The following is a 144179-nucleotide window of genomic DNA, read 5'->3' as shown; positions in this document are numbered from 1 at the left end:
GCCAATATTATTATTATTATTATTATTATTATTATTATTATTATACAGGGTTAATCAAAATTATGTTAACACTAATGGATTATTTTTCTCCTGCAGATAGACATATGCCATGGGTGACAGATTAAATGGTACTGTTGCTTGCTGGTTCTTGTGTGTTGAACACAGTGGTGAACAGGTTGAGACTGTCCTGTAAATCATCTTGCACATATGATGTATGTTTTGTGAATAAATGGTTTCTACCATTTAAGTGTGAACATAATTTTGACTAACCCTGTATATACACACTCCTTTCAGGTGTTCAGTGCGTCTTTCTCTTTCAAAATTCTCTCAAAATCTTCCGTATTTAACTAAGCAAACCTGGTGGCCATGTTTGTTTACAAATTGTCAAAGTCGCTTGCTCGCACGGAAGTTTTATGTCTCCAACGTGTGACATCATGTTGTCATGACACCTATGCAATATCGTAAACCATATTCAACACTAACTCTCCATTGGGTAGAATGATGTAATAATAATAATAATAATAATAATAATAAGTTCAACTTATATAGCGCCTTTGAAGAAACCCAAGGACACTTTACAATTATAGACAAAGAAAAAAATAATAACAAAAAATAATAAATAAATAATAAAAAATAAAAGTAAAAAGTCCACCAAGTAGGAGTCAGGATGTAATTCCAGTGGTGTAGCAGCCACAGTCCCACCAAAAGGCGCATAAAAACGAGTCCCACATCTCCAGCAAAGCCGCCATGACGCCGTCAGCCACATCACTCAAACACCACGCCGTGGATCCACAAAGCGAACACAGAAGCTCCGCCACGCAGAGCGCTGGTGTGTCCCAAACTGCCTGCACAGCCGCCGCAATGCCACCGAGCAACATCGCTCAGAACATCACGCCAAGCATTAAAAGCGCAGAGCACTGGACAACCACGAATGTTAAATGAGCAGCGAGCTCACTGCAGTCCACAGCTGGGAGCGCAGGCATCACCCACAGCGATCCAAGGCCTGGAGGGAACCAACGCCCAAAACTGGGTCTGGAGCTACACCACAACCGGCGGACAAAACACTCAAACAAACATCTAACTACACAAACACACAGAAAACATAAATAAATAAAATGAAAATTGAAAAAGAAAGAAAATAAAAATAAAATAAAATAAAAAAAGCTCTGGTGAGAAGCGGCAGCCAGAATGCGCACGACGTACTCTCAACCGGAAACGGAAACGAAATAAAAATCCGATCTTATCTTACGTAATACACGTAAGATAAGTGATATGCTAACAATATTGCATGCTATCAAACCAAATGAATGAAAGCTGCTAGAAGGGAATAGAACACGTATTTTTATTCCATCGAAAAAGTGTCCTGTATGTATAATAATTTATTATATTCAATATAATCACATTAGGTCACAGTCATTATTTTAAAGTAAGGGTGTAAAAACTATTGCACTTAGCTGTAGTCATATGTTATAATAATTATAGTCATATATAGTTGTAGTCATATGTGCATGTCTAATGGATATACAGTGTCTTGCAAAAGTATTCATCCCCCTTGGTGTTTCTCCTGTTTTGTCGCATTATAAGCTGGAATTAAAATGGATTTTTGGAGGGCTAGCACCGTTAGATTTACACAACATGCCTACAACTTTCAAGGTGAAAATTGTTGTTTTGTTGTGACACAAACAATAATTAAGATGAAAAAACAGAAATCTGGAGTGTGCATAGGTATTCATCCCTTTTCGTATGAAACCCCTAAGTAAGAGCTGGTCCAACCAATTCACTTCATCAGTCACATAATTATTTGATTAAGATCCACCTGTGTGCAATCAAAGTGTCATATGATCTGTCACATGATGTCTGTATAAATCAACCTGTTCTGGAAGAACCCTGACTCTGCAACACGACTAAGCAAGCAACATGAAAACCAAGGAGCCTCCAAACAGGTCAGAGACAAAGTTGTGGAGAAGTATAGATCAGGGTTGGGTTATAAAAAATATCCCAAACTTTGAATATCCCAGGGAGCACCATTAAATCTATTATAGCAAAATGGAAAGAATATGGCACCACTACAAACCTGACAAGAGAAGGCCGCCCACCAAAACTCACAGACCGGGCAAGGAGGGCATTAATCAGAGATGCAACAAAGACACCAAAGATAACACTGAAGGAGCTGCGAAGATCTACAGCGGAGATGGGAGTATCTGTCCATAGGACCACTTTAAGCCGTACACTCCACAGAGTGGGGCTTTATGGAAGAGTGGCCAGGAAAAAAAGTCATTGCTTAAGAAAACACGTTTGGAGTTTGCCCAACAGCATGTGGCAGACTCCCAAAACATATGGAAAAAGATTCTCTGGTCAAATGAGACTAATTGAACTTTTTGGCCATCATGGGAAACGCCATGTGTGGCGCAAACCCAACACCCTGAGAACACCATTCCTACAGTGAAGCATGGTGGTGGCAGCATCATACTGTGGGGATGTTTTTCACCTGCAGGGACAGGAAAGCTGGTCAGGACTGAAGGAAAGATGGATGTCACTAAATACAGGGCAATTCTGGAGGAAAACCTGGTTGAATTGGCCAGAGGTTTGAGACTGGGATGAAGTTTCACATTCCAGCAGGACAATGACCCTAAACATACTGCTAAAGTTACACTGGAGTGGTTTAAAGGGGAAGATTTAAATGTCTTGGAATTGCCTAATCAAAGCCCAAACCGCAATCCAATTGAGAATCTGTTGCATAACTTGAAGATTGCTGTACACCAACACAACACAACTAACTTGAAGGAGTTGGAGCAGTTTTGCCTTGAGGAATGTGCTAAGCTAACCGAGACATACAGTACCCCAAAAGACTTGCAGCTGTAACTGCAGCAAAAGGTGGCTCTACAAAGTATTGACTTTTTTTTTTGGGGGGGGGGGAGTGAATACCTATGCACACTCCAGATTTCTGTTTTTTCATCTAAATTATTGTTTGTGTCACAATAAAACAACAAGTTTCACCTTTAAAGTGGTAGGCATGTTGTGTAAATCAAATGGTGCTAACCCCCCAAAAGTCCATTTTAATTCCAGCCTGTAATGTGACAAAGCAGGACAAACACCAAGGGGGATGAATACTTTTGCAAGACATTGTACAGTCTGTAGCAGCTTTTCGAGTGGTAAGTGAAGTGCATACACACACACACACACACACACACACACACATTTCTATCAGCATAAGAGGTCATTCACCTCCACCTGGTTTGCACAACACCAAAATATAGAGTGCAGTTTGTGTTTAGCTGTCAAAATATTGCTCAGAATAATGAATCATGTTCCACGTCTTTAATAGAGCAGTTACAAATTATACACACGGCAATGACACACAACTTTGTCCACTCTTGGGTAACACTGATTCTGCTCTGATGCTTGGCTTCAAAGCGAAGCAGCAAACAAAATATTTGCGCTTTGTAAATGTCAGTCATCTTTGTAGGTAAGTGGAAATCATTAGCCATGTCCTGACTTGAGGCCTGAGCAAGACTCCTAAACACTCCTACGCTTTACTCATCTCCATGTGCACCACGCATATACAAACACACACAGATGTGGGATGAACAGGAAGCACTTTACAGCTTCCAGTAAAAAAGATTGATGAAGAGAGAAAGGAATTGAATGTTCTGTAAGTGAAAGATAATTGGAGTTCAGCTGCGCCCAATGGCAGATTTACTGCTTACAGTTTCAGTTACATGATGATGGCATGGCTAATCCTTGTTTTGGGATTAGCCATACAGGCCCAGACCTGTCACTCTTGCACAGTTCAAAAATAAATTTCCTTTCAGCAGACCCTAGTTTACTGAGGGTTTTTTTTAATAATTTTTATTTTGTTGTTGTTTACCAAAATGCACGGCTTTTTTTCTTTTTTTTTTAGCACTGATATATACACAGGTAAACACAGAAAAAGGTCATGATACCAGGACAAGGTCAAACCATGTAAACCTATCCAGAGAAACTGTTTGTGTCAAACTGACATGACCAAGAGACTTGTCACTGTGTTGTCCGTGTGTTTGCATGTGCGCTTTTGGACGTGTCCTTTCTGTCGCTTTTATTTCTCACAGCATTCAAGACAGAATCGGATATTTTGTGAGCATTTCTTTCCTGTGGAAGAATGCAGTGTGCTTACACCAGCCTGATAAGAATCTGTAATCCAGGATCTGGAAAAGCGGGCTTCCGGCCGGAAAACTGCATGAATGTACAGGAAAAAAGGAATGGGTACACTGTTCCGGATCTGCAGCCTTCCAGTGACCTTCCATGTACTCAAATGCCACAAACGTGGACAGGCAATAAAGCTGACTCTTGCATCTCAAGGATAGTTAATATTTTTCCATTAACCTTTTACATACAGTACCCTCCATGATTATTGGCACCCCTTCTAAAGATTAGTCAAAAGGGTTTGAAAATAAGCCACGTTTTCATGAAATTGCTTCATCTCACACTGAAAAAATGAGAAAAATCCAACCGCTCTTGTGCTCTCTCCTCTACAGCTCACCCCACAGGTTTTCAATGGGGTTCAGGTCAGGGGACTGAGATGGCCATGGTGGAAGCTTGATTCTGTTGTCAGTTAACCATTTTTGTGTTGATTTGGACATGCGCTTCAGATCACTGTCCTGCTGGAAGATCCAATGACCACCCAATTTTAGTTTCCTGGCAGAGGCAGCCAGATTATGATTTAAAATGTCCTGGTATTTCATGGAGTCCATGATGCCATGTACCCTAACAAGGTTTCCAGGGCCTTTGGAGAAAAAACAGCCCCAAAACATCACAGAACTGCCACCATATTTTACAGTTGGGATTAGGTTCTTTTAATGATAGCCATCCTTCTTTTTACACCAAACCCACCTTGAGTGTTTATTGCCAAAATGCTCCATTTTTGTAACATCAGACCATAGAACACGATTCCAGTCAATGTTGCAGTAGCATTTCACAAACTTCAGGCGCTTACATTTGTGGTTAACTGACAGAAAAGAGGTTTTTTTTTCACCAAATAATCTGTTGGCATGGAGGTGGCATCTGATGGTGGGTTTAGAGACTTGGAAACCCAAAGATTTTACTTTTTCTTGTAATTCACCAACAGTGATTCTTGGGGATGTGGTTTTTATTTTATTTTTAAATTTTTTTTAATTTAAATTTTATTTTTTGCCTCGCTTATGATCCTCCTCACTGTATGTGGGGACAAAATAAACGTGGGTCTTCTTCCAGGCAAATTTGTAATGGTTCCAGTTGGTGTCCACTTTTTTATTATTGCTTTAACAGTAGAAATGGACATTTTCAGAGAAGTAGCTTTTTTTTTAATCACCATTCGCTGACTTATGAAGGTCAACACACTTCTCCCTGATTTGGTTTGTGTGTTCTCTTATCTTTCCCATGTTGATGGATGACTAAGGGAATTTGGCCTCTACGTCGCCTCATGTTTGTCTCATCTCATCTCATTATCTCTAGCCGCTTTATTATTATTTTTTTTTTAGGCGATAGGTCGCAGGCAAGCTGGAGCCTATCGCCTATCCCAGCTGACTACGGGCGAAAGGCAGGGTACACCCTGGACAAGTCGCCAGGTCATCACAGGGCTGACACATAGACACAGACAACCATTCACACTCACATTCACACCTACGGTCAATTTAGAGTCACCAGTTAACCTAACCTGCATGTCTTTGGACTGTGGGGGAAACCGGAGCACCCGGAGGAAACCCACGCGGACACGGGGAGAACATGCAAACTCCACACAGAAAGGCCCTCGCCGGCCACGGGGCTCGAACCCAGACCTTCTTGCTGTGAGGCGACAGCGCTAACCACTACACCACCGTGCCGCCCCTCATGTTTGTACTCCAGTTAATCAGGAAGTCATGGATTACAGCTTGAAAGTTCAGACACACTCTAATCAACTCAAACATGTACAATTTAAATGGGAACCATGCTTCAGTTACATTGTGTTCACCATAATTTCCAGGACTGTCAATAATAGTGGCACATGTGTTTTTGTTGAAAATAATTATTTCTTGATGAGAGATTTGTTTTTCTCTGAATAAATGCATGCCAATTTAAGGTTGAATTTTTCTCTTTTTTTTTTTTCAGTGTGAGATGAGACTATTTCACCAAACGGTATATTTTTTTCGAGCCCTTTTACTAATCTTTACAAGGGGCAGGCTTATAGTACTCGAGTCCAGGACTTGGACTCAAGTCCGACTTGTGCCCTAATTTTAAGGACTTGTCACTTGACTTGGACTTGATCACTGATGACTCAGACTTGGACTCGTACATTAACTGCATTCGGACTCGTAAATTGGAGACGAAGACTTGGATTTTTTATTTACTTTTTGTAACATGCCATAATAATTTGGCATAAGATATTTATATCACTCTAAATTGACCGTAGGTGTGAATGTGAGTGTGAATGGTTGTCTGTGTCTATGTGTCAGCCCTGTGATGACCTGGCGACTTGTCCAGGGTGTACCCCGCCTTTTGCCCGTAGTCAGCTGGGATAGGCTCCAGCTTGCCTGCGACCCTGTAGAAGGATAAAGCGGCTAGAGATAATGAATGAATGAATGATTTTTATACTAATTTTGTGCAAGAGAATGCACATTCACCTGTTCATATGTCATGTTCAGGAACAAACTAACATTAATGGCGCTAAAATGCCTGGAGAAAATGCCCCTAGGATTGTCCGCTTTGCTTATATCTCATCTCATCTCATCTCATTATCTCTAGCCGCTTTATCCTGTTCTACAGGGCCGCAGGCAAGCTGGAGCCTATCCCAGCTGACTACGGGCAAAAGGCGGGGTACACCCTGGACAAGTCGCCAGGTCATCACAGGGCTGACACATAGACACACAACCATTCACACTCACACCTACGGTCAATTTAGAGTCACCAGTTAACCTAACCTGCATGTCTTTGGACTGTGGGGGAAACCGGAGCACCCAGAGGAAACCCACACAGACATGGGGAGAACATGCAAACTCCACACAGAAAGGCCCTCGCCGGCCACGGGGCTTGAACCCGGACCTTCTTGCTGTGAGGCGACAGCGCTAACCACTACACCACCATGCCACCCTTTGCTTATATTATTATTATTATTATTATTATAAAGTTTAATTTATATAGCGCCTTTCTCAAAACCCAAGGTCGCGTTACAATTATAGAGGAAAAAAGTCCCCCAAATAAAGGTCAGGATGTCATTCCAATGGTGTAGCAGCCACAGTCCCACCAAAAGGCGCATGAAAACAAGTCCCACACCGCCAGCACAGCCGCCGCAATGGCACCGGGCAACATCACTCAGAACACCGTGCCATGGATCCACAAAGCAAGCACAGACGCACCGCTACACAGAGTGCTGGTATGGCCCAAACCGCCTGCACAGCCGCCGTGACTCCACCAAGCAACACTGCTCGGAACATCACACCAAGCACTAAAGGACTGCTGCACAGAGCTGGACAACCACAATGTTAAAATAAGCAACAAGCTCACTGCAGTCCATAGCTAGGAGCACAGGCATCGCCCACGGCAAGCCAAGGCCTGGAGGGAACCAACACCCAAAACTGGGTCCGGAGCTACACCACAAACAGCGGACAAAAACACTCAAACAAAAACAAACATCGAACTACACAAACACAAAAAAGAAAAACAAAAGAGAAGATAAAATAAAATAAAAATAAAAAGCTCTGGTGAGAAGCGGCAGCCAGAATGCACACGGCGTACTCTCAAACCAGAAATGGAAAATCTGAAAGTCTGCTTAAACAGACTTCTCATTCAGTGGGGAAAATGCACTGTTATGTGTTCCATATGTAGAAGAACTATTGAGGAGACGACGGGGACACCCTCGAACTTCAATCATCATTTGGCAAGACTACACCCAGAGAAGTAAGTGACATGCTATGTTCATTGCTCTGTTGATAGCCGGACTTGCTGAATGATGAACTGTAGCCTATTAACTAAAATGGGGCAGTCAAGCAGTAATGTTAGTCCAACACAGTAGCAGAGATAGTTTCATATAAAGGCAGCAACAGCCACCATCAAATGGTGCAGTTGGAGTCTTGTTCTCAGACTCGACTCGGATCAATAGTGGACTTCACTCGACTCAAAATGTTCTTTAATGACTTGGACTTGACTCAGACTTGAACACTGGGGACTTGAGACTGGACTCAGACTCGAGGTCTAGTGACTTGACTACAACACTGACAAGGGGGGCCAATAATCATGGAGGGCATTACATTTTATTCTCATCTTCAAACAGTGGATATCCAAGAATCTCAAGTACTGTAATTATTAAGACAGATTCTAATGTACCACTAATTCTTTATATAATTATTAATATGCACTGTATTACATTTATAAAAGAGTGCACATAGTTGTATTCCCTGTGGTTTCTGGATAAATAAAATTTCATGTATATTTATTGGGTTGTAAAGCTGTGAATAGAAGGCCTGAACATCACAGAAATTGAGTGTAATATCATTTTATCACTGCAAAACTTGGTGAATTACCCACAATCTTCCATTTTATCACTATTTCCACTGCCACATGGGTCACACCATACCTAAGTACCCATGCTGAATTTGGTTATCCTTCTTACCCAGGTAGAGTAGGAGCTGAGCCAAAATACACAAGTGGAGATAAAATTAGTACACACCATTGATTGATCAAACAAAGTCGCACACATGTATGGATTAATGTTTCTGGCTCAAGTAACTTTTCTACCAGCATTAAAATCTTCCGTAGCAATGACTATCTACCAAAGTTTCTTACTCATTTCTTTTATTCATGATTTTTTAGAAGCAACATCATCTTAGAGCGGTGCTTGAGAGTTTGTAAACCCTTTAGAATTTTCTATACTTCCAATATTACATATCAGTGAGAGGCAAAAGTATGTGAAGCTCTTGGATTACCAGTTAATTTGAAGGTGAAATTAGAGTCAGGTGTTTTCAATCAGTGGGATGACAATTAGGTATGAGTGGGGACCCTGTTTTATTTAAAGAATAGGACTCTATCAAAGTCTGATCTTCACAACACTTTTGTGGAAGTGTATCTTTGCACAAACAAAGGAGATTTCTGAGTTGTTTATTATATTACGCAAACGCTCTTATCCAGAGCGACATACAATGAGCACACACACATACCAGGCACCTGGGGAGCAGTTAGGGGTTAGGTGCCTTGCTCAAGGACATGCCAGCCATGGATTTTCCTGCCATTCCAGGGACCATTTGGGCCCAAGGCTGCTTTTCTAACTTTTAGACCATGGCCACCCTTAGAAATGGTTACAAAACCATCTCTAAAGAGTTTGGACTCCACCAATCCACAGTCAGATAGATGGAGGAAATTCAAGATCACTGTTACCCTCCCCTAGCCTGGGCCCGCCCATCCTAAGCGTGACACAACACGAGGGCCTGTTCCGAGCTTAGTCTGGCCAGGCAGGCTATCTACAGCATTTCCAAGCTCCCGAAAAATCGGGAACCAATCAACTTTGAGCATCTCCAATGGCCCTGGGTAGAGGCGTGTTCAAGGCAGTGACGTAGTAGAACTGCGACCGGAAGCCATAGATTGTTTACAGAATCTATGCCGGAAGCGCTTCATTCACATCACGAACATGGAGCAGCGGCAAGCCTTTAACACAGCGGTAGATGCTGTATTAAAAGCATTCAATGGGAAGTTCTCATTGAAAACAGAGCAAAGAGCAGCCCTGGAGGTATTTATTGAAAGGAAGGACAGTTTCGCCTTGCTCCCGACCGGCTTCGGTAAGAGTTTAATCTACCAGTTAGCCCCGTCGCGTCGCATACGTCAGAGGAAAGAGTGATGTGATTGGTTTAAGCTTCGTCACAGCCTTTTCTGGCTTCGACCAGTAGCAAACTGAGGCATTTCAGGGAGGCGGGTCAACCACGGGCTTTGGGAAACGGTTTGGCTTAATAGCTTGGCCAGACCAAATGCTCGGAGAGCTTTGAAGTTGCGTTAGCCAGGCTAACCCTCCCCAAGAGTGGTCAACCAACAGAGATCACGTCAAGAGCAAGGCACGTAATAGTCTGTGAAGTCTCAAAGAAGCCCAGGGTAAGTTCAAAGCAACTAACGTCCTGTCTCACATTGGCTAATGTTAATGTTCATGAGTTCATCATCAGGAGATCACTGATCAATAGTGGTGTGCATGGCAGGGTTGCAAGAGGAAAGCTACTGCTCTCCAAAAAGAACATTGCTGCCTGACTACAGTTTGCTAAAGATCACATGGACAATCCAGAAGGCTACTGAAAAAAAAATTGTTGACGGATGAGACCAAAATAGAATTTTTGGTTTAAATGAGAAGCATTATGTTTAGAGAAAGGAGACTGTTGCATTCCAGCATAAGAACCTTATCCCAGATGTGAAACATGGTGGTGGTAGTACCATCATGGTGGTAGTAGTTTGGGCCTGTTTTGCTGCATCCGGCCCAAGACCGCTTGCTATTATTGATGGAACAATAGATTCTGGATGGATTATTCCAGTAAATTCTAAAGGAAAATGTCAAGACATCTGTCTGTGAACTGAATCTCAAGAGAAATTTGGTCATGAAGCAAGATGTCTCAAAACATACAAGTTATTCTACCAAAGAATGGTTACAGAAGAATAAAATTAATGTTCAGGAATGGCCAAATTAAAGTCCTGACAATCCAATAGAAATGTTGTGTGAGCAGTTCAGGTGAAGAAACTCACAAATGTTCCAGATTTGAAACTGTTGTATATGGAGGAATGGGCTAAAATTCCTCCAAGTCAATATGCAGAACTGATCAATTGACTGATCCATTACCGGAAATGTTTACTTGCAGTTATTGCTGCATAAAGGAAAGCAAAGTTTCACATACTTCTACCACTCTTTGATAGGAAATATTGAATCATTTTCCTCAATAAATAAATTACCAGGTATAATATTTTTGTCTCACTTGTATAATAGGGTTCCCTTTCTCTACTTTTAGAACTTGTGTGAAAATCTGGTGATGTTTTTGGTCATGTTTTCAACATATACAGAAATATAAATAATTCTAAAGAGACAATGAACAAGAAAGTAGTTAATAGGAAGCCATTTTGGGACATGTGTTTCACTACATGTGTCTGTCAAATATCCACCTAGGAACTTCCAGACAACCTCTCCTACTTTCACAGGAAGAGTTATGTAATGGATAAGTGACACACACACTCAGCACAAGGTTTTGGTTTGTTGCTGAGCTGTGCTGTTTTGTGAGGAAACACTAAGTAAGCAGTTACTTTTACAGTGTCTTGCAAAAGTACTCATCCCCCTTGGTGTTTGTCCTGTTTTGTCGCATTATAAGCTGGAATTAAATGGATTTTTGGAGGGTTAGCACCATTTGATTTACACAATATGCTGACCACTTTAAAGGTGCAAATTGTTGTTTTGTTGTGACACAAGCAATAATTAAGATGAAAAAACAGAAATCTGGAGTGTGCATAGGTATTCACCCTCTTTCATATGAAACCCCTAAATAAGAGCTGGTCCAACCAATTCACTTCATAAGTAGGCCTGTGTTCAAAAAATCGATTTTCCGATTCTGGATCGATTCGCATATTAATTACTTAGGATCGATTCGTACGTTCAAAGATCGATTTTTTTTTATTTTAATTTTTATTTTTAGTACATTTTTTCCACCACGAACATTTCCCCCAGTGACCCCCGTCACGTCATCGAATTCTCGCAGGCGCACTCGGTGTGTGACCCCGCAGTGTATGACCTCAAACAAACATGGCGTCGGAGAGTAGTGATAGAGTTAGCGAAAACTTTCTGAAAACACCACCGTCTCTCAAGGCTCCAGTCTGGAGATATTTCGGGTTCCGAAAAGAAAAAGACACAGATGCGTTCGACAAAACCAATGCTGTTTGCAAGTTGTGTCAAATCGAAGTGAAGTATTTTGGAAATACGACGAACTTGAACAAGCACTTGCAATGACATCACCCGGGGATCAAGCCGTCCACAGGACAAACAGGACAGCAAATGAAGCTGAAAGAAAGTTTAACACTGCCAGCCAATTCAGCACGATCTCATAGCATAACCATGGCGATTGCGGAATTTGTCTGTAAAGACATGCGGCCGTACTCCGTCGTTGAAAATGAGGGCTTCAGGCGGCTTATGAATGTCGTGGAACCACATTATGCTATGGTGAGTCTATGGTGAGACAAGTGAAAGTGTTATACTTTGTTTACAGGCTCTTATGTTCTTATTTATGTTATGTTCTTTTGTATTTACAGGTTATTTATGTTCTTATTTACAGTTTCTTATGTTTCATGTTACATTGATTGAGAGCTCTTTTTTATATTGATTAATAAAAATAATGCATTTGGTTGCAACAGCCTTTGGGTGAATTCTTATTGTCAAATAATGCATTGGTTGGTGTCCCAGCTGGAGGTGGATTGACCCTTACCATTTTAACCAGTCTTACAGCCATCAGTAAATACAAATACTTATGATTTGCTGTTAAAATTTTTTGCGTTCCTCGTCCATTCTGAGTATGTAGGTTGGCAACAATATTGTTTGAAGTCACAATGCATTCGTTCATCCCCTGAATGTTTTAAAAGTTAAAAGTAGTTAACAAAAATAGGGAAATAAATAGATAGTTCTTTATTTCTGGCTTCCCTGAAAAAAAAAACCTGGCTGCATGCCACTGCGACATAGTCATGAAATTAAAGATTTTTTTTTTTTAAAGAACACTAACCTGAATCGGATCGGATCGGACAGAATTTTAAAGAATCGAAAAGAATCGATTCTTAATCCAAAAAAAAATCGAAAAGAATCGATTCTTAATCTTCAGAATCGGAATCGGATCGATTCTTGAAATTTGAATCGATTCCCAGCTCTATTCATAAGTCACATAATTAGTTGATTAAGATCCACCTGTGTGCAGTCAAAGTGCCACATGATCTGTCACATGATGTCTGTATAAATCAACCTGTTCTGGAAGGACCCTGACTCTGCAACACTACTAAGCAAGCAACATGAAAACCAAGGAGCCTCCAAACAGGTCAGAGACAAAGTTGTGGAGAAATATAGATCAGGGTTGGGCTATAAAATATAACCCAAACTTTGAATATCCCAGGGAGCACCATTAAGTCCATTATAGCAAAATGGAAAGAACATGGCACCACTACAAACCTGACAAGAGAAGGCCGCCCACCAAAACTCACAGACTGGGCAAGGAGGGCATTAATCAGAGATGCAACAAAGATATCAAAGATAACACTGAAGGAGCTGCAGAGATCTACAGTGGAGATGGGAGTATCTGTCCATAGGACCACTTTAAGCCATACACTCCACAGAGTGGGGCTTTATGGAAGAGTGGCCAGAAAAAAAGTCATTGCTTAAGAAAACACGTTTGGAGTTTGCCCAACAGCATGTGGCAGACTCCCAAAACACATGGAAGAAGATTCTCTGATCAAATGAGACTAGAATTGATCTTTTTGGCCATCATGGGAAATGCCATTTATGGCGCAAACCCAACACCCTGAGAACACCATTCCTACAGTGAAGCATGGTGGTGGTAGCATCATGCTGTGGGGATATTTTTCATCTGCAGGGACAGGAAAGCTGGTCAGGACTGAAGGAAAGATGGATGGCACTAAAAACAGGACAGTTCTGGAGGAAAACCTGTTTGAGTTGGCCAGCGGTTTGAGACTGGGATGAAGGTTCACATTCCAGCAGGACAATGACCCTAAACATACTGCTAAAGCTACCCTGGAGTGGTTTAAAGGGAAACATTTAAATGTCTTGGAATGGCCTAATCAAAGCTCAGACCTCAATCCAATTGAGAATCTGTGGTATAAGTTGAAGATTGCTGTACACCAATGCAACCCATCTAACTTGAAGGACTTGGAGCAGTTTTCCCTTGAGGAATGGGCAAAAATCCCAGTGGCTAGATGTGCTAAGCTAATAGAGACATACCCCAAGAGACTTGCAGCTGTAATTGCAGCAAAAGGTGGCTCTACAAAGTATTGGCTTAGGGGTGTGAATACCTACACACACTCCAGATTTCTGTTTTTCATCTTAATTATTGTTTGTGTCACAATAAAACAACAATTTGCACCTTTAAAGTGGTAGGCATGTTGTGTAAATCAAATGGTTCCAACCCCCTCCCCCAAAACCCATTTTAATTCCAGCTTGTAATGTGACAAAACAGGACAAACACCAAGGGGGATGAATACTTTTGCAAGACACTATATAAGTAAGCTCAAAAGTTTGAATCTCCCTTGACATGCTAGAGTTTATTTATTTGGATGTGTCCTAAGGTGTTTAGTGCTTATAAAACAGTGGTGTCTCTTCCCTCGGGATAAGTAGGGCAGAGCCCAACCATATACATTCACTGAGCACTTTATTAGGAACACTTGTACACCAACTCATTCATGCAATTATCTAATAGCCAATCATGTGGCAGCAGGGAAATGCATAAAATCATGCAGATATGGGCCAGCAGCTTCAGGTAATGTTCACATCAACCATCAGAATGAGAAAAAAATGTGATCTTCGTTATTTTGACCATGGCATGATGATGGACCACAACAACAGATCACCCCACTTGGTTCCAGTACTGTCGACCAAGAACAGAAAGCTGAGGCTGCAGTGGGCACAAGCTCACCAAAACTGGACAAATGAAGACTGGAAAAACATAGCCCGGTCTGATGAATCTTGATTTCTGACGAGGCACACAGATGTTATGGTCAGAATTTAATGTCAGCAGCATGACTCCATGGCCCCAACCTACCTTGTTTCAACAGTCCAGGCTGGTGGAGGTGGTGTAATTGTGTGGGGAATGTTTTCCTTGCACACTTTGGGCCTGTTAATACCAATCAATCATCACTTGAATGCTACAGTATATTTGAATATTGTTGCTGACCATGTGCATCCCTTCATGGCCTCATTCTATGAACATTTTCAGTGGAGGAGGAGGTGGTTAATGACAGAATTTCCTAGTTTAAAGATGCTTTATTGCAAATAATCAAGATTAAATTTAGTACAGGCAATGTACCTGTGATATACAGAATAATTTATACTGTAAGATATATTGCAAAGATTGGGAGATGGAAAGGGGGATTATGGAGTGGATAATGTCCATACATCAGAAATGTGTGTGCACCACATTGACTTTTGTTTCCATTAAAGATTATGGTGTGAAAAAAAGGAAAATTTGTCTGTGTTTTCCAATGCTGATTTTTGGGCTAATTCCAGGTCATTTGAATGGATTTGGAGATGTAGTTTGGCTGGAATTTTTGGAAACCTGGCAACCCTGGTTGATATTATTAGCTCTTCTGTGCTCATCTCAGAATAACACTGAAAACACGCCTGCTGTATCAAACACAGTTGAACAAAACTATATGTAATACCACTCAAAACAAGCTTCCAGACTGTATGCTGATATGTTGTTGACTCTTAACTGCCTATTTATTGGGTTACTTTAAAAATTCACGAAATAGTATCTTAATGCATAAATCATGAGAGATATCCCCTTATCTTAATTTTGTTTGAGGCTATGTTGTTATTACTGTTATGCCTGACCTACCAAATCTATGGTCATGATCTGCTACTGCTGCTTTAAAGGTAGACTGCCTTTCGATTTCATAAAATCTGTGAAATTTACAGTAGTTCCCTCTGAAATTTGGTCATTGTGATATATGTTTATTTCTGTAATATCTCATAAAATATCAGGCCATTCTGTGGCTGGGAAGTTATTTAATTTGAGGGGATTCCCTTGCAAATAATGTGCATGAAATCGCTCACTTTGTGCAGTCAAGCAAACTGAGGAAGTCCGTGTGCGCAGGTTTACCTTCTTCTTCTTCTTTTGGGTTTTACAGCAGCTGGCATCCACAGTGTATCATTACTGCCATCTACAGGTTTACCTTTGACCGTGCACTGACAGTTCCATCATTATATTGCTAAACGACCAGCTGATCACACCAAGGTGCTCGCTGACCACTGATATTTATTAGTTTGGTCCTGCATTTCCTTTCCTTCGCAACATAACGTCTTTTCTTCTCACTTTCCATTACTGTAGTCGGTCTTTCACATTTCGTTCGTACACTCACGTCCTCCATTTTTCTCTCCTGTTTCAGATTTGTATCCCACAATGCCTTGCACGAACAAAGAAAGCTCACCATGTGATGCATGACGTAGTATCTTGAACTGGGTCATGGTGGAGCAGGAAAAAATTAGTGGAGAATTGAGGGCCACATGACCCTAAATTCATTAACTATTCTCATCTCATTATCTCTAGCCGCTTTATCCTGTTCTACAGGGTCGCAGGCAAGCTGGAGCCTATCCCAGCTGACTACGGGCGAAAGGCGAGGTACACCCTGGACAAGTCACCAGGTCATCACAGGGCCATTAACTATTCTATTTAAAAAAATAATAATAATAAAATTGGGAATCTGTGATTTGAATTCAGTAGCTTTCGGTCACTAAACAAAAATAATTGGGTGTCAAGGAAAATTCTTTTTATGACCTACACTTGAAAAATCTGAAAGGCAGTCTACCTTTAATCATGTTTACACTGTTAAGTTCTAACAGGCTTAAACTCTTACACAATTACTGTTTGTTAAGTTAGTTGCCAGTAAAATAGAAAATTCCAGTGGCATACAGTATGTAACCTTCTATTCTACTTTCTCATGTTCTAGACTACCAGGTTTCCAACACCAGGTATCCAAAGTTTCCAACACCTCCTGATAGTCCACCCCTAGACAATAATAGCTCATAAATAGTGTTTAATTGTGAATCAGTCAAATGCTGATCCTGGTCTCTACTGAGGATCACTCAAAGGTCTAATACTGTTCCATATTGAAAATACTGTCATAATCATTCAAAGTTCTGATACTACACTCTGCTGAGTGTGAGAAGCACTAAAACTCATCATAGAGCACATGGGGTGCACTAAAGTAACATTTAATATGTAAAATCTTTCAAAGGTGAACCATTTTGCCACTTCACAAATGTCGGCAAGTGACGATCCCCTTAGTGCTTCCCACAAGGCAGCCATTTGACTCATAAGTCAAATAACATTTAATGGAAGAAAGCACCCCTTGACCTGGGTGTTCTACAATCACTCTTTGTCCAATCGGTTGACTCACCTTGAGACAGTAAAACCTTTTTATGGTGCTGTGAAACATACAAACATCTGGTTGGTGAACCACCAGCTGGACACAGTGCTGGCCTGGGCACATTCTCATCAGTAAGAGCAGTTAGATGAGTGAGTTCCACATCTCTACATTGTGTGCTGACTGACGTTACAGGCAGTTCAGTGACTTGCCTGACAACAAAAAAGGTGCTTTAATTGAAAGCCACTTTCTAGCCTGTCTTCCACTGGTTGTCTTCCATTGGTTGCACAATCCACTTACCACTTTTGTATCACACTATGAGACAACTGTTTTTGTGATGTTTTGGAAGTTTTCACAAGTTTGTGTGCTGCCAACAGCAAACCATCATTCAACTCCGGTTCACAGACAGTACTGATGTGCACATTTAGAGTGCAACTATTTTTCAATTCAACTCTGCAAGGACTCCAAAACATTGCTGTTAGTGCATGATAAGGGATTTATGCATCGTGTCTTACTCCACTGTGAAAAAAAAACCCAACATTCTCTTACCCACAAACAAAATGTCTATACACTATATGGCCAAGAGTTTGTGGACGTTTAACCATCACACCCATATGTGGGCCTTCCCAAATTTTTGCCATGTGTAGTAGGGGAGAGCAGGGAGATTTGGGATGGGGGAGACTTTGGACAATTAGTATTTCCATCCATCCATCCCCGCTTATCCTGTGCAGGGTTGCAGGCAAGATGAAGCCTATCCCAGCTGACTATGGGCAAGAGGCGGGGTACACCCTGGACAAGTTGCCAGGTCATTGCAGTGCTGACACATAGCCCATGTTTACATTAGACCATATCAGCGGATCATCAGATTAACGTTTTTAAAACGATTAGTGTGCACACAGCAACACCAATACACGATTTGCGTGCACACAGCAATACCAATACACGGATACGCTCGGCTCCGCAGACATCCTGCACTCCAAATCACTCCGCCCTGAACAGCGAGTGCCCTCTGGAGGGTGCACACTCCGGCCTTGCGCAGCTCACAGAGCACGCGAGTGAAGTGAACAAGCTGTGATTCGGGACTGAGCCGCTGTGTGTGTGATCCCAGCGCATATCACTTACCACTTGCAAGTGGAAGGATGGCAAGCCTAAAGACAATCATATCTACACAATGGGCAGTATTTGCATCAGTATTTGCAGTATTTTCATACATTTATACTCTTTAATGAAAGGTGATACAAGGCGGAAGTCCGCGCCGTTTTTCAGCAGTCGCGTCACATGACCAACGCCAGCGAATCAGGAAGGTGGATGTCACAGTGACGTTGTCCAATGAGACGCCAGCTAGAGCTCAGCACAGCGTATCCGCGTATTCTGAATGTTTACACAGCACCGGAGCTGACACGATCTGGATTGAATACGTGGACAGCTGGCGGATTCCCGTTTCCCGGCGTTTCCAGGCGGTTTAATGTAAACGGACAGTGCATCCGTGAAGAAAACGAGACAGATACGGTCTAATGTAAACGTAGCCTTAGAGACAAACAACCATTCACACTCACATTCACACCTACGGTCAATTTAGAGCCACCAATTAGCCTAACCTGCATGGACTGTGGGGGAAACCAGAGCACCTGGAGGAAACCCACGCAGACAACATGCAAACTCCACATAGAAAGGCCCACATCAGGCACTGGGCTTGAACCCAGAACCTTCTTGCTGTGAGATGACAGTGCTAACCACCACACCACCATGCCACCCCAGTTTGTATTCCCATAAATTAATTTCAACCAGTCAGGTTTTAGATCACATCAGAAGTTAGATGTTGCCCCTTTGAGTAACTGACTTCCTTTGGAGCCATGGAGCTGGATACTGCAGTAAGGTTTGTGCAGTTAAATATTTTTATCAACCAAAACTTATATTTTCTACTTTGCCTCCACCTCCATTCTGTGGTGTAATGTCTGCTGGTGAATTCAGGATTTGTTAGGAATTAAAGTCTGCAGTCTAGAGTTACCATATATAATATTATTTATTAAACTTTTAAGGATTTTTTCAAAATGGCCTGATGGGGAGAGTTGGTACAGTTCATCATGTTACAGGTTTTTTTTCTTGTGGTTTACAAATATAAAATTGTTTAAAATGTGGGCATGTACAGTGGTGCTTGAAAGTTTGTGAGCCCTTTAGAATTTTCTATATTTCTGCATTAATATTACATAAAACACTGTCAGATTTTCACACAAGTCCTAAAAGTAGATAAAGAGCACCCAGTTAAACAAATGAGACAAAAATATTATACTTGGTCATTTATTTATTGAGGAAAATGATCCAATATTACATATCTGTGAGTGGCAAAAGTATGTGAAGCTCTAGGATGAGCAGTTAATTTGAAGGTGAAATTAGAGTCAGGTGTTTCCAATCAATGGGATGACAAATCAGGTGTGAGTGGGCACCCTGTTTTATTTAAAGAACAGGGATCTATCAAAGTCTGATCTTCACAACACATGTTTGTGGAAGTGTATCATGGTACGAACAAAGGAGATTTCTGAGGACCTCAGAAAAAGTGTTGTTGATGCTCATCAGGCTGGAAAAGGTTACAAAACCATGTCTAAAGAGTTTGGACTCCATCAATCCACAGTCAGACAGATTGTGTACAAATGGAGGAAATTCAAGACCATTGTTACCCTCCCCAGGAGTGGTTGACCAACAAAGATCACTCCAAGAGCAAGGCATGTAATAGTCGGCGAGGTCACAAAGCACCCCAGGGTAACTTCTAAGCAACTGAAGGCCTCTCTCACATTGGCTAATGTTAATGTTCATGAGTCCACCATCAGGAGAACACTGAACAACAATGGTGTGCATGGCAGGGTTGCAAGGAGAAAGCCACTGCTCTCCAAAAAACTTGCTGCTCATCTGCAGTTTGCTAAAAATCACGTGGACAAGCCAGAAGGGTATTGGAAAAATGTTTTGTGGACGGATGAGACCAAAATAGAACTTTTTGGTTTAAATGAGAAGCATTATGTTTGGAGAAAGAAAAACACTGCAATCCAGCATAAGAACCTTATCCCATCTGTGAAACATGGTGGTGGTAGTATCATGGTTTGGGCCTGTTTTGCTGCATCTGGACCAGGACGGCTTGCCATCATTGATGGAACAATGAATTCGGAATTATACCAGCGAATTCTAAAGGAAAATGTCAGGACATCTGTGCATGAACTGAATCTCAAGAGAAGGTGGGCCTTTCAGCAAGACAATGACCTGAAGCACACAAGTCGTTCTACCAAAGAATGGTTAAAGAAGAATAAAGTTAATGTTTTGGAATGGCCAAGTCAAAGTCCTGACCTTAATCCAATTGAAATGTTGTGGAAGGACCTGAAGCGAGCAGTTCATGTGAGGAAACCCACCAACATCCCAGAGTTGAAGCTGTTCTGTATGGAGGAACGGGCTAAAATTCCTCCAAGCCGGTGTGCAGGACTGATCAACAGTTACTGGAAACGTTTAGTTGCAGTTATTGCTGCACAAGGGGGTCACACCAGATACTGAAGGCAAAGGTTCACATACATTTGCCACTCACAGATATGTAATATTGGATCATTTTCCTCAATAAATAAATGACCAAGTATAATATTTTTGTCTCATTTGTTTAATTGGGTTCTCTTTATCTACTTTTAGGACTTGTGTGAAAATCTGATGATGTTTTAGGTCATATTTATGCAGAAATATAGAACATTCTAAAGGGTTCACAAACTTTCAAGCACCACTGTACCTGCATTACGATTAAGCTTATTTCATTCCTTCTTGAGGAAAGAACTGTTTTGTTGAGTCAGGTTTTGGGTAAACTGACATTTTTCTATCACTCTACCAGCATTGTGTGTTCATACAGTTCATATGTTACAAGTCTCATCTCATCTCATCTCATTATCTCTAGCCGCTTTATCCTTCTACAGGGTCGCAGGCAAGCTGGAGCCTATCCCAGCTGACTACGGGCGAAAGGCGGGGTACACCCTGGACAAGTCGCCAGGTCATCACAGGGCTGACACATAGACACAGACAACCATTCACACTCACATTCACACCTACGGTCAATTTAGAGTCACCAGTTAACCTAACCTGCATGTCTTTGGACTGTGGGGGAAACCGGAGCACCCGGAGGAAACCCACGCGGACAACATGCAAACTCCGCACAGAAAGGCCCTCGCCGGCCACGGGGCTCGAACCCAGGACTTTCTTGCTGTGAGGCGACAGCGCTAACCACTACACCACCGTGCCGCCTATGTTACAAGTTTTGGTAATAAATAAAAATTTTAACATGTTGGTCTAGGTTTTTTATTTGTGTTCTATGTCTCCCCACTATGTCTCAAATCTCCCAACATAATGTCCCATGTCTCCCCTCAATGCCTCATGTCTTCCTGCAAAAAATAATGACAGAAAAGTGAAACCTGAAGGCCAGTATATATGACAAGCTGGGAAACTACTGTTATGGCAAGAGGGTATAGTAAATACTCTCTAATGCAGTATGAATGTGACGCTACCCACAAAGAATTTCACACAATCTACAAAAGCTGAAAATGTGTCCCAAGTCTTCCTGCTCTCCCCTAGCAGTGAAAAGTTAGTGTATTTACATACATACATACATACATACATACATACATACACACATACATACATACATGATCAATTAATTTTTAAAAATGCTTCTAAGTTGATGTATATTTATTGTTTTAAGATTAACACTCAGTTATTATGACCTAACAAGCAATATAATTCTGATTCAGAGATACAGTACCAGTCAAAAGTTGGGCACACCTTCTAATTCAGCATTTTAAAAAATGTATTTATGTTTATTAAAAGACACTTTATGTCTTAAATTAGTGATGATGTCATTTTTCTTTACTTAGCTGAGAGGTTCTCGACATAATATGGATTACTACAGTTGTGGAATCGGGCTATTTACTGTATTTTTATTATTTACTATTTACTGTTTGATCTCAAACGCATTAAGAAGGCAAGAAATTGCACTAATTAACTTTTGACGAGGCATAGCTGTTAATTAAAAAGCACTCCAGGTGACAACCTCATGAAGCTGGTTAAGATAATGCCAATAGTGTGCAAAGTGTCATCAAGGTAAACGGTGGCTACATGGAATAATCTAAAATATGAAAAGTATTTTGTTTTTTTTTTATTCTTTTTTGTTTACCACATAATTCCAGATATGTTCCATATGCAATTTCATAGTTTTGATGTCTTCAGTATTGTTCTACAATGTAGAAAATAGTCAAAATACAGAAAAACCTATGAATGAGTAGGGGTGTCCAAACTTTTGACTGGTACTGTACATGTTCCAGCATGACAATATACCTGTGCACAAGGTGAGGTCCCTGAAAGTTTGAGTGAAAGAACTTGAGTGTCCTGCACAGAGCCCTGACCTCAACCCCACTGAACACCTTTGGGATAAATTAGAACATTGAGTCAGTATACCCAGTTGGCAGCTCCTGAGGTTCAGCAGTGGTCAACAGAGAAAAGGTAAATCATACCCTGTAAGCAGTGTGTTCAGTAGACAGCATAGTGACCAGAGTTTATCAGAAACAATGCCAGGATCCCCCAAACCCTCTTTGTGCTCAGAGTTGTCATGGTAGCACACCATGACCTGCATCTTATCTTGCAAAACTTCATTCTCAATCCCATTTTAGTTTTTAAACCTAGCTTTACAGGAATAATGTGATGGTAGATGAGGACAGCTGAAGGTAACCTTCTCCCTCAAGTGTTTAGTCTGTGTTTCAGAGAAAAGGTGATTATCTAGTGCATCCTGGATCTGTGCTCCAAAGACCTGTTCAGGTACTAGCTGCAAGTGAACCAGAATGTTTTATATCTATATATAGTTGTGGGCAGAAGTTTAGCCACATGGACATGAATGTCAGCGCGATATTGGGCTTTCAATGATTTCTTTGAACTGTTCTTTCTCTGGGGAAGAACAGTTGGCATATGCCTTTAATTAAAAAAAAAAGAATTTGGTGCACAAATTGTAATTTATTTTGGGTGGGTTTTCTAAAATCAACACAGGGTCAATTGTACATACAGGGTCAACAATTTATATACACCCACTTAGACTATTATATAAGGCCAAGGCCTCTTAAAGGAACAGTCCACTGTACTTCCATAATGAAATATGCTCTTATCTGAATTGAGACGAGCTGCTCCGTACCTCTCCGAGCTTTGCGCGATCTCCCAGGCAGTCAGACGCAGTCAGACGCACTGTCACTCCTGTTAGCAATGTAGCTAGGCTCAGCATGGCCAATGGTATTTTTGGGGGCTGTAGTTAGATGCGACCAAACTCTTCCACGTTTTTCCTGTTTACATAGGTTTATATGACCAGTGACATGAAACAAGTTCAGTTACACAAATTGAAACGTAGCGATTCTCTATGCTATGGAAAGTCCGCACTATAATGACAGGCGTACTAACACCTTCTGCGCGCTTCGGCAGCGCATTGATACGGAGCTCAGATATCAATGCACTGTCAAAGCGTGCAGAAGGTGTTAGTACGCCTGTCATTATAGTGCGGACTTTCCATAGCATAGAAAATCGCTATGTTTCAATTTGTGTAACTGAACTTGTTTCATGTCACTGGTCATATAAACCTATGTAAACAGGAAAAACGTGGAAGAGTTTGGTCGCATCTAACTACAGCCCCAAAAAATACCATTGGCCATACTGAGCCTAGCTACATTGCTAACAGGAGTGACAGCGCGTCTGACTGCGTCTGACTGACTGGGAGGTCGCGCAAAGCTCGGAGAGGTACGGAGCAGCTCGTCTCAATTCAGATAAGAGCATATTTCATTATGGAAGTACGGTGGACTGTTCCTTTAATGTCCTGTTAGTGGTCATGATTGAATACAGCTGATAGGTTACACATACAACGGGAAAGTCCAAGGAGCTCAGTGCAGATCTGAGAAAGAGAATCATAGATTTACACAACTCAGAAATGTTTCTTGGAGCCATCTCTAAACAACTGCAGATTCCAAGACTATCAGTTCAAACAATTGTAAGTACAACCCCAGTTCCAAAAAAAGTTGGGACACTGTGTAAAAAAACCAAAAAAAAACATAATGTAAAGATTTGCAAATCATGTAAACCCTATATTTCATTGAAAATAGTACAAAGACAACATATCAAACGTTGAACCTGAGAAAATTTATTGTTTGTTAAAAATATATATGTTCATTTTGAATTTGATGTCAGCAACATGTTTCAGAAAAGTTGGGACAGGGGTAATAAAAGACTAAAAAAGTTGTGTAATGCTAAAAAAAAACTAATTAGGTTAATTGGCAACAGATCAGTAACATGATTGGGTATAAAAAGAGCATCCCAGAGAAGCTGAGTCTCTCAGAAGTAAAGCTGGGGAGGGGTTCATCACTCTGTGAAAGACTGCGTGGGCAAACAGTGCAACAATTTAAGAATAATGTTCCTCAATGTAAAATTGCAAAGAATTTGGGGATCACATCCTCTATGGTACATAATATCATTAAAAGATTCAGAGAATCTGGAGAAATCTCTGTATGCAAGAGACAAGGCTGAAAACTGACACTGGATACCTGTGATCTTCGGGCCCTCAGGAGACACTGCATTAAAAGCAGACACGTGTCTGTAGTGGAAATCACTGTATGGGCTCAGGAACACTTCAGAAAACCATTGTCTGTGAAAACAGTTCATTACTCCATCCACAAATGCAAGTTAGAACCAGATATAAACAATATCCAGAAACACCGCCACCTTCTCTGGGCCCGAGCTCTTTTACGATGGACTGAGGTGAAGTGGAAAGTTCTCCCGAGGTCTGACGAATCAAAAGTAGAAATTATTTTTAGAAATCATGGACACCACATCCTCCAGGCTAAAGAGGAGAGGGACCATCCGGCTTGTTCAGTGCACAGTTCAAAAGCCAGCATCTATGATAGTATGAGGGTGCATTAGTGCACATGACCTGGGTAGCTTGTATATCTGGGAAGGCAGCATTAATGCTGAATGATATATACACGTTTCAGAGCAATATGCTGCCATTCAGACAAAATCTTTTTCAGGGAAGGCCTTGCTTATTTCAGTAAGACAATGCCAAACTGCTTTCTGCACATATTAAAACTGCATGGCTCTGTAGTAAAAGAGTCCAGGTGCTAAACTGGCCTGCCTGCAGTCCAGACCTGTCTTCCATTTAAAACATTTGGTGCATTATGAAGTACAAAATATGACAAAGGAGGCTCCGAACTGTTGAGCATCTGAAATTGCATATCAAGCAAGAATGGGACATTTCTCTTTCAAAACTACAGCAATTGGTCTCCTCAGTTCCCAAATGTTTACAGAGTGTTGTTAAGAGTAGAGGTGATGGAACTCAGTGGTAAACATGCCCCGTCCCAACTTTTCTGAAACATCTTGCTGACATCAAATTCAAAATGAGCATATATTTTTCAAATCCAATACAATTTCTCAGTTTCAACATTTGATATGTTGTATTTGTACTATTTTCAATGAAATATAGTGTTTCCATGACCTGCAAATTATCACATTCTGTGTTTATTTACAGTTTACACAGCATCCCAACTATTTTGGAATTGGGGTTGTAAGTACAAGTTATTGGGAGGTGCAGCCACTTTGCCAAGCCACTTTACTGTCAAGCAAGTTTTACATCACTGTTGGAGTGAGAGGCTGCCGTCCAAGAAAAATGGAGCCCTGCCCCAAAATCAACACCTCAACAAAGAAATCATTGAAAGCCTAACATTGCCATGACATTCATGTCCCTGTATGTAAACTTCTGACTGCAAATGTATGTGCGTGTATATACAGTGCTGTCAAAAAGTATTTGCTCTCTTCCTGATTTGTTCTATTTTTATATATTTGTCACACTAAAATGTTTCATGTCATCAAACTAATTTTAATATTAGACAAAGATAGCCCAAGTAAACACAAAATGCAGTTTTCAAATGACGATTTCATTTATTGATGGAAAAAAGTTACCCAACCCTACCTGGCTCTATGTGGAAAAGTAATTACCCCCTCAACCAATCAACCAATTAACCTCAACCAATCAACCAATTAACCAAATTTAATTGATAATTGGGTTCAACTTCACTAGCCACACCCAGGCATGATTACTACCAGACCTGTTCAATCTAAATCTCACATAAATAGAACCAGGCTGGCAATATGAAGTAAGCTAATATTGTAGATCTTAAAAAGAAGCTGCAAAGTAAAAAGTTGCAAGAACAGATGCGCAACAAAATAACTGAAATCTATCAGTCTGGAAAGGGTTACAAAGCTATTGGTAAGGCTCTGGGACTCCATTGAAACACAGTGAGAGCCATTATTTATAAATGGAAAAAAACTTGGAAAAAGTGGTGAAACTTCCCAGGAGTGGCCGGCCTTCCAAAATTCAACCAAGAGCGCTTCAACGACTGATCCAGGAGGTCACAAAAGAACCCCAATGAACATCTAAAGAACTGCAGGCTTCACTTGCCTCAGTTAAGGTCAGTGTTCATGATTCTACAATAAGGAAGACACTGGACAAAAATGGCATCCATGGGAGAGTTGCAAGGTGCAAACCACTGCTGACCAGAAAGAACACAAAGGCTCATCTCACAGTTGCCAAGAAGCATCTTAATGACCCCCAAGACTTTTGGGATAATATTCTGTGGACTGCTGAGTCAAAAATGGAACTTTTTGGAAGGCGTGGGTCCCGGTACATCTGGTGTAAGGCTAACACAGCATTCCAAAATAAGAACATCATAACAACAGTCAAACACAGTGGTGGTACTGTGATGGTCTGGGGCTGATTTTTCTGCTTCAGGACCTGGACGACTTGCCATAATTGATGGAACCATGAATTCCGTTCTGTACCAGAAAATCCTGAAGGAGAATGTCTGCCCATCAGTTCGTGACCTAAAGCTCAAGTGCAGCTGGGTTATGTGGCAGGACAATGATCCAAAGCACACAAGTAAGTCCACCTGTGAATGGCTCAAAAAGAAATAAAATTAAGGTTTTGGAGTGGCCTAGTCAAAGTCCTGACTTGAATCCAATTAAGATGTTGTGGCAAGACTTTAAACGGGCAGTTCATGCTTGAAAACCCTCCAGTGTGGCTGAATCGAAACAATTCTGCAAAGAAGAGTGGGCAAAAATTCCTCCACAGCAATGTAAAAAACTCATTGCAAGTTATCGGCAAATGTTTAATTGCAGTTGTTGCCACCAAGGGTGGCCCAACCAGTTATTCGGTTTAAGGGGGCAATTACTTTTTCAAATGGGTGACACAGGTTTTGATTAACCCTTTACTTTTAATAAATAGAGTGATCATTTAAAAGCTGCATTTCGTGTTTACTTACATTGTCTTTATCTTATATTAGACTTCGTTGGATGACCTAAAACATTTAAATGTGACAAGCAAAAATGGAAGAAATCAGCAGGGGGACAAAAACTTTTTTACAGCACTGTATATACAGTACATATTCAGTTTTATGTAAAACTGTAGTGATGCTGAGGTATGAGATCAGATCTCAACACACTATACTGAAATAGTTCTAAAAACAGTTTTATGCCTTTTGCTGGATGCAGTGATGGAATCAGGGACAGTAAATGACGCTTGTTTTGATCAACTTGTTTTTTTCCTGCCGAGGTCCAACAGTCAACTTTACAATCATGTACAACTGACTCAAGGACACAGCTATTACCACACAAACAGAGTGCAATGACGCAAGGACACATGACATACAGGAACACCTAAACGCTCCAGCTCTGTCTCTCATTGTCATTTTATTCCAGAACAGTGCAAACACAAGTATAAAAGATCTCAATATGAAATTTACATTCACATATATCAACATTGCAATCAATACATTGCAACCCCCAAAAATAGCACATATATTTAAGGTTATAAGTAAAATACTTTCAGTTTACTCTGCAGTAGATTCCATACATGTAATATTTTAAACCCGTATCTCATATGAAAATATCTAATTAACTTGAAAATCTAGTTTATTTACTGTGAATATTTTATGCATTATTAAAGTTGTAATACTGTGGCCACAGTAGTTTGTATATAGAAAATAGATAATTTTTCATGTGGCTACATTTTTTTGCTCATAAACTCTGATCTAGGCATATTCAGAGATAAAATGAAGAGCTTGGCTTTTTTTCATATATATATATATATATATATATATATATATATATATATATATATATATATATATAATTCTATAGAAACCTGAAATGATGTTAGATTTCTCAGATGAAATATTCCAATAATACAACCTTCACTTTTGGGGTGAACACATGTTGACCATAAGAGGTGCAACAATGCTCAAAGTGTAACTTTGTGTCCGATTACAAGCTTAAAGAGCTTTATTTTATGTCACTAAATAGCTAAGAATGTTATCCAGGAATAATGGAAAGTCAAGGAAATAGACTTCTCCAAAACCCAGGAGAAGACACCCAACATCAAAACATCGAACCCCAAAGTTTTACAGGAAGCCAAAACTGTACCCTTGATGGATCCAGTGCATATAAAACTCTATCATTTTAAAAAGTAGAATCAAACACACAATATCACAAAATTGTGCTACAATAGAACACTGGAATTGATATGTTGGTAACAAAATGTGTTGGCACAAAGGAATACACCCAAACCAACAACCCCTGGATAGAAGGCAGTCACCTCAAGAGCCAAAAAAGGCAGCAATGCTACAAAACTCCTAAGCTTTCTCCAACACTTCACAGCACCATGCATGAAGAAAAAAGCAAGCAAGTTTCCGATAAAGGTTCGAGACCAAAAACACAGTAAAATGAACAAAAGGCCACTTGTCTACATTCATGCAGTGCAACTAAAAACCTTTTCTAAATAATACCCATTACACATTTCACCCTTTTTGTTCAGGCTGCTTTTTTTTTTTTTTTGCATTAATCATGCATTAGAGTCACATTGCACTTCGCAAAAAAGAACAAGACAAGGTAGAACTGTGGCATGCGAAGAGGGACATGCAGAACGGCAAGCTTGAAGCCAACTTCATTCCCTAGGCATATTTGGAGAAATATCAAAGTTACAGTCGCATTTCACCAAGAAATGAAAAACTATAAAATAAATATGAGAGACTAACTGAGCTTTGTGACCACAAAGCCAAGATATCCAAGGCCCTTTTTATACCCTGAATGCATGAAGAGCCATATATTCTGAGTATGTATGATAGCAACCACCAGCTGACTGTACCGTTTAAATCGAATACAGGTTTTATCCTGTGCTAGCACTCCTTCTTGTGCAAGCACAAGGCTAAATCCCCTTGCCACCAGCACGAGCAAGATCCAGCTGAGTGTTAGCCTACTTAGAAACTCTGAATAGAACAAATATCACAACTGTTTCCACAAATAAGAACACGCCATTTGAGCTATTTTCAAACTTATAAAAAGCTGCTCATTATCCCCAGTGGACACTTAAGTTTCTTGCAGCTGATATAGTACATTTCATTCTTCATGACCACTGCTTCACAATGTGTAATTTCACACGCACTGTTATTGAATTCTGGGAACACAGTCACCTTTAGTGTGTGTGTGTGTGTGTGTGTGTGTAAGTTGTATTTTCAAGACAAAAGCTTGCTCTGTATTTGTGTTTGAGTCAGACACAACATCTCCATCATATTAAAAGGTCAAAGAGCAGCAGGAAGTGTGCACTGACGTCAAGAATGTTCCTACTCAAAGCGCTAGCGTGTAAGCATTAGCAGCTTTACTTTACTGATATTTGGAACCCACGGCTTATCCCATTGTTAATGGAATTAATGGAACAGGTCACAATATATTTACAAAATTTTAGCCTCTGGATATACTGTATCAGCTGTTCACTCAATCAATTCACTCAAAAAGGCAACAAGAAGAAATTCTTTGAAGGATACGAATCAGAGATTCAATTTTCTGTACATCAATACAGGCTGTGAATTGCCCCATGTTTTCATAAACTACCCACTGACTAAACATTACATCAGTTGGATTATTATTTTTTCTTGTCATGCCATGGGCATTGACTGGTTTCGTAATGGTACTGAATTCTCATAAATGTTCTCCCTGCCAGTTATTCACACATTAACTCAAACACACAAATGTAAAATACAGCGCTGTTTAAATGATAAATGTTTGGTCCCCACTGCATACACATGCTTGGAATGGTTAATGCCGTGGCATTAATTTCCTACCATTTCGTATTATTTTCACAGGCAAAAACACACACACACACACACACACACACACACACACACACACACACACACACACACAGAGGAGTGTGTGTGGCTCCTTTGTTGGTGTGAAGCTGCCGTTACTGTAAAACACATGCTCCTCTCTCAGAGCCCCTGATATCTAGCTGGACTGAGGAAGACTCATTAAAATACACACACACACACACACACACACACAAACATTCTCACAAAAACAGACAAATCTGCTCATTATGTTTGCATGTGTGTGGGGAGGAGGCTTATTCTCTGCATGCCTCATCTCTCATAAACTTCACGGTCACCCTGTGGACAGCGAAGACTTCTTCTTTTCTTAGTCATGCGTCTCCCCCGTTGCTTTATCTCGAGCTTTCTCAATGCCAGTGCATTCATCTGTGTCCTCCTTTATCCCCTCGTTCCTTCATGTCTCACTCCCCCTTGGTTCACTAACAGGTTGGTTGCCATACAAAAATGCCTCCTCGTCAGTCACACCTCCATCTCCACGTCGACAGAGATGGAGGGCAGGTAGAGGATGCTGTTGTTGGAGGAGGTGGGACCAGGGCCAACATTCTGTGCCTTGACCCCGTAACTGCTTGCAGCGGGGGCGTGGCTCAACTTGGTCTGGATACACGGGCTTTCCTGGTGCTCCAGGCTTTTGGAGCAGGATTGGAGAGGGCCTTCATGAGACCAGCTCTCGAGGAAGTAGGTGAGCATTTGACCTTTGCCTTTCACGCTGACCTGACCACGGCATAGGAAGCGGTAATGGCCAGAGAGGAGGCGGAAGACATCTTCGGTCACCTGCAAAACAGTATTGCATTTGGTTTCATACTTCTCTTTTATTTTTCAGCAGGTTTAAGTGTGTATGTGTATAATTATTCTACCTGAATTTTGCCTTGTACTCCAGTGCTGTCCATCCTGCTGGCCACATTCACTGTGTTTCCCCAGATGTCATACTGAGGCCTACGAGCACCAATAACTCCTGCAACCACTGGACCTACATTAATACCTGATCAAACACAATAACAATGAATCCCAGTCTATGCATTTTATTTGTCATTACTTGTATATCTATATTTTTCTTTTGGATACTGATGAAAAAATCACGGTTAGATTTAGATGAAGGCATTAATTAACCAAGCTGTATTAAAAATAATGTCAAATGAAGGTCCTCATAAGGGTAGGAAGACAAGTGTGTGTGTGTGTGTGTGTGTGTGTGTGTGTGTGTGTGTGAGAGAGAGAGACGTAGAAGAGTCATAAATGTTTATGGATATTTCTGAGACAATTTGGAAGTTTTGAGCTGAGGAAAAACGTCAGAGAATGAATGTGCGTATTGTTGTGTGTATCCTGTAGATGTTTTTAGGATGTCCTGTGCATAGCCACTTTAGTTCTCTGGCTCCACACATACTATACCATACCACACACACATACACATGACAGGCTGTCGCACCTCTGACGATATCATTATATTAACACAACACAACAATTAAGAGTTCTCTGTTACTAACCTCAGATTTGTTTTAAAAAAAGCCACTTTTTCTGTCGCCAGATTGACTGTGAGCATGTGGATATCATCATAACTATCATAACCAATCACTTTAACAAATCTGATATGACTCCAATCAACTGCCGAGGAGAAATATAGCCAAATTGGTGAAAAAGCCACACTTTCTGTTTCCAGATGGTGGTGCTATACAAGAGAGTCACTCTAGGCATATAACACTCTGGGGATAGCAAATCCCTGACATGTATCCAATAAACCATCTAGCAGCAATGTAGCTGAGATGAGTGAAAAAGTCACTCTTTCTGTTGCCAGATAGTGGTGCTACCATATATGAGGGAATCACTCTGGGCCAGTGTTGTAGTCAAATCACTAAACCTCGAGTCCGAGACCAGTGTCAAGTCGCCAGTGTTCAGGTCAGAGTCAAGTCCAAGTCATTAAAGAAAATTTCGAGTCGAGTCCAAGTCAAATCCACTATTGATCCGAGTCGAGTCCGAGAACAAGACTCCAACTGCACCATTTGACGGTGGCTGTTGCTGCCTTTATATGAAACCGTCTCTGCTACTGTGTTGGGCTAACGCTACTGCTTGACTACCCCGTTTTAGTTACTAGGCTACAAATAAAAAGCTTGTTCATCGCTCAGCAAGCCCCACCCACTATCAACAGAGCAAATAACATGAGAGTGGGTTAACACTAGCTAGTTCACTGGTCAGCAAGCAAGCCCCACTATCAACAGAGCAATGACCATAGCGTGTCACTTACTTCTCTGGGTGGAGTCTTGCCAAATGATGATTGAAGTTTGAGGTTATCCCTATCGTTTCCTCGATAGTTCTTCTACATATGGAACACACAGCAGTGCATTTTTTCCCACTGCACAAGAAGTCTGTATAAGCAAAGCGGACAATCCTAGGGGCTTCTCTCCAGGCATTTTAGTGCCATTAACGTTAGTTTGTTCCTGAACACAACATATGAACCGATGAAATAAATATCTTATGCCAAATTATTATGGCATGTTACAAAAAATAAAGGAAAAAAATCAGAGTCCTCGTCTCCAATTTACGAGTCCAAATGCAGTTAATGCACAAGTCAGAGTTCAAGTCCGAATCATCAGTGCTCAAGTCCAAGTCAAGTCATGAGTCCTTAAAATTAGGGCACAAGTCGGACTCAAGTACAAGCCTGCTCTGGGCATGTGGATATCATCATAATGATCATAACTGATAACAAATCTGACATGAATCCGATGAACTATTTAGGAGCAATATCACCGAGATGGGTGAAAAAGCCACTCTTTTTGCCATTTCAACACGTTGCAAGATATTAAAAAAAACCTTCGCAATTTAAAATCAGCAACAATAGTGGCCTTTGCAGAGTCATTGCAGGCACTCTCCGGTGGATACTACAGAGGCCCTGAACCTAGAGTGAGAAAGCTACTCTTTCTGTTGCTAGATGGTGGTGCTATGCCACAGTGCCACTCTGGGTATATGGATATGATCATAACCGTCATAACCAATAACCTGTAAAGTTTGAGCCATATCAAGCAATGCATGGAGAATCTATGAGGCATTTGGTTTTCGGGTGATTTGTGTGGATGTCTAAATTCACCATGTCACCATTTCAACACCTTGCAAGACATCAAAAACTCCTTTGCAAATTCTACATCACCAACATCTTGACCTCATGTATACAGAATTTGGCATGAATCCAATGAAATGGCTAGGAGGTGTATTTCAAAATGTATCAACAAATCTGAAATACCTCACTTCCTGTTGGAAGTGGCTAATAATATATATGTTATAAATGTGTTCGTCTTGGGGCGACCCACATGTGTATCAAATATGGTGTGTGTACATGAAATTATAAGCTGGGCACAAGACTCAATGACATATGGTGATGCCATAGAGTTCCTGGGCTAGGGCAGCAGGGTGGTGCAGTGGTTAGCACTGTTGCCTCACAGCAAGAAGGTTCCGGGTTTGAACCTCATGGCTGATGGGGGCCTTTCTGTGTGGAGTTTGTTTCTTCTTCCTGTGTCTGCATGGGTTTCCTCCACAGTTCAAAGACATGGAGATTAGGTAAAAATACCCAGTCACTGGGGTTGCACAAGTCAGTGCGTATTTAGTGCTGGTCTCAAGCCTGGGTAGACTGGGGAAGGTTGTGTCAGGAATGGCGTCCGGTGAAAAACCTATGCCAAGTCAAATGGATCAGATCTGCTGTGGTGACCCCTAATGGGAGCAGCCAAAAGAAGAAGAAGGAATGTAGAGTTCCTGGGCTTCACCTGGGGCCAAGCCTGAGTAACTGTCACAATCACTGATGTGTGTGTTAAAGTTCATGAATTTTTGCCTATGGGAACCACCTCAAAAATGGTCAAGTCTTGAAGAAAAAAATTCAGATCCATTAGGGTCCTTACATCTACGGTGCTTGGGCCCCAAATACTTGTATTCCTGGCAGTATTTTTACTGCAAATACATGTTCCTTTACAGTGAATTTTCAAAGTTAAATAATTTAAAGGGTTTGAAAGAAAATCAAAAGAAGAATGACTCAGTGGCCCAGGTGTGTGTGTGTGTGTGTGTGTGTGTGTGTGTGTGTGTGTGTGTGTGTGTGTGCACGCAATAAGACCAAGACTGAAATGTTACATTTGGTCAAGTTTCAAAGCACCATGACGGTGGTACAGTGGTGTAGTGGTTAGCACTGTTGCCTCACAGCAAGAAGGTTCTGGGTTCAAGCCCAGTGGCCGACAGGGGTCTTTCTGTGTGGAGTTTGCATATTCTCCCCATGTCTGTGTGGGTTTCCCCGATAGATCAAAGACATGCGGTTAGGTTAACATGGGGCAGCATTAGGCTGAAGTGCCCTTGAGCGAGGCACCTGCTCCCTGGTCACTGTAGTATGGCTGCCCACTGCTCTGGGTATGTTTGTGTGGTCACTGCTTCAGATGGGTTAAATGCAGAGAGGAATTTCACAAGTGTATGTGTGATGAATAAAATTCTTCTTCTATATATGGTGCAAACTAGCACCATCACTATAGTGAAATATGGTGTTGGCAGCATCATGGTTTCTTGGGACAAGGACCCATGGGACAAGAACCCAGGCTTCTTGTCAAAATTGAAGGGAACATGCTTCAGTTTGTAAACTAAAGCTTGGGAGAAACTTGACCTCTCAGCAGGGCAATGGTCCGAGCCCAACAAGGTCAAATCAGCACAGAAGTGTTTAAATACAAAAAGGTGAGTATTCTACAGTGGCCAAGTCAAAGTCCAAATCTGAATCCCTTTGAGAATCTGTGGCACTATTTTAAAAACTGCAGTCAACAAACAACATCTAACCAACCTAAAGAACCTGAAGCAAATATGCCTTGACGGTTGGAAGAAACTCATTCCTAAACAGTGTGCAAAGCCAGTAAGAACTTACCCCAACACACTTACACACAACTTTCACACCAAATGCAGCAAGAATGTCAAAACAACTGGAAGTCATTAATTTTCCATGTGAGTCAGCATCTCTCTGCAGCGAGACCATTGGTGGGGTGTCTTGCTTGGTGGTGGTGGTGTCAGAATAAAGTTGAAGTCCGGGCAAATTTATGGTAATGAACCCTGACGCGGTTTGGTGGCAACCAATCGGAATTTAGAAGTGCTCCATTCTAAAGAATACTATGGCCCTTTTCCACTACCCTTTTTCAGCTCACTTCAGCTCGCTTCAGCTCACTTCAGCCCGACACGGCTCGCGTTTCGACTATCTAAGAACAGCACGACTCAGCTCGCTTCAGCCCTGCTCAGCCCCCAAAACTTGCACGGTTTTGGAGTACGGCTGAAGCGAGCCAAACCGAGCTGAGTGAGGCTAGGGGCGTGAGCAGACACTCCCCTGTGCACTGATTGGTGAGGAGGAGTGTCCTCACACACCCCGCGAGCACGCTGGGATCTGTAAACACCGTAAACCCGGAAGAAGGAGAATTACGAGAATTATGAAGCCTTATGTGCCTCGCCTCATCTCTACGCTCTTGCCAGTATCTGTTGGCGTTGTCGGCGACAACAAGCCACAGCACCAAGACCAGCAACACTAACGCCTCCATGTCCTCCATGTTTATTGTTTACTCTCCGGGCTGTGAGACTACCGCTTAAAAGGTCACTGATGTCACTGTTTGCGCCGCCTAACGACATCACATGACGTCCACCCACTTTCGCTAACTCCACCCAATGTGTCCACCCACTTCCAGCCAGCACGGTTCAGCGCGGTTGTAGTCGAAATGCAACTCCAACAGCCCCACTCAGCTCGACTCAGCACGGCACGGCTCAGCCCAACTCAGCCGCGTTGGTAGTGGAAAAGCGGCACTAGAGAACACAGTCGGCTAAATTTTGGTTCCATTCAAACTGTTCCCAAGTAACCTACCATGGAGGAAAAATTGAAAATTGCCCTGGTGGCTTTCTCCATTATTTATGATGTGTCCCTGTTTGCATACAGGGACATAAAAGGGGGGAAAACGAAGCATGGACCACAGTGTTGGAAACTGTAGGTGTTCCAAGTGAGTTGGTGAAGTGCATAATGTATTTTTTTTTTAAATAGGAGGGAACTGCATGCTAACTAGTGCCACAGCATGCAAAAGAGTGTTGGCTACTTACTTACATGTGACTTGAATGATGTTGTTGAACAGGAGGTATTACGAGACAAGGTGTATGTTGGATGTGTTAAAATGAAAGCAGTATAATGTAATATTGTTAACCAATTTTTGAAATTATTTTAGTTATTTAAATTATTACACACTGGTCATGTGTGTTTGCTTTGCAGCCCTTTAAAAAAAAGTTTACAAGATGAAGCATTCCGAAATAATTTGTAGCCGCTTATTTCATCAACGTCACAGAGCATCCATGATCTTTTACCAGCATCGTTGATATGAACGTAGGGTTCAAGCTATTACTGCAGCAAAAGGTGGATCTACCAAGTATGAGTCTGAATGGGGCCAAATACTTATCCATGTGCATTTTTATATACACACTAGTGCATCTCAAACAATTAGAATATTGTGGAAAAAGTTCAATATCTTCCATCAGTTACTTAAGAAAGTGAAAATTTAATATATTCTCAACTCATTACATGTAAACTAAAATGTTTCCAGCAGTTTTCTATTTTAATTTTGATAATTATGGCCTACAGAGAAAAAAAAATCTCAACATATGAGAATTTCATTTCGAGTTTGAGTAAAACAGTATAAATACCGTGTATCTTTTGATGTAGTTCAGTCCATACAACCACAATCATGGGGAACACTGCTGACTTGACAGTTGTCTAGAAGACAATCATCGACACCCTCCACAAAGAGGGTAAGCCACAAAAGGTCATTGGTGAAAAGTCTGGCTGTAAAAGGTGCACAAGCAACAGGAATGACCACAGCCTTGAGAGGATCATCAAGAAAAGTCGATTCAAGAACTTGGGAGAGCTTCACAAGGAGTGGACTGAGGCTGGTGTCAGTGCATCAAGAGCCACCACGCACAGATGTCTTCAGCAAAGAGGCCACAACTGTTGCATTCCTAATATCAAACCACTCCTGAACCAGAGACAACGTCAGAAGCATCTTACCTGGGCTTAGGAGAGAAAGAACTGGACTGTTGCTCAGTGGTCCAAAATCCTCTTTTCAGATGAAAGTAAATTTTGCATTTCATTTGGAGATCAAGGTCCGAGAGTCTGGAGGAAGAGTGGAGAGGTACAGAATCCAAGGTGTTTGAAGTCCAGTCTGAAGTTTCTGCAGTCTGTGATGATTTGGGGTGTCATGTCATGCTAGTGTTGGTCCACTGTGTTTTTTATCAAGTCCAAAGTCAACACAGCCATCTACCAGAAGATTTTAGAGCACTTCATGCTTCCATCTGCTGACAAGCTTTATGGAGATGCCGATTTCCTTTTCCAGCAGGACTTAGCACCTGCCCACAGTGCCAAAACTACAACCAAATGGTTTGCTGACCATGATATTACTGTGCTTGACTGGACAGCCAACTCACCTGACCAGAACCCCACACAGAATCTATGGGCTATTGTCAAAAGGAAGATGAGAAACACCCGACTCAAAAATACAGACAAGCTGAAGGCCGCTATTAAAGCAACCTGGGCTTCAATAACGCCTCAACAGTGCCACAGGCTGATCACCTCCATGCCACACCGCATTGACGCAGTAATTCATGGTAAAGGAGCCCCAGCCAAGTATTGAGTGTATAATTGAATATATTTTTCAGAAGTTGGACATTTCTGTATTGTATATCCTTTTTTGATTGATCTTAGGAAATATGCTAATAATTCAAGATACTGGATTTCTGATTTTCATGAGCTATGAGCCATAATCATCAAAATTAAAACAAAAAAGGCTTGAAATATTTCACTTTACATGTAATGAATATAGAATATATGAAAGTTTACCTTTTTGTATTAAATTACAGTACAAGAAAAAATGGGTGGCACGGTGGTGTAGTGCTTAGCACTGTCACCTCACAGCAAGAAGGTCCTGGGTTCGAGCCCAGCGGCCGACCAGGGCCTTTCTGTGTGGAGTTTGCATGTTCTCCCTGTGCCTGTGTGGGTTTCCTCTGGGTGCTCCGGTTTTCCCCACAGTCCAAAGACATGTAGGTTAGGGTAATTGGTGGCTCTAAATTGACCATAGGTGTGAATGGTTGTTTGTCTCTATGTGCCAGCCCTGTGATGACCTGGCAACTTGTCCAGGGTGTACCCCGCCTCTCGCCCATAGTCAGCTGGGATAGGCTCCAGCTTGCCTGTGACCCTGCACAGGATAAGCGGCTACAGATAACAGATGGATGGATGGATTGCAAAAAAAAATGAACTGTCACGATATTTTAATTATTTGAGATGCACGAGTATATTTACAGGTCTGCTGACAAATTAATTTTTACATTGAAATTTTACTTTGCAATAAAAGCACTGTCTGAAGCAATAAAAAATTAAGTTTTATTTAGAGTAAAGTTGTCATACCCAATACTAACTTTGTTTAATTTATTCCTGTTTCCTCCTCTTTATATTATATGAAATGTATGCAATGTATGTAGAAACATTTAATGTCATTTTTGAATGCCATATTTGCTTTCCAGCATTTCTTTGTTTTGTGTATATACGTATATATAAGACCAGAAAAAAACAAGGTTAATCCAAACCTGTCAGCAACAGCAAGATAGTTTTAACAATATAAAGTTATTTTTATAAAAGGTATATGATTCTGTTTTTTTTCCCAAAAATGAAAGGGTGAAAGCATCTCTATACTGAGGTTAATATATGGGTTAGATTTAGGATTCCTTAGTTTCACACACACACACACACACACACACACACACACACACACACACACACACACACACACACACACACTTCTTCACTGATTATTCAAAAGTATTAGTTCACTCACCCACTCGAAGCACAAAGTCGTTGTATGACTGGTAGTTTATCGCATCTAGAACTCTGAACATCTCTATGGCGAAATCGGCCACTGTGCATAAATGTTCAGAAATGGACTTCTTGGCCTTTCAGGAGGAAACCAACAAAGTAATAACAATATATTGTTGTCTTAAAGTTACATTAGATACACTTGTAAATGTGAAAGTAAAGCATTGCATTGTATAAACAGAAAATAAAAAGGTAGTAAATTTAAAGGAAATTTTAAAGGAAATTGTATTCCAGAGTCACTCTTAAAGCACCATTACATATTAAAATCATTTAAAGACATAATACATTTTCTTATAATGGCTTGGTTTCCTAAGCAAGAAAAGATTAAAGCAGCAAAAATGTTTGCATTATGAGATATAGCACTATCCTTTATCAGGACTGCTCTTCGTCTTAAAGCGCATTAACTACTATCAACTATTCAGTATTTACAGTGATACTAATAGGAAGGTTAGGTAAGTACATGAGTGAGGAATGCAAGTGAAGAAAATGGCCTAGCAACATATGCAACTTTATTCTCAGCAAAAAGCCACAGTACTGTATATAAATACTGTTTATTCTTTCCCCATTCACTGGATATGAGCAATCGCGCGCTCTGATTGGCTATTCTACTACTAGGATATCAGCTCATATACCGTGAGTAGAGAAAAACAAAATGGCAGAGTGCATCAAGTCAGATATGTCACTTTTATCATGTATTTAAAAGAAACAGAAATAGCTAAAAGAATATAGTTTTTTTTCCCCGATATCACCTATTCCACACTCCAGCCCAGTTGGTGGCGCCAAACGGCCAAAAACCCTAAAGAAGAAGAAAATGGCAGCCCGTGTTACTGAACCAACCGAGGATGAAATAAAAACTCTACTCGATAACAAAACCCCCAAAAATACAAAAAAGCAACAAAATATGGAATAAAAATATTTGATGGTAAGAACGTATCTTCATCAAAACCCCTTATGGATAACAATCCATCAAGGACCGTGATGTCGCCTGATATGGTGCAGCCGGGGCCCCACCCTGGAGCCAGGCCCGGGGTTGGGGCTCGTATGCGAGCGCTTGGTGGCCGGGCCTTTGCCCACGGGGCCCGGCCAGGCTCAGCCCGAAGCGGTGACGTGGGCCCGACCTCCTGTGGGTTCACCACCCACAGAGGTAGCCGTAGGGGGCTGGTGCAGTGTGGATTGGGCGGCAGTCGAAGGCAGGGGCCTCGACGACCTGATCCCCGAACACAGCGGCTAGCTGTTGGGACATGGAATGTCACTTCGCTGGGGGGGAAAGAGCCTGAGCTTGTGCGGGAGGTTGAGAGGTACCGGCTAGAGATAGTCGGGCTCACCTCCATGCACAGCTTGGGCTCCAGAACCCAGCTCCTCGAGAAGGGCTGGACTCTGCACTTCTCTGAAGTCGCCCATGGTGAACGGCGGCGGGCTGGTGTGGGCTTACTTATAGCTCCCCAGCTCAGCCGCCATGTGTTGGAGTTTACCCCAGTGAACGAGAGGGTCACCTCTCTGCACCTTAGGATCAGGGAGAGGGCTCTTGCTGTTTGTGCCTATGGGCCGAATAGCAGTATAAAGTATCCGGCCTTCTTGGAGTCCCTGGGAGAGGTACTGAGAGGTGCTCAGGCTGGGGACTCCATTGTTCTACTGGGGGACTTCAACGCTCACGTGGGCGACAACAGTGACACCTGGAGGGGCATGATTGGGAGGAACGGCCTCCCCGATCTGAACCCGAGTGGTGTTTTGTTATTGGACTTCTGTGCTAGTCACGGTTTGTCCATAACAAACACCATGTTCGAGCATAGGGGTGTCCATAAGTGCACGTGGCACCAGGACACCTTAGGTCGGAGGTCGATGATCGACTTTGTTGTCGTTTCATCGGATCTCTGGCCCTATGTCTTGGACACTCGGGTGAAGAGAGGGGCTGAGCTGTCAACTGATCACCACCTGGTGGTGAGTTGGATCCGCTGGCGGAGGAGGAAGCCAGACAGACCTGGCAGGCCCAAACGTATGGTGAGGGTCTGCTGGGAACGTCTGGCCGAGCACTCTGTCTGGGAGGTCTTTAACTCCCACTTCCGGGAGAGCTTCTCCCAGCTTCCGAGGGAGGCGGGGGACATTGAGTCTGAGTGGACCATGTTCTCCGCCTCCATTGTCGACGCGGCTGTTTGGATCTGTGGCTGCAAGGTCTCCGGTGCCTGTCGTGGCGGCAATCCCCGAACTCGGTGGTGGACACCAGAAGTAAGGGATGCCGTCAAGCTGAAGAAGGAGTCCTATCGGGCCATGTTGGCCTCCGGAACTCCTGAGGCAGCTGATGGGTATCGGCAGGCCAGGCGTGCCGCAGCTCGGGCAGTTGCGGAAGCAAAAACTCAGAACTGGGAGGAGTTTGGTGAGGCCATGGAGGAGGACTATTGGTCGGCCTCGAAGAAATTCTGGCAAACCGTCCGGCACCTCAGGAGGAGGAAGCAGTACTCTGCCAACACTGTTTACAGTGTGGGTGGGGAGCTGTTGACCTTGACTGGGGACATTGTCGGGCAGTGGAAGGAATACTTTGAGGATCTCCTCAATCCCGCTGTCACATCTTCCATTGAGGAAGCGGAGGCTGATGACTCAGAGGTGGACTCGTCCATTACCCAAGCCGAAGTCACTGAGGTGGTTAGCAAGCTCCTCGGTGGCAAGGCACCGGGGGTGGAGGAGATCCGCCCTAAGTATCTCAAGTCTCTGGATGTTGTGGGGCTGTCTTGGCTGACACGCCTCTGCAACATCGCGTGGCGGTCGGGGACAGTGCCTCTGGAGTGGCAGACTGGGGTGGTGGTCCCTCTTTTTAAGAAAGGGGACCGGAGAGTGTGCTCCAATTATAGGGGGATCACACTTCTTAGCCTCCCAGGGAAGGTTTACTCCAGGGTACTGGAGAAGAGAATTTGGCCAATAGTCGAACCTCGGATCCAGGAAGAACAATGCGGTTTTCGTCCTGGTCGCAGAACACTGGACCAGCTCTATACCCTTCATAGGATGCTCGAGGGTTCATGGGAGTTTGCCCAACCAGTCCACATGTGCTTTGTGGATTTGGAGAAGGCATTCGATCGTGTCCCTCGTGGTATTCTGTGGGGGGTGCTTCGGGAGTATGGGGTTCGGGGCTCTTTGCTAAGGGCTGTCCGGTCCCTGTATGAATGGAGCAGGAGTCTGGTTCGCATTGCCGGCAGTAAGTCAGACCTGTTCCCAGTGCATGCTGGACTCCGGCAGGGCTGCCCTTTGTCACCAGTTCTGTTCATAATCTTTATGGACAGAATTTCTAGGTGCAGCCAGGGGCCGGAAGGAATCCTGTTTGGGAACCACAGGATTTCATCTCTGCTTTTCGCAGATGATGTTGTCCTGTTGGCTTCTTCAAAGCAGGACCTTCAGCATGCACTGGGGCAGTTTGCAGTCGAGTGTGAAGCGGCTGGGATGAGAATCAGCACCTCCAAGTCAGAGGCCATGGTTCTCAACCGGAAAAGGGTGGCTTGCCCTCTCCAGGTTGGTGGAGAAGTCCTGCCTCAAGTGGAGGAGTTTAAGTATCTCGGGATCTTGTTCACGAGTGAGGGAAGGATAAAGCGTCAGATCGACGGGCAGATCGGTGCGGCCTCCGCAGTGATGCGGTCGCTTTACCGGTCCGTCGTGGTGAAGAAGGAGCTGAGCCAAAAGGCGAAGCTCTCAATTTACCAGTCGATCTACGTTCCGACTCTCACCTATGGTCATGAGCTTTGGGTAATGACCGAAAGAACAAGATTGCGGATACAAGCGGCCGAAATGAGTTTCCTTTGCAGGGTGGCTGGGCGCTCCCTTAGAGATAGGGTGAGAAGCACAGTCACTCGGGAGGAGCTCGGAGTAGAGCCGCTGCTCCTCCACATCGAGAGGAATCAGCTGAGGTGGCTCGGGCATCTCTTTCGGATGCCTCCTGGACACCTCTCTGGGGAGGTGTTCCAGGCATGTCCCCCCAGGAGGAGGCCCCGGGGAAGACCCAGGACATGCTGGAGGGACTGTCTCTCGGCTGGCCTGGGAACGCCTCTGTGTTCTTCCCGGGGAGCTGGCCGAGTTGTCTGGGGAAAGGGAAGTTTGGGCTTCCATGCTCAGACTGCTGCCTCCGCAACCCGGCCCCGGATAAGCGGAAGAAGATGAGACGAGAAGAACGTATCTTTTTTATTTTTCAAGAATTATTATTCTAGCATTTTTCACAAACGGCTACTGTCATTTTGCCGGTTTGTTTACATTCTAAGCAGAAATTATTTTGTTGGACATCTTGTATAAAGTTTTTATTTATTGAATTTGCAAAAAAAATTCTAAATTTCTCAAAATCCAGTGAACGTAGATAAAATAAAACAGTTATTCCACCCAATGTCATCATACATGGCTTATAGCCAACTCGGCGCTATGCACCTCATCGACTATCAGCTCATGTACGACTCAATTTCATGGAATAACTGCTAAATACACTATGACTATGAAATTTGTAAACACCACCATTTCCTCCTGCCATCCCTAATACAGAGATGCCTAATACACTAACTGCTAGTAAACTATCCATCCATCCATTATCTGTAGACGCTTCTCCTCTTCTACAGGGTCGCAGGTAAGCTGGAGCCTGTCCCAGCTGACTATGGGTGAGAGGCGGGGTACACCCTGGACAAGTGTCCAGTTGAGTGTGAATGGTTGTTTGTGTCACATTCACATCTACGGTCAATTTAGAGCCACCAATTAGCCTAACCTGCATGCCTTTGGACTGTGGGGGAAACTGGAGCACCTGGAGGAAACCCACACGGACAGGGAGAGCATGCAAACTCCACATAGAAAGCACCTTGTCTGCCGCTGGGCTCAAACCCAGGACCTTCTTGCTGTGAGGCGACAGTGCTAACCACTACACCACCTTGCCACCCACTAGTAAACTAGCTTGATACAATTTGTCAGACACAAATGGGGTTTAAGTACATTATCTGTATCTTTATTTGTATTGTCCTGTGGTCTTGTATTTTTTATGACTTAATGATTAATAGCTAATCATCTGGAAATTTTTTGAAAGAATTTGTTAGTTATTAACATGTCAAAAAGCTAGCTAAACCTTCATGAGAACCACATCATCTTCTAATAATGTGCATTTCAGTTGTGTTTGGTGCAAATCTGTAGAGCCAGTTTCACAAGCTCATCAATGGAGCTCATGTGTATGTGATGCTCCCTGAAACATTTTTATCTGTCCCACTGGGATCGTCACCTTATCGTGGTGGGGCAGTTTGTGTGTCCCTGTGACCTCTAGAGCTATGCCGGCTGGAGTCTAGAACTCCTGGTAGGGTCACCCAAGCTGGATAGGTCGAAAGGTAGGGTCCAGACGAAGTGTGATCCCCTGGTCCTCCAGGTTGGGGGTTGGCATTAGGAAGGGCATCCAGCTGTAAAAATCCTCGCTCCACTGAAAGCCATGGAAGTTTGAAGAAGTAGTGAAGAGAGTGGGACTACTAGTTGATAGGAGTGTCACTAACGGTAGGGTGGATGTCAGATGTGGGCACCCCCAGATCGACATAAAGCAATCACATCAAAAATTTCGTGTAGCATCTTTAAATGTTGGTACTATGAGAGGAAGGAACAGTGAAGTGGTTGAGACCACCTCCAGAAGAAAGATTAATCTCTGCTGTCTTCAAGAGACTAGATGGAGAGGAGGGTCACCCCGTATGGTTAGTGGTAAGGACTCCAGATACAAGTTTTTCTGGGTCGGGAATGAAAAGGGGACAGGCGGCGTAGGAATACTTCTCGCAGAGAAGTAGGTAGAGAGCATGCTGGATGTCAAGCGTATATCCGATAGGTTATGTCTACTTAAGATCAACACTGGTGTGACCATTCTTACCATCTTCTCTATATATGCCCCGCAAGCAGGTCTAGACGACAGCACCAAAGATGCTTTCTATGATCTACTGCAGTTCTCTGTGTCAAAAGTAGGGGGTTCAGAGTCCTTGCTCTTGTGCGGTGATTTCAATGGTCATATTGGAGAAAATGCTGCAGGCTATGAAGGTATTCATGGAGGGCTTGGCTTTGGTGATCGCAACCCTGAAGTTGAGAGGCTGCTAGAATTCTCCGTGGCCAATGATCTTGCTATTTGCAACTCTTTCTTCACAAAGAGAATGAACCATCTGGTCACCTATCAGTCTGGAGGCTACTCAAGCTAAGTCGACTACATACTTGTGAGAAGGTAGGAGTTAGGTTTTGTATCCAATACTAAGGTCATCCCAGGTGAGGAGTGTGCAGTGCAGCAAAAACTGCTTGTCTGTGACCTCGCTCTCAAGCCCACCAAGTCTTGTAAGCAGTCCTTTACCCCTAAACTCCATACATGGAAGTTGAAAGATCCTGTGGTGAAGGAATGCTTTCTGGAGGCGGTGGAAGTTGAACTACATGACAGCAGTCACATCACCACTGTGGAAGATACCTGGCAGTTCCTTAAAAATGGCCTATTGAAAGCATCTGATAAGATATGTGGAGTCACCAAAAGGAGAAACAGAAGGAAGCAAACCTGGTGGTGGGATGAGTCAGTCAGTCATGCTGTTTGTGAAAAAAGACACCTTTGGAAGGAACGGAAGAACGGTGGGAATAAAGAGCCAAGCCAAACGTCTTGCCAAGCGCATAGTCTTTGAAGCCATGAAGAGAGCCGAGGAGAGTAAATTCGATGATGTTAGGTCCGGTAAAGTGGATGTGTTCCGTATGGCTAAGCAGATGAAGAAAAAGCAGCTTGACGTTGTTGGTGAGAGTTGCATTAAAGATGACCAAGGCAACTTATGTCTAAGTGACAGTCAGAAGAAGAAGGCCTGGAAAGAACATTATGAACGCCTACTCAATGTTGAGTTTCCCTGGTGTGTTAATGACCTACCCGTGGCTGAGCCTATTGCTGGTCTCCCCATTCTCGTAACGGGTGAGATGATTGCTGAGGCAATCACCAAAATGAAGTCTAGAAAATCCCCTGAACCATCTGGCGTCGTGGCTGATATGCTTAAAGCCTCCATTGCCATCAGCTGTCCCATCTTAACCAAGCTTGCAAATGCCATCATTGTTGAGGGTTGTATTCCAAAGGACTGGGATGTTAGCTTCATTATCAACCTGTTCAAGGGCAAGGGTGATGCCACAGACAGGGGCAACTACAGAGGTCTGAAGCTGACGGAACACTGTTTGAAGGTCATTGAGAGAGTGCTGGACAAAGTAATACGTGAGATCATAGACATTGCCGAATTCCAATTCGGCTTTGTGCCAGGAAGAGGAACGAGTGATGCTATCTTCATTGTGAGACAGCTACAGGAGAAGTATCTGGCTAAGGAAAGAAATCTGTACTTTGCCTTTGTGGACCTGGAAAAGGTGTTCGACCGGGTGCCCCGTGAAGTGCTGTGGTGGGCAATGAGACGTGTGAGTATTCCAGAATGGATCGTTAGAACAGTACAGGCTATGTACATGAATGCAAAAAGCATGGTACGGATTAACAACTCTTACAGCAAGGAGTTCGAGGTAAAAGTTGGCATACACCAAGGTTCTGTCATTAGTCCACTCCTTTTTGTCATCGTGCTGGAAGCCCTGTCTCGTGATTTCTCTACTGGCGCCCCCTGGGAACTTCTGTATGCCGACGATTTGGTGATTGTTGCTGAGACACTTGAGGAGCTTTCAGGCAAGTTTCTCATCTCATCTCTCATTATCTCTAGCCACTTTATCCTGTTCTACAGGGTCGCAGGCAAGCTGGAGCCTATCCCAGCTGACTACGGGCGAAAGGCGGGGTACACCCTGGACAAGTCGCCAGGTCATCACAGGGCTGACACATAGACACAGACAACCATTCACACTCCCATTCACACCTACGGTCAATTTAGAGTCACCAGTTAACCTAACCTGCATGTCTTTGGACTGTGGGGGAAACCGGAGCACCCGGAGGAAACCCACGCGGACACGGGGAGAACATGCAAACTCCACACAGAAAGGCCCTCGCCGGCCACGGGGATCGAACCCGGACCTTCTTGCTGTGAGGCGACAGCGCTAACCACTACACCACCGTGCCGCCCAGGCAAGTTTCTGTTGTGGAAAAACGGCCTGGAGTTAAGAGGGTTGAGGGCTAATATGGCGAAAACGAAGGTCATGATATCTGGCCCAAACCTTAATTTTCTAAGGGACTCTGGTAAACATCCTTGTGGTGTTTGCAGAAAAGGTGTTGGCTGCAACTCCATCTTCTACAATGGATGCCAACACTGGGTACATAAGAAGTGTACAAGAACCCATGGCAGGCTCTCTGCAGATCCCTCCTTCAGATGTGACCGTTGTCTTGGCTTGGCTCACCCTATTGTCGGCAAGCAATTTGACCAGGTGGCTCTTGGTCCACGTGAGCTGGAGACAGTTGACTCGTTTTGTTACCTGGGAGATCATCTTTGTGCTGGTGGTGGATGCGAGATTGCATCAATAACTATAACAAGGTCGGCATGGAAGAAATTTAAAGAGTTGCTACTCCTCCTTTCGTCCAGGGCGCTTTCGTGTGGCACCCGTGGTCAGGTGTACAGTACATACGTGAGAAGTGCTATGCTGTATGCAAGTGAATGCTGGCCAATTAAGAAAGAAGACATGAAACGCCTTGAGTGTAACGAAAGATCAATGCTCAGATGGATGTGCCACGTTAACCTGTCGGCCAACATCAGCACAGAAGCCCTTCGCCGGAGTTTAGGTCTTACTGACCTTGATACTGTATTAAGGCGTTTGAGATGGTTTGGCCATGTCAAACGCAGTCCACATGCCATCAACACCATCCGGTGCCATCAGGTTGTGGGGACGAGAAAGAGGGGTCGGCCCAAGAAGACATGGGAGGAGTTAGTGGCTAGCGATTTGCAAGCCTGGGGTTTGCAGCCGGAAGACGCACTTGATAGAAAACGTTGGAAGCGTGAGCTTCGTAATTTCCATGCACCGTCTGACACACCATAGGTGTCCCACAGACGTTAACGGGATAAGTAAGTAAGTAAGTACCGTTTAAAATTCACATTTTAAAAGTGAAGGGTTTCCCCGAAGTTCTACTTCTCAATTATTTGCTCAGACTTTGCTTACCTTAGAGCCAGTGGTAGGAACAAGGCCCACTGCTGCCATGTAAGTGCTTCCTATAGTTTTAATCTTTTCAATGTCCTTATAGCACTCCTTATCCAGCAGCTGCAGAGACAGAGAGACAGGGAGAGAGACAAGCAATTAAGCAACTACAGGAATGAACTGCAGGAATGAACTAAATTAAAGTGAGTAAACTGTGTGAACTGCATAAATGTGGTAAACTACAAGCTGTCATGCACCACCTAGGTATTTGCCGATTGTCTCTGGGTTGCAAAACCTTTAAAAAATGACACAAAAGATATGTGTCCAATGTGGACATGTATCTGTATCTGTACAAGAGCGCTCAAGAAGGATCAAGGGATTCTCACTGCATCAAAGTCTGCAATGATCTCGTTGAGGAGCCGTAAACACTCTACACCCATGTTGTTTCCATCCAGCTCAATATAGAAGTCGTTGAAGTTCGGGATGGAGGCGAACAGGACACCAACCTGAGAGTAGGACTGATAGTACAGGTCCTGTGACAGAGGGAAAATAGGGAGAATGTTCATCAGAACACAGTGCTGACTTGTGTACAATAACAGTTTTCCACAGTATATTTACAGGAACTTGAGAAGCCTGATATAATATGAAGAATAAGGCAAGTGCAGACATTCACTAATGAGAACTATGAGCAATTAAGTCAAGTGTCAAGTCAAGTTTATTTGTATAGTGCTTTTAACAATAGACACTGTCGCCAAGCAGCTTTACAGAAAATTAAAGACTTTAAACATGAGCTAATTTTATCCCTAATTTATCCCCAATGAGCAAGCCTGTGGTGACGGCGGCAAGGAAAAACTCCCTCAGACGGCATGAGGAAGAAACCTCGAAAGGAACCAGACTCAAAAGGGAACCCATCCTCATTTGGGTGATAGCAGATAACATGATTATAAATAACTTGCTTCTATAATTGTGTCCTGTATAGTCACAAAGTATAACTGTATAACCAGGAAATTCATTATAGTTTTAACATGAAGTCTGTTTTGCTGAAGTTATAAACTGTTCATTGATGGAAACTTGAGTGCAAAACTGGGCTGGGTTTCCCAAAAGCCTCTTAACGCTAAGAGCAGCTTAACTAGGAGAGAGAGTGTTCATTGTGCTGCTCGCTCTACCATTTAACGATGATCTTTGTGCTACGATTCTTTTGGGAAACTTGGCACTGTTTATGACAACTGCAGTCCTAAAGTTAGCAAGTTAACTGTAGTCCTTAGCCATAAAAGCATTATTGTAAGTGTCCAGAGTAGGGTGACCATATGTCCCCGATTTCCGGGGACAGACCCCGATTTTAATGACCTGTCCCCAACTGCACCGAAAATGTCCCCGATTTTGGCCGCAAACCCCCGGTTCCGATCGAGTGACAGAGGTCTTTGAAAGTAGCCTAGGAGAAGACATGCGTGGGTTGCTTTGCCAGTAATCCTATTTCAGAACGACACTGGCTTTCAAGTGCCCCTATAGGTGGATCACGCCATGTGATCATTACATCAGATAATGTTTAATAACATTTGACAGAACCGCGCGCTTCTAGAGATCTTCGTCTTGTTAGGCTACTCGTCATCCTGGTATAAGTTACAGGTTGTCTTCATAGACCGGTAGGTGACTCAGTGGCTATTCTCGTGAGTGTCTATTTTGTGTTTGCAATCTATCTTTTTTTTTTCCATATGACACATGACACAAAGCATGGCATAGCCTACATTGATTAAATGAAACCAATCCATTCAGGTCGTTCACGAGAAGAGCTTACGTCTTGTCAGTGGAAGGACTACATTGTTTGGTCTCGGCGTTTTTCCCGAGCAGTCATTAAGTTCAATCAAGTCTTGTCTGTTGTAGACAACATAATGGCTATTATAAGTGCATTTAGGCTATGATTTTGCAACCATTGCAATAGTAGGCTACTGGTCAAAATAAGTTTTAAAAGCCACATATTTTCAAATAGACGTTAGTCTAGGGGTGGCCATTCATTCCAGTTTTCCAGCCCTCTGTCTGGATCATGAAATAGGCTAATCCTCATTTTAGGCGTTTGTCTGGATTTCTGACAGTTTCTTCATGCAATAGCAAACAATATTTATATATATAGTGGTATTGAAAACAATGCGTTCTCTGCGGTCAGTGATCTGCATTTCGGGCGCAACAGTGAACATCAGCCGGCGCAGATGCACACTGAACTGTTGCAACACTTCAGATGCATAATGCTCTGAGTCTGTTTTCTAGTGGGGAATGCTGAAACGTGAAAGGATAAACTGCAAAGTTATCTTATCTTACATATATGTCACTCTGGGTCTTAACCCACTATCCTTATAAAGGAACTACAGACATTTCTATCCCTTCATCAGACTTTGTCAGTTATACCTGGTACCATGTTTATTTATTTATTTATTTATTTATTTTTACAGATTTTAAAGACTCATTCATCTCATTATCTCTAGCCGCTTTATCCTGTTCTACAGGGTCGCAGGCAAGCTGGAGCCTATCCCAGCTCACTACGGGCGAAAGGCGGGGTACACCCTGGACAAGTCGCCAGGTCATCACAGGGCTGACACATAGACACAGACAACCATTCACACTCATATTCACACCTACGGTCAATTTAGAGTCACCAGTTAACCTAACCTGCATGTCTTTGGACTGTGGGGGAAACTGGAGCACCCGGAGGAAACCCACGCAGACAAGGGGAGAACATGCAAACTCCGCACAGAAAGGCCCTCATCGGCCACGGGGCTCGAACCCGGACCTTCTTGCTGTGAGGCGACAGCGCTAACCACTACACCACCGTGCCGCCCGATTTTAAAGACTATTTTATGGAAATATTCTTAAGAAATTACTTGAAAATTGTTAAAAAACAGTTATAGTTATCTGGTAGCCTAATAATTTTGTAAGTTATTTCTTTACATGTTTTTTTTTTGTTTAAAATAGCTCTAAAATTGTGTGCATCCTTCACAGTGTGTGCTCTTATCACCTTCACATCTTCATACAAATGCTGCTGATAAATCAAATAGGCTAACCTTTAATTTCATTGGTTGGAGGGGATGCCATGGGGTGCATTTTTGATTAAAATGCCATTGGTTTGGGATTTAATTTTTTAAAGCAGTTTTTACAAGTGTCTGTGCTGCAGCTGACTTATTTTAAGAGTCATCTCATAGGCCTACAAAAGATTTTGCTTTGCTCAGTTGTGTCTGATATAGGGCTATTCAATAAACTAATATACTGAGAGGAAAAAAATATACAGGCCTATGCTTCCTATGCTATTTATGGACAGACTACAAAAACAGGAACGCTAAGAGCAAAAGAGCAAAAAAAAACTGAGGTTCTAGTTTTATTTTCCCCGTCGAACGCCAAAATGTCCCTGATTTTTCTCCCAGAAGTCTGGTCACCTTAGTCCAGAGCATCTTCCAAGTGCGACTTTCGACTGTCCATATGGGGTCGTCCTCCACAGGAGATTAAAATAAGAATAAAGACAGTTCTCGTAGTACTATCACAATAACAACATTACAGTCTTGACCAAGATCAGTTTGGGTCTGTTAAAAGGGTAAATTGTCCGACAGTCGTGTGTGTGTGTGTGTGTGTATGTGTGTGTGTGTTTGTTTGTGTGTGCATAGGTGAAGGGTGCATGTGAGGTTGTTTTGTGTGCAGGCCCGGCGCCATGGGGGGGCGAAAGGGGGCGTCGCCCCCTCGTGGCTACAGCCCCGCCCCCTCAACGGAGACTAAGATCACTTAATTGTTTTCTTATGAAAATATAATGTATTATAGACGTATTAATAATTTGCATTTTCAAATACGAAATATTAAGTGGTTGCGCATTGCACAAAAATACATTTCACATAAATCACTACTAAAACTGGCACGGTAGAACAAATCTGATTGGTTGTTATGATTCTTACGTTGCAATCGTAGAATTCAACTGTATTAAGGTAGGATTATTTCAAAAAGCCTGAATTTAATATTAACCCTGTTTTAGACATGTGTATCAATCCTAACTACTGGGGACTACTAGTTATTGTGGGTGTATGTGCACACAGACCTGTGATAAGGACAAGGGGAGGGGTCGTGCGGGCGGGCGGGGGTTTTACATGTAGTCTACACTTACAAGTACACTGTCTCTGCAATATCCTGTAATATGCAGTCAAGTTTACGGGAGTAGTCTTTCCCCCACCGAATTAAACGAATTCAATCACAATATTGTGAATCCATTTTCTTTCTTTGTCGGCTAAGTTTATCTCCGTTTATGTTGGTGTATGTGTTCATATATGGTCCGCTTTGTGCGCAAATAGCGTAAGAATATATGTCGTTGACGTCACCCCCCATGCAGCGGGGGTGAAAACTCATCACTTCAGAGTGTTTAGTCCCCTACACGCCTAAACTGGGATCGCGGATTAAGTGGTTAGCGTTACTTGCATTGATGTTTTGTTTTCATGCCGCGGAGCTATTTGTATGTATTTTAAATGTAAAGGACTTGCCTGTAGGTTTGTATGTGTTGTTTTATGTTTGGCATCTTTCCGGTTGTACCGCGTGTCTGTGAGAAAATTGGAGGGGAGGGTGAACAGGTGGGCACAGGAGTTGATAAAGCGCAACTGCCCTGGTAATGTCACATGATTTTCCCGGACTAAAGCAACCTTCGGGGCCGTGGTTTTGTGGTTGGCGCAGTTAATTGTTTGAAACATGTTGTCAGACCGCCATCACTACTACACACTATATGAAAAAATATTTGCCCCCTTGCGATTTCTAATTGCCCCCTTAGTAAACTGTTCCTGGCGCCGGGCCTGTTTGTGTGTGTAAGTGGTCAAAATGTTTGTTGACATCGCTTCCTGGGGAAAGGCTTAGATAGGAACAGAAATTGGCAACACTAATATTAACCCTTTAATTACACTAAAGAGCATATTGATTCACACACTCACTCTTTGGCATGTCACTAGGGACAAGTTCTAGTTTCTAGGGACAATTACAATCCTGGTTTCCTGTTGCCTTGTACTGGATCAAACAACCATTCACACTCACACCTATTAGAGCAATTTTGGCTACATCCACACGACAACGGCAACGAGATGTTATTTAAAAATATATCGCGTCCAAATGGGCAACAATCAGTAAAATATCAGGTCCATATGGCAACGCAACGCTTGCTGAAAACGATGCAATACACATGCCACAACTCTAGGGGCGCTGTAAGACGGTCCCTTCGGAGACACCAGAACAATAGAAGAAGTAACGACGCATGCGCATAAACTATTATGTGCGAGACTTCATATTAGCCACAAAGTCAGGAAAATCTGTTTGTAAAATTACATTATAATGACCAAATACAATGAAAAGTATTTTTCCAGTCTCACCTGTGAAAGGTAATCCCATGTGATCTCGTTTGGACAGAAAACCTGTTGGTACAGTTAAACGCAGCTAATCTTTATTCTCCGCTTTGACCTATCCAAAATGGCGGCGAGGATGACGTATGATTCTACGCGGAAGGCGGCGTCTTCAATGGTCCGGAATAAAGTGAATGATACAAGTTGATGGAATTAATTTGTTGTTTCTAACCTGTGAAAGGTAATCCCATATGATCTCGTTTGGACGGTAAACCTGTTGGTACAGTTAAACGCAGCTAATCTTTATTCTCCGCTTTGACCTCTCCAATATGGCGGCGAGGATGACGCATGATTCTACGCAGAAGGCGGCGTCTTTAATGGTCCGGAATAAATTGGATTAATTTGCTCCTCTACGCCCTTTTTAAGGAATATATTGTCGGACTTAAATCAACATCTGAAGAGGTGAGATCGCTCCTTTTTTCCCCTATTTTTGCTGGCGGGATTGCACCATTACACAATAAATATTCACAGTGAAAATATTTTGTAAGCGCGTTTCATGAACCAAGTTATAGGATTTGTTGACAACTCGCATCGCAATGAGAAGATCATTGGCACTACTGGTGTTAAGAATCAGACCATTTCATAAATGAATATTTTGCTGTAGAGCTGCAGTGTTTGTACAATTGCATGTTTTTGCTTCACTATTACTGTCACTATTCTGCTTCTTGCATTACTACTGTGAACTAACACTGAACATAATAATAATAATAATAATATCCAAGCTCGTGTTTCACTCTCACTAGTGCTCTGTAAGGCTTTTTCCTGGTGATATTCGTTACACTTCTACCCGGCATGAAGCACTCACAGTCATGTGGTTGTGACGTCATCGTAAACAAATCCGTTTTACTCATCCAGACGACTTCACAACGGCAACGTTGCCAGATCTTTCCACTCTGGAACCCGTTCTCAAAAAGATTGCGTTTTGGGCACCCAAAACGCCGGTGCCGTGTGGACGCCAGGCCTAAACGATAAGCAATTGTATCGGAGTCACCTGAATCCGTTGCCGTGTGGACAGGGCCTTAGAGTAGCCAGTTAACCTGGCTGCATGTCTTTGGGGGAAACCAGAGGAAAACCCACAGTGAGAATATGCAAACTCCACACAGAAAGACCCCCATCAGCCACTGGGCTAGAAACCAGAACCTTCTTGCTGTGAGGCAACAGTGCTAACCACTGCACCACTGTGCCATCGCATATTGAGTACTACAGAAAAAGGATACCAGTAATGTACACCTGCAAACAGAACTTAAACTTTGAGACTGTAAATAATTTGCAAAGCTCAGTTGCAAAGCTCAGTTGGGAACACTAATCCCAAACTTGACTCATTTACACAACCATAACACAGCATCATCAGCGAATCTGCATTAACATTTAACTTAATAACACCTGCAACACTGCAACATCACAACATAGTGGACACACGGCGAAGTGCAGCAACCTGTATAAAGGTAAAACCAGCTACTTGTCCATCCATCCATCCATCCATTATCCAACCACTTATCCTGTGCAGGGTTGCGGACAAGCTGGAGCCTATCCCAGCTGACTATGGGCAAGAGGTGGGGTACACCCTGGACGAGTTGCCAGATCATTGCAGGGCTGACACATATGCCTCTTTTCCACCAAAGCAGTTCCAGGGCTGGTTCGGGGCCAGTGCTTAGTTTGGAACCGGGTTTTCTGTTTCCACTGACAAAGAACTGGCTCTGGGGCCAGAAAAACCGGTTCCAGGCTAGCACCAACTCTCTGCTGGGCCAGAGGAAAGAACCGCTTATGTCAGCAGGGGGCGGAGTTGTTAAGACCAACAACAATAACAAGACCACGAAAGATCTCCATTTTTAAGCAACGAGAAGCAGCAGCTGTACAAACGCGAAGTCATCCATTATTATTATTGTTGTTGTTGCTGCTTCTTCCGTGTTGTTTTTGCTTCGATATTCGCGCCAAGGTTTATGCAAACGTAGAGACGTAACTGACGTATACAGTGACGTAATGACGTATACAACGACGTAACTGATGTATACAGCGACGTAATGACGTGGCTTCCTTTAGCACCGCGAGCTATGGAAAAGCAAACTGGTTCTCAGCTGGCTTGCAAGTTGAACGAGTTGTGAACCAGCACCAGCACTGGCCCCGAACCAGCCCTGGAACTGACTTGGTGGAAAAGGGGTAATAGAGACAAACAACCATTCACACTCACATTCAAACCTCCAGTCAATTTAGAGCCACCAATCAGCCTAACCTGCATGTCTTTGGACTGTGGGGGAAACCGGAGCACCTGGAGGAAACCCACACAGACACGGGGAGAACATGCTAACTCCACACAGAAAGGCCCCAGTCAGCCACTGGGCTCAAACCCAGAACCTTCTTGCTGTGAGGCGACAGTGTTAACCACTACACCACCAGCCTTAAAATGATTAATTTGTCATTTGATTTGGCTTGCATGATGTAACAAATTCACAAATCACAAAACTGAGGGGGTTTTATGGGAAAGAGGAAGTCAGGTGTCTCCACAGAAAGCTGTTTTAATAAGGCCAGCTAGCACAGCTCCAGTCACTAGACTAGATCTGATTCTCCTTTTTAGTGAGATTTGCAATTGATGTGGAATGAGGTCCCAGGAACTGTCTCCTCCTTTTTTGATCATCACACAGAAGTATTAATAATTTGTGGACACATCCCCATGAACCAAATGGAAGCCCACATACATCTATCCATCCACACATCACAATTGCCCAAATGTTACATATGCCACTGCCAGTCATGACTATAAATTATTTTGTCATCTCTAAATAGGCAGCAGCAAATGCACAGTGTGGTTGTAGAATGCAGTCCATTAGTCAGTGAAACAGCCAGTGTCCTAAACAGCTGGTGACAAATTGGTGTAAACAGAATGGTGTGGGGGAAAAATGTTTTTCCTTGGACTTTGGAGACAAGGGAATTTGCTAATAGCAAATGTAGTGTTGTGTATCCAGGCACTGGAGAACCATCGAAATTAGGAATAGTGTTCACCTTGCAGAAGTCCAATGAACCAACCCATCTAGCTTGGGCACTATCTGTTCCAATCACTGTGTGATACCTCTATAATTCCCAGCTCTAGTATTTTCTCCACTGCCTCCTCAACCACCTATCAATAAGCCTGTCTGCACACAATCACACCAGGAAGGCATATCAATGTGGTGTTCAGTGATGTTTGTGCATCTATGTAGGGGGGAAAGCTGTCTGAAAACTTGGTTTTGTGACAGTCAGAAATGGTCTCCAAGTGGGATTGGGATCTCCAAGTGGGATCTGATGTGAACCCTCTGATTGCAGCTCATTCACCACAAAAGATTCTGTTACTCTGTTAACAATGACCACTTCTCTCCACTGTTTAAGGAGACTGAGGTGGTGAATCTGCTGTGTTTTTCCTGTCCATTCACAATACCTCTTCCTCAATACGGACTTCCTCAATACGGTCTTCCTCAGCCCGTCGCGTGACCTCAAAGGGCCCTTGAAGGGTTATTTTGAATTAGAGACGGGGAGTAATACACAAATCTTCCAGTCCATATTCTCTCTACCGATTACAGATCCACCATTCCTTTTTGAAGTTGAAGCAAATTCTCCCACGATAAGTGAGCCAGTGTCTGGAGTTTTACTTGCAGGTCAAAGATGTACTGTGTCTCATTTTATTGGGATTTGGACTGAGAAGTGGAGCACATCCTGAAATGCAAACAAGGCAAAGGTCAGCATGGTCGTAGCTCTACTATGATGTGGTACAACATGTTCTTCAAAGATTTGTGGTGCAACTATTCCAGAGGGAAGTTTGTAAGGGGCATGAGCAGAGTGGGAGGGACTCCAACCACCAAAGGCATATATCCTGCTGCTAGCTTTCCCCTGCTAAGGCCATGCAAACGGTACATTGCTTTGCTTGTCAGGACACACCCGGTCCTAAATCAGCTGCACAAAGCCTGACCAATCAGTTCCCAAAATGATTGAGTATGAAAATTGGGTGGTTCAGGACTACAGTACATAACTGCATACCAACTCAGGAAGCTTGGTATGTTCTTTTCTCAGGTCACATCATGCTCAAAATGCACTAACTTGCTGCTTCTCTGTCCTATCTCTTCAGTGATGAAATGATTTTTTTTTACCACCTATTCCACTCTAGTACTACTTACAAACAAAACATGTATTTCTTGTCTTTCAGTTTATTAATCCTTGTAGATTCGTGAGATGCTTTTATTTTTGCTTCAACCGTTAAGAGTGTCCATTAAATAAAATGACTAAATACAAATGTAAACAACAACGGAAACATAAACACAACCAAATACACATAAATGTAAATTTCAGCACTGTTTTGATTCGAAATGTCAGGCCATGTTTTATACACAGGCTTTAAATAGTTGATCAGTGTATATTTGCAATTGAAAGGGTCAAACAACAAAGCTGTGTTTGTCACTGCAAGGCCTGGTGAGTCATAGCACAGTCAGAGTGTTTACCCTGTTCTGACTGAGATGACCAACAAAACTACACTAATGTCGAGTACTGAATAAGCTCTAAGTCATAAACAGTAAAAAGTGTTGTGGAAGTCATAGTCATCACAGGTTACCTACTGTTAGACAAAAGAATATTTGTGAAAAAGAAATTTTCCGTATCTATAATAACTACCAGAAACCCTTAACTGTAATATAATTATGGTGAAATACTGAAAAATGTTAGCATATATCAGCTGGGTAAAAATAATCTTATATATAACTCTGTTTCCATAAAAGTTGGGACACTGTGTAAAATGTAAATAAAAAGAGAATGTGATGATTTGCAAATCATGGAAAGCCTTTATTTCACTGAAAAGGCTACAAAGACAACATATCAAATGTTGAAACTGAGAATATTTTTTGTGCAACAGGTCAGTAACATAGGGCGGCACGGTGGAGTAGTGGTTAGCGCTGTCGCCTCACAGCAAGAAGGTCCGGGTTCGAGCCCCGTGGCCGGCGAGGGCCTTTCTGTGCGGAGTTTGCATGTTCTCCCTGTGTCCGCGTGGGTTTCCTCCGGGTGCTCTGGTTTCCCCCACAGTCCAAAGACATGTAGGTTAGGTTAACTGGTGGCTCTAAATTGACCGTAGGTGTGAATGGGAGTGTGAATGGTTGTCTGTGTCTATGTGTCAGCCCTGTGATGACCTGGCGACTTGTCCAGGGTGTACCCCGCCTTTCGCCCGTAGTGAGCTGGGATAGGCTCCAGCTTGCCTGCGACCCTGTAGAACAGGATAAAGCGGCTACAGATAATGAGATGAGATGAGATGAGGTCAGTAACATGATTGGGTATAAAAAGAGCATCCCATAGAGGCTGAGTCTCTCAGAAGTAAAGATGGGGAGGGGTTCACCGCTCTGTGAAAGACTGCATGAGCAAACAATGCAGCAATTTAAGAATAACATTCCTCAATGTAAAATTGCAAAGAATTTGGGAATCATATAATCTACGGTACATGATATCATTAAAAGGTTCAAAGAGTCTGGGGAAATCTCTGTATGCAAGAGACAAGGCTGAAAACCAACACTGGATGCCCGTGATCTTCGGGCCCTCAGGCGACACTGCATTAAAAGCAGACATGTGTCTGTAGTGGAAATCACTGTATGGGCTCAGGAACACTTCAGAAAACCATTGTCTGTAAAAACAGTTCATTACTGCATCCACAAATGCAAGTTAGAACCAGATATAAATAATATCCAGAAACACCGCCACCTTCTCTGGATCCAAATTCATTTACGATAGACTGAGGCGAAGTGGAAAATTGTCCCGAGGTCTGAGGAATCAAAATTTGAAATTCTTTTTGGAAATCATGGGCACCATGTCCTCCAGGCTAAAGAGGAGAGGGAGCATCCGGCTTGTTATCAGTGCACAGTTCAAAAGCCAGAATCTATGATGGTATGAGGGTGCATTAGTGCACATGACATGGGTAGCTTTTACATCTGGGAAGGCATCATGAATCTCATCTCATCTCATTATCTCTAGCCGCTTTATCCTTCTACAGGGTCGCAGGCAAGCTGGAGCCTATCCCAGCTGACTACGGGCGAAAGGCGGGGTACACCCTGGACAAGTCGCCAGGTCATCACAGGGCTGACACATAGACACAGACAACCATTCACACTCACATTCACACCTACGGTCAATTTAGAGTCACCAGTTAACCTAACCTGCATGTCTTTGGACTGTGGGGGAAACCGGAGCACCCGGAGGAAACCCATGCGGACACGGGGAGAACATGCAAACTCTGCACAGAAAGGCCCTCGCCGGCCACGGGGCTCGAACCCAGGACCTTCTTGCTGTGAGGCGACAGCGCTAACCACTACACCACCGTGCCGCCGGCATCATGAATGCCGAATAATATTTCTGTATCTATACAGGTTTTGGAGAAACATGCTACCATTCAGATGACATCTTTTTCAGGGAAGGCCTTGCTTATTTCAGCAAGACAATGCCAAACCGCTTTCTGCACATATTAAAATTGCATGGCTCCACAGCAAAAGAGTCCAGGTGCTAAACTGGCCTGCCCACAATCCAGACCTGTCTTCGACGGAAAACATTTGCTGCATTATGAAAGGGGAAAAATGAATCCTCTATCAGGCAAGAATGGGACAACATTTCACTTTCAAAACTACAGGAATTGGTCAGTTACAGAGTGTTGTTAAAAGAATAGGTGATAAAATACCGTGTTAAAGATGTCCCTGTCCCAACGTTTTTGAAACCTGTTGCTGGGATCAAATTCAAAATGAGGGTATATTTTTCAAAGAACAATAAAATTTCTCAGTTTCAACATTTGATATGTTGTCTTTGTACTATTTTTAATGAAATATAGGGTTCACATGATTTGCAAATCATTGCATATACTGTGTATGTGTATATATATATATATATATATATATATATATATATATATATATATATATATATATATATATAAAATATCAGGGCTCGAAATTCATATATTTTTTCACCAGCCAGCCAGACTAGTTACCTTCCAAAGTAACTAGCCAAACAGAAAATCAACTAGCCAAAATTTGTTCATGTATGAATTTTACTTCTGTCAAAAATAACACAAAAGAGAGTAGTTACTATTGTTCATGATTATTTCAAGACCCGAGTATTTTGATACTGTTTTTTTTTTGCACACTTTACAAATTGGCATTTGCTGTTCCACATCCTCCTCGCGATATCCAAAAAAATGCCAGATGACTGACCCCTTATTAGTTCTTTTAGGAACCAATTCGTCTGCTTCCATTTTTAATTTGTCGCTGAAATTGACAGAGCTTACACGGTAGCCTATGCAACACCAGCGATTGCACAAACTGAGTCAGCGCTGTAAACCAAAACTAGGAAATCTTCCCGCAAGTTCCTTTCAGCACCGAGATGTCGCCCAGGATTGGTTGGCGAGTGTGTGACGTTATTGTTTTTTTTTACCCTTAGACAGCCTCTCATGTTACTGCCTGAGGGACAGGGAGAAAACCACCGGAAAAGGTTTTAAACAAACGCAACAAACACGAAAGAAACACAAGTCGGCAGATGACCATAAAATACTCGATAGTTACGATATAATAATTATACCGTATGTATCTCACACAGAATTTTCGGAGATATATCGAGTATATTCAATATATCGCACAGCCCTAGTCTGAATCTTCGCTTCATATGTATTTTTTATTTTCAACTAGCCAGCCGGGCTGGCTAGTGACAGGAATTACCCGCCAAATGACAAATTAAGTCGCCTCGGGCGACCGGACCACCGTGAATTTCGAGCCCTGGCCTTTGTAAACTGAATTGACACAGCAAAAGTGTGTTGAGTGGAATAAAGTGTGAAGTTGTTCCTGTAGAGAGTGTATTCTGACCATGTTGCGTGGGTTGGACAGGAGAAAGTGCTGGGCCACATGGGCAGGGAGCAGGTTAAACAGAATCCTCTTATTGTCCAGTTTCACTTTTTCCATGTCATCTCTATCCTCTTCAGCCTGGAAATCACACACACACACACACACACACACACACACACACACACACACACAAATATACAGTGTATATATATAAAATGTGTGTGTGTGTGTGTGTGTGTGTGTGTGTGTGTGTAAAATTAAGTGCAAATAATGTCTACATTTTCATACACAAGCAAGCTCAGAATTTATGTTGCTTATAATTAAAATCCTTTCACAAAATGCTACAGTAATGCATAAGCCTACACACATCTTTCACGAGCGAACAGTCATTCAAAAAGTAAAACTCAACATTATGGAGCACCATCAGGCAAAACATGGAATGTGTTTTGAAATACAAACATTTTGTTGAACTTTATTGGGGTGACACACTGCTGCAGTGATTCCGCCTTACAGCTTCAGGGTTCTGGGTGTGTGGAGTTTTGCATCTTCTGCCTGCGTTTCAGCTTTAAAACTGTTAGGATTAGTGATGCTAAAGTGCCGTAGGTGTCAGCGTGATGGTGTGTGTGTGTGTGTGTGTGTGTGATGTTAGAAAGCGAGTGAGCATTTTCTCAGCTCTTTTTTCAATATGTAAATTTTCTTGTAATGGTCCACAAGGGGGCACTGTTCAACTGTGAACGCCATGAATCATCAGCAAGTCAAGTCTCACTATCAAGATTTTATCCATCAAGATAGTTAAATTCATATGATACAGCATTTCGCTGAAAAGTTGGCTCTTGTGTGCTGGGGTAAGAAAATACCACAAGTAATCTGGCTTACATCATTTGATTACATTAGTATTTGTAATCAATCGTATACTTTGGAAATGAAGCCTAATCCTACTATAGTTAAGTTTTCTGATTACTTGATTATGTTATTGGTCAATAAATCATAGTATATTTAAATAATATTGGCTAGCATTGAGTGGTATATCAGATATATTCCATTCTGCTAGCATGATACTGAACTCGTCTTTGACTCGTTCAATATCATGCTAGCTGAATGGAATATATCTGATAGACCACAAAAAAAGCCAGCCAATATTATCTCATCTCATCTCATCTCATCTCATCTCATTATCTGTAGCCGCTTTATCCTGTTCTACAGGGTCGCAGGCAAGCTGGAACCTATCCCAGCTGACTACGGGCGAAAGGCGGGGTACACCCTGGACAAGTCGCCAGGTCATCACAGGGCTGACACATAGACACAGACAACCATTCACACCTACGGTCAATTTAGAGTCACCAGTTAACCTAACCTGCATGTCTTTGGACTGTGGGGGAAATCGGAGCACCCGGAGGAAACCCACGCGGACACGGGGAGAACATGTAAACTCCGCACAGAAAGGCCCTCGCCGGCCACGGGGCTTGAACCCGGACCTTCTTGCTGTGAGGCAATAGCGCTAACCACTACACCACCGTGCCACCCCAATATTATTATTATTATTATACATTCCTTTTGTGTGTTCAACGCGTCTTTCTTTTTCAAAATTCTCTCAAAATCTTCTGTATTTAACGAAGCAAACCTGGCAGCCATGTTTGTTTACAAATTGTCACAGGTGCTTCCTAGCATTATTAGGAACTTTTACATCTCCAACGTGTCTCTTTTCCAGTTTTTTTTTTATGTCCATTGGTCTGTTTTTCTCTTGTAAATATGCGTGAAGAATATCTAATGAAGTTTTGGGAGCCTTTGGGGTGTTCAGTGCGTTTTTCTCTTTCCCAGTGAACAAAGAGACACTTCTGCTCATGTGCAGCAGAAAACTTTCTCACTGAATATTCACATCAGCTCCGACGTGTGACATCATGTTGTCTTGCCAACCATGCAATATTGTAAACCATATTCAGAGCTCATTCTCCACTGGGTAGGATAAGCGATATGCTAATAACAATATTGCATGCTATCAAACCAAGTGAATGAAACCTGCTAGAAGGGAATAGAATGCAGCGTAATAGCTGCCTGTAATGATAACTGTGTGTCGTTTCTTGTAGTTGATCAACTGTAGATATCCCAGCTAAGCATATTCAGTGATGGGTCTGTTAATTAAATATATAGATACCAAGTTGATGTGAGAGCATACACAATGGTTCTTTGACCAGATTCACTCAAAATATGTGCAAAAGATGATTTTTTTTCCTTAACGTTATGTTCTGATTAGAAGCCCAAATATTGTCCATTTACGTATCTCGCTGATGTTAATGTTAATATGTTGTTGGGTTGCCTATTTTGTTTTGGTCTAAGTCTTTTGTTCCTTTTAAACTTTGTTTGGTTGTGTTTTTGGGAATAAGTGTCCAATAATATATTTCCCTCTTTCTTTCAGCACGATTATCCATCCATCCATCCATCCATCCATCCATCCATCCATCCATCCATCCATCCATCACCCGTAGCTGCTTATCCTGTGCAGGGTCGCAGGCGAGCTGGAGCCTATCCCAGCTGAATATGGGCAAGAGGCAGGGGACACCCTGGACAAGTTGCCAGATCATCACAGGGCTGACACATAGAGACAAACAACCATTCACATTCACACCTACGGTCAATTTAGAGCCACCAATCAGCCTAACCTGCATGTCTTTGGACTGTGGGGGAAACCGGAGCACCCGGAGGAAACCCACACAGAAACGGGGACAGAAAGGCTCCTGTCGGCCATTGGGCTCGAACCCAGAACCTTCTTGCTTTGAGGCGACAGTGCTAACCACTACACCACCGTGCCACCCTCAGCACAATTATTAAAGCATAATAAAACAACAACAATAAAACAACAGTTAGATCTGGACTAGTTTGAATATAATCAGATTATACTGCACGTCCTCTGTAATTCCTAAAGACTGCGTTACTGCTTATATCTTAAATCCTGCACTTTTTAAGCAGCATCTGAATACATTTCTTGACTATTCTACCCAAGACGGTCTGCAATTCAAGATTAATTGTATCAATCAACTGGACGGACACCATGTTCTCTATTATTTATGCAACACATACAGTAGCAAGTTGGAGATTTTCCTGGAGCTACGCAGTCCAGTGGGGATCACATTGATTTTCTTCACCAATCACCTAAAGACAGCTGCTTCACTGGGGATTTACACTTACAGTGATATATTTATCCAATTTGGAACATCTGTTGAGAGCGAGAGCTTAAAACTGGCTTTAAAAATGAAATGATGTTGGATTTAAGATGAGCTGCTGTAAAGTTTCACATAATACACTTTTAATGACTGGGCCATTTGGGTGGAGGAAAAAAAAAACCCTTCGATAAATTTAAGTTTTTGGTTAAGATTAACTAGAGACAGTCACTTGTCTATGGACAGACACATATGGAGCAGTTAATATGCCGTTTCTCTCACACACACATATACACGCACATACCTGTGAGGCCCACAGGTAGTCGAGTCTGAGTTTGAGGTCCTGCTGTCTGCAGTGGAGTATCATTGCACCAGAGAAGAGGAGCATTGCCAGAACAGGATCGTACCCATGTGTGTGAAAGAACCCTCCTCTACATACACACAAAGTACAACCAGATAAAACACTTGTATTCATTTGGACACTTATCACAGCGTTTTGCGTTTGATTAAACAATACAACTCATTATCGCTATCCTAATTAGATTATTGTATGGGATTGTGTGAAACCCATACTGTAAACACTTGTTTAGATGTAGCATTATCATTCCTCTAGGTGTAAGCACTGGTTTGTTATCATTGTGCGCTTGCTGTTGGTCGCTCACCCCACAGCCTGCCGATAGCCGCTGGTCTCCATGACAACGGTATGGAGGACGTTGAGAAGGAGAAGCAAGAGAATTTTGGGTAGTGATGACACGCGCAGGTATAGAGCCACAGACAGCGATGCCATCACGCAAGATAAGAACACGTACGGAGTGTATTTACACACACCTGTGCCCACGCTCGTGCTGTTCACTATGATAACCGTTATAATGGAGACGCTGGAGTTGCCCTCCCATGACCACGGCATGCACGCCACCTGTACAAATAATCATGAGACAGCAGCATGCCCGCATATGTTTTTTTTTAACTGTCTTCTATGTCTATGGAGAAATATTGATAATATTTCATATTTCATTTTTTTAAAAACAGGTAAAAAGGGCTTTGTGTGTGAACGTGCACACTCACCACACAGCCCTGGGTCACAGAATACGTCAAAAGGACCAGAAAACCACACAGACCCGTCCTGATCTGCAGAGTAAGACAGTCCGGAGAGCACTACAGAGAGACAGTGGTGGGGGAGTGAAGGAAAAAGGAAAGAATTAGGATTAGAAATGCATTTTATCAGATAATTAGAAATTGATTATTTAAACCGCACAGGAGATGAAAAGATCAAAAGCCACAGGGTCAAGACACTCTGCTTTTTACTGTGTTTTTGTAGTTCAGTAATTGCTTTGTGTGCGTTACCGCGTCTTACCTGCATGTGAGTGATGTGAAGGTACATGACGCTCACCATATGAAAACAGATACAAATAACCAGCAAAATAACAATAACCAGACCTCTATAAAAGACAGAGAGAGAGAGAGACAGAGAGAGAATTACAGTGTGCGTGTATAGTGTGCGTATGCATGTTATTATAGCTACAGTGTCACACACTGTACAGTGTCTTGCAAAAGTATTCATCCCCCTTGGTGTTTGTTCTGTTTTGTCGCATTACAAGCTGGAATTAAAATGGATTTTAGAGGGTTAGCACCATTTGATTTACACAACATGCCTACTACTTTATAGGTACATTTTTTTTTTTTATTGTGACACAAACAGTAATTAAGATGAAAAAACAGAAATCTGGAGTGTGCATAGGTATTCACCCCCTTTCGTATGAAATTCCTAAATAAGAGCTGGTCCAACCAATTCACTTCATCAGTCACATAATTAGATGATTGAGATCCACCTGTGTGTGCAATCAAAGTGTCACATGATCTGTCACATGATGTCTGTATAAATCAACCTGTTCTGGAAGGACCCTGACTCTGCAACACTACTAAGCAAGCAACATGAAAACCAAGGAGCCTCCAAACAGGTCAGAGACAAAGTTGTGGAGAAGTATAGATCAGGGTTGGGTTATAAAAAATATCCCAAACTTTGAATATCCCAGGGAGCACCATTAAATCCATTATAGCAAAATGGAAAGAACATGGCACCACTACAAACCTGACAAGAGAAGGCCGCCCACCAAAACTCACAGATCAAGCAAGGAGGGCATTAAACAGAGATGCAACAAAGATACCAAAGATAACACTGAAGGAGCTGCAGAGATCCACAGCGGAGATGGGAGTATCTGTCCATAGGACCACTTTAAGCCATACATACCACAGAGTGGGGCTTTATGGAAGAGTGGCCAGAAAAAAAGTCATTGCTTAAAGAAAAAAAAAATAAGAAAACACATTTGGAGTTTGTCCAACAGCATGTGGCAGACTTCCCAAACACATGGAAGAAGATTCTCTGTTCAGATGAGACTAAAATTGAACTTTTTTGCCATCTTCGGAAATGCCATGTGTGGCGCAAACCCAACACTTCCCATCACCCTGAGAACACCATTCCTACAGTGAAGCATGGTGGTGGCAGCATCATGCTGTGGGGATATTTTTCATCTGCAGGGACAGGAAAACTGGTCAGGACTGAAGGAAAGATGGAGGTCACTAAATACAGGGCAATTCTGGAGGAAAACCTGTTTGAGTCAGCCAAGAGTTTGAGACTGGGATGAAGGTTCACATTCCAGCAAGACAATGACCCTAAACATGCTGCTAAAGCTACACCAGAGTGGTTTAAAGGGGAACATTTAAATGTCTTCAATCCAATTGAGAATCTGTGGCATAACTTGAAAATTGTTGTACACCAACACAACCCATCTAACTTGAAGGAGTTGGAGCAGTGCTGCCTTGAGGAATGGGCAAAAATCCCAGTAGCTAGATGTGCTAAGCTAATAGAGACATACTCCAAGAGACTTGCAGCTGTAATTGCAGCAAAAGGTGGCTCTATAAAGTATTGATTTTGGGGTACAAATACCTGTGCACACTCCAGATTTCTATTTTTTTCTTCTTAATTATTGTTTGTGTCACAATAAAAAAAAAAGTGCACCTTTAAAGTGGTAGGCATGTCGTGTAAATCAAATGGTGCTAACCCCCCCAAATCCATTTTAATTCCATCTTGTAATGCAACAAAACAGGACAAACACCAAGGGGGATGAATACTTTTGCAAGACATTGTAACAAAGTCTAAAACTGTCAAGAAAAAATTCAAATCATTTTAAACAGGTAAAAATAATTTTATAACAGAAATAATGTTTTAAAAAGTACAGCTAAAGGAATGCTACCAGAAATTGAATAAATAAAATTAGTTTCTTTTTTTTCTTCTAAAAACAAATTCAGCTTAATAAGTTCCAGTTTAATGGAGAATAACTCTGTCCATAAAGAAAAGAATGAGGTACGGGAATAATTGACAAAAAGTGGGATGTACAGTACTGTGCAAATCTGAAGCACCCCATTTCTTTCGTACAAACTTTGTTATAAACTTTTACTTTATGACTTCGACTGTATATTATCAAGCTAGTCTGAAAACATTTTAGATTTCCAAGCATTAGTTTTCCAGCATGAAATTAAATATTGCACAAGAATGTTTGGATGTCAGTAAAGAAAGCAGAAGATTACATAAGAGACACTTAAAAAAAAACACCATAATGCTGGGTTTTGCTGCAAAATTAGGAAGCAAGCGTGACACTCAAAGTGTCCAGAAGAACTGTGGCTGGTTCTGTAAGTTGCTCAGTAAAACGTGCAGCTCATTTCCTTATAAAACTGCACTCGTTGTACCTGAGACTACTATTTTTTTTAAGCAAAGGTTCATCAGACCAAATATCGACTTTGTTTCATTCATTACTGTTTACTGCTCTTTACAGTCTTTTTGAATGTAGAAACAGTTAATTTCATTATTTCTGAAAGCATCTTTGCTCTGCAGCATTTCTTTGCATATGCCTAAGACTTTTGCACAGTACTGTATACACTGCACAGGAGTCCCTGACAGATCAAATTACTAAAACTAAAACCACAACATAGCAGTTTGTATCTTTAACTAACTAATAAAAGTTACCAAAAGCTAAAAACATGATTTTTTTAACAAAACAAACAATAATATAAAAATTAACACTAACTGAAAGTCATATGAACCTATAATAACAGCAGCATGTGGTGGTGTTGTATGTGTTACATACTGAGGGATAATCAGAAAATAGACGAGAGCGAAGAGTGAAGTAAGGAGGAGAGAGATCACCACAGCACTGATAAAGCCATCATCATACACCTGCTGATACTGAGAGAGAGAGAGAGAGAGAGAGAGAGAGAGAGAGAGAAGTAGGGATTTCAAGATCCAGAAAGCAATTACACAATTATTTCTTCTGTCTTGAGTATGTTTTTTTTTTCTGAATATACGACCCATTCTAATGATAGATGATGGCTAAATCCACATGAGAGAGAGAAGCTCGCTGCAGTCTACCAGCAGCCTGACACTGAGGTGAACATGAGCTCGCTGAATGATGCCGTCTCTTCATTAGTGCTGAAAACGAGCATCTGTCTCCCAGCTGCAATATATACGCATTGTCATTACTCTCCTGCTGAGGCTGGGGAAAGCCAGGGAGAGAGAGAGAAAGAGAGTTTATGTGTGGGCACATTCTTCAGATATCCCAGAACTGTTACTGTTGCCCCGTTCTTAAGGTGGGTGGTTCCCTTATGCCAGTACAGTAGGTGGTGTGAAGAAGGGATTGAGGAAAAAGGAGCAAGAGAGAGAGAGAGGAGTAAATGGGGAGGTGAGAGGTGGATGAAAGTGAGAAGAGACAGTCACGAAGCACAAGAGAACAATGTGGGGGATGCAGCTTGTGTGTGTGTGTGTGTGCACGCATATATGACTATGCTGCCTTTTATGCCTCTTTAAGAAAGAAACACCCTCTGTTAAATAACTTTATCAACTAACATACCATTAGCAAGCGATCAAGCACTAAAACATTCACCTCAACTACAGCTGAGAACAAATGTTTACATACAGCCATGCTAATGACATTCAAACTCGATTCTTCACAACTCCGCACATTTCACATAACCATACATGTCCCATGTGGTCAGTTAGGATATCGACATTATTTCCATACGAGGTCATTTCAGATTTTATTTACTCTATCAGAGTTCCTGGGGGTCAGAAGTTTACAGGCACTGTTAGTAAGCATATCAGGTGAAAATTCGAATTCGGTTCAAATTGCTTGAAACGGCTTTCACTGAATTTAGAAATGAATGCAGAACAGCATACTTTTTATAGAACTAAAATACGTTTATCCGTTCTTGAGATATTACAAATCAAAGATTGAAAAAAAAGGCTTAATTTTTAGAAAACCGCTGTAATATTCTGTATGAGGATCACATGGTCCAAAATGGGCCTCATTAACGAAGGAGATCAAACGTTTTTTTCTTAACAACTTTTCTATTTTTCAAGATATTTACATGGAAATTCGCAGGCACATAGGATGGTTGTATACTGAATACAAAGTTTGAAAAATCAGTAAAAACAAATTATGCAAATTAGGATTTCATTAGTATTAATTATGCTAATTAGGTAAAACCATTAAATCGGTACACTCAATAAAAAAGTAATAAAAGATTATTTCTAATACCCTCTTTGTGATGGGTAGGCCTTTGTATTTCTCAAAAGTCAGGCCTACTAGTGTTTATATTAAAGAATATAAATGATAATATTCACAGCTTTCAAGGCTAAACTAAAAAAAAAAAAAAATTGTGTGAGCCACATCCAATAAACAATTCATATTAATTGAATTGAAATTGACACTTGCTTTTCTGACTTCCGGTTTTTTAAAATCTCATTCCGACCACTAAGATCTCAATATTTTTCATCAAAACAACTAGAGTTATATTCTAAAATAGCTATTTATTTAGATGAATCAGTTTGATTTGAAAAAATAAGTAGGTAAAGCTATGAAAACTCACTTCAAAGTCTTGCATGAATCATAACATCAAAACTAGCAGACGGAAAATTTTGCTGAGTCCTTCATCAGAAACAGTGATAGTTAGAAAGCATTTCTATAAATGTTATCTGATTGATATTCACGAGTAATCCAGTCAGAAACAGATCAGAAGAGAGCCTGACCGTTTTCCCATGACTCAAAAAGCACCGGCAGTTTCCCGACGTCCCGCGAGCAGAGAGTTTACTCTGTTGTACCAACTTCAACCTGCTGTTACTCCCAAAGTACTGAACAGATCGTAATGAGATACATTTCTTTGGAAAGCAGAGATTATAAGCTTTTTAATGATAGTATTCACGATAGAAAATATTCAAGAGTTAAGCAATGACAGGTTTGGAAATTTAGATGAGCGTCTGCATGCACAATTTTCACAGCATGGCCAGCGAGCATCTGATATGCCTACTGTTAGTATTTGGTGCCATTGCCTTTTAATAGCCTGAATCAAACACTCAGTGTATCCTTCCACAAGTCTCTCGCAACACCTTGCTGAAATTTGTGCTCATTCCTTCAGACAGAAATGTTGTAACTCAGCCAAGGTTTGTAGGCCTCCTTGCTCAGACACACTTTTTCAGTTCAGTCCACAAATCTTCTCTGCATTTCAGGTCAGGGCTTTATGATGCCACATCAATATTTCACTTTTTTTCGTCTTTAAGACAGAGGCAGATGTCCCATTTTATCCAGAAAGGGCTGCAGGTTTTTATCCCAACCAGGCATAAGGCACACCTGATTAGCTGAGTAAGCAGGTGTGGCTCCTGGTGATTAGAATGAAAACCTGCACTCACATCGGCCCTTTGCGATAAGATTGGATGCCCCTGCTTTAAAGCATTCTGTAACAATTCTGAAAGTGTGTTTAGGATCAATCCTCCTTCCTCATGTATTTTCTAAAGTGCATCAGTCCGTTTTCCAGTAAAACACCCCATAATGTGATGCTGCCACCACCATGCTTCACAATTCAGATTATATTTTTCAGAATAAAAGCATCACCCTTTTTCCTCCATAAATAGCACTGGTTATTATGGACAAATAGTACAATTTTTGTTTCATCTCATGCTAGGGATCACCTGCAAACTTCAGTCTGGCTTTTTTATGCCAGTCTTGGAGTAAGTTGTTCTTCGATGTGTGCCAGCCTTTCAGGCCATGGTGATGTAGGACCTAATGGTGGAAGTACACACTTTGGTACCTGATGCCATCAACTCTTTCACCACTTCCTTTGACATTGTTTTGGGGTTCAACTTTTGACCCACTGAAATTCTGATGTAGTGAATTAAAGCTGAAATACTTTCAATCTGTCTCAAATCAACTGCTTTCAAACGACCTCTCGTGTGAACAAAGTAGATGCGCTCACTGAATTGCCAAAAGAAACATATGGTAAGAGGAAATGTATGAAGTTGTGAAAAACTGAGATTGAATACTGGGGAAGTGGAGCAGAAATTAAATGCTGATTTATGCTTTTGGCAATTAGTAGCTTATGTGCAACGATGGAAGAGTCTCTTTAATCAAAAAGTAGTTCCAGAAAAATTTCATGCACAATATGGAGACCAACAGCTGTGTGGTGCGAAAACGCCCCTACAACAACTATGATTACATCATTTTGACCACATGTTCCCCTGCTCCCGTGAGACTCTGACCAGGAATTATGTTCAGCTACTACAGGGTAAAACAGAGTAGCTGTGTATTTAAGATGATGATGAAAGATGGGATCTTTAAATGGATATTAATGACATTACCTGTTTTTGCACTTGTGACAAAGCAGCTGTTGTTTGTTCACTTGCCTTTAAAATTTATATTCTTGTACCCTTGCTATCTGTTTCTTTTATTGTAGGTTATATGAGGTTTACACAAGGTTCAAATCTTCTCTATTGAATAAAAATATTCAAATATTAGAATATTATTCTATCCACGTTCACTGGATATGAGCAATCGTGCACTCTGATTGGCTATTCTACTACTAGGATATCAGCTCATATACCGTGAGTAAAGAAAAACAAATTGGTGGAGCACATTAAGTCAGATATATCACTTTGTTATCAAGTATTTGAAATAAACAGAATTAGCTAAAAGAATAGGTTGCCCCCCCAAAAATCTCCTGTTCCACACTCCAGCCCAGTCCGTGGCAGTAATGCACCTTTAAGTTGGTTTGCCAACTGCCAAAAAGCCCTAAAGAAGAAGAAGAAAATGGTGGACTGTGTTACTGAACCAAACAAGTATGAAATAAAAAAAATCTATTCGAAAACAAAACCCTAAAAAATAAAAAAAGCAAAAAAAAAAATGGAATAAACGTATTTGACGGTAAGAACGTATCTTTTTTTTTTTGAAGAATTATCACATTTTTCACAAATTGCTACTGTCTTTTCGCCAGTTTGTTTACATTCTAAGCGGAAATTATTTTGTCGGACATTTTGTACAAAGTTTTTAATTTATCAAATTTGCAAAAAATAAAAATGCTCTGTTTCTCAAAATCCAGTGAATGTGGATAGAATAAAACAATTATTCCACTCAATCTTGTCGTATATGGCCTATAGCCGACTTGGCACTATGCGCCTCATCGGCTATCAGCTCATGTACGATTTGATTTTGTGGAATAACTGTTAATTATATAGTAAGTAAAGGAATTGTGTATATTGTTTGGTCCACATGAACTCCACAGCATCGTTGTCATATGTTAAGACCTTTGAGCCACATGGTGCCAAAATAGTTTTTTTGTTTTTTTCACACAAATGATTAAGATGAAGTTAGTTCTATTTTAATGGGGAAAAATACAGCTGTCAAGAAACCAGCACAACTCTTTGAATATTCTGAATGTAATTCTTACCCATAAAGCTGAGCTGTAGGTCACAATCAATGAATCAGTAATTAAAACTAAAACTTATAAATGAACTTGATCTCATGTGAAAACAGAGTACAAATACTGAAATAAATTCATGGTAATTGTGCAAAAGTCTTAGGCACATGCAAAGAAATGCTGTAGAGCAAAGATGCATTCGGAAATAATGAAATTAAATATTTCTATTTTAAAAAATACTATAAAGAGCAGTAAACAGTAATCAATGAAACAAAGTCAGTATTTGGTATGAGATGACCCTTTGCTTTAAAAAAAAAAATAGTAGTCTCAGGTACAATGAGTGCAGTTTTATAAGGAAATTAGCTGTAGGTTTTACTGAACATCTTACAGAACCAGACACAGTTCTTCTGGACACTTTGACTGTCACACTCGCTTCTTAATTTTGCACCAAAACCCAGTAGCCTTCATTATGTTTTCCATCCATCCATCCATCCATCCATCCATCCATTATCTGTAGCCACTTATCCTGTGGCAAGCTGGAGCCTATCCCAGCTGACTACGGGCGAAAGGCGGGGTACACCCTGGACAAATCGCCAGGTCATCGCAGGGCTGACACATAGACACAGACAACCATTCACACTCCCATTCACACCTACGGTCAATTTAGAGCCACCAATTAACCTAACCTGCATGTCTTTGGACTGTGGGGGAAACCGGAGCACCCGGAGGAAACCCACGCGGACACGGGGAGAACATGCAAACTCCACACAGAAAGGCCCTCACCGGCCACTGGGCTCGAACCTAGGACCTTCTTGCTGTGAGGTGACAGCGCTAACCACTACTCCACCATGCCGCCCTCATTATGTTTTCTTTTTGCTTTTTTTCTTTTGAAAAGTGTCTCTTATGTAATCTGCTGCTTTCTTTACTGACATCCAAACATTTTTTTTCCTGTAACATTGAATTTTGTGCGGGAAAACTAATGCTTGGAACTCTAAAATGTTTTTACACTGACTCGATAAGGTAGAAGTCATAAAATAAAAACCTACAACAAAGTTTATAGAAAAAATAGGGTGCCGAAGACTTTTGCACAGTACTGTATATTTTCAAGTTCACCGTAAAAATTGTGTGAACGAAATCAAGCTGGTCAAGCTAATAGAATAATTAAAGTGCAGGAAAAGTAACCAAAAGTAAACTGACTGACTTAAAATGAAAACTATAAATCAATTCATTTAACATGTTGAAATACATTCTATTTGTTTCAATTAAAAAAAAACAAAAAACAACCAGCACCCTATGCATCAGTCTGTACAGATTAATGGACAGGCCATTGTGAGTGTGTGGCTATGAGTGCGCTCACCGTTCTCTCTCTTTCTCTGCTCCTGTAGGTCAGAGTGATGTAATTGAGATCTGCTGTTTCTGATTCGGTTTGCCGAGCTTCAATCAGTCTTCCAATGTAGCGGTTCACGCGTGTCCCAGGTGAGTTATGTGCTACTCCTGAGAAGGATGTGCGATTGCGTAGCTTCTCTGATGCTGTGCGTAGAGCTCGCCTCTGTAGTGATGGATGAAGTGTCAGTCAGTATAGATGCTCTCACATGAAATGACTCAAAATTCTAATTCTTAAAGATAGACGGCCTTTCGATTTCATAAAATCAGTGAAATTTAGTTCCCTCTGAAATTTGGTCGTTGTGATGTATGTTTATTTCTGTAATATCTCAAAAAACACAGGCCATTCTGTGCCTGGGAAGTTATTTAATCTGAGGGCATTTCCTAGCAAATAATGTGCATGAAATCGCTCGCTTCGCGTAGTCAAGCGGACAGAGGCAGTCCGCGTGCGCATGCGCAGGTTTACCTTTGACCATGCATTGACAGTTACAACATTCTGTCACTAAACAAACAGCTGATCACACCGAGGTGCTCGCTGACCGCCAATAATAATTAGTTTGGTCCTGTGTTTCCTTTCCTTCACAACATAACGTCTTTTCTTCTCGCTTTCCGTTACTGTAGTCGGTCTTTCACGTTTCATTTGCAGACTCACGTCCTCCATTTTTCTCTTCTGTTTCAAATTTGTATCCCACAATACCTTGCGTGAACGGGGAAAGCCCACCACGTAACGCATAACGTAATATCTTGAATTGGGTCATGGTGAAGCAGGAAAAAATAGCGGAGAATTTAGAGTCACCTGGCTCTAAATTCATTAATTGTTCTATTTAAAAAAAAAAAAACTAATAAAATTGGAAGTCTGTGATTTGAATCAGTAGCTTTCGGTCCATTAAACAAAAATAACTGGTTGTCAAGGAAAATTCTTTTTATGACCTACACTTGAAAAATCTGAAAGGCAGTATAGCTTTAAGAGATAAATCAGTGCTAAATTCGAGCAAAGGTCCTGAATGTTATGACATAAAGGAGACATATTATGAAACACTCACTTTTTCCGTGCTTGTGCACATACATTTGGGTATCTGGGTGTCTATCAAGCCACAAACTCTGAAATAAGAGACCCAGTCAGTTTTTTTTGGGCTCCTATTTCAGAAAATATGTGCTTCAACAAGCCATTCAGATTTGGCTCCTCTTTCTATGTCACAAGGGGGGGGCCTCATTAGAAGTATAGCTCCCCCTCAACAGAGTATCTCCACTCATGGATTGAGAGCTTCCTTTGTGAATGAATATTCACGAGGAAAATGCTGCCTGATTGGCTGGCAGAAGAAGGGGGTGGGGTGAGCAGTGGCTCATCATCGTTTAAAGGAACAGACATTCAAATCGGCCGTATTGAACAGAGCTGTTTAGACGTGGTGAGGAGTTGCTGTGGTGCTTTATCCTTGTGGTATTTTGACCAAAACATGCTGCAAACATTTCATTAAGAACTCCGAGAACAGTATCAGCTTGTGGAAAAGGGGTATAATATGCCACCTTTAAATCTATTTGCTCTGCTGCTAATCAAAATAACCATCTCATATTCACATGGAAAGGTAGTTTTAAAAGTGCACACGGGTAAACACGCACCTTATCGTCGTCCTCGCAGGTCATGACGTTGGAGAAAGGAATCTCGGCTTTGAACATTTTCCTGCAGTGCATGAGCTGCACGAGAAGGTAGCAAACCGTCTTAAACTTCATCTTCTTTGCTGGCTTTATATCAGACAGAATCAAGCCAGGAAAAATCTGGATTAAAAAAGGAAAGATAGGGCGCGAAATCTTCTTTTTTTCAATTTTATATGAGATAAAAATGTAAATGTACGAAAGGAATACAATAACCATTTAACACTACTTAAAAATAAGAATGACAAGAAAGAAGTGTACACGTCTTTGATTTTAAAAATAAACCACAACATCAAGGCTTATCAGCAGGACTTCATTTGCATGAGCCTCTATTTCTGTGTGTGTGATCTACATTGTAGGACAGGTCTGGATCATTTCACACCAATTGCTTTACATTCTTTACATCTTTTCATGTAATCCACTGAAAAAATAGTACTGACTATGAAATATCAGGGTCACACGACTGATCAACACCTTCCTCAGACCAAAACAGGCAATTCTGCATCTGAATAGTGTGTGTGTGTGTGTGTGTGTGTGTGTGTGTGTGTGTGTGTGTGTGTGTGTATTGTAAAAGCATGATTGCAAACATGTGTGCATGTACCTTGCGTCTGTGAGAGGGGACGATAAAAAAGGTCTCGATGGCGTGTTTGCTGAGGAAGGCGTGCCTCTCATGCCCATAGCCTGGCTCCACCTCGTAATCTCCGTTCAGACATTCCAGCGTGGCTCTGGTGATATGAACCTTACTGTGGTGGACACACAGAAACACTCAGAGGAAAAAAAAAACTTTTCACCAAATATATGGCTTCACAATTAAACAGTAAATATGTTTCATTTTTGTATTAATATTTCTCACATAAGACATAAATAACAAGATATTAAAAGATAAATAACCAGTATTAAAAATTGAGGATAGTGGACCCTACTATACCGTGCTCCTGCACTGCAAAACCTGATGAGGGACGTTTACTCGAGTCGGATTTGTGAATATATAATTAAACATATCTGATTTTCATTTCGTCATTTCCACTGTTAGGTTTTACACTGTGGGTCCTCCAAAATATGCACTGCATAGTATAGCTAGTCATAGACAGTCCGAAATTACTCCCTACTCACTATACAGTGGTGCTTGAAAGTTTGTGAACCCTTTAGAATTTTCTCTATTTCTGCATAAATATGACCTAAAACATCATCAGATTTTCACACAAGTCCTAAAAGTAGCTAAAGAGAAGCCAGTTAAACAAATGAGACAAAAATATTATACTTGGTCATTTATTTATTGAGGAAAATGATCCAATATTACATATCTGTGAGGGGCAAAAGTATGTGAACCTCTAGGATTAGCAGTTAATTTGAAGGTGAAATTAAAGTCAGGTGTTTTCACTCAATGGGATGACAGTCAGGTGTGAGTGGGCACCCTGTTTTATTTAAAGAACAGGGATCTATCAAAGTCTGATCTTCACAACACATGTTTGTGGAAGTGTATCATGGCACGAACAAAGGAGATTTCTGAGAACCTCAGAAAAAGCGTTGTTGATGCTCATCAGGCTGGAAAAGGTTACAAAACCATCTCTAAAGAGTTTGGACTCCACCAATCCACAGTCAGACAGATTGTGTACAAACGGAGGAAATTCAAGACCATTGTTACCCTCCCCAGAAGTGGTCGACCAACAAAGATCACTCCAAGAGCAAGGCGTGTAATAGTTGGTGAGGTCACAAAGGACCCCAGGGTAACTTCTAAGCAACTGAAGGCCTCTCTCACATTGGTTAATGTTACACACATGTATTTTTGTGATAAATACATATTATACTGAGCGTATTTCCCACAATAATGCATACAAAGCACTTTGTGTCTGCTGCATCTTTTAGTTCTTTTAAATCAAGGCTGAATACTTTCTTCTTTGCCGCTGCTTTTTATTAAATCAAATTCGAGGCTTTTGATTTGATTTCTTTCAGCGTGACCGCAATGCATGATGGGATATATTGCTTTGGTTAGTGACCATCAGTTGTACACTACTTTTCATGCAAACAAATGACACGCAAATGAATCAGACATGTTTAGAGTCATTTGGGTGTTAATGGGGTGCTGGATGATGTCATGCCCTTAAAACATGTAATGGTTAATTTCTTGAAAAAACTGTTTGAGCACAATTTTTTATTTTGCGTGAATCAAAACAGATTCATGTTCTAATCCTACGGGTTGCCAACGTCATACAGCTACATGCATACAGCATGTTTAACTTTTATATCAAACACCTGGAACAAATATTTAACAGTTATTCCACGAAATCGAGTCGTCCATGAGCTGATAGCCAATGAGGTGCGTACTGCTGAGTCAGCTATAAGCCATGTATGCCGCGAATTGAGTGGAATAACTGTTTTATTCTATCCACATTCACTGGATTTTGAGAAACAGAGCATTTTAATTTTATTTTTTGCAAATTCAATAAATAAACACTACACAAAATGTCTGACAAAATCATTTACACTTAGAATGTAAACAAATTGCCGAAATGACAGTAGCAATTTGTGAAAAACGCTATAATAATAATTCTTGAAACATATAAAAAGATGCGTTCTTACCATCAAATACTTTTATTCCATATTTTGTTGCTTTTTTTTTGGTATCTTCTGAGGTTTTGTTTTCAAATACTTTTTATTTCGTCTTCGATTGCTTCAGCAACACGTGCTGCCATTTTGTTTTTCTCTATTCATGGTAAATGAGCTGATATCCTAGTAGCAGAGTAGCCGATCGGAGCGTGCGATTGCTCATATCCAGTGAATATGGATAGAATAATAGTATAAATACGGAGGTGATTATAGAAAATCGCATGCGCTGATTGGTTGAGAAATTCGGACTATTTCTCGATAATCACCTCCAGCGACTCGGCAAAATGGCGGCCAATCGCTTCGTCACCGTACGTGAGGAAGAATGCTGTACGTGAGGAAGAATGCTTTAATGCTGTTCCTAAAAGCACTAAAGATGCTCGAATGGTCTAAAACTATTCAAAGGTAAGGTTGAATTGTGATTTATTTTATCTGTTTCAAAACAAAGTATTTTATGTGAATTGGCAGAGATAAGTGACACAAGTTTGTGCACCTTTATTACATTTGCATGCTGATTTTGAAGTTTTAAATAAACATTTTTTTAAAAATACGATTATTTTAATTTCTTTGAAATAATCACCTGTTTATTTATACTAAAACAATTTTCCTCCTCCGGCTCAGTGAACATTGGTGAATATTAACCTTGACTTTGCCTCAGTTCATCATCCTTCAGCTGCATTTTTTTCTTGCAAGCGACCACGAGTCCCATCCATTGCCTTCGATCTGCAGCCAACGCAGCAATTGCATCAGGGCGCAAATCGCCCTCTGTGTCCTCTAACAGTTTCAGATAGCTTATCCTCTGTCGACCTGGATGCCTTTTGCCATGGGCTGGAACATAGAGGCCGTACCTCCTGCATGGTTCTTCTTCTGGCATCCTAAGGGCGTGTCCAAGGAAGCATAGCTGACGCTGCCATACAGTGCTGATGGGCTGGGTGTTTGTCATTTTGTAGATCTGAGCATTGCTCACACAGTCAAGGCATTTGATGTTCAGCATGATTCTATAACAGGATGTGGCAAATGCTTTTATCTTGTTTTCCATCTTGACTGATAGTACCCAGGATTCACATCCATACAGAAGCACTGTCACACAGGTGGTGTTGAAAAGTTTGCTTTTAGCTGCAATGGGCACTGATGGGCTTCTCCAGATCTTTTCTAGTTTCCAGAAAGTAGTCCATGCAAGTGCCTTTCGCCTGATTAGGTCACTGTTACTAGATGCCATCATGGATCCCAGGTATTTAAAGTTGGACACGTGGTTTATTGGATGTCCATATACTTCCAGAGGTGGCTGTGGGTTGCAGTTGATGGTCATGTACTCGGTCTTGGGAACACTGACAACAGGACCTAGTTGTTTTGCTTCAGCTGCTGATTTGGAAAGTTGTACCTGTGCCCTAGGTATGGATGACTCAAGCAAGGTGATGTCGTCCGCGAAATCTAGATCATTTAGGATTTTGGTAGGGTGTCTCCTAGATTGATGAGGATGGGTATCTATGCCAGAGTCTGTGTTCTCTGTTGATTTCTTCATGAAGAAGTCAATAACGACAATGATTAAGAACAGGGCAAGAACATCTTGCAGTACCCCAGCTGTAATCTGATAAGGGTCAGAGATGTTCCTATCCACTATGATGGCACTCTTGGAGTTGGTGTAGCGTGCACTGATGACTTTGAAAATGGCATCTGGGATGCCATAGTGGCATAGAATGCAGAACATGATGCTTCTGTTGATGGAATCAAATGCCTTTTTAAAGTCAATAAAAGTGACGGTCAGTGGAAGTTGGTAGGTTCTAAAGGCTTCCATGATCCTTCACAGGGTGTGGATTTGCTGAGTGCAACTTCTGCCTGGGCGGAAACCAGCCTGGTTTTTCCTTAGTAGCGGATCCACATGATCTCTTATTCTCATCAACAGTATCTTGTTGTACACCTTGGCTTGTCTCTGTTATTATTCACTGATATTCACTTCACCTTCAGCAAATAATTGTTAAATATCACCAAGTCAAACACACAAAATGAGCCAGACGTGCTATTTCGCTCATAGGAAAGATGCAATCTTCCACAAGACCCTAGTTAGTAAACCAGGTTGGGTTCTATGTTTTAAACACTAAAAATATTCATAAATCTGGGCCTCTTCACTCTTAGCAGGCTAAGCTGGATTCAACGCTGAATCAACTCTTACACAGGACAGGTCCAGGTCTGAGCCACAAGTTTAGAATCAGGGTTGCGTTACCTCTTTTCCACACACACACTCAAAGATCGAAATAAAAAATAAAAAAGCTCTATGTGTGTCCAGTAGTCATGAAGTCCTGAAATGTTTATGGAGGAACTGACCCCGGAAGTCCTCCTGCCTCCATCATGTTTGCCAGCGTGACATCATTTGACCAAACATCATACTGCCATTTCCTCAATCCCAGAACCCCACACAGCACACGACCTGTGTGCAATCCTACACGCATGTTCAGATCCACCTCCGTTGCCTCTGCAACAGACCTGCAATTAAACACACACACACATAGCATGTACACTCACAGTTAATATGTTTGTTAAAATTAAATATATACAGTGGATATAAAAAGTGTACACACCCCATTAAAATGATGGGTTTTTCTGATGTGAAAATATGAGACCATGAAAAATAATTTCAAAACTTTCCCGCCTTTTAATGTGACCTATAACCTGTACAATTCAATTGAAAAACAAACAAATCTGTTGGGGGGGAAACATAAAAAATAAAGAATGTGCAATAAGCTGGTTGCATAAGTGTACACACCCTTAAACTAATACTTTGCTGAAGCGCCTTTTCATTTAATTACAGCATTCAGTTTTTTTGGGTCAGAGTCTATCAGCCTGCCACATCTAGACTTGCCGATATTTGCCCACTCTTTGCAAAATTGCTCCAAATCTGTCAGATTGTGAGGGCATCTCTTGTGCACAGCCCTCTTCAGGTCACCCCGCAGATTTTCAATTGGATTTAGGTCTGGGCTCTGGCTGGGCCATTCCAAAACTTTTTTGAGGTCATTGTCATGCTGAAAGATGAAATTCATCTTCAGCTTTCTAGCAGACACCTGAAGGTTTTGGGCCAAAATTGACTGGTATTTAGAACTGTTCATAATTCCCTCCACCTGGACTAAAGCCCCTGTTCCAGCTGAAGAAAAACAACCCCAAAACATGATGCTGCCACCACCGTGCTTCACCGTGCGTATGGGGTTCTTTTGGTGATGCGCAGTGTTGTTTTTGCACCAAACATACCTTTTGGAATTGTGGCCAAAAAGTTCAACCTTGGTTTCATCAGACCATAACATTTTCCCACATGCTTTTGGGAGAGTTGATGTTGTTGTTGGTTTTTTTTTTTTTGCAAAATTTAGCCGGGCTTGGATGTTTTTCTTTGACCCTACCTCATAGTCCAGACATATGGAGAATACAGGAGATTGTTGTCACATGTAGTACACAACCAGTACTTGCCAGAAATTCCTGCAGCTCCTTCAGTGTTGCTGTAGGCCTCTTGGCAGCCTCCCTGACCAGTTTTTGTCTTGTCTTTTTATCAATTTTGGAGGGACGTCCAGTTCTCGGTAATGTCACTGCTGTCCCATATTTTCTCCACTTCTTGATGACGGTCTTCACTGTGCTCCATGGTATATCTAATGCCATGGACATTTTTTTGCACCCTTCTCCTGACTGATACCTTTCAACAATGAGATCCCTTTGATGCTTTGTAAGCTCTCTGCGAACTCTGGCTTTTGCTGGAGGATGCAACTGAGTAAATGTCTGAACTTTATTTGGGGTTAATCAGAGTCATTTTAACTGATGGCAGGTGTGAACCCAAAAAGACTGAATGCTGTAATTAAATCAAAAGGTGCTTCAACAAAATATTAGTTTAAGGGTGTGTGCACACTTATGCAACCAGCTTATTGTACGTTTTTTATTTTTTGTTTTTCCCCAGAACAGGTTTGTTTGTTTTTCAACTGAATTGTACAGGTCACATTAAAGGTGGGAAAAGTTTTGAAATTATTTATCATGGTCTCAGGTTTTTCTGATGTACAAAAAAAATCATTTTAACAGGGTGTGTACACTTTTTATATCCACTGTATGTCAAATAAATGGTGTAGAAAGTATTGACACTGATAATCTTTCCTGGGAAGCACACAAAAGGCAGAAGTGCAGGTGAAACAGTGAGCGTGAGCAAAATGAGCACAGTTGTGCATGAAAGACGTGCTCTGAGTGAGGTGGGGGATGAACGTGTGGAAATTAGGGATGCTTGATGCCACTTGTTTCCTTTTTTTCAATCCAATACCAAGTTAAAACAAGATTAGTTACTTGTTATTTACTAATTACTTTAAAAGGTACTTTTTGTATAAAGAGGTTCAGTGTATGTTATATCTGTTTGTACCGAAGGAGGTTGAATTGACAAAATATGATCAAGGAATGTAGACCCTCTAGCGCCTAAGAGATTTGGATCCGGGAGCAAACAGTCACTGACACAGACATGGCTGCTCAGAGATGTTTCTCAGTTTATTGTAGGACAAAAATAAGTATATATTCACATTCAAGAGCGTGTTCTCGCTATGTGATTGGATGATGATGATGATGATGTAATTGACGAAACTAAAATTATCTATTTATAACAGTGTAACATAAATGGGTGATGGAGCTTTACATTGCTGGTTTAGATGACACTACTGTATGAATGAAAAGAGACATCATGTACCATTATATCTCCCATCAGGATCATAGTCTTATGAAAAGAAGAAAGACATTACTGGTCAACATAACCTTCATTCAGCAGAGAGCAGAATATGCGAGCGAAGATAAATCTCAACGACTTAATTAACCAAAACAATTAGCAATCAGAACAGCCTGTATCAGTTTCAAGCATGCCAAATAGATATCTCTATCAATGTATTTATTAAAGTTAGGGTTAGGGTTTGGGTGGCACGGTGGTGTAGTGGTTAGCGCTGTCGCCTTACAGCAAGAAGGTCCGGGTTCGAGCCCCATGGCCGGCGAGGGCCTTTCTGTGTGGAGTTTGCATGTTGTCCCCGTGTCCACGTGGGTTTCCTCCGGGTGCTCCGGTTTCCCCCACAGTCCAAAGACATGCAGGTTAGGTTAACTGGTGGCTCTAAATTGACTGCAGGTGTGAATGTGAGTGTAAATGGTTGTCTGTGTCTATGTGTGAGCCCTGTGATGACCTGGCGACTTGTCCAGGGTGTACCCCGCCTTTCACCTGTAGTCAGCTGGGATAGGCTCCAGCTTGCCTGCGACCCTGTAGAACAGGATAAAGCGGCTAGAGATAATGAGATGAGAGGGTTAGGGTTCACACAAACGTACTATGAGGGAGAAGTATTGCAAGGTAATGCAAAAGTCTTTAAAAAATAATTCCTACCATGACCCTTAGGGGGCTCCATAGATATTTAACAGTTATTCCATGAAATCGAGTTGTACATAGCTGATGAGGCGCATAGTGCAGATTGGGCTATAAGCCATGTACAACAAGATTGAGTGGTATAACTGTTTTATTCTATCTACATTCACTGGATTTTGAGAAACAGAGCATTTTTATTTTTTGCAAATTCAGTAAATAAAAACTTCATACAAAACGTCCGACAAAATAATTTCCGCTTAGAATGTAAACAAACCGGCAAAATGACGGTAGCAATTTGTGAAAAATGCTATAATAATAATAATAATTCTTGAAAAATAAAAAAGATAGTCCTTACCATCAAATACTTTTATTCCATATTTTGTTGCTTTTTTTATTTGGGGGGGGTCTTCTCTAACAAGACTCTAAGAGATTTTTTTTTTAAATATCGCGTCCACATGGGCAACGGATCAGTAAAATATCAGGTACATATGGCAACGCAGCGCTTGCTGAAAACGATGCAATACACATGCCACACCTCTACGTGCGCTGTAAGATGGTCCCATCGGAGACACCAGAACAATAGAAGTAGACGCATGCGCATAAACCCCTTCTTCTGTAGCATTAGCCACATAAAGTTTTGATTATTAATCAGTAGCGTAAAACGAAAGACGCAGAAAGAGGAATGAATGGGGGTAGATGGAAGCCGGTACGCCAACATTCTGATATCCTCCAGAATTCTTTAATGGTCCGGAATAAATTGAATGCTACACGTTGATGGATTACTTTGTTCTTCTACGCCCTTTTTGAGGAATGTATTGCCGGACTTAAACCAACATCTGAAGAGGTGAGATCGCTCCTTTTTTTTCCCTATTTTTGCTGGCGGGATTGTTTTTGTTTTTGGAAAGCGCACGGGCGGTGCGCGGTTTGGTACTGCTTCCGCAGTGTTTGGACTAAAGACTCTGCCCTAAGGCCTATTCTCTCACTCTCTCTCTCACTTTGCACCACTACACAATAAATATTCAGTGAAAATATTTTGTAAGCGTGTTTCATGAACCAAGTTATAGGATTTGTTGACAACTTGCATCGAGTTCGTTACACTTCTACCTGGCGTGAAGCACTGACAGTCATGTGGTTGTGATGTCATCGTTAACAAATCCGTTCTACTCATCCAGACGACTTCGCAACGGGGCCGTTGCCAGATTTTTCCACTCTGGAACCCGTTATCAAAAGATTTCGTTTTGGGGCACCCAAAACGCCGGTGCCGTGTGGACGCCAGGCCGAAATGATAAACAATTTTATCAGATTCACCTGAATCCGTTGCCATGTGGACAGGGCCTAAGCTGCTAAGACTATTCACACCTGGCCTCCAATGACCCAAACACCTACAGGATGACAGAGGGTCAACGACCCATGTGACCTCAATGACTCTCCTTAGGGTTGTTTTTGGTCCACTAGAGGATAAATACCTGGAACTCCCCACTAGTCAGACAGAACTGAAGAAGCCTTTCGGATGAGAGGTGAAACTTCTTCAAGAATTTCAAGCAAGTCCAGTCGCCTTCTTTAGCACCTCGTTTTACTGTAACCTGGATGACTGAGAACCTTCACAGATGGGTTTTCTTCTTCTTCTTCTTCTTCTTTAGGGTTTTTTGGTGGTTTGCAAACCAATTTAAACGACTGGGCTGGAGTGCCTGCGATGATCTGATGACTTGTCCAGGGTGTACCCTGCCTTTCACCCATAGACAGCTGGGATAGGCTCCAGCTTGCCTGCGAACCTGTAGAACAGGATAAGCAGCTACAGATAATGGATGGACAGGCTGGAGTGTGGAATAGGCGACATGGGGGGCTATATTCTTTTAGCTATTTCTTTTAAATACTTAACAATTTTTGGGTTTTGCTTTCAAGTAGAGTTTTTATTTCATCCTCGGTTGAAAAACAAAATGGCACAGCATGGCAACATGCTGTGCCATTTTGTTTTTCTCTACTAATGGTATATGAGCTGATATCCTAGTAGTAGAGTAGCCAATCAGAGCGCATGATTGCTCATATCCAGTGATTGTGCATAGAATAACAAGAATTATCCATCCATTATCTGTAACCACTTATCCTGTGCAGGGTCAAGGGCAAGCTGGAGCCTATCCCAACTGACTATGGGAGAGAGGCGGGGTACACCCTGGACAAGTCGCCAGGTCATCACAGGGCTGACAAATGGAGACAAACAACCATTCACACTCACATTCACTCCTACGGTCAATTTAGAGCCACCAATTAACCTAATCTTTGGACTGTGTGGGGAAACCGGAGCACCCGGAAGAAACCCACGCAGACACGGGGAGAACATGCAAACTCCACAAAGAAAGGCTCCCATCGGCCGCTGTGCTCAAACCCAGAACCTTCTTGCTGTGAGGCGACAGTGGTAACCATTACACCACCGTGCCGCCCTAACAAGAATTATATGCAAAGTAAATCATTCGATACTGAAGTTGGGTTTCTGTAGAGGTTTGCTTTTGTCACACAGCCCTGGAGCAGCCAACCTCATACAGATAAAATCCAAGCTAAAATAAAATGACATTTTGCCTTTGTTTATTGTCTTTTCATGGTTTAAGTTTAATATTGAACTTTAGGACGTCAGGTTACAATGAGGCCTTTTGTCTCAGGTTGCCCCATTGTGCTCTGGGCACCTCAATATGATTAAATTCTTCTATTAAATATCAGTATAGAAGTTAGGATTTGGACTACTGCAGTGTAAATGTGTCAGTAATTCATCTATCTGTCAGAAACATCAGCCTGGACAACGTAGCTCTAATGGTCTGCTCTGTGAATTGAACAAACATCTATTTTATAACTTAAAAATCGGTCAAAGAATTCGGAGTGAGGTTCGTGATCTACATTCAAAGCGAAAACTTGAAAGCATGCAAAGAAATCTCTCACCTCTCTACCTACATAACACCACACAGCAAAGAAAGAGAGAGAGCAGGAAAAGGGTTTGCTGGGTTTATTTTTAACAACACAACCTGAATGAGCGGAGAAAGCTCAAGAGCCTGAGATGGGAGGATGTCAGATGAGGGGGAAATAAGTGCTCTGTGTGTGTGTGTGTGTGTGTGTGTGTGTGTGTGTGTGTGTGTGTGTGTGTGTGTGTGTGTGTGTGCGCATGCCTGTATTAGGTGATAAGAGATTCTAGTCACAAGGGCCAACTTAGGAACCACTGACATAAGTCAGCGCGCACACACACACGCGCGCGCACACACACACATTCTTACAGTCTACTAAGTAACATACCCAACCTATGGCTGTCATTTACCATTGCCAATGTTTCCTTTAAAAAATGGCATCAACATTTAACTATTATTTCTTCATGTTCACCTCAGACATCAGAACGGGGGAACGGGAAAGGGGCGGCATGGTGGCGTAGTGGTTAGCACTGTTGCCTCACAGCAAGAAGGTTCTGGGTTCAAGCCCAATGGCTGACGGGGGCTTTTCTGTGTGGAGTTTTCATGTTCTACTCATGTCTGCATGGGTGTGCTCCGGTTAACCAAGGATAGGTTAACATGGGGTGGCCTTAGGCTGAAGTGCCCTTGAGCAAGGCACCTAACCCCAACTGCTCTCTAGGCGCTGTAGTATAGCTGCCCACTGTTCTGTGTATGTGTGTGTGCTCACTGCTCACTTGGGTGTATATGCATGTGTGTGTTCGCTGGTTCAGATGGGTCAAATGCAGGGGATGAATTTCACTGTTCTTGAGTGTGCATGTGACAAATAAAAGCTTCTTCTGATAATTAATGTGGCCCAGCGTCTGTGAACTCATAGACGCAAATCAAGGCCTAAGTGTTTTCCTCCAAGTGTGTTACACTTCCAAGTGACAAACATCATGAGCAGCAGTTTGAAAAGATGCAGTGGCTGACTTCGTGTGTCTTAGAAGCACGGGCGATTGCTCTAAGACAACGAGGGAGGCTCAGCCTCCTCTAAAAATGACGAACATCGTGTAGGATGAATTGTGCTAGGCTTATGTTATAGCCGACCTTATAACATTGCTATTTCAGATCCAGAATCATAGAAATATATGTGCTCAACCCAACTACAGTGCGAAATCATTCCGTTATAACTTTCCCCAGTTCGCCTAATGTGTGCGTGAGTTTCTCCCCCTCGTGACAGCGCGATGCAGCGCAGCCTCAGTGGATTGAGAGCTATGTGCTTGTCAATCTCAAAATCCAAGACGATTATTGGACAAATACTGTGAAAATGCCCGCCCACGGAGTCTCACGGACTCCCAGCCTCAATGGACTTCAACGGCATTTGGGAGCTCTGCGCTTTTCAATCTCAAAATGCAAGACGATTATTGGACAAATACTGCGAAAACACCCGCCCACGGACTCCGAGCCTCACATGGGAGGGACATGGCAGTTTCCGCAAGGAGACTGGTGATTGGTGAAAGCGGCCGGATATTTTCTTTGATTGACGGCTCATTTCAACTATAGACAGACAGCGGTACAGTGTTGCCAGATTGGGCGGTTTCCTGCCGAATTAAGTGCATTTTGGCGTGTTTGGAACATATTTTGGGCTGGATAACGTCAGCAGTATCTGGCAACATCAGTTCAGTCCCATGCAGATTCGCAAGTGCTGCGGTGTATTGTAAGAGATCAGCTTGCATTTCGATTTCATTCATTACATACGGTTTCTACCAGCTTGTATATATTTTCATTGTAAATAAAGTGTAAATATAGTGTTGTCAAGTTTGCTATCTTAGTTCCAGAAATTTTGTTTATTTGTTTATTACTGAACTTGAACTTGAGGGGGCTAGTCAGCTAGCAAGAAAGCTGCTCACGGATGCCAAGCATTGCTGATTTAATTTTGGCGAAGCCATTTGCCAGTCTTCCTTTCGAGGAAAAAATTAAAATTAAAGAGCAGGGTAGACCAACGCCTCAAATTGACTTGGTGAAAAAGGTAGGGAATAATACTCGTTCCTTTCAGCTCTCCTGGTACGAGAAAGTGAATTGGCTAACAGCAAGTGACCCACATCAACAACAGTAAATAGGCTACTTTAGTAATATGTCATGGATGGACCAAAAATATAGAATCTATTTAAAATGTTTATGCTGAGTATATTATACTGGAATATATGTTTTTCTGGATATGAATTAAACACCGCTACAATTTGGAAAACATTTTTAAACAAAAACACAGCCGAGATCAATTTTTAAACAACATGCCACAATTTTAAAATATAAAAATGTTAAAATATACCCCCTCCCCCAACACCACCATCATGTATATTGGACAGTAGGCTAATGGGCCAAAAGAACCTGTTATTTCACAGTTTATGACCCTGCCAACAATCAGCCAGATCAGAGGCAAGAGTATGGGCAAAATTTATGTGTTTTTTCTTTTTAAAATCTGGAAATATCGTAACCGACTAGCCTCCCCTGTTTGAAAGACTACCAGCAGCCACTGCTTAGAGGGTAGGAATTGACCAGATCAAATTCTGCCCTGGTCTGGAAAAAAATTATTGGACTTTCTAGGTTTTGCCCCTTCATTATCCACATTAACATTGCAAAAATTCCCACAACATTCCAAGATAATGCTCTGGAAGTACCTTGTAAGTCACACAGTTAGACGCAGATGCTTCTGGTCAGGAAAAACTGAGCAACTCTTATAAGCCAATCAGGTTCAGGTATTTTGGTCATGTGACCTCCATAAAATATATGGGGGGGTTTTGTTGTTGTTGGGTTTTTTTTAAAAGTTCAATCCTCTCCAAAGTTAGGCCTACCCATGGCTATCATTCTCCAGCCAGAAGTTTACCTCCTAAAAGTGTTTATTACCTCCGCCAACTTTGTTGAAGGAGGTTATGTTTTTGTCTCCATTTGTTTGTTTGTCTGTTCCCAACATAACTCAAAAGTTAGTGAATGGACTTTGATGGCATTTTGAAGAAAGGTGAGCCAGGGGCCAAGGAACAATTGATTAGATTTTGATGTAAATCCAGATATGTGGCTTGGTGGAGGTCTGCACTTTACCAAGTGCCCTTCTAGTTATTTCATAAATCCTTGCTATGTGGATGGAATATTAGTGTAAGAACACAAATTTGTTTCATTTTTTCACTATAAACTGGATTGAACAAACTTGCTAGACTGGAAAATTTGGTCAGGTATCCTTATCATCATCATCATCATCATCATTTATTTAACCAGGCAAAAAACTCTTTGAGAACTCTTTAAAGTCTCTTTCAAACGTGGCCTGGCCAAAAAAGCCACAACCATTGTTTTAACGGTAAAATATGAACAAACACATACAGCCATTACAAACACGCTGTAATATCCAGTTTCTGTGCAATAAAAGATCACAGATAGAACATGTACAGTTTCAGAATCAGCACCACAACAAAAAGTTGATCACCGTCGGGATTACCGATGGATGAATTATGTATTTGCACAGTGTACGCTGGGTATTCTAGTTTCACGACATCAAGGTGTGAAAACAGAAAATCGATAGAAAATCATGAATTCGGTTAAAATGCTGACACAATATTGTATAGCGATACAATACTGTTCGACAGAATAATACAAACCACAACAGATCTAGATCTGATATTTTCTGCAGGAATGCTCCTTTAACTGTTAACTGCTCAGCTGCATCCTGCCTTAATTGTACCCGTAAGTCGCTTTGGATGAAAGCATCAACCAAATGAGCAAAGGTAGTAGATTAGATTTTATTATAAATTTGCAGTACATTTGCGTAAATATTGACTGTACATATAGTCTTATTTCATCTACATTCACTGGATATGAGCAATAGTGCATTCTGATTGGCTACTCTACTACTAGGCTATCAGCTCATATTCCATGAGTAGAGAAAAACAAAATGGTGGAGCATGTTGCTGAAGCAACCAAGGACAAAATAAAAACTATACTTGAAAACAAAACCCCCAAAAATACAAAAAAAAGCAACAAAATATGGAATAAAAGTATTTGATGGTAAGAACGTATCTTTTTTTTATTTTTCAAGAATTATTATTATCACATTTTTCACAAATTGCTTCTGTCATTTCGCCGGTTTGTTTACATTCTAAGCGGAAATTACTTTGTTGGACGTTTTGTATAAAGTTTTTATTTATCGAATTTGCAAAAAATAAAAATAAAAATGCTCTGTTTCTCAAAATCCAATGAATGCGGACAGAATAAAAGAGTTATTCCACTCAATCTCATCATACATGGCTTATCAGCTCATATACAACTTGATTTCATGGAATAATTGCTATATATATCAATCATCTCATCTCATTATCTCTAGCCGCTTTATCCTGTTCTACAGGGTCGCAGTACAATTATTAAAAATTACTACAGTACTTCACTAACTAAAAAGTATGTTTTACAGTTATTTACTGTAAGTATAGAGTACTTTACTGGCACTGCCTTTAAATTCTGTACTTTAAAGCTATACTGCCTTTCAGATTTTTCAAGTGTAGGTCATAAAAAGAATTTTCCCTGACACCCAATTATTTTTGTTTAGTGGACTGAAAGCTACTGAATTCGAATCACAGACTTCCAAATGTATTTTAGTTTTTTTTTTTAATAGAACAATTAATGAATTTAGGGCCATGTGACCCTAAATTCTCCGCTATTTTTTCCTGCTTCACCATGACGCAATATAAGATACTACGTCATGCATCATGTGGTGGGCTTTCCCCGTTTGCACAAGGCATTGTGGGATACAAATTTGAAACAGGAGAGAAAAACGGAGGACGAGAGTGTGCGAATGAAACGTGAAAGACCGACTACAGTAACAGAAAACGAGAAGAAAAGACGTTATGTTGTGAAGGAAAGGAAACGCAGGACCAAACTAATAAATATCAGCGGTCAGCAAGCACCTCGGTGTGATCAGCTGTTCGTTTAGCGACAGAATGATGTAACTGTCAGCGCACGCGCACACGGACTTCCTCTGTCTGCTTGACTGCACGAAGCGAGCAATATCATGTACATAATTTGCTAGGGAATCCCCTCGAATTAAATAACTTCCCAGCCACAGAATGGCCTGATATTTTGTGAGATATTACAGAAATAAACATACATCACAATGACCAAATTTCAGAGGGAACTAAATTTCACAGATTTTATAAAATCGAAACAGTGTCTAGCTTTAAATTCAGATTAAGAGTGAGATTTTATTATTTTATCCAATTGTGCATATCAGTAAAGAACTTAGATTGTCAAATTAGTGTAAAGTGCATTTCAATTACAGCAAAAGCACAAACTCTGTGAAGTTAGTAAATATTGAAACATACCATAGCATAGCACTCGAGTGATATACAGTGGTGCTTGAAAGTTTGTGAACCCTTTAGAATGTTCTATATTTCTGCATAAATATGACCTAAAACATCATCAGATTTTCACACAAGTCCTAAAAGTAGATAAAGAGAACCCAGTTAAACAAATGAGACAAAAATATTATACTTGGTCATTTATTTATTGAGGAAAGTGATCCAATATTACATACACTATATTGCCAAAAGTATTTGCTCACCCATCCAAATTATCGGAATCAGTTGTTCCAATCACTTCCATGGCCACAGGTGTATAAAATCAAGCACCTAGGCATGCAGACTGTTTTTACAGTTTGGAGCTGGCCCCTTCCTCTTCCAACATGACTGTGCACCAGTGCACAAAGCAAGGTCCATAAAGACATGGATGACAGAGTCTGGTGTGGATGAACTTGACTGGCCTGCACAGAGTCCTGACCTCAACCCGATAGAACACCTTTGGGATGAATTAGAGCGGAGACTGAGAGCCAGGCCTTCTCGTCCAACATCAGTGTGTGACCTCACAAATGCGCTTCTGGAAGAATGGTCAAAAATTCCCATAAACGCACTCCTAAACCTTGTGGACAGCCTTCCCAGAAGAGTTGAAGCTGTTCTAGCTGCAAAGGGTGGACTGACGTCATATTGAACCCTATGGATTAGGAATGGGATGTCACTTAAGCTCATATGTGAGTCAATGCAGGTGAGCAAATACTTCTGGCAATATAGTGTATCTGTGAATGGCAAAAGTATGTGAACCTCTAGGATTAGCAGTTAATTTGAAGGTGAAATTAGAGTCAGGTGTTTTCAATCAATGGGATGACAATCAGGTGTGAGTGGGCACCCTCTTTTATTTAAAGAACAGGGATCTATCAAAGTCTGATCTTCACAACACGTGTTTGTGGAAGTGTATCATGGCATGAACTAGAGATGCACCGATTGCAATTTTTTGGGCCGATTCCGATTTCCGATTTTCCATGGAGTGTGACCTGCCGATACCGATTTTGGCCGATTCCGATTTCATTTTTTCAAACCACTTCACAGCACACACAAAGACTATTTTCTTTTTATCTTTTCTTTAATAGAACATTCTGCCAGATTTTCAGTAATAAATTTTCAACACCTCAAAGGTTGAAAACAAACAAAAAGACATTGTTCTTTGTAAAATCTTTCTTCATGTTTGGTATTAACATATTAATTCCTGTAATAGGAAATTCACACAAACATTTTTTCTTTTCCCATCCAATATCTGGCACAAAAACAACTTCCCCCTCATATATTATTTGCCAACTGCTACGGAACACACTTTCATAAGCCTATTTACATCTGAAAACTTATGCCTTATAGAACAACCCATTTCTTCATTCAGTATCAAAATACAAAAATAATTTCCAGTCATACTTAAACCATAGCCATTCTATCATCTTTGTCAAATGTGTATTTGTAGAGTAATTTCCAATGGAATCAAGTGCAACCAAGGTCGTAAAACAAACAAAAAGACATTTTTTTCTTTCTCTCTTTGTACAAATCTAACTAGATGTTTGGTAATAGGCTAACGTATTAATTCCTGTAATGGGAAATTCACACAACCACAAATGTTTTCTTCTTTTCACATCCAATATCTGGCACAAAAAAAAAAATTAACTATCGTGAATTTTTTTTTTTGTTAACGGCGCGCGCGCCGGTGCTCGTTAGGCGCTCAGGACTGACACTGTTCTGCGCAAGCGCAACACAATCGCACTAGAAAGCATGTTCAAGCTGCCAGTGTAGCTGCAGCCTTTTTAGTTGCGAATTACGAGTATTTCCACTTTCATCTCTATGTGATACACAAGTTTTGATCGGCAGAAAATCGGCATATTTTAATTTTGACCGGCCGGTCGCCGGTCATGGCCGATCACGTGAAAATCGGCCGATTCCGATCGGCAGCCGGTCAATCGGTGCATCTCTGGCATGAACAAAGGAGATTTCTGAGGACCTCAGAAAAAGCGTTGTTGATGCTCATCAGGCTGGAAAAGGTTACAAAACCATCTCTAAAGAGTTTGGACTCCACCAATCCACAGTCAGACAGATTGTGTACAAATGGAGGAAATTCAAGACCATTGTTACCCTCCCCAGGAGTGGGCAACCAACAAAGATCACTCCAAGAGCAAGGCGTGTAATAGTCGCCGAGGTCACAAAGGACCCCAGGGTAATTCCTAAGCAACTGAAGGCCTCTCTCACATTGGCTAATGTTCATGAGTCCACCATCAGGAGAACACTGAACAACAATGGTGTGCATGGCAGGGTTGCAAGGAGAAAGCCACTGCTCTCCAAAAAGAACATTGCTGCTCGTCTGCAGTTTGCTAAAGATCACGTGGACAAGCCAGAAGGCCATTGGAAAAATGTTTTGTGGACAGAGGAGACCAAAATAGAACTTTTTGGTTTAAATGAGAAGCGTTATGTTTGGAGAAAGGAAAACACTGCATTCCAGCATAAGAACCTTATCCCATCTGTGAAACATGGTGGTGGTAGTATCATGGTTTGGGCCTGATTTGCTGCATCTGGGCCAGGACGGCTTGCCATCATTGATGGAACAATGAATTCTGAATTATACCAACGAATTCTAAAGGCAAATGTCAGGCCATCTGTCCATGAACTGAATCTCGAGAAGGTGGGTCATGCAGCAAGACAACGATCCTAAGCACACAAGTCGTTCTTGTTAAAGAAGAATAAAGTTAATGTTTTGGAATGGCCAAGTCAAAGTCCTGACCTTAATCCAATCGAAATGTTGTGGAAGGACCTGAAGCGAGCAGTTCATGTGAGGAAACCCACCAACATCCCAGAGTTGAAGCTGTTCTGTATGGAGGAATGGGCTAAAATTCCTCCAAGCCGGTGTGCAGGACTGATCAACAGTTACTGGAAACATTTAGTTGCAGTTATTGCTGCACAAGGGAGTCACACCAGATACTGAATGCAAAGGTTCACATACTTTTGCCACTCACAGATATGTAATATTGAATCATTTTCCTCAATAAATAAATGACCAAGTAGAATATTTTTGTCTCATTTGTTTAACTGGGTTCTCTTTATCTACTTTTAGGACTTGTGTGAAAATCTGATGATGTTTTAGGTCATATTTATGCAGAAATATAGAAAATTCTAAAGGGTTCACAAACTTTCAAGCACCACTCTAAGTAGTAATACCTGCTCTAAATATAGTAATACAATTTGAGAGTTTTAGTCTTTCTCATTTTCCAAAAATCCTCTGTGACAGTGTGAGCTATAAACACTTCTACATTCTTTTTGCTTACAAACAAAACTGTCTCAGTAGAATTCAGTGGAAATCGTTTAGTGCAATTTTTCCGCATGTATCCATGTGCGTCCCAGTAAAGCTGGTTACGTTTTGCTGGCGTGCAAAAGATTTTGGTATCTCTTGCATTTCGAAAGGCAAAAGGTTTGAGTTACATGTTTTAATAAATTACAATTGAGGAAAATGCATGAATGAAAGAAAACCGTTCACATCCAAATGAACCATCTGTAAAAAAAAAAAGATGCTTCAAGAATAAACTATGTCAATGAACAGTGTGTACTGTCACAGAAAAGTGTGTGTTAGGAAATAAGGCAGGTACACACTTACGTGATGGTGTCAATCATGTCGAGTCCCATTTCCACACAGCAGTGGGCATGGTCAGCTTTGGGCTGGGTCAGACCCGACACACAGTAATAACAGTCCCCCAGGATCTTTATCCTCCTGCAGTGGTTCTCCTTTTAGTCGCACACACACGAGAAGGAGACAGAAAAAGAAAAATACGTAGTATCGTATTTCCATCAAAAGAGTGATGGCTCGTCATCATTTTATTCTATTATCTCAGCATGTATTCCTGATTTCTTATTAAACACTAAACTCCATACACACATTCCTCACCGTCTGAACTACACACACATCTTTCCTGTTAGTAGTAGTGACTGAATAATGTGCCAGCTAATCAGCCAGAAATGGATTTTTATTGTTCTAATAAATGAGAGTGCTTGTTCATACATGTGTGTGTGTGTGAGCATGTGTGTGTGTGCTGCTCAGTGAATATGCCAAACATGGGCATTGCTACAATTCCTGTGATAAACTATTGAAGTAGATTTCCTCCCACTCAGGTTGAGGAAAGCAAAACAAAGTGAAAGAGAGAAAGAGAGCACAGATTCGGGCCTATTATACTGTAGCTCTTTATACAGATACGTGACCTTTTGTTTCATTTCATCACTCAGGATGAAACCTAAAGTCTGACATTTGGCAAATTTGTTCATCTAATTAAATATTTTTAATCAATCATTTTATTCCACTATCCTACAAGGGCAGCACGGTGGTGTAGTGGTTAGCGCTGTCGTCTCACAGCAAGAAGGTCCGGGTTCGAGCCCAGCAGCCGATGGGGGCCTTTCTGTGTGGAGTTTGCATGTTCTCCCCGTGTCTGTGTGGGTTTCCTCCGGGTGCTCCGGTTTCCCCCAAAGACATGTGGTTAGGTTAACATGGGGCAGCCATGGCCTGAGGTTGGGCTAAAGTGCCCTTGAGCAAGATACCTAACCCCCAACTGCTCCCCGGGTGCTGTAGCATAGCTGCCCACTGCTCTGGGTATGTGTGTGTGTGCTCATTGCTCACTCGTGTGTGTTCACTGCTTCAGACGGGTTAAATGCAGAGGTTAAATTTCACTGTGTGTTTAAGTCTGTGTGACAAATCAAGGCTTGTTGGCTTCTTCGAAAGAGCTACCAACCAGGCAGAGAGAACACTAGCACATGCACGGGGACCCCACCCATGGACAACTGGGTCATCGACGGGACTTGAACTCGCTTATCTCCAGACAATAATCTCCAGACACTTTTCTGTTGCACCACTTCGGAGCTCGCATTTGAATATCTGAAAGCAAATTTGATCCTGGCCTGAGGGAACATCTGCCACCTGAACAACATGATACTAATTTTAATTTGGACATCCTGTCATTAAATCAATGAGTCACACGTCTTTGCAAGCGTTTTGAATGATGGTTTTCTTCAACACGTATGTTCAACAATATTCAATATACAGTAACAATAATGTGCGTGTGTGTGTGTGTGTGTGTGTGTGTGTGTGTGTGTGTGTGTGTGTGTGAGAGAGAGAGCTGCCTCAGTAAGAAAGGAAACCCCTTGTCACATCAAGCATGCAACCACCTACCCACACACACACACACACCATCTGTGCTAGAAATATTTTCTAGCTGCTGCCAGTGTTTCAGACGAAAGAAAAAGCTGTTGCTTTTGACAATATTAGCATGCAAAACACTTTATAAAATCTCTTTGTAAAATAACAGGATTTAGTAAAGTAACATGATGTGTGGTGTATATAAAATAAAAAGTGACAGATCCCAAGAAACAGAGAGAGGGGTGACAGAAAGATATGAACAGTAGAGTAACAAATAAAATGAGAGACAAAAAGAATGAGCAGATTCGAACTGAGGTGTTAAATGTAAGGATGCCAGGAAAAAAGCAGTGTTTGGGTCAGTATATACGCACTTTATGGCCAAATGTATTTGGACACCTGACCATCACACCCGTATGTCGTTCTTCCCAAAACTGTTGCCACAGATTTGGAAGCACACAGCTGTGTAGAATGTTTTTGTATGTTCTAGCTTTATAGTTTTCCTTCACTGGAACTAAGAGGCCCAAACCTGGTCCAGTATGACAATGCACCTGTGCACAAAGTGAGGTCCATGGAGACGTGGTTTGCCAAGTTTGGAGTGGAAGAACTCGAGTGGTCTCACTGAACACCTTTGGGATGAACTGGAACACTGACTGCACCCCAAGCCTCCTCACCCAACATCAGTGCCCAACCTCACTAATGCTTTTGTGGCTGAATGATCACAAATCGAGCGGCACGGTGGTGTAGTGGTTAGCGCTGTTGCCTCACAGCAAGAAGGTCCGGGTTCGAGTCCCGTGGCCGGCGAGGGCCTTTCTGTGCGGAGTTTGCATGTTCTCCCCGTGTCCGCGTGGGTTTCCTCCGGGTGCTCCGGTTTCCCCCACAGTCCAAAGACATGCAGGTTAGGTTAACTGGTAACTCTAAATTGACCGTAGGTGTGAATGTGAGTGTGAATGGTTGTCTGTGTCTATGTGTCAGCCCTGTGATGACCTGGTGACTTGTCCAGGGTGTACCCCGCCTTTCGCCCGTAGTCAGCTGGGATAGGCTCCAGCTTGCTTGAGACCCTGTAGAACAGGATAAAGCAGCTAGAGATAATGAGATGAGATGATCACAAATCCCTACAGACACGCTCCAAAATCTAGTGGAAAGCCTTCCCAGAAGAGTGGAGGTTATGATTACAGTAAAGGGGATAAATCTGCAATGGAAAGTTGACCAAACACATTTGAGTGTTATGGTCAGCTGTCCACAAAGTTTTGGCCATATAGTGTCTATGAAGGTTCTCAGTCATCCAGGTCATAGTGATAAGTAAGTGATAAGAAGGCAACTGGACTTGCTTGAAATTCTTGAAGATGCTTCACCTCTCATCCGAAAGGCTTCTTCAGTTCTGTCTGATTATCCATCCATCCATCATCTGTAGCTGCTTATCCTGTTCTGGAGCCTATCCCAGCTGACTATGGGCGAGAGGCGGGGTACACCCTGGATAAGTTGCCAGGTTATCGCAGGGCTGACACAGAGACAAACAACCATTCACACTCTCACCTATGTTCTTTAGAGCCACCAATTAACCTAACCCAGAGGAAACCCACGCAGACACAGGGAGAACATGCAAACTTCACACAGAAAGGCCCTCACCAGCCACTGGGCTCGAACCCAGGACCTACTTGCTGTGAGGCGACAGTGCTAACCACTACACCACCATGCCACCCATTCTGTCTGATTAGTGGGGAGTTAAATAAATAAATTCCTGGAACTCCCCACTAGTCAGACAGAACTGAAGAAGCAATTTCGGATGAGAGGTGATGCATCTTCAAGAATTTCAAGCAAGTCCAGTTGCCTTCTTTAGCACCTATTGTTGGATATATAATGTATATTAAAATTCAAACCCTTACACCAGGATAAAAATGCAAATCCATCCATTATCTGTAGCCGATTATCCTATGCGGGGTCGGAGGCAAGCTGGAGCCTATCCCAGCTGACTATGGGTGAGAGGCAGGGTACACCCTGGACAAGTCGCCAGGTTATCGCAGGGCTGACACAGAGACAAACATTCACACTCACATTCACACCTACGGTCAATTTAGAGCCACCAATTAGCCTAACCTGCATGTCTTTGAATTGTGGGGAAACCGGAGCACCCGGAGGAAACTCACGCAGACACGGGGAGAACATGCAAACTCCACACAGAAAGGCCCCCGTCAGCCACTGGGCTCAAACCCAGAACCTTCTTGCTGTGAGGCAACAGTACTAACCACTACACCACCGTGCTGCCAAATGCAAATCTAATATTAATATTTAATTAAAATAGAAACCTAGGGAGGGCGGCACAGTGGTGTAGTGGTTAGTGCTGTCGCCTCACAGCAAGAAGGTCCGGGTTCGAGCCCCGTGGCCGGAGAGGGCCTTTCTGTGTGGAGTTTGCATGTTCTCCCTGTGTCCGCGTGGGTTTCCTCCGGGTGCTTCGGTTTCCCCCACAGTCCAAAGACATGCAGGTTAGGTTAACTGGCGACTCTAAATTGACCGTAGGTGTGAATGTGAGTGTGAATGGTTGTCTGTGTCTATGTGTCAGCCCTGTGATGACCTGGCGACTTGTCCAGGGTGTACCCCGCCTCTCACCCATAGTCAGCTGGGATAGGCTCCAGCTTGCCTGCAACCCTGTAGAACAGGATAAAGCGGCTAGAGATGATGAGATGAGATGAGAAACCTAAGGAACACTAGCCTGTGTATGATTCCTGTATTGGTGCACCATTACATCCTACTGTGAGAAGCACAGTCAGTGCTTCAGCACCATGGACAGTATATACTGTATGTAGCACCATGTATCTGGGACACTTTCCATAGGTCGAATATCAACTTTCTGGCTCAAGCATATGTTTTAAAGCAGTGTACCAAACTTTCACTCAAATGCTCTGGATGGCACATTCTGTACCAATGTACAGGAATTTACACAAACTAGTCTACATCCATTTAAATAAGTTTGTTATGTAATAAATCGTTGCAATAAAACAGTTCCTACTTCATATGTAAAGTCGGTGCTTTTCACTAAATATTCTTAGATTCATGAAAAAAGCATAACTTCTCCACATCTCTGCAAAAACAATCAGGTTTGAAAGTCATGCTGGAACATGGTATAGTAACACAGGTATTTTCAAAATACTCTGTAAATACTTCCGGATCAGGAGAATACAGGAACTTTCCATGTTTGAAGAATACCCATGTTACCATACTAGTTGTGTTTCCATTAGCCTGCTTAATGTGCAATTTGAAATTCCATCCATTATCCGTAACCACTTATTCTGTGCAGGGTCACAGGCAAGCTGGCACCTATCCCAGCTGACTATGGGCGAGAGGCAAGGTAGACGCTGGACAAGTTGCCAGATCATCTCAGTGCTGACACATAGAGACAAACAACCATTCACATTCACACCTATGGTCAATTTAGAACCACCAATTAACCTAACCTGCATGTCTTTGGACTGTTTGGGAAACTGGAGTACCCGGAAGAAACCCACACAGACACGGGGAGAGCATGCAAACTCCACACAGAAAGGCCCCTGTCGGCCACTGGGCTTGAATCAAGAACCTTCTTGCTGTGAGGCAACAGTGCAAACCACTACATCACCGTGCCGCCAAACTCTCAAATATTGCAAAAAAGTTTTTCAGCTGTTTTTTTCCGATGATTCAATAAAGCAATATTTCGCAAAATTGAAAAGGAAACTTTTTCTCGCATTTGAGTCACATGACATGAAAAGCAAATGGCATTGTAACAATAGAATTGTTGTTCCTAGTTTGTGTTGTTCCGGGGAGCGCTTAGAGTGTGACACAGACCATGGAAGTAATGCTGGCAAGAGCTGAATGTTATGTGAAGACCGCTTGTTCAATAAAGTTATACACGTAAACAAGTGAAGCTTTAACCGTCCATTCTGTATGGTTTAATCTTAGAAAACGGAACAGAATGAAACAAGCATCACTTAATAGAAACACAGAGCTTTTGCAATTGCATTTTGTTGAAATATTTAAAATATCACTTCTATTTTGTGCAAAACTGCAATGGAAATCCAGCTACTGTGTTACCATGTGACTTGCAAACCTGCTTACAAACTTAAAGTTTAGGAGCATGGTAAGTCTAATCATATGTCATGAAAACGCAGTGCTCAATATCCATCCATTATCCGTAACCACTTATCCTGTGCAGGGTCACAGGCAAGCTGGAGCCTATCCCAGCTGACTATGGGCGAGAGGCAGGGTGCACCCTGGACAAGTCGCCAGGTTATCGCAGGGCTGACACATACAGTAGAGACAAACAACCATTCACACTCACATTCACACCTACGGTCAATTTAGAACCACTAATTGGCCTAACCTGCACGTCTTTGGACTGTGGAGGGAACCAGAGCACCCGGAGGAAACCCACGCAGACACGGGGAGAACATGCAAACTCCACACAGAAAGGCCCCTGTCAGCCACTGGGCTCAAACCCAGAACCTTCTTGCTGTGAAGCGACAGTGCTAACCACTACACCACCGCCCAATGTTCAATATGTTAAAAAAAAGGTAAAATTGTTCATTACATATCAATACATACAAATAGTGAAAGAGTCAGCTTGGTTAAATTACACTGGTGCAGAATATGACATGCAGAACGTTCTTCATGTCACGCTGCACTGCTATGCAACATGTGCTTGTGTCAGAATGGTGACATCCAATGTATATAAGGTGCGGCAGATAAGTTGTGCATGTTTTTTTCTGTTAAACTTGGTTGAGAAAAATACCTACATACATCTAACCAGTCAAAAGCAAAATACCTAAACCTACCAAAAAACATGTTTCGTTTCAAGCTGTTCAAGAGTAATCTGCGCATCAAATCCCCATATAAAAGTACTAATTATCTGTGCACACAATAACTGTATGTGTTGTGTTTTCTGTAAACTTATCTACCTTGGAGAAGAAAGCTTTTAAATGAAGTTTATGATATGGTGATATACAGATATCATTGCCATAATCTGAGTAAGCATATTAACAATAAATTCACGTGTGTCTCTGTATATAAGACAACATCCCTCTTTCTTTTACACACACAGAGCAGGCACATGAGGACTTACTGTGGCGAGCTCGTCAAACTTTCCGAAGAGTTCATTCAACAATTTGACCAGCTCCTGAGCTGTGCATTGAGAAGCCAAACTGGTGAACCCGACAATGTCTGCAAACAGGATACTAAAGGGAAGGAAAATATGGAATGTTGGTTATCTAAATTCACACCAGTAATATTAACAAATTAGAGATCAGGCAGTCCTCTAACGGGCCAATAATTGCACTGGCCCACAATTTTGCAACATCTAGAAAGGCAAATTAACAGAACTAATAGTAAGTTTTTGTTGTTGTTGTTGTTGTTGTTGTTTTTTAAATCGCTGGTCCCTCAAAAACGGTAATTAGTATTTCAGTGTAATTTAAAATGAACATTTGTTAAACAGCTGATATAAATGATGATGCTCTGTCCCACCTTCAGTTACTGATGAGCCACTGCTTTGTAACATAGTACTTAAACAGACTCAGTACTTAGACATTCTGTTAAAGTAGTAATTGTAGTGAAAAAAGGAACTATATAGATTTTTAGATATTGCTTTCACAAGTATATTTAAAAGCATAATGTATTTGTCTTTACTGCTGATACAGTTACTGTATCTATAACACATTGTCAAAAGGGGGGGTAAAAGAATTTTGTTAACGGTAAAATTTTCATTTTTGACCATACATAAGCACATATAAACATGGTAATACTATCATCATACAGCATTATGATTATTTTTCATACCCAAGTAAGGGATAATGTATGACACCAATTCCAAAAAAAAAAAAACGAGACGCTATGTAAAATGTAAATAAAAACAGAATGTGATGATTTGCAAAACATGGAAACCCGATATTTCATTGCTCATAGTACAAAGTTAAAACTGCATGGTTCTGTAGTAAAGAGTCCAGGTGCTAAACTGGCCTGCCTGCAGTCCAGACCTGTCTCCCATTGAAAACATTTGGTGCATTATGAAGCGCAAAATAAGAAAAAAGAGACCCTGCTGGGCAACTGAAATTGTATATCAGGCAAGAATAGGACAACATTTCACTTTCAAAACTACAGCCATTGGTCTCCTCAGTTCCCAAACATTTATGGAGTGTCATTAAAATCAGAGGTGATGCAACACAGTGGTAAACATACCCCTGTCATTAAATTCAAAATGAGCATATAATTTCCAAAAAAAGCAATAACATTTCTCAGTTTCAACATTTGATATGTTGTCTTTGTACTATTTTCAATGAAATATAGGATTTCCATGATTTGCAAATCATCATATTCTGTTTTTATCTTGCCCGGGATGGAGTCCACCAGTGGGCGAGGTATTGTTTTCGGTCGGGTTTGTTTGTTTGTTAATGATGTGACGGGAAAATGGCTGGACCAATCTTCATGAAACTTTCAGGATAGATGGGCATTGGTCTCAAATAGAACCTCCAAAATTTTGGGGGTCATCCAGTCAAGGTCAAGATTTTTGTGGCTACTGCTTCATATAGAGGCGGTAACCACTGTTATCATGCTGTAAGAATGTAAGAGTGTAACAATCGTGCAGTATGGTCTGTTCTAATTGGCTGAGAGCAGTACAGTGTGTTCTGATTGGCTGAGAGCAGTACGGTGTGTTCTGATTGGCTGAGAGCAGTAAGCAGTAGAGTGTGCTGTGATTGGCTGAGAGCAGCAGAGAATCAGAATCAGAACCATGTTTATTGGCCAAGTATGTTCACACACAAGGTCAAAATCAAGGTCAAGGTCACCAAAAAGGTCAAAATCGTTTTCTCGTGATATCTTCCTTCATATTCATCATAAGTGCTGCCGGGCGAGGTTTGTTTTGCCTTGCGACACTTGTTATTTATGTTTTACACAGCATCCGAAATAAACATCACAAAATAAACCCTGACTTCATGATGGGGTCCTGCATCATCCAGAAGAGGGTTATTTCGCGACAATGGCTGTACATTATCCTGCTTTTTACATGGTTACTTTCTAAATAAATCAATAATTTGACACAAAATATTGATTTAAAAATTATTTTATTGCTTCCACTAATGATGTGGTCCAGAGCAACGATCTGTTATACAGAAATGACAGACCATCGAACGCTGTCACTGACCAATCAAAATCGAGTATTCAACAAAACCATGTAATGCCAACATTTAACATCAGAAACTTCTAAGTAGGTCATGAGTTACCTTAATTTTTAGTAGAAAGTGGTCTTTACTTTTACTTAAATATGACTATTGAATATAACGCTGCTTAAGGGTCTTGATTATACATACAGAAATGGCTCAAAATTGGGATATTCAGTTCAGAGTCCTATGAAAATAGGTTATCATATGCAAACCCTGGGATGAACTCCGAAACCCTCCAGCTGCTCGGTGCTGGGAATGCTAATGCATTATACATCACTGCCATTCACTCACTGTTCTTTAAGGCAATGTCTATATACATGATCTTACAAATGACTGGCAGTGTGTGAATCGTCTCTGTGATGTGTGTGTGTGTGTGTGTGTGTGTGTGTGTGTGTGTGTGTGTGTGTGTGTGTGCTTTCTGTGCTATGACTCTCCCAGTACCTCCACCTTATTCTCTCTCCGTCTCTCTCTGAACGTGTGTGGGCAGTGAGAGCTAATTGAGCAGCTCTTGAGTTGATAGGGATAGCTTTGGGAGCTGTGCAGACTTTGGCTGCGAGCCACACTCATGAGGTTGCATGAGTGAGTGAAGAGCAGTTGACTCCTGCTGACTCACTGAGTGTTCTCATTCCCCATTTATGTGCAACAGAAGTGACACCTATCGTCAATGAACTGTCAATTCTCTCTCATTAACTCTTTCACCCATCCTCTCTCTCTCTCTCTCTCTGTACCTCACATTGTCATGACGCTGGATGTAGATCTTATGGAAAATTCTTTCTGGTGGTTTGAGGAAGTCCTCCTTCATCTCCATGGCAACATTTCTGGGTAGCAGACTCATTAGGAGGCGTTCCTATAAGAAGATAAATAAATAACTAAATAAATACTGCTTTGCATATATAAACAGGCCCTACCCATAACCTTGACCTCCCCAATCTGTTTATAAGGGATATATTCCCTTCAAGGGCAGCACGGTGGTGTAGTGGTTAGCGCTGTCGCCTCACAGCAAGAAGGTCCGGGTTTGAGCTCCGTGGCCAGCAAGGGCCTTTCTGTGCGGAGTTTGCATGTTCTCCCCGTGTCCGCGTGGGTTTCCTCCGGGTGCTCCGGTTTCCCCCACAGTCCAAAGACATGCAGGTTAGGTTAACTGGTGGCTCTAAATTGACCGTAGGTGTGAATGTGAGTGTGAATGGTTGTCTGTGTCTATGTGTCAGCCCTGTGATGACCTGGCGACTTGTCCAGGGTGTACCCCGCCTTTCGCCCGTAGTCAGCTGGGATAGCCTCCAGCTTGCCTGCGACCCTGTAGAACAGGATAAAGCGGCTAGAGATAATGAGATGAGATGAGATATTCCCTTCGAAACAGGATTCTGCAAACTACAAATCTTGGATCCTCAGATGAACAAACCATCAGTTTACTCTAGTTATAATGCTATCTATTAATCTGTCTTTTTCTCTGTGTTGTTGTTGTTGTTGTTCAAGTAGTGCCACACTTCTTCTGTTCTTCAGTTTCTCCTTCTTAAACGTTCTGTGCAGAACACAATACCAGAGGTTTTCTCTTTCAGAATAGGATGCATGTAGAATTTTGGAAAGCGAGAGCCATTAAATCATCCAAAGAACCCTTTTCTAACAGTGGATAGTATGTAGTAATAATGCCAATTTAATTAGCTTAACTTAATTGTAACTTAAAGTATATTCAAATTGAGTGTGTGTGTGCTGGTAATAGAGGAATTAAACCCACAACAATAGACTGTGGTTCAGAACTGTACATGGATTATACTAAGCCTAAAAAATTTAGCTTGGGTTTTGAGATTCTAAAAATAAGTTGATGTGGCGGGTGACACAGTGGTGCAGTGGTTAGCGCTGTGGTCTCACAGCAAGAAGGTTCTGGGTTTAAGCTCAGTGGCCGACGGGGGCCTTTCTGTGTGGAGTTTGCATGTTCTCCCCGTGTCCGTGTGGGTTTCCTCCGGGTGCTCCGGTTTCCCCCACAGTCCAAAGACATGCAGGTTAGGCTAACTGGTGGCTCGAAATTGACCGTAGGTGTGAATGTGAGTGTGAATGGTTGTTTGTCTCTGTGTCAGCCCTGCGATGATCTGGCAACTTGTCCAGGGTGCACCCCACCTCTCGGCCATAGTCAGTTGGGACAGGCTCCAGCTTGCCCTCAACCCTGCACAGGATAAGTGGTTATGGATAATGGATGGATGGATGAAGGTTGATGTGGCTGCAGTTGTATCTTTTGCTGCATTTGACTTATTTTCCAATTGCAGACCAGGAAAAAACAAAGAAAATGGCCCCTTCGCTTGGAATTCCTTCTCAGAAACTCAGGGTATTCTCCTCAACTTGGAGTTCCTTCTAGTTCAGCAACTGCGTTCAATCAACATGGGTGCTCACAGCTTCAGCGTAAACAACATAGTTTACCTTTATTAAAGTACCTCCCATGTCAGAATCTGGTCTTCCCAGGCAGTCTCCTGTCCCAGTACTACCCAGCTCTTTGAGGCGCATGGGTGTGGCACCAATCTCCATTTCTATAGCCCTCAACTTCTTGCCTATTACATTGCTAGGGTTACTCTGGTAACTGCAAGAGTTTGACTCCATACCCCCATCTGTATTGCAGCATGCCTTCCAGATGGCAGTAGGTATCATTTTTATGATGGTCTTTGGTATGACCCAACCATAAGTAGAACTCCCGGTCTCCCGGTCAAGAGGCAGACACGCTAACCACTAGGCCAACTCACGGTAGTTTAACTTTATGCTTACCTTTAAATGTAAGCATAAACATTTATTTTATTATTATTTTAGATACAAGTATTTGCTTCAGAGCAATCAGCATATCAATCAGATATATTAGCTTGTTAAAGCTATAACATTTCATCTATAAAGTTCACTGTGTTGAGGAAGAAAATACACACGACTCATCACTATTCACTGGCTAGCTTGTTGCTAACAAAAATCAAACATGGAGGCATCCATTTTTTCCCCACTTCCCAGGTAAATCAAATGCAGCATTAAACTTCATTATGAATTTTGATCTCTCATTCACTATATGGACAAAAATATGTGGACACCTGATCATCACAGTGATACGTGGTTCGTCCTCAAACTGTTGGTAAAAGCACACAGTTGTAAAGAATGCATGCTAGCTGCATGCTGTAGCTTTAAGATTTCACTATGGAACCCAAGTCTGTTCCAGCATGACAATGCCCCTGCACATCAAGGTTGGTGTGGAAGAACTCAAGTGTTCTGCGCAGAGCTGCAGAGTCCCTCAACAGGCCCCTTCACCCAACATCAGTGCCTGAGCTCACTAATGCTCTTGTGGCTGAATGGGTGGAAACTCCCATATCCACATTCCATAATCCAGTGAAAAGCCTTCCCAGTAAAGAGCAAAGAGTAGGCCAACTTCGGAATGCAATTTTCAAAAAGCACATATGGGTGTAATGCTCAGATGTCCAAAAACCTTTGGCCATATAGGGTATTACTGAAATGCAATGCAATGCAGAATTACAGCAGGATACTAAAATTATTTTTTGCTTCTTATGTAGGTATTTGAAGGAAACTGTACTCCTACATATCACTGTAAGTAGAATTATCACAATCTGTTCCATCCCACCATTTGTCTTATTCCCAAGTTTTAAAATTTGATCGAAATGATACTGGAGTGATCTGGGGTGCACGTGTTTTAGGTTGACAAGGGTTGGCTCATTACTTTTCTGATTACTGCTAAGTGGGTGATATCAGTGGGAGATCACAGCTCGGCACTGGAGTTGGTTGGCATGGCAGAGGTAAGTTTCCCTGGAAACACTTACACTTCGTCGTCAGCCACGCATTGCTAAAAGCAGGTGATAAATGTCTTCTTGATTAAGCATGCTGTTATCAGTGAGTCAGGACACCTGCTCGAAGAGACTTTCGAGAGCTGTTTGAAACTGAGCTTTGGACTGGACTGGGATTGGTTGGGCTATATAGAATAGGAATGTTGGTGTATTTGTGGCAATAATCAAGCTGGAGTAAAGGATCTGTCTGACTGATGTGTCAATCCATCTATCTATGATATGATTTTATGAAATGTGAACTTTCGACTTCACACTTAGACCTTTCTCTGCTTCTTCTACTTGCATTATCTAATGTACTTCCTCTAATGTTGCAACTCGTAACACCCGAGCTGTATTTTATTTTTTATGGGGATCAAATCGGAAACTGACCTGATTGGTTGCTCCCTGTAAAGAAAACTGTTCTATAATAGAGTTGTTTCGTGCAACAAAACACAACCATGACAGTGCCTACGCACACCAGTACTCTGTTATCGAGGTGGCTTTGCTGTTAGTTTTCGCAAAGCACTCAGGTTATGATGCAAACACAGACAAACCAAAGGAGCAATAGGCAACATGAGACAGGCAGACACTCAGGCGATCAGCAAATGAGCCAAACTTGGCCGAGACATGTATCGAAAACCAAAGTAAGCCCTGGAATATCAATACGGTTGTGGAAGAAGTCAGGAAGACCAATGGCCTCATCTGGTCCCTTCATACCAAGACTGTAATAATGTCTTCCTGCCTGGAACGTTATTTCCTGCTGAAGCTAAAGAAGCTTGGACTGGACCCTAACATCTTCACCAACTTCTACCACTATACTATAGATATATGTCTTTTATCACAAAAAGTTTCATCCAGTTGGTTGATTACTAATCCTAAAATAGTTTTTATTATACACAACTGAAGACATTTTCACTTACTTATGATGTTTCGATGTCTTTTTTTTAGCTGACATCTTGATCACATCTAACGCTTGGCATCTCTGGCCACTGCTGGATGGTGCACATGATCTACAAATCAGCTGATTCCACGTATGACTGAGTTGGTATGTCCCTACGTCCCGATTCATGCAGCACGTGCACCATCACGTGGTCACGTGCACCATCCGGCGATGGCCAGAGACGCCAAGCGTTAGATTTGATCAAGATGTCAGCTAAGAAAGACATCGAAACATCATAAGTAAGTGAAAATTTCTTCAGTTGTGTATAATAAGAACTTTTTTAAGAAGAGATATACATCTTGGCTAGGTGGATCGCTGTATGGTATGGCAGTTGCACCAACAACAACCACAAGGCTCTTCAGTGTGTGGTGAAAGACTCCCATTCATACAAGCAAACAGTGCCTAAGGAAAGTTCACAAAATCACCCCAATCTTCAGTCATCCAATACACAAACAGTTTTCCACATCTGACAAATGATTTGGCGCATCCGATAATGAACAAACAGACCATCCATCCATCCATCCATCCATCCATCCGTTATCTGTAGCCGCTTATCCTGTTCTACAGGGTCGTGGGCAAGCTGGAGCCTTTCCCAGCTGACTATGGGTGAGAGGCATGGTACACCCTGGACAAGTCGCCAGGTTATTGCAGGGCTGAACAAACGGACTAAAGAACAGTTTATGCCCATTCTCTGTTAGGTTTCTAAATAGGCTATGAGCGAGATCATTAACATTCCCACTCACCATTGGGTTTTTTTTTCCACTGTCACATTATCACTTTACATTGGCACAATGGCATGCTGTCTTGTGTACTACATATTATTTCTCTCTCTCTCTCTCTCTCTCTCTCTTCTTATGTACACTGCCTGGCCAAAAAAGTCACCATTTGGATTTAAATAAGCTAACAATTAAGAACCTTTGGTTGGATAATTACTGCAGTGATTAATGTGTTTCAGCTGGCAACAATTATTTTAACCCTAACTGATGCAGTGAGTAGCTTCTCATTTCTTAAACAACCATGTCAGAAGACATATCCTGTGTAAAAGGTGTTACTGTGTGTCAAAGGGTCAAATTATTGGCCTGCATCAAGCAAAGAAAACAATAAGGAGGTTGCTGAAATGGCTGGAATTGGCTAAAGAACTGTCCAATGCATGATTAAAACCTGGAAGGATAGTGGTGAACCATCAACTTTATGGAAGAAATATGGTGGGAAAAAAAACTCTTGACTGACCACGATCAGAGATCACACAAATGCATGGTGAAGCTGAATCGTAAAAAATGAACAGTAGAACTCACGGCTAGGTTTAATATTGAATGTAAGAGCATTTCCACACTCACAATGGTATGAGAACTCACAGGATTAGGACTAAACAGCTGTTCGGCTGTAAGAAAACCACTTGTTAGTCAGATTAATCCAAAGAAAATAATTCAGTTTGCTAGGGAGCATACCGTAAAGATTGGACACTGGAGCGATGGAAAAGGTCATGTGGTTTCATATTTATCCTGTTCCAGAGTGATGGGCGTGTCAGGATAAGAAGGGAAGCACATGAAGTGATGCACCCATCATGCATAGTGGCCACTGTACAAGCCTCCGGAGGCAGTTGTGATCTGTGCTTGCTTCAGTTGGTCAGGTCGAAGCTCAGCAACGTTATGTGGCAATAAATTGAAGTCACCTGACGACCTGAATGTACTGAATGACCAGGTTATCACATCAATGGATTTTTTTCTTCCCTGATCACATGGGCATAAAATTAGAGCTCAGATTGTGAAAGAGTGGTTCAGGGAGCATGAGGAATCATTTTCACAATGAACTGGCCACCACAGAGTCCTGACCTTAACCCCATTGAAAGTCTTTGCGATAGACTTTACGCAGTGGTTTGATTCTCCCGTCATCAAGCCAAGATCTTGGTGAAAAATTAACGCAGTGCTGGATGGAAATAAATGTTGTGATGTTGCATAAGGTTTTTTGAAACAATGCCACCCCATATGTGTGCTGAACTCGGTCCAACAAAATATTAGCCTCATTCTAGTTCAAATCAGTCTGTGATCATTTACTTCTGTACCCAACAAGGCACTGACGAACTGGTATGTGCGGGAGCTATGTTTTATGAAAATCCTCAAGTTAAATGTGTGAGCTGTTCACTCAGCATTCACAACGGTACTGGAAAATACTGCATGTGCAGATATTTATATATTCTGAAGAATTTGTTATGTTTGTTATCCTTGTAGCTTTGCAAGCTGTTTGAATTTTACATCCACCGTGTCTATTTCCCCATTAGGCCTCTGGTCTGAATATGATCTGAATTCTAATTCGGTGAGCACATTACACTTCCACCCAACATCCTGTGTGTGTGTGTGTGTGTGTGTGTGTGTGTGTGTGTGTGTGTGTGGGAGGGGGGATTTCTTTCTTTCTTTTTTTTTTGGCTGGGCAGTGTATACTGTATATCGGATTTTATTGTATCTCTTGTATTTTATGCAGTTATCTAATCAGCCAATCATGTGGCAGCAGCACAATGCGTAGAATCATGCAGATACAGTTCAAGAGCTTCAAGAAGAAGTAGACTAGAAAAAGACGAGGTGATTTTGTGTTGAATCTTCACCTGTCCAGTTTGGGTGAGTCTGTGCCCATGATAGCCTCAAATCCCTATTCTTGGCTGACAGGAGTGGAACCTGATGCGGTCTTCTGCTCTTGTAGCTCATCCACCTCAAGGTTCGATGTTTTGTGAATGCAGAGATGCTTTTCTGCTCACCACCATTGTAAAGAGTGATTATACACTCACCAGCCACTTTATTAGGAACACCCATACACCTGCTGTTTTATGCAGTCAATCCCTTAACAGCAGCACAAGGCATAAAATAATGCAGATACAAATCAAGAGCTTCAGTTAATGTTCACTTCAAACATCAGAATGGGAAAAATTGTGATCTCTGTGACCTTCACTGTGGCATGGATGTTGGTGCCAGATGGACTGGTTTGAGTATTTCAGAAACTGCTGATCTCCTGGGGTTTTCACACACAACAGTCTCTAGAGTTTACGCAGAATGGTACGAAAAACAAAGAACAGTGAGTGTGAGACAGTTCTGTGGGTGGAAACGCCTTGTTGATAAAACTATGGTCACACAACACCTCGTGATGCTTTGCGATGGGTTATTGATGAAAATGAGGCGTTTTTAGTGACGGTGCATGGTGATATACAGGCGAGCTAAAAGTTGTGGTCACACAGCAAGCGAATACTTGACTGTTACGCCTCCGTACATTCGAGTGGCCACGCTCGCTCACAGGATCCAGTCATTATGAAAAAAACCTGATGGTGATTTGACCACAATCAGCACACACATATAAGGACACAGAGACTTCACGAAGTATTATCATTATCACTGTCATGTTTGTTTCTAGCCATGTTTATGACTCTGCTTTCGGTTTCGTTGGTGTTTTGTTTTTGTAAATATCATGCCTGCTAATAAACATGGACTTCCTGAACTTACATCCATCTCCCGGCACACACCTAACAGAATACTTGCAAAATCTCTGTGAAAACAGCGTCCTCATATGCGTGTGCTGATTGCACTCAAATCAGCATCAGGTGTTTCCAATAACAACTGGATCCTAAGTACACACAACGCACTTCGAAGGATCCCAGAATGTAAATGCACTTTTCCAGTCTCGGCAAAGATTAGGCTGTGCCGAGCCACTGTGTTGATGAGGCTCCCGCGAGCATCGGGGACATGGATTCAAGACAAATACATCTCAAGAGGCTCCCTGAAGGTTCCCCGAGCTTCGGGAAATATTCCCAAACCCATCTGCGAGTATTCACCGCTTAATTTGCCAGCGAAAACATCGCCATCAAATTTCAATGCATGCACTGAAATTTTTTATGACGTTTTTGGCCACTCATGAGGTGGAGACACACCAAAAAACAACTCACGAAGCTCTGAGAACAATCACCGTGTGTTGCACAATTGGTGGTGATGCTACCAGTTTTTCGTCACCAAGTATTCGCAAACCCATCCTGAGCTGTAGTGTGATTAGGGCCTAAGAGACATGCAGTTAGGTTAACATGGGGCGGCCTTGGGCTGAAGTGCCCTTGAGCAAGGTACCTAATCTCTGACTGCTCCCCGGGGCGCTGTAGTGTGGCTCTCCACTGCTCTGGGTGTGTGTGCGTGTGTTCACTGCTTCAGATGGGTTAAATGCAGAGGATGAATTTCACTGTGCTTGAAGTGTGCATGTGCCAAATAACGGTTTCTTCCTTCTTCTTCTTCTAAGAGGTCAGAGGTAAATGCCCAGATTGGTTTGAGCTGCCAGGAAGGATATAGCAACTCATCGCAACTCTTTATACCCGTGGTGAGCAGAAAAGCTTCTCAGCATGCAACTGCAGAAGACCACATTCGGTTCCACTCCTGCCAGCCAAGAACAGGAATCTTAGAGGTTGTCCACACGGCAACGGATTCAGGTGAATCTGATAAAATTGTTTATCGTTTCGGCCTGGTGTCCACATGGCACCGGCGTTTTGGGTGCACCAAAACGATATTTTTTGAGAACGGGTTCCAGAGTGGAAAAATCTGGCAACGGCGCCGTTGCGAAGTCGTCTGGATGAGTAGAATGGATTTGTTTACGATGACATCACAACCACATGACTAGAACAAGCAGCACTCTCGCTGTTTTGTATGAACCACTGCATTGCATTCACTTTTGTATACAGCTTTTCTTTTAAATAAACAAGTAACTGAACCATTTCTTGAATTTCTTTTTTTTATTGGATAAGACTGCTTTTCAAAATGTTCACACACAATATAAAAAGTTATATAAATTATATAAAAATGCTTTTCAAAATGTTCACATACAATAAGAAAATTAAGTTATATAAAACTATGCACACTAATAAAACTAATTTGTACACACAGAAGGCACGATTTCCTCGCGTAGTCGCAGCCATCTTCTTCTTGTTGTTGTGTGTTTGTTCCTGTGAGTACTTCACGCCGGGTAGAAGAAGGGGTTTATGCGCATGCGTCCTACTTCTTCTATTGTTCTGGTGTCTCCGATGGGACCGTCTTACAGCGCACATAGAGGTGTGGCATGTGTATTGCATCGTTTTCAGCAAGCGTTGCGTTGCCATATGTACCTGATATTTTACTGATCCGTTGCCCATGTGGACACGATATTTTTTTTAATAAAATCTCATTGCCGTTGTCATGTGGATGTAGCCTTAGAATCAAGAACAAGTTCCTATTAAAGTGGCTGGTGAGTTCATGAGTTGCTATATCCTTCCTGGCAGCTGGAACCAATCTGGCCATTTTCCTCTGACCTCTCTTGTCAACAAGGCCTTCGTTTCCACCCACAGAACTGTCGCTCACTCAATGTTTTTTGTTCTTTGCACCATTCTGGGTAAACTCTCAAGACTGTTGTGTGTGAAAACCCCAGGAGATCAGCAGTTTCTGAAATACTCAAACCAGTCCATCTGGCACCAACACCCATACCACAGTGAAAGTCACACTTTGAGATCACAATTTTCCCATTCTGATGTTTGAAGTGAACATTAACTGAAGCTCTTGATTTGTATCTGCGTGATTTTAACCATTGGGCTTCTGCTACATGATTGGCTGATTAGATACCTGCATGAATGAGCAGGTGTACAGGTGTTCCTAATAAAGTGGATGGTGAGTGTAGATTCCGTTGCATGTACACAATTTACGTCGGGCTTCACCATAAGAATTTCAATGTACATCTGTCTTGACCAACCATGCAAATGAAAAATAAAATTGACTTGACTTGCTTACTGACTCTACTGACAATTTTATATTCATGTTACGGAGTTGAGTGTGTCTTACCATATAACCATAAAGATATTTAGTGTGTGTGTGCGTGCGTGCGTTGTGCGTGTTAATGTACAGAGTGGGTGGTGTTACCTTCTATTTGGGGAGTTTGTTAGGTAGGAGGTGGATGAGTCATTTGCAAACAATTATAACCAATTTCAGTCGCTAAGTAACAAGAAGAAAGTGTTATCTCTAGTGGAGTTCAGAAGAACATGTATACCGTCTCTTCATTTCTTGCCTCATTCTAGTTAATTAACAAATCAGTCTGTGATCATTTACTTCTGTACCCAACAAGGCACTGACGAACTGGTATGTGCGGGAGCTATGTTTTATGAAAATCCTCGAGTTAAATGTGTGAGCTGTTCACTCAGCATTCACAACGGTACTGGAAAATACTGCATGTGCAGATATTTATATATTCTGAAGAATTTGTTTGTTGCCCTTGTAGCTTTGCAAGCTGTTTGAATTTTACATCCACCGTGTCTATTTCCCCATTAGGCCTCTGGTCTGTATGATCTGAATTCTAATTCGGTGAGCACATTACACTTCCACCCAACATCCTGTGTGTGTGTGTGTGTGTGTGTGTGTGTGTGTGTGTGTGTGTGTGTGTGTGTGTGCTTGTACAGCTTGAGGACCAGAAGACATACAGGGCATTTCAAAAAGTTTGATATTATTTCACAATTTAATAACTTTGCCAATTCTCCTTCGATTGACCTCAAATTTTAACAGCATGTATGGAAACAGGTCAAAATTTTATGTGTAATGTTTTTTGTTTTTATCTTTTTGGATATGGAAATGCTATTCACTGGAAAAGAAAAGGCGTTTTGTGTGTTAGAGGACGCTCGAACACAGTCGAACAAGACTGTGCAGCGTGCATTTATGAGAGAATTCTCTAAAAACGCACCAACTGCAATGCAGATTTGGACACGGCACAAAAAGTTCAAAGAGGAAGGCTGTGTGTGTGTGTCTCAGGCGGCGTGCATATTGAAAATTTGTGAACTCATTCATGGAATCCACATATCTTTGAAATCCTCATTCAAATTTTGAGGAATAAATCTTATATTGCTCAACATTTAGCTTGTTCAGTTTCATTTGCCTAGACTATGTAGTTTATCATAATATAATATCAAACTTCTTGGCTGGTCCTCACATCTTCAAAAGACTATTTGAGGGTAGGGTTCAGGTTAGAATGAGGTTTAGGTTCGGGTCAGGGTAAGGGCAGGGGTAAGGTATTTAGGTGTGATGGTTAAGGTTAGGATAAAGGGCCAGGGAATGCGTTATGTTAATGAGTGTCCCCACAAAGATAGGTGTGTGTGTGTGTGTGTGTGTGTGTGTGTGTGTGTGTGTGTGTGTGTGTGTGTGTGTGTGTGTGTTGAGTGTGTGTGTGTGTGTGTGTGTTTGAGTGTGTGTGTGTGTGTGTGTGTGTGTGCGTGTGTGTGTGTGTGTGTGTGTGTGTGTGTGTGTTTGCAGATAAAAGTTGACCTTTAACGTAGTCAGGGAGGAATAAAGGCAATCTGGCAAGTAATTAGCTGTCAAATTTGCGACTTTTTTAAAACAGAAAATGAGCTACATGGTTATTTGATTTCGTGTGTGTGTGTGTGTGTGTGTTTCATTTTGATGGAGACCAAATGTCCCCCACAAGTTCTGGAATATCTGACAATTTTGACCATTTTATCCGATCTCCATTTTGAAAACAACTATAGATAGATAGATAGATAGATAGATAGATAGATAGATAGATAGATAGATAGATAGATAGCGCGCCCTCCACAATTATTGGCACCCTGGTTAAGATGTGTTAAAAGCCTTAAAATAAATTCAATTTTTATTGCAGAAGTATAATCTCACACTGAAAATTGTAGAAAAATGTAACCCTTAACTCAAGTGAATTTAAAAAAAAATCCCTCACTAAGAAATAATTATTTTTCAAAAAATCACCTGTGGGGCGGCACGGTGGTGTAGTGGTTAGTGCTGTCGCCTCACAGCAAGAAGGTCCGGGTTCGAGCCCCGTGGCCGGCGAGGGCCTTTCTGTGCGGAGTTTGCATGTTCTCCCCGTGTCCGCGTGGGTTTCCTCCGGGTGCTCCGGTTTCCCCCACAGTCCAAAGACATGCAGGTTAGGTTAACTGGTGACTCTAAATTGACCATAGGTGTGAATGTGAGTGTGAATGGTTATCTGTGTCTATGTGTCAGCCCTGTGATGACCTGGCGACTTGTCCAGGGTGTACCCCGCCTCTCGCCCATAGTCAGCTGGGATAGGCTCCAGCTTGCCTGCGACCCTGTAGAACAGGATAAAGCGGCTAGAGATAATGAGATGAGATGAGATAAATGTAATTGAAGCATTTCTGTCATTTCTACTGTAGTTTATAAAGTTGATCAGAGTATCTAGGAACCTTTAATTAGTAATTCATCACATCCTGTTTCCCTGGGGTATAAACATGATGTGACACAGAGGCCTATTTCTCTTATCCACTCTTCAACATGGGAAAGACAAGAGAACACACCATTCAAGTGAGGCAGATGTGTGTCAACCTTCATAAGTCAGGCAATGGCTACAAGAAAATAGCCGCTCGCCTACACCTGCCCATATCTACAGTCAGAGGAATCATCAAGAAGTTTAAAACAACTGGAACAGTGGCAAACAAGCCTGGATGAGGATGTAAGTTTATCTTGCCACCATGCACAGTGAGGAGGATGGTAAGAGAAGTAAAAAGTTCTCCAAAGCTCACTGTTGGAGAATTGCATCAAAGAGTAGCATCTTGGGGTCACAAAGTCTCCATAACAACCATCAGGCGCTATCTACATGCCAACAAGCTGTTTGGGAGGCATGCACGGAAAAAGCCTTTTCTCACTTACAAGCATAAACATAAACGTCTGGAGTTCGCTAAGCGGTACTGGGACTTCAGCTGGGACCGTGTGCTTTGGTCAGATGAGACCAAGATAGAGCTTTTTGGCAACAAACACTCTAATACATCACAAAAGATGAGTATGCGGAAAAGCACCTCACGCCCACTGTGAAGTATGGGGGAGGATCGGTGATGCTGTGGTCTTGTTTCTCTTCCGAAGGCCCCGGGAACCGTGTTAGGGTGCATGGCATCATGAACTCTTTGAAATACCAGGACATTTTAAATCAAAATCTGGTGGCCTCTGCCTGAAAGCTGAAGATGGGTTGTCACTGGGTCTTTCAGCAAGATAATGACCCTAAACATGTGGCAAAATCTACATAAAAATGGTTCACCAGCCACAAAATCAAGCTCCTCCCATGGCCATCTCAGTCCCCAGACCTCAACCCAATTGAAAACCTGTGGGGTGAGCTGAAGAGGAGAGTGCATAGGAGAGGACCCAGGACTCTGGATGATTTAGAGAGATTGTGCAAAGAGGAATGGTCGAATATCCCTCTCTCTGTATTCTCCCATCTTATGAAATGTTATAGGAGAATATTAAGTGCTGTCTTGTTGGCAAAAGGGAGTTGTACAAAGTATTAACATCAGGGGTGCCAATAATTGTGGCACACATGATTTCATGTAAAATAATTATTTCTTAATGTGGGATTTTTTTCCCACTGAATAAATGCACTTGAATTAAAGGTTGGATTTTTCTCTTTTTTTGCACTGTTGTCCTATCTTATTTTAAAAAAAATGAATTTATTAGAAGCCTAAGAACATATCTTAACAAGGGGTGCCAATAATTGTGGAAGGCGCGATAGATAGATAGATAGATAGATAGATAGATAGATAGATAGATAGATAGATAGATAGATAGAGTCAAAAGGTTTTCTTCAGTTACTGAGATAAGGTTACAGCTAGATTTCGGTGTCGCATCAACTAATTAATTATACCATTAATTAACTGCATCAGTAATTATCAGTAAACGGGGCTCACAAAAAAAATAGTAAAACAACCTGAACACACACTGCTATGAATTCAGAGGTGTGACCCCATGCTGCTATTTCTGTGTGTGGTGTGTTTGAGACCTGTTTTTCATTTTCGTCCTCCAGCTGCAGGCGTTCCTGGATGCAGCTCCTAGCTTGCAGAAAGGCCTTCCTCTGGGCACGCTCGGTATGGACTCGAACAAATACCCCCGACAGGTTCACACCAATCAGCAGCACTGCGTTTGCCACCAGCTACAAACACACAAAGGAAATGGGAAGTGGAAGGAAACCAGAAATCCCTGAGGAAACCCACATGGACACAGGAAGAGCATTTGAAACTCTGCACAAACACTAACCTGAGCTCATACAATAGCATATACAGTAGCATAACATAAACTCACATACTCAATAGCTTCTTAGGGCATTGCTTCAAGTTGCTTTGGTGATGTTAAAAGGGTAAGGAGTTTCGCACACTATTTTAAAAAAAGAAAATATACATTATTATACACGTATATGTTCCATTGTTTTCCAACTTAATCTTATCGACCTTTCTATGGAATTGTCTAAAAGAGAAAAGTCATGAACACAATCAGTGTTATATGGTGAGTTAAATACTTCTGTTTTTAAAACAGTCAATAATCCATCCATCCATCCATCCATTATCTGTAGCTGCTTATCCTGTTCTACAGGGTCGCAGGCAAGCTGGAGGCTATCCCAGCTGACTACGGGCGAAAGGCGGGGTACACCCTGGACAAGTCACCAGGTCATCACAGGGCTGACACATAGACACAGACAACCATTCGCACTCACATTCACACCTACGGTCAATTTAGAGTCACCAATTAGCCTAATCTGCATGCCTTTGGACTGTGGGGGAAACCGGAGCACCCAGAGGAAACCCACGCGGAGAGCATGCAAACTCCACACACAAAGGCCCTTGCCGGCCGCTGGGATCAAACCCAGGACCTTCTTCTTGTGTGAGGCGACAGTGCTAACCACTACATCACCGTGCCGCCCCACAGTCAATAATATACATGAAAAATAAATATTTATTCCTTGAATTATTCCTACGTTTCTCACTCACTGCCCTTTTTAATTTGAAACATCTCACTTTACCTGAAATGTGTTTAGTCATTTATCTACTTCCTCTTCTACTCACGCCTCTTCCTCATCCCCTTGCCATTTTTATGATCATGAAGGGTGTGTCCAAACCTCTCCAGGCATTAGACTTGTCCAGGGGGTTTGAGGCCGATAGAGGCTTTGCACCATCACGTGACCACCATAGCAATGGTAACTACGCCGCCATGACACTGGGCACGCTTGTAGTGCTTCATTCAGACGAGTTAGTGGTTATTGATCAGTATGGGAAGGTTTTGCTGCATTTTGGATGTGCAAATCGTTTTGAATGAAACAAAGACATCAGATTTTTTAATTTACCAAAAGTAATTCATCATCAGGGGAAAAAAATAGAGAGATTTCTAAACGTAGAAGGGGAAAATGGGGGAAAAACATTCAGCGGGACTCTGTGTCAAACAGAGAGGTCAAAAACCCGATGGTATGCTCACTTCATTTCCACAAAGGTAAGAATAAAAAAAAAATTATTTCACAACTGCAGCGCGGTGCTCATTCTTATACAATGAAGTGGACATGAACGTCAACACAGCGGCTCGGCACAGCCTAACGTTCACTGAGACTTAAAAAGTGCATTTACATTCGGGGATCCTTCAGAGCGCATTGTGCATGCACTTGGGACCCAGTCATTATGGGAAACACCTGATGCTGATTTGAGCACAATGAGCACGCACATATAAGGACACTCTTTTCACAGAGACTTTGCAAAGTATTCTGTCAGGTATGCAGCAGTAGACAGATCTATGTGCAGGAAAAGTGTTGTGTTTATTAGCAGGCATGATATTTACAAAAACACAAATGAAACCGAAAGCAGAGTCATAAACATGGCTAGAAACAAACATGACAGTGATAATGGTAATACTTCACAAAGCCTCTGTGTCCTTATATGTGCGTGCTGATTGCGCTCAAATCACCATCAGGTGTTTCCCATAATGGCTGGGTCCTGTGAGCGATCGTGGCCACTCCAGCGTGTGAAGGCATGACGGTCAAGTGTTTGCCTGCTGTGTGAACACAACTTTTACGACGCCTGTATATCGCCATGCATTGTCACCAAAACACCTCATTTTCATCGATAACCCATCGCAAAGCATCGTGAGCTGTAGTATGTCCATAGCTTTATGCTCATGTTCACTTCACTGTATAAGAATGAGCACCTTGCTGCACTTTATATGTTTGCAAACCATTTTTCCCTTCTACGTTTAAAAATGTCTCTAGTTTTTTCCCCCTGATGATGAATTACTTTTGGTAAATTAAAAATCTGATGTCTTTATTTCGTTCAAAATGATTTACACATCCAAAAATGCAGCAAAACCTTCCCATACTGATCAATAACAACTAACTCATCTGAATGAAGCACTACAAGCGTGCCCCCTGTCATGGTGGCGTAGTTACCGTTGCTATGGAGGTCATATGACGGTGCAAAGCCTCTATACTGATAGTTTATGAAGACTAGAGCAATCAACCATGTCAGTGTGGACCATCCTGCTAATCAGGCTGGAATTTCAACAGGGTCTGGATTACTCCATGCCCTCATTAAGGTCAGCATCATTTTAAGATGACACAAAAACAGCTTACAAATGTCATAACATCATAAACTCATGGCATTGTTTTTTTTTCAATACATCCTTTGCAATACCTTGACAGTCTCTCATAACAGGTTTTCATTTTGTAGTGTTGTGGATTTTCAGGGCGGAATTGTAAAGTGTAGTTTTGTGAGATAAACGACTGTTTGCCTGTATCTGTATGAAGCGTGGTGCTTTAATAATGCCATTATTAACAATAAGCTCGACGTCATATGTGTGTCAGCCTGGGAAAGTCCACCAGATGCTACCACTAAATATATTCTGAAAACTTTACTTTTACTTAATAACCTTAACATCTTTAACAACATAAAAATGCTGCTAACCTTGCCTTGGCTTTCTGTAGAGATCACGTTCAGTAAATAAGGAGCCAGTTTAACAAATGAGGCTGTAAAAAAATGGTCATTCTAAGCGTGAACAGTAACCAGTCAAGTTAAATGCCTTAACTGACATTTATGTTAGGTAATAAGAATAGAGAGCCAGATGTTGGTGCTAGTTTACCAGGCAGTTAAGGGGTTAGTTACAGCATATCTCCAGACTGATTCGACCCTACTCACCACCCAGGTGATCCACTACCAGATCCACTACCAGATCCACTACCAGATCCCTACGTTGCTAGTCGCCTGGCCCCTCCTCCTCTCTGCTCTTGCCCAGCCCACTCAAGACTGCTGTCTGTCCTGGTTCCCCGTTGGTGGAATGACCGTCCCATTGAGGTCAGAACTGCAGACTCCCTGATCATCTTCAAGTGCAGACAGAAGACCCACCACTTCAGGCTACACCTCTCCCCTGCTTCCCTGCTCAATGTGTAATCCCGTGTCTTGTGTCAATGTGTAAACCCAATGTGTCTTGACCAACCCAGGTTGTATACTGTCTAGCCTAGTCATGATGACTTAGTGTTAGCTGTTGGGGTTTTATTTTTCTCTATGTTGTAGTTTAGTTTATTTTAGTTTCCTGAGTTCGCCACACGGCATGGTGGTGTAGTGGTTAGCGCTGTCACCTCACAGCAAGAAGGTCCGGGTTCAAGCCCCGTGGCCGGCGAGGGCCTTTCTGTGTGGAGTTTGCATGTTCTCCCCGTGTCTGCGTGGGTTTCCTCCGGGTGCTCCAGTTTCCCCCACAGTCCAAAGACATGCAGGTTAGGCTAATTGGTGGCTCTAAATTGACTGTAGGTGTGAATGTGAGAGTGAATGGTTGTTTGTCTCTGTGTCAGCCCTGTGATGACCTGGTGACTTGTCCAGGGCATACCCTGCCTCCCGCCCATAGTCAGCTGGGATAGGCTCCAGCTTGCCTGCGACCCTGTAGAACAGGATAAGCGGCTACAGATGATGGATGGATGGATGGATGGATGGATGGATGGATGGATGGATGGATGGATGGATGGATGGAGTTTGCCACATTCTCACAAATCAAAAAAGTTACTGATTATAAAGAAACAAAATGTGGCAGGAGAAAGGAACAGGACTTACTTCCCAATTGCCAGCTAACCCCTCCATGCTAAAACACGGTAATACAAAGATTACACTGTCAAAAATACACCACAATACACCATAATAACAGCAAATATTTTTAAAAAATTGCACTGGCATGAATCAATGCACATGTTGATGAACAAATATAAGATATATCTAGGCGGCATGGTGGTGTAGTGGTTAGCGCTGTCGCCTCACAGCAAGAAGATTCTGGGTTCGAGCCCCGTGGCCGGCGAGAGCCTTTCTGTACGGAGTTTGCATGTTCTCCCCGTGTCCGTGTGGGTTTCCTCCGGGTGCTCCGGTTTCCCCCACAGTCCAAAGACATGCAGGTTAGGTTAACTGGTGACTCTAAATTGACCGTAGGTGTGAATGTGAGTGTGAATGGTTGTTTGTGTCTATGTGTCAGCCCTGTGATGACCTGGCGACTTGTCCAGGGTGTACCCCGCCTTTCGCCCGTAGTCAGCTGGGATAGGCTCCAGCTTGCCTGCGACCCTGTAGAACAGGATAAAGCGGCTAGAGATAATGAGATGAGAATGAGAAGATATATCTAAAAAATTAAGTCAGACATGACACAATATCAGCACTAGATGGTAAAAGAGGAGGAAAAAAGAGCCAAATAGATAGACATAACAAAGGAAAGCTATCTATTCAAAACCAGACTTGAATGATTTCAATGAATGAACTACATAATGAGAAAAATATGAATCAAACAATATCATTACATTACGTTATCAGCTCTTTATATAGTTTGTCAGCTCGTTTGTATGGTTGGTTTGTTTCCTTGGCTGTTTGCTGAGTGTTGGTACTTCAGTGCAATATTACACAAGGTATTATTCTGTCACTTGTTCAGTTGGCACGAGAACTTTCTTGTTGAGAAGTTCAGCACTTCCTGTACCTGACTTTTGCACTCGTTGTACATCGCTCTGGATAAGAGTGTCTGCTAAATGCCCGTAATTTAATGTAATGGATGTGGATGATGGTGATGATTACTCAGCTGGTGTAGTGATTCCTCATTTTACATCATAAACTTTGTTCCTCTGATATAGCCTGTCTGTGCAGGGTACTCAGGTTAACATTGTTCCAACTCAATTAATATAGAGATCACAATAGCAACTAAGGACGACATATCTAATAATCTGTATTGGTTGCCTTTGATTTTAATAAAATAAAGAATATTATAAAACGCTGAAAGACTGCTGGATGGTTGGGATTTCTAAATAACGTCAATCGATAACCTATGAAAAAAGTTTCAGTTTAGATAGTTTTATCCTTTTGATTATGATTTTGTTTATATGTGCAGTCCTGTGCAAAAGTCTTAGGCACCCTATTTTTTTCATCCAAACTTTGTTATAGATTTCTATTTTATGACTTCTACATTTTCGAGTCAGTACAAAAACATCTAGAGTTCCAAATGTTTGTTTTCCAGCACAAAATTAAATGTTACAGAAAAAAAAAGGTTGTATCGGAGCAGGATATTACATAAGAGACCACTTTTCAGATTAAAAAAGAAAGCATAATGAAGGCGACTGGGGTTTAGTACAAAATTAAGAAGTGAGTGTGACAGTCAAAGTGGAAATGAGAAAGGAAAACACTGCATTCCAGCATAAGAACCTTATCCCATCTGTGAAACATGGTGGTGGTAGTATCATGGTTTGGGCCTGTTTTGATGCATCTGGGCCAGGACGGCTTGCCATCATTGATGGAACAATTAATTCTGAATTATACCAGCAAATTCTAAAGGAAAATATCAGGACATCTGTCCATGAACTGAATCTCAACAGAACGTGGGTCATGCAGCAAGACAATGACCCTAAGCACACAAGTCATTCTACCAAAGAATGGTTAAAGAAGAATAAAGTTAATGTTTTGGAATGGCCAAGTCAAAGTCCTGACCGTAATCCAATCGAAATGTTGTGGAAGGACCTGAAGCGAGCAGTTGATGTGAGGAAACCCACCAACATCCCAGAGTTGAAGCTGTTCTGTACGGAGGAATGGGCTAAAATTCCTCCAAGCCGGTGTGCAGGACTGATCAACAGTTACCGGAAATGTTTAGTTGCAGTTATTGCTGCACAAGGGGGTCACACCAGATACTGAAAGCAAAGGTTCACATACTTTTGCCACTCACAGATATGTAATATTGGATCATTTTCCTCAATAAATAAATGGCCAAGTATAATATTTTTGTCTCATTTGTTTAACTGGGTTCTCTTTATCTACTTTTAGGACTCGTGTGAAAATCTGATGTTGTTTTAGGTCATATTTATGCAGAAATATAGAAAATTCTAAAGGGTTCACAAGCTTTCAAGCACCACTGTCTGTCTGTGTGTATATATATATATATATATATATATATATATATATATATATATATATATATATATATATATAAAATGACATTAAATTAAATCAATAAATGGCAGTTGTTTTAGACAATCAATGTGGAGCTGAATGTCAGTTGAGTTGGAAAAATATATTGTTAAAATTATCATATCATAATAAGTATTATTAAATGCAAGTTTCTCACTTTTATTTATTTATTTAAAGGTTTAGTTACCAGGGACAATGCACATTAATAAAACATTTAAACAAATGTAAATATGCCAGAATTAGCCAGAAGGCTATTTTGCATCTGCTGTCCCTGGACTGATGTTAAAATAATCACCCTAAAAGAACAAAAATTGAAATATAATCAAATAAAACATTTCCAAATAAAAAACTAAATCTGAATTTAAAAAAAAAACTAAAATACATTTACACACAAGCCAACATAAACTCAACACCAAACAATTACTACAAACAAAACCAAGAACAACATTAAGCAACAACAAAAAACATCAACAACATTTATAATACAAGACACAATAAGAAACTAACAAGCCATAAACAAGCAGGACATAGACACCAAACACATAATAAAAAAACATACATAAAAAATAACAGTAATACTAGACAAACTGGCAAGACAACATGACGGATGGCATCAGAAAAACATTGAACATGAACATTTTCATTTTTGGGGGTAACCACACATGCTATAATGCTATGCTTTACTTGTGGTTGAGCAAATTATATCAAATGACTCACAAACTGTTCAGGAAAACCTATAGTTTCCAAATCTGTGTAGTAGGAAATGTCAAAATTTGACGTGAAGTCATCTAAAGGTATTTCTACACAGTGAATAATAAAGCATTGTAATATTTAATACATGCACAGGCTTTAGATTCCTCTCCAATTCCTGCATAAATGGTTATCTAGATAGATAGATAGATAGATAGATAGATAGATAGATAGATAGATAGATAGATAGATAGATAGATAGATAGATAGATAGATAGATAGATAGATACCTTTGATTTTCCCAGTAGTTACTGATCATTCATCGTAGTTTCTGAATAATAGGTCTTGATTAAGTTTTTTTTATTTTGATTGAGGATGTAATCCTAAAATGCAGGATGTAAGAAGAGATCAGCTCATTATCAGTCAGTGTATCCACTTTTCAACTGAAAGCTGGTTATAATTTGTATTTGTTTATAATGAAGTCATCTCCTATCAGGTCTATTGCATGGCTTCATCCCTGATTTAAATTTGTTGCACTTACCCTGGGTGGAGATATTATTATCATCGCCTCTGGCTTGCTCATTAGGGATAAATTTATAAATTCGTACATCTCAACTTCAATTCTAGGATTTATATATTTCTGTAAAGCTGCTTTGTGACAATGTCCATTGTAAAAAGGACAATATAAATAAAATTGAACTGAATTGAATTGAATTAAAGCTATGCTGTTTAATCACAGGTTAATCAAAGGGAGAAATGAACAACTAGGGGGGAAAAAACTGAGTTAATGACACTGTGTGTTTTACTCTGTTATTACTGTATAGTAACCTCAGTAGCTATATAATTTCTCAGAATATCATGCAGGCTGCTTGCGGAAGTGTGCAATCACTATAGACCCTTTTCACGTGACGTCACGACAAACGTGGCCACTATTTTGGACATATACTACCAGTAGTTTACCACAGCCAACATTGAGGAACGGCAGCAGAGAAAGTTTTTACTTTCAGCAAGACTTCCATCATGCCACTATATTGTTGTGCACCTGGATGTAGTAACCATCAACAAACAAGGCAAGGTTTATCATTTTATCGGATCCCGACAGAGAAGATGGATAGCGGCCATTAACAGGAAAGATTGGCAGCCCTCGGCATACCAACGCTTGTGTAGTGACCACTTTGTTGGAGGTAAGACGAATATAATTATCCAGAAAAGGCATTACATTGCTGTTAACATTCTGTGGCGGCGAGTGTGTAACCAAATAGGTTAAAATAACCCATTGTAACCTCTTTGTTCTTCTGTAGTAGCTATTGTTGACTAGCTAATGTCAACAACATAGTAGCTAGTATGTTACTGTAGCAATGTTTACGTTCAGTCATTTGGATGACTGTTAAAACCTTTCAGTCTCAAGTTTTTCCTTTACTGTATTTACTAGTTTACTGTAATTATGATCCGGCAGCTATTTACACCGGATCCAGTGTAAATAGCTGCCGGAGCCAACGTCCGAGGTTCTGGAGCACGCTCCGGAACCTCAGACGTTGGTTCGGGCAGCTATTTACCTGTACAGGGCTTAATTTGAGGGGGAGCAAGCCGGAGCGCGCTCCGGAACCTCGGACGTTGGCTCCGGCAGCTATTTACACTGGATCCGGTGTAAATAGCTGCCGGATCATAATTACAGTAAACTAGTAAATACAGTAAAGGAAAAACTTGAGACTGAAAGGTTTTAACAGTCATCCAAATGACTGAACGTAAACATTGCTACAGTAACATACTAGCTACTATGTTGTTGACATTAGCTAGTGCTAACAGCTAGCTGCTAGTACACTGCTACAAAACACAGACACCGACCCTAATAGTACAGTTCTTGGTCATTGCCTGGTAACAGCAAATTTATAACGGGCCATGTCTCAACAGACTAAGAAGTTATTTCAGTGACATTTAATAACATTTTGTTTATCCTGAGGACCGAAAGTAAATGAAAATGTGAACAAACCTTAGCTGTAATAAGATGGCGATCACCGGCTCCAGGGACGACCCACTGATGTAGGCATGTTACCCAGCCTGACACAAAATATTTGTAGGCATCCAAACTCTTATACGCTTTCAGATCAATACCTGTGTATGGCGATGGGTTTTTAACGACATAGGTATACAGATCATGTGGGCCGAAGTCAGGTAAAGACAAGGGCTTCATGTACTTCCGTACGTCAGTGAACAATCCTGGTGGAAGCAGGTAAACGTCGTTCTCTAAGCCTGCTAACCTCAATTTTTGCAAATACCTCTCCCTCTGCTCGCCCTGTAAATGCCCTACGTCGCTGGATAGTGAAGGTGTTTTCTGCATCTCGCTCCTTTTTCTTTTATGTTTTTCGTTTTTCGCCTTCCTCGCATTCAAACTGATTCGAGCCGAAGTCCACTACATGTCCAAAATGGTGGTCGCATTTACGAAGGTCACGTGACTGAAAAGGTTCTATATTCATTGTAGAAATTACAATGAATCATCGGTCACTTAAAGCCTCAGCTTGTGCTTTGTTAAAAAAAAAATCTCTTGAACGATCAATAGCCATTCAGATATCCATTCTTCCAATCCCATTCACAGACCATCGTAAAAGGATATAAGGCCATTGGACATGGCCTGAGAGATAGAAAGGCATCAAAGCAGAAGACATTCATTATCCCAAGTACTCAGACTGATAGCTCAAATTAAACGGTGTCTTTGATTGCATGAAAGGCTTTAGTTATTGAACAGTTTATCGATTAGGCAGCATCTTATTGACATCCAGCAAAGAGACAGGAAGGTGACTTTCAATTTTACTTTGAATGACTGGGTTTATGGTGGTCCTAGTGGAATATACAGTACCATGCAAAAGTCTTAGGCACCCTATTTTTTTTTTATACAAACTTTGTTATAGATTTCTATTTTATGACTTCTGCATTATCGAGTCAGTACAAAAACATTTTAGAGTTCCAAACGTTCATTTTCCTGCGCAAAATTAAACATTACAGGGGAAAATGTTTGTATCTGAGCAGCATATTACATAAAAGACCACTTTTTAGACTAAAAAAAGAAAACATAATGAAGGCTACTGGGTTTTGGTGCAAAATTAAGAAGCGAATGTGACAGTCACAGTGTCCAGAAGAACTGTGGCTGGTTCTGCAAGATGTTCAGTAAAACCTACAGCTCATTTCCTTATCAAACTGCACTCATTGGACCTGAGACTATAATTTTTTTTTTTTTAAGCAAAGGGTCGTCTCACACCAAATACTGACTTGGTTTCATTTATTATGGCTTACTGCTTACTGTTTATAGTATTTTTTTAATGCTGAAACATTTCATTTCATTATTTTTAAGCCATTTTTGCTCTACAGCATTTCTTTGCATATGCCTAAGACTTGCGCAGTACTGTAGTCCTTTACAAGTAACATCGACATGAATCAAACTGATCTTGTGTCATAAAGTCATGTTTAATATTTCAAACTGAATCTTTCATGAAGTTGAAATGTGTTAAATGCTTTAGCACGACAGGATCCATTCCATTAACTCATTATAATAACTAGATTATTTTCAATACTGAAACATTAATTACTGCGTAAGATCATTGTTTTTTCTTTAATACTGGATGTTCTACTGCAGAGATTAACTCATAAATGCATAACTTAAGAGAGTAGTAATCCTTCACCTATTTTTTCCACCCCAGCCTTTTTTTTTTCACGTTAAGCCCCATTTTCCTTGTATTCTTTGGCATCTTTTTTTTTCCACATTGCATCAACACTGAAATGCCCAAATTGTCCCTGTAAAAACGAGAGATTTAAGCGATTGGCAATATAATATTGTGTGCATTCTATAATGTGTGGCTCTATATGTTTGACAAAGCCTGATGTCTGACAAAATAGCCGTGTACAAGGCTTTCTCCTCCACAATCTGTAAATTATAATGGTGTGAATAAGTGGTTGAGGCTAAGACTGTAATACATGTATAATATTAATTTTCTCAAAAAAAAAACAGGAGTGAAATGATGTTCATTTTGCTACAATATGTCCCCGAGTCTACATTTTAATAGTGGAGGAGTGTGAAATAAAGACGTTAGTGCTTATGAAATTTCTTGGTGCCCGCAGAATTCACAATCAGAGTTGATGAGATTCGTGGCCTGGCATACCACTACATACACCAGGCACCTATTATACCACAGAAATGGGTGTGGCTTTCAATTTTAAGACCCGTGGTCTTGTTACAACATTACAGTGACAACATTTATACATAAACACAACATATACATACATCCAAACATCACCGTGCTGAATTAACTGTCACTAATTATTCATATGTTGAGTGTGATATTGAGTTTTGGCTTCCACAAATAATGAAACATAATTACCTGAGATATTGGTGTGTATTGGTTTAGAGGGTTTAAAGCTTCATGAGGTAGTCACCTGGAATGCTTTTCAATTACCAGTTTTGACGAGGCATAACTGATAATTGAAAAGCATTCCAGGTGTCTACCTCATGAAGCTGGTTAAGATAATGCCAGTAGTGTGTAAAGCGTCATCGAGGTAAACGGCAGGCTTGTAGTACTAGACTCCGACTCATGCCCTAATTTTAAGGACTCGTGACTTGACTTGGACTTGAGCGCTGATGACTCGGACTCATGTGTTAACTGCATTCAGACTCATAAACTGGAGACGAGGACTCTGATTTTTTCTTTACTTTTTGTAACATGCCATAATAATTTGACATAAGATATTTATATCTACATTCATTTTTATACTAATTTTGTGCAAGAGAATACACATTCACCTGTTTATACGTCATGTTCAGGAACAAACTAACGTTTGATGGTGCTACAGTGCCTGGACAGAAGTCCCTAGGATTGTCCGCTTTGCTTAAACAGACTTCTCGTGCAGTGGGAAAAAATGCACTGCTATGTGGTCCATATGTAGAAGAACTATCAAGGAGATGACGGGGACAACCTCGAACTTCAATCGTCATTTGGCAAGACTCCACCCACAGAAGGAAGTGACACGCTATGTTCATTGCTCTGTTGATAGCAGGGCTTGCTTGGTGACTGATGAACTAGCTAGTGTTAACCCTCTCTCATGTTATTTGCCCTGTTGATAGTGGGCGGGGCTTGCTAAGCGATGAACAAGCTTTTTATCTGTAGCCTAGTAACTAAAATGGGGCAGTCGAGCAGTAACATTAGTCCGACACAGTAGCAGAGACACTTTCACATAAAGGCAGCAACAGCCACCGTCAAATGGTGTGGATGGAGTCTTGTTCTCAGACTCGACTCGAAATTTTCTTTAATGACTTGGGCTTGAACACTGGGGACTCGAGACTGGACTCAGACTCGAGGTTTAGTGACTCGACTACAATCCTGGTAAACGGTGGATACTTTGAAGAATCCAAAATATGAAACATATTTTGTCTATCGCATAATTCCACATCTGTTCCATATATCACTTCATAGTTTTGATATCTTCAGTATTGTTCTACAATGTAGAAAATAGTCAAAATGAGTAGGGGTGAACAAACTTTTGACTGCTACTTTATCTACAAAAAAATACAACAAAAAACCTCACCATTCACTTTAACAGGAACACCTGTACAGCTGCTCATTCATGCAATTATCCAATCAGCGAATTCAGTGGCAGCAGTGCAATGTATAAAACCATGCACACAAAAGGTCAAGCGCTTCAGCTAATATATTCCCATCAACTACCAGAATGGGGAAAAATAACTAAGATAACAAACCACTTAAAGTGCTGATGACACGTTTTTGACATCTTTGGCGATGTTTTATAACATAAAAAGTAATTCCCGATGATCCATATATTAATTCACGAAGGCGCCTATTTTACAAGTTATGATAAAAAACGCGGCTATTTGGGCAAATTTGACGGGGCTGCAGCACCCAGGAGACGAAAGAGGAGGAGGAGCTATATGACGTCAGCGAAAGAACCTTCCTCCTAACTTACCAGTTTGTTGTTGATGCGGCAGGTGTTCAGTTTATCATTATTAATATTTTTATTATACATTATTATACATTATTATATATATATATATATATATATATATATATATATATATATAGCTATGGGCGGCACGGTGGTGTAGTGGTTAGCGCTGTCGCCTCACAGCAAGAAGGTCCGGGTTCGATCCCCGTGGCCGGCGAGGGCCTTTCTGTGTGGAGTTTGCATGTTCTCCCCGTGTTCGCGTGGGTTTCCTCCGGGTGCTCCGGTTTCCCCCACAGTCCAAAGACATGCAGGTTAGGTTAACTGGTGACTCTAAATTGACCATAGGTGTGAATGTGAGTGTGAATGGTTGTCTGTGTCTATGTGTCAGCCCTGTGATGACCTGGCAACTTGTCCAGGGTGTACCCTGCCTTTCGCCCGTAGTCAGCTGGGATAGGCTCCAGCTTGCCTGCAACCCTGTAGAACAGGATAAAGCGCCTAGAGATGAGATGAGATATATATATATATATATATATATATAGTTATTATGCCTTCGCGTTGTGTTGCCGGCTTTTGCTCCAAAACCCACAAGGATGGGGTAAGTTTATTCAAGTTTCCCAGAGATCCCGAGCTGCATGCGAAGTGGGTGAGGCAAGTCAGGCGCACTCGTGACAAGTGGGAGCCCTCACCAACATCCGTCCTGTGCTCTGAACACTTCGATTTGGATTGTTTTGACACCCTTCCCAGCTTAAAGGAATCTCTTGGGTGTGCAGTTCAGCACAAACATGTGTTGCTACCATCAGCAGTGCCTACAGTATTCCGGAGGGGGTCTACTAGTAGCTATGCCGAATCCAGCAGTCGCCTGGGACAAGCCGACTCCTCCAAAGACAGTCCTCCTGTCAGAACATGTGTTGAGAAACGACATAAGATAAAGGTACGTAGAGCTATAGAGTGCTCCGACATGATGCTAAAAATAGTAACCATGCGGTCTGCGCGGCCATCTTGGAAGTGACTCGCTCCAGAGCGCTCATAGAGTACACATCATAGAGTACACATTCATGATAATCATAAATGTAATCATAAAGTCGGCGTGATATCAGTCATGTATTTGCTTGTGAAAGCTTGCGGCTTTCATGTAACTGCCGCCTAGCAACGAGAGGCAAAGGGTAAAGAGGGTAGGCTATCATAGATTCTATTCGGAAGAGATCAATACATGATTGCTTAAAAATTAGGTATTTTAACAATTTGCATCTGTTTTGTGATTATCGTGACACTTGTGTGTTATATAGAACTGTACGTCTTATCAGCACATCGAGGATCTTCCACCGGAGGCTTTAGCAAGTACTCGTAGCAACACTACACTTTACCCTTTGCCATGTGTTGTTAGGGAACGGTAGCAAGTACCCCGATGACCGACTTCAAGAATATGTAGAAAAAATTTAGAAATTATACTTTCCAAAAGTCATTTGAGCTTAGTGTATTGCATTTCCATTTATATTGTAGGTTCTTGCTGATGTTTTTGCGGAGAATGACGCAGCTGCTGAATCAGAAGCTGCAGAGTTTGTATGTACTAGTTGTGAACATTCACATTATTATCAATCTCATTTATTTAAAATCAGATAAAATCATGCCATCATGATCACTGCTTAAAGTACCAGTATTTGGTTGTTGAAGAGCTAGCACTAGAGAGTTCACCGGCGTTTTCATGCACCATTTCCATTGAGTAGAACAGCCAGTGAACCGCAGCGTGTTCTTCCGCTGACGTCACAACATGGCCGCGAGCCACGGACCCAGTTTTCTTGCGCTGTGCAATTAAAAGTTGGATATTCGCGTAACAACAGCTTCTTTTCACGTAATTATAACAGAAATCTAACATGTTTGCCATGTTGTATAGTTTATTTAAGAAATTGCATAGAGTCATGTTCGTGTCATCAGCACTTTAAAGCAGGACGTATGCTACATATGAGCCTGTTTTATGAGTTATAAAGAGGTCTTTCTTAGGTCCTCCCAGGCCAAGTCTGGAGAAACGCCACATGTCGATATTCAAACAATCGATTCGCAGTCGGGAGATAAATCTAACAGAAGAATCAGAGACTTAAACAGCAAAAACAGACATATATAGAACAGGAATTAAAAATCCTGGAGGATAGACTCAATCAAAAATTCACTACAGAAATTCATCTGGAACTGAAAAAGGGGAAGATGTGTTCGGTCAGGTTAAAGAGAAACTATAATGTACTGTATAGTTTACAAAAAATTATCTGCTCCTCAAAACATGATTTCATTGCTTACACTGTAATTAATTTAAACAGCAATGTAATTTATTGGCTTGAATTATGAGTGACTGTGATCCATTGGTCTATTCAGTAGCGTTATTTACTCTCACAAGGATGTTGGCACTGACTAGTATTAAATTAATTTGATTAACCAGTATGTGGTGGTGTAGTGCCGTGGGTAATGTTGTGGCCTCGCACTTCCAGACTCCTCGGTTCGATCCTGAGCTTGGTTGACTGCATGGAGTTTGCTCTTTTTTCCCAGGGCTTTGAATATACGTGATCAAATCATGTTGGCTGTACAAGAACTAACTGTTTTTGGAACCAATATTATTATTATAGCCGGGTTCTTGCCCGAACTGATAATCGCATCGTCAGTTTTTCTTTGGCTAATTACACACAAGGTACGTCACCACACTTGCCAGACCAGTTGGGGGTTAGATGCCTTGCTCGAGGGCACTTGAGCCAATCCTGCTGGTTCAGGGGATCGAACCAGTGACCTTTTGAAATATTTTCCTTCAACATAAATTCATATCTTACACTTAAACTACTAACTTACTCATTGACTTACCATTACGTACTACATTAGTTACAAAGGGTTTCAGGAAACCCTATCATTAAAGAAACTTCTTATGAATGATATACCCACACCCTGGTCAGGTGACATTTTACCATACATCCATCCATTATCTGTAGCCACTTATGCTGTTCTACAGGGTCGCGGGCAAGCTGGAGCCTATCCCAGCTGAGTATGGACAAGTCACTATATCATCAAAGGGCTGACACACAGAGACAAACAACCATTCACAATCACACCGATGATCAATTTAGAGCCACCAATTAGCCTAACCTGCATGTCTTTGGACTGTGGGGGAAACTGGAGCACCCGGAGGAAACCCATGCAGACACTGGGAGAACATGCAAACTCCACACAGAAAGGCCCTCGCCGGCCTCGAACCCAGGACCTTCTTGCTGTGAGGCGATATTGCTAACCACTACACCGCCCAAATCATACTCGTGAAAGTTATAATCCAAAGCGTAACAGTATGTGTCTTTCTGTCGATGTGCTAATCTAACCTTTGTAATACTTTATATGAATTAAATGGGGGGTGGATAGTTCCAAGGGGAAATCGGAGGAAACCCACGCAGACACAGGGAGAACATGCAAACTCCACAAAGAAAGGCCCTTGCCGGCTGCTGGGCTCAAACCCATGACCTTCTTGCTGTGAGGTGACAGCGCTAACCACTACACCACCGTGCCGCCCATGAGGTTTTACAACCCCGATTCCAAAAAAGTTGGGACAAAGTACAAATTGTAAATAAAAACGGAATGCAATGATGTGGAAGTTTCAAAATTCCATATTTTATTCAGAATAGAACATAGATGACATATCAAATGTTTAAACTGAGAAAATGTATCATTTAAAGAGAAAAATTAGGTGATTTTAAATTTCATGACAACAACACATCTCAAAAAAGTTGGGACAAGGCCATGTTTACCACTGTGAGACATCCCCTTTTCTCTTTACAACAGTCTGTAAACATCTGGGGACTGAGGATACAAGTTGCTCAAGTTTAGGGATAGGAATGTTAACCCATTCTTGTCTAATGTAGGATTCTAGTTGCTCAACTGTCTTAGGTCTTTTTTGTCGTATCTTCCGTTTTATGATGCGCCAAATGTTTTCTATGGGTGAAAGATCTGGACTGCAGGCTGGCCAGTTCAGTACCCGGACCCTTCTTCTACGCAGCCATGATGCTGTAATTGATGCAGTATGTGGTTTGGCATTGTCATGTTGGAAAATGCAAGGTCTTTCCTGAAAGAGACGTCGTCTGGATGGGAGCATATGTTGCTCTAGAACCTGGATATACCTTTCAGCATTGATGGTGTCTTTCCAGATGTGTAAGCTGCCCATGCCACACGCACTAATGCAACCCCATACCATCAGAGATGCAGGCTTCTGAACTGAGCACCGATAACAACTTGGGTCGTCCTTCTCCTCTTTAGTCCGAATGACACGGAGTCCCTGATTTCCATAAAGAACTTCAAATTTTGATTCATCTGACCACAGAACAGTTTTCCACTTTGCCACAGTCCATTTTAAATGAGCCTTGGCCCAGAGAAGACGTCTGCGCTTCTGGATCATGTTTAGATACGGCTTCTTCTTTGAACTATAGAGTTTTAGCTGGCAACGGCGGATGGCACGGTGAATTGTGTTCACAGATAATGTTCTCTGGAAATATTCCTGAGCCCAGTTTGTGATTTCCAATACAGAAGCATGCCTGTATGTGATGCAGTGCCGTCTAAGGGCCCGAAGATCACGGGCACCCAGTATGGTTTTCCGGCCTTGACCCTTACGCACAGAGATTCTTCCAGATTCTCTGAATCTTTTGATGATATTATGCACTGTAGATGATGATATGTTCAAACTCTTTGCAATTTTACACTGTCGAACTCCTTTCTGATATTGCTCCACTATTTGTCGGCGCAGAATTAGGGGGATTGGTGATCCTCTTCCCATCTTTACTTCTGAGAGCCGCTGCCACTCCAAGATGCTCTTTTTATACCCAGTCATGTTAATGACCTATTGCCAATTGACCTGATGAGTTGCAATTTGGTCCTCCAGCTGTTCCTTTTTTGTACCTTTAACTTTTCCAGCCTCTTATTGACCCTGTCCCAACTTTTTTGAGATGTGTTGCTGTCATGAAATTTCAAATGAGCCAATATTTGGCATGAAATTTCAAAATGTCTCACTTTCGACATTTGATATGTTGTCTATGTTCTATTGTGAATACAATATCAGTTTTTGAGATTTGTAAATTATTGCATTCCGTTTTAATTACAATTTGTACTTTGTCCCAACTTTTTTGGAATCGGAGTTGTACAATTCAATGTTTTTTGGATAGATGTAAGAAACGTAGGTACATCTCAAATAGTATAGACGTTCATAAACTCCTAGAAAAACAAGGTAAAAAAATATACATGAATGCTATGAGCTTGGGGAGTCATCCGTTATACAGTATGATGCCTCAGGTAAAAGATACCAGATATCAGTTTAGAAGAATGTCAATTAAGAAATCTAAAATAAACACGCAGCATTTTATGAGCTCTTTTGTGAACCGCCTAATTTTTAGATACAGTTTAGTTTTTCATTAGAAGTTGTATTTAATATATATTATTATTATTATTATTAGTTATCACTGAGGGCGGCATAGTGGTGTAGTGGTTAGCGCTGTCGCCTCACAGTAAGAAGGTCCTGGGTTCGAGCCCAGCGGCCAGTGAGGGCCTTTCTGTGTGGAGTTTGCATGTTCTCCGCGTGGGTTTCCTCTGGGTGCTCCGGTTTCCCCTACAGTCCAAAGACATGCAGGTTAGGTTAACTGGTGACTCTAAATTGACCGTAGGTGTGAGTGTGAATGGTTGTTTGTCTCTGTATCAGCCCTGCGATGACCTGGTGACTTGTCCAGGGTGTACCCCGCCTCTCACCCGTAGTCAGATGGGATAGGCTCCAGCTTGCCTGCAACCCTGTAGAACAGGATAAGCGGCTACAGATAATGGATGGATGGGATGGATGGATAGTTATCATTGATCTCATGTTGTATTATATTACTTGTACTTTTGTATTTCTAAATTAGTTTGTACGTTGGTTTTATATTTTTTTATTATTCTGTTTTTTTCTGTCCTTTTTTAGTTTTATATTTTCATTGTAACCTAGGATATGTGTTTTTATCTTACGCAATAAAAACATCATTATTATTATTATTATTATTCAACTCTCAAGTTTCAGTGACGCTATGCCAGCTGTCGCCTCAGATTCCTGTTCACGGCTGATGTAAACGGACCCTGGTGTAGTTTTCTGCTCTTTTAGCCTATATGTTGGAAGGTTTGAGGTGTTGTGCATTTCGAGATGCTTTTCTGCTGACCGTAGCTGGAAAGAGTGATCAGTGATTGAGTTGATATAGCCTTCCTGTCAGTTTGACCTCTCACATCAACAAGGAGTATGCACCTGCAGAACTGCCTCTCTCTGGATTTTTTTTTTTTTTCTTCTCCGCTCTAGACTGGATACTCAAATACTCAAGCCGACCTTCTGGTACCAGCAAGGGTTACAGAGATCACACTTTTCCCCATTCTGATGTTGATGAAGCTTCATTACTAGAAGCTCTTGACCTGTATCTGCATGATTTTATGCACTGGCTGATTGGATGAATGCATGAGAAAAGAAAGTATGTTTCTTATTCATTTAAATTGATAAAATATAATTTCAGTCGTCAGCTCGAATTTGTACAGGGCTCAATAGGGCAAAATAACAGTAAATAACTTGTACAGTTGTGAATAAACATTGCAGTGTAGAATCATCTTTTTCTGCAAGTCTACAGTGGCATGCAAAAGTTTGGGCACCCTTGCTGAAAATGTCTGTTACTGTGAATAGTTAAGTGAGCAGAAGATGAACTGATCACCAAAAGGCATAAGGGTAAAGATGACACATTTCTTTAATATTTTCTGCAATATTGCATTTTTATTTCCATCATTTACAGGCATAAAATACCAAAAAATGAAAAGGTCCTGAAGCAAAAGTTTGGGCACCTGGCATGGTCAGTACTTATGGCCCTTTTCCACTACCCTTTTTCAGCTCACTTCAGCTCACTTCAGCCCGACACGGCTCGCGTTTCGACTACCTCAGAACAGCACGACTCAGCTCGCTTCAGCCCTGCTCAGCCCCCAAAACTCGCACGGTTTTGGAGTAGGGCTGAAGCGAGCCAAACCGAGCCGAGTGAGGCTGGGGGCGTGAGCAGACACTCCCCTGTGCACTGATTGGTGAGGAGGTGTGTCCTCACATGCCCACACACGCCCCGCGAGTACGCTGGGATCTGTAAACACCATAAACCCGGAAGAAGAAGAATTACGAATTACGAGAATTTCTGAAGCCTTATGCGCCTCGTCTCATCTATACGCTCTTGCCAGTATCTGTTGGCGTTGTCGGTGACAACAAGCCACACCACCAAGACCAGCAACACTAACGACTCCATGTCCTCCATGTTTATTGTTTACTATCCGGGTCGTGAGACTACCGCTTAAAAGATCACTGATGTCACTGTTTGCGCCGCCTAACGACATCATGTGACGTCCACCCACTTTCGCTAACTCCACCCAATGTGTCCACCCACTTCCAGCCAGCACGGTTCAGCGCGGTTGTAGTCGAAATGCAACTCCAACAGCCCCACTCAGCTCGACTCAGCCCAACTCAGCACGGCACGGCTCAGCCCAACTCAGCCGCGTTGGTAGTGGAAAAGCGGCATTAGTAACACCCCCTTTGGCAAGTATCACAGCTTGTAAACACGTTTTGTAGCCAGCTAATAATCTTTCAGTTCTTACCTGGGGGATTTTCGCGCATTCGTCCTTGCAAAAGGCTTCCAGTTCTACAAGTTTCTTGGGCTGTCTTGCATGCACTGCTCTTTTGAGATCTATCCACAGATTTTCAATGATGTCAGGGGACTGTGAGGGCCAGGGCAAAACCTTCGGCTTGTGCCTCTTGAGGTATTCCATTGTAGATTTTGAGGTGTGTTTTGGATCATCGTCTTATTGTAGGACCCATCCTCTTTTTAACTTCAACTTTTTTACAGATAGTGTGATGTTTGCTTCCAGAGTTTGCTGGTATTTATTCGAATCCATGCTTCCCTCAACCAATGAAATGTGCCCTGTGCCACTGGCTGCAACACAACTCCAAAGCATGACCGATCCACACCCATGCTTCAGAGTTGGAGAGGTGTTCTTTTCCTGGAATTTGGCACCCTTTTTTCTCCAAATATACCTTTGTACATTGTGGACGAAAAGTTCTATTTTGATTTAATCAGTCCACAGGACTTGTTTCTGAAAGGGTGGCATGGTGGTGTAGTGGTTAGCACGGTCGCCTCACACCAAGAAGGTTCCGGGTTCGAACCCAGCGGCCGGAGAGGGCCTTTCTGTGTGGGGTTTGCATGTTCTCCCCGTGTCTGCGTGGGTTTCCTCCAGGTGCTCCGGTTTCCCCCACAATCCAAAGACATGCAGTTAGGTTGACATGGGGCAGCCTTGGGCTGAGGTGCCCTTGAGCAAGGTACTGAACCCCTGACTGCTCCCCGGGCGCTCTGGGCTGCTCGCTGCTCTGGGTGTGTGCGTGTGTTCACTGCTTCAGATGGGTTAAATGCAGAGGATGAATTTCACTGTGCTTGAAGTGTGCATGTGATGAATAAAGGTTTAAGAAAAAATAAAATGCATCAGGCTCGCTTAGATGTTCATTTGCAAACTTCAGACACTGAATTTTGTGGCTCAGACACAGGAAAGGTTTTCTTCTGATGACTCTGTCATGAAGGTCATATTTGTTCAGGTGTCGCTGCATAGTAGAACAGTGCACCACCACTCCAGGGTCTGCTAAATGTTTCTGAAGGTCTTTTGCAGTCAAACAGGGGTTTTTATTTGCCTTTCTAGCAATCCAACGAGCAGTTCTTTCAGAAAGTTTTCTTCATCTTCCAGACCTCACCTTGATCTCCACTGTTTCTGTTAACTGCCATTTCTTAATAACATCACAATCTGAGGAAACAGCTACCTGAAAACACTTTGCTATGTTCTTGTAGCCTTCTCCTGCTTTGTGAGCATCAATTATTTTATTTTTCAGAACGCTAGGGAGTTGCTTAGAGGAGCCCATGGCTGTTGATTTTAGGGACAAGTTTGAGGAGTCAGAGAATTTATACAGCTTTGAAATCTGCATGGGTGGCACGGTGGTGTAGTGGTTAGCGCTGTCGCCTCACAGCAAGAAGGTCCGGGTTCGAGCCCCGTGGCCGGCGAGCCCCGTGGCCTTTCTGTGCGGAGTTTGCATGTTCTCCCCGTGGGTTTCCTCCGGGTGCTCCAGTTTCCCCCACAGTCCTAAGACATGCAGGTTAGGTTAACTGGTGGCTCTAAATTGACCGTAGGTGTGAATGTGAGTGTGAATGGTTGCCTGTGTCTATGTGTCAGCCCTGTGATGACCTGGCGACTTGTCCAGGGTGTACCCCGCCTTTCACCCGTAGTCAGCTGGGATAGGCTCCAGCTTGCCTGCGACCCTGTAGAACAGGATAAAGCGGCTAGAGATAATGAGATGAGATGAGATGAAATCTGCATCATCTGACCTTTCCTAACGAAGAATTTGAACAGGCCACAGCTCAATAAGCTAATTAAGGTCTGGAACCTTGGTAAAAGTTACCTGAGAACTCAAATGTATTGGGGTGCCCAAACTTTCGCATGGCGTTCCTTTTCTTTTTTCACTCTCCAATTGTACAAAGCAAAAATAAAACGCAAATCTTTCATAAAACGCTGAAAAGAAATGTCCCGTCTTTACCCTTATGCCTTTTGGTGATCAGTTCATCTTCTGCTCACTTAACTATTCACAGTAACAGACATTTTCAGCAAGGGTGCCCAAACTTTTGCATGCCACTGTACTTGTGCCCACTCCTGGCATGAGACTCGATCCTTCCGCCTGTCATTGGTGTTATGCGCGTGCGGCGCAGACACGTGCTGTAAACAACGCAACGTGGAGTGTTCAGTTCTCCACAGCAGCAGCCAACACATCTGGTAACTTCTAAACACCTATGGGAAATCAGCACACTATGCTGAAAATGACCGGAACAAACAAACCATGAAACGTCTTACCGGACTCCAGACGCGCGGTCTGAGGGCAGTTAGAGACGTGGCGGTCACGATAAAATGGGACGCGGCGACCAGGACGCCGAACACGACGGCTAAGACAGTCCGCACCGGCAGCAGGGAGTAAGCGACGAATGTGACGAGCATGAGCTGCCAGACACCTTGCTCAGGTGCGACTCGGGCCGTGTCGGGTCCGTGTGCGCCGCCGCCGCGCGCGCCTTGCTGCGTCCCAGGCCCGAGAGCGAGCGGAAACGGGCAGCAGAGCAGCGCGAACGTGAAGCTGAAGAGCAGCGCGAGCCTGGCGATCTGCTGCAGCTGCGTCACCTGCAGGTACTTGACGTTGGTGACGATGAAGAGCGAGGTGAAGATGACGCAGTGCACCGGGTGCGAGCCCTTGGAGACGGTGAAGCGCGAGCCAGCGGACAGCAGCTCGACCAGCGCGAGCGCGGACGCAGCGAGGATGAGCACGGCCAGCGCTTTCAGCGTCGCGGTCTGCTCGAGTTTCAGGTTGTACTTCTGAAAAAGGCTCTCGAGCTCTTTGCACTCGAACTCATCCTCGCAAGGAATCCCCGCAAGTGGCGTCCTGGCCAAGCGCCTCTTTCTGCGCCGCGCGTGGATTCGAGAAACCGGCACTTCCTCCATAGCGGGGCCATTCATCCGACCTGCTTCCTCAGCACATCTGTGCGCATCAGGAAAATCTACACTCACTGTCCCGTAGTAGTCTCATTCATCCAGCTCTGACGTGCCGCACGCGCTGCCGCTGTCTGACCACGAGCCGTCTGGCGCGCGGTGAGAATAAAAGCCCGGAGCGCGCGCACGAGCCCGCTCGCTCGCTCACCCGCCCGGCAGCAGCAGCAGCCCGCCTCCGCTTTTCTTCTCACTCCCCCCTCCTCCTCCTCCTCCTCCTCCTTCTCCTTGTCGAACCGGGAAACAGGGCGCCCGGACCGGACCGGAGCGCGTGCTGTGCTGCGTGCTCGGGCCCTAAACGAGGTGAGTGTGGACGGCGCGCGCGTTGCCGGGACTCCCTCCTCTCTACCGTACGTTGCCAAGGCTACGTATCGGCTCCACACTGCGCATGCGCGACTTTGGCTTGAGACTCGAGGCACGTCTCCTAATCCAAAAGCGCCCCATACAACAGGAACATCAGTTTTGACAGCTGCATGTGCTAGAACTCTTTAAAAAAAAAAAAAAGGTTCCCACATCAAGCTGTAATAAAAAAAAATAAATAGTAATAATAATAAAATGTTATTTTTAATTGTTTGTCATGTGAGATGAAACAGACACAGCCGGGAGATTTTCCCCGCCGCGCGCGGACAGGATGCAACCCGGTGTTATAAATAGAACCGGGCGCTGATGATGATGATGATGATGATGATGATGATGATGATGATGATGATGATGAGAGGTGGCCTTTTAATGAAGCGCTTTAATTCCAGCTTTTGTTTGAGCTCGAGCCGCGCGCGGATCCGGTGAAGGAGCAGGTGGTTTGGATCACGCGCTGCATTCATCTTTTATTCGCGCACATCTGTCTCCACATCATAGACGAGCGAGTGAGTGGATTTTTTTTTTTTTAAACTTTGGTATATGTTGAGATGGAAAAGGCGCATGCGCATGCGCCGCACTACTGATGCTGGGCTCGCCTTAACTGCTCCACCAAAGGGGGTGATTCAAATCCTATATCACTCCTCCAGCAAAGAGCTTATAAACAGCAGGGGAGGAGAGGG

At 41.9% G+C, this 144179-nt stretch overlaps 1 protein-coding gene across 1 annotated transcript; it reads right to left on the bottom strand.

The window, feature by feature from the left end:
* Positions 1-30782: 30782 nt before the first annotated feature.
* Positions 30783-143112, bottom strand: adcy1a (adenylate cyclase 1a). Its single transcript, XM_060917612.1, has 20 exons — positions 142462-143112; positions 119460-119609; positions 105674-105792; positions 102857-102968; positions 96241-96368; positions 81322-81480; positions 76997-77138; positions 76363-76518; positions 74720-74911; positions 68769-68866; positions 65981-66065; positions 65692-65781; positions 65289-65542; positions 64931-65057; positions 61493-61609; positions 48630-48776; positions 48268-48366; positions 39173-39287; positions 31178-31302; positions 30783-31094 (listed from the first exon to the last, which is right to left on the bottom strand). Exons 1-20 carry the CDS (start codon positions 143110-143112, stop codon positions 30783-30785), a joined length of 3378 nt encoding a protein of 1125 aa, XP_060773595.1.
* Positions 143113-144179: the final 1067 nt, after the last annotated feature.

The sequence above is a fragment of the Neoarius graeffei genome, chromosome 3 (genome assembly GCF_027579695.1).
Source record: "Neoarius graeffei isolate fNeoGra1 chromosome 3, fNeoGra1.pri, whole genome shotgun sequence".
Classification (NCBI taxonomy): Eukaryota; Metazoa; Chordata; class Actinopteri; order Siluriformes; family Ariidae; genus Neoarius; species Neoarius graeffei.
Note: the sequence above shows the minus strand (reverse complement) of the source record. Positions and strands in the feature narration are given on the sequence as shown.

Excerpts from the sequence above, each read along its gene's own strand:
- adcy1a (XM_060917612.1), bottom strand. The coding sequence starts at position 143,112 with ATGAATGGCCCCGCTATGGAGGAAGTGCCGGTTTCTCGAATCCACGCG. Across the intron at positions 119,610-142,461 it reads GACCGCGCGTCTGGAGTCCG|CTGGTGGCAAACGCAGTGCT; the intron begins GTAAGACGTTTC and ends GTGTGTTTGTAG. Across the intron at positions 65,782-65,980 it reads TTCACATCACTCACATGCAG|TGCTCTCCGGACTGTCTTAC; the intron begins GTAAGACGCGGT and ends GTCTCTCTGTAG.